A 121,896-nucleotide genomic window follows, 5' to 3' on the forward strand; every position below is an offset into this window, starting at 1 on the left:
AACACGTTGATACCGAAATCGACGGACCTCCAAATCCGGTGAAGATTCTCGCGTCAGAAACGACGACGCACTCGGTCGAGTTTACCTTCGCGCTCGGCTGGACAATCCGCTTCGTTATATGGTGGCTCCAGAGAGGAATACAACATCGCGCGCGGTTGTACTCGGAGAACGAATTCTCCTAAAAGGTGTGCTGTCGCCTTAAGAACAGCCTAAAGGGGTGCGCTATCTCCTAAAGAATAGCCTAAAGTGTAAGGTGTGCTGTCGCCTTAAGAACAGCCTAAAGTGTAAAGCAACCCGTAGACGTTGCGAACTTGTACGCGCGAACAATTTGACAACCAGGCATTGCCTATGTAAAGGAAAGGAAAGGAAGATATAAGAGGAAATCTTCCTTTCCTTTCCTTAACATAGGCAATGCCAGGTTGTCAAATTGTTCGCACGTACAAGTTCGCAACGTCTACGGGTTGCTTAAGGAGTGCTATCACCTAAAGAATAGCCTAAAGTGTAAGGCGTTGTGTCGCCTAAAAAAGTGAGCCGTTTCCAAAAGGGAAACGGTTAAATAACCTAAAGGCGAAGCCAAGGTGATAAGCACCAAAAAAGGTAGCTTTAGGTTAAAAACATTTAGTGAAAAGTTAGTGAAGTGTTCGTAATTTCGGCCAAAATAACTTATACCAAACTATTGCGATAATATCGCTAAGAGGATTAACAAAAGGTTATCCTCAAGTGTTAACCTGTGAAGTGTTAACCAGTGAAGTTAAAACGTGAAGTGCGTTAAAGTAAGATTCTCAAAAGGAGAATTCTTACTGGTGTTGGGTCCAAGACTACGTAAGGATAAAAGATCTCCGGTCGAGGGGACCACACTACTGCCATAACGGCATTTTAAGGCGGCTGAAGTGTCCGTGCTGGAAGTACGGACAAAAGAGTGAAGGTTCGACTTCTCTGAATTAGATAGTAACTTCTAGTTCATCAATAGAGAGAGTGCGAATTAGTAATTCCTTCAGCGTGATATTTATCACCAAGGCCAAATCATTATTATAGAATAATAATTTGGATAACGACGCCATTTAACGCATAGTAGCAGCAACAAATAGGGAATTGCGATTACCGCACCCCTAAAAAACGACCAGAACATTGATCATATAAATCTTTCATACGAAAGAAGAAACATTAGCGGGAAAAAGTCCTGCAAGACTAATTAACCAAGGACAAGTGAGCCAAGTGTTATAATATTGGGTTAAAGGATCGGTGACGAAAGTGCGAAAGGCGCCGTTCCTGCTAACCAGTATCCGGCGAAGATTCCACACCGATTGCGGCGCAGCCCTCGGAAGTAAAACCCACACTACCAGCAGCGAAGGGCGGGCCAAAAGAGGAGGAAAAGTAACAGAAGATATTTCAAATTCACCGGAATTTGAGTGACAGGTAAGTGGGTTATTTTATTTTATTATTATTGTTCCTATCAACTCATTCAGACCCTTGAGGAAGGATCTATAGTCCGAACGGACAAGGAGAAGGGAACCGAAGGGCTCCCGGAAAATTTACGTAACGCCAAGAAGGGTACGTAAAAGAAACGAAAAGAGGGAAAATAAAGGCATCATCATGCCTTTCCCGTCTTTCGTAATCAATCCATACGGCAATTGCCGCCTGTGTCAAGAAGCAGATGGCGAGGATTCCGTAATGTTAACTTGTGACCATTGTAATCGTTTGTTCCACTTAAATTGCGTAAGGAAGACTCGTAAGCCATCAGAAACTGAATCGTGGTTATGTCCAAGATGCCAAACCGAAAAATATAATGCCAATAGACTCGAGGCTCGAGTTGAAGAGCTACTGGATATTATCAAAAGATTGCAAGCAGGAGAGGCCAATGTCGAGCAAGGGGAATCATCAAAGGCAAATTCGAACGCAAACGTTGAAGAAGAGGAAACTGCTTCCGTAAGGAGTTCGTTGGAGGCTCAGGAAAAACAGCCGGTGAAAACGAACTCTCGCGCATCCTCATTAAACGAAGGGGATAATGAAGATTCTCATTTTGTTCGGGGCTTGGTCAGGGCTCAAGAAAGAGGGCCAATGGGAACAATGCTAAAGAGACAAACTTTAGTGCAGTTACCCAAATTTAGTGAAAATTTTCGGGATTGCCCAATGTTCAAACGGACATATGATGACACTACAAGGGAAGGAAACTTTTCGGATATGGAAAATTTATACCGACTCAACACTAGAAACACCGGACCAGTCATTTTGACTGGTCCGGTACCATTCAATAGTAATTATTTCTTAGGGTAAAATAATTCAACCGATGTTAATGCATGACTTTTACACATTCAATGGAATATTCATTGCATTGTATTCCAAAATAAAATATTCATTTAAATATTGAAATTAAGTTACGTCATGGGCAACTCTACCAGAACCAGTCATTTTGACTGGTATTTTGTTCGAATGTTGAACAGCTTGTTTCTGTGTAAAATGCTTAATCAAAATTAGCATTTTTATCAGAAATAGATTCACCAAATGCAATATAGAGTTTGCTCTTTGATAAAAAAAAATTGTATGCAGTTTCATCAATTTACATCATGACGGAAAGTGTAATAAGTGCGTTTTCACTTCTCATCGATGATACAATAATACAACATGTGAAAGATTTTACGGAAGCCGAGGTATTGCGTGTGTTGAAAAAAGAATGGAAGTTACCGAAAGAATGGAAGTTACGAAATGAAAAATTTTAAGTTGTCTTCTTTATGGAGCCGAGAATGGGGTCCACCAATATTTGCAAACACCATGTGTCGAAAGGAGTTTGAAGAAATATTACAATATATCCGTTTCGATTACAAAGAAAAAAGATCTGGACGCCTAAATGCCGATAAATTCGCAATGATATCCATAGTTTGGAAAAAGTTTTTTTCTGAATAGCCAAAACTGCTTCAAACCTAGGGAAAATATAACAATTGATGAACAACTATTTCCAACGAAATCAAGATGCCGATTTACACAATACTTGCCAAATAAACCGGACAGATTTGGCATCAAGTTTTGGTTGGCCTGTGATGTGCAAACAAAATACGTTCTAAATGGGTTTCCATAACTTGGAAAAGACGATAAGAAACCAGACTCTCAACCCCTAGGGGAGTATGCTGTGCTCAGACTCATAGAGCCATACACTATGGCAGGAAGAAATGTAACTATTAAAAAAATTTTTACAAGCATACCACTTGCGTCAAAATTACTACCTAAACGAACCTCATTAGTTGGCACAATGAGAGAAAACAAAAAAGGATTACCGAGCCTATGTAAGACAAAAAAGGACACCATGTCCCGTTTTTTCATCTGTTGTATACAAATCTGGCAATATGTCACTCACGGTACATTGACAACATTTACAACATTTCACGCAAAAGATTCTTTTTTTTATTTAGCAAAAGAGCTTACAGAGGAGTGGATATAGACAAAAACTGAGAAAGCTCCAAAAAACATTTCTGGAAAAGAAGAACTTTCGAAAACAATTTCTGAGGTGAACAATTAAATTCTTCAAGAAAATGGTGTCAAATTGGATATTATAACAACAATAAACCAAAAACCATGTGTTACTACGTTTGTAAAAATTGTATGTGCTAATGAATATATGTGAGTTTTAGTTAAGTTTTTGTTGAATGATGTGAACTAAAAAAACTGAAATTGTTAAAAGAAATGATGAAGAAACTAACAAAAACAAACTTTGAATGTGGAACTCTACAAACTATTGTATTTTACCTAACAAGTAAATTGTAATGTAAATTAGGTTAAAAAATATTTTCTTTTGTTGTATCAGTTACAACCAATCAATAGTTCATTCATCAAAACCTAAAATCTCAAATTTATATGAAAATAATAATCAGATCTTAAAAAATGTTTACCTTTGAACAACCAGTCATTTTGACTGGACGCGGTAGAGTTGCCTGCGTTGAAAACGTGGTAGTTCTAGTGTTAATCAAGCATTGGTAGGACCGGCTCTTAAATGCGTTCGCCCGCTGTTGCGCAACTCTGAGCATTTAAATGATATAATGTCCATCTTGGCAGAAAAGTACGGGGATCCGGAGATGGTATACGTGGATCTGCTAAAAGACCTTACGCGTTTGCAGAAAGATTCCAATAATTTGGTATCGGAAATGTACGAGGCGCTTCAGAACTTGATTCGAAATATCAAGTTAATGAAAAGACCCGGATATCTAAACGATCATCGTTTAGTCTCCGATTTAAATGCAAAACTTCCGTACTCGCTTCATTTAAAAAGAGCTCGATACGTGAAAGCGACCAAGGCGGCGAACCCAGAAACAGAGGTCATGACTTTAACTGACCTAGAAAATTGGCTTAAACCATATGCCGAAGAGCAGAAACTAGCCAAAACATACGACCCTCAACAAAAGGGCAACGTAAGAGCCCCGCTACACGACCCGCAAACTCAAAAACTTTGCGGTGCAAAGAGGGGAACAACCGAAAAGTTTGCGTCAGAAACTTTTCAGCTCCGTGAGCTGAAAACTGCACCCGCGAAGTTTTTGGCAGCTAACCGCAAACTCAAATGCGCCAGAAGAAGAAGATGAAGAAGAAATAAATGTAAACATAACAAATCTCATAAACAAAATAATCGAACATATGGTGATAAATTTACGTGTTTATTTTGCAACTACAGTAATATTTTTTCATTATATAGCTAGAATATCAATTATAAATTCGCTATATATCAGGGGTCGGCAAAGTCCGGCCCACCAACTGATTTTATCCAAAAGTTTCAAAAAGTTTAATGATAAAGATTAAAATATTTTATCCTACCACTTTTTATGTAACTTGAGAACATCAAAATCTTCCTTCTTCATGCGAATAAAGTTAATTATAGTTTCATTTGCTTGCTCTGTTACAGTATTGTCCAGCAAACGGTTGCCATCTTCTTGCCTACGCACAATACGCCTGTTGCGTTGTTGCAAGTTTTGGGTACTCAACTCGATGACCCGCGATAGCGTAGTTAGCCACACTTCATTCATCAACAGATTATCCATCTTTTACCTTTTGTGTGCATTGAAATAAGATTTTGTTTGCTTTGAAGGAAGATTTTTGAGTTAACGGAAAAATCAAAAACAAAAACCTCTTTGCGCCGCAAAGTTTTTGAGTTTGCGGCTCGTGTAGCGTGGCTCACAGAATTGGTACCACAAAACGCGGCTACACGAACCGCAAAGATTTTGACGTAAACTTATACGGTTTTTGAGTTCGCGGTTGGAGTTTGCGGTTCGTGTAGCGGCCCGGTAAACGTCCACGAACGACCGGCAAGGCGTACGGAGGAAAAAGGTTCGACGACGAACCAACCGACAAAAACAGAACCTCAAATAAAGGAGGTACGAAACAAAACGATCAACAAGGGCTGCCCAGCATGCAAACAAGCACATCCCTTATCGAAATGTGAAAAATTCAAAAAACAAACGCTAGCTGAAAGAAAGGCAACCTTGTCTGGTACAAACACATGTTACAATTGTTTGAGGTACGGACACCTCACCAAACGATGTTACGTAAAAACGGTATGCGGCGTAAACGAGTGCAAATTAAGACATCACCCGTTGTTGCATCCACCGAAGGAACAGCCAAAGGAAGTATTTCCGGCTCCTATAAATAATCACTCTGTCAAAGGGCAAAGGGATTCGTATTATCAAATCGTACCGGTATTATCACTGATAAACGGTGTTCACAAGGTACGTACATATGCCTTCCTAGATACAGGTGCATGTCTAACATTGATGGAGGAAGGCATCGCTGAACAGTTAAAACTAAAAGGGAAAAGGAACCTTTGAGTTTACAATGGACGCAAGAACTAACGTCCGGCTATAACGAAAGCAGACTAGTATCATTTAAGATACGTGGTTCTACGAAGAAAACCTATTCGATAAAGGACGTAAGAACCATACAAAACTTGAGCCTACCGTACCAATCTTTGAATTTCACCGAGCTTTCGGAAAAATACGAGTATTTGAAGGGATTACCGATCGAAGGCTATGGTGAATCTCGCCCCACCATACTAATTGGTACGAATCAGAGTCACCTAATGACGGTGTCCGAAAGTAGAGACAGATATCCAGGCGAATCGGTCGCTTCAAAAACTCGATTGGAGTGGTTGATATTCGGAGCAACATCAATCAGTCGTAAAACTCCCCACGTAATGGTGATTCAAGAAAATATCGACCTCAACAAAAGAATGCCAAATTATTTCTCAGTAGAAGATTTCGGGGTAAAACATGTCGAGAAATTACCCGAAGCAGAGGACGATAAAAGGGCAAACGAAATTTTAAAGAAAACTTTGAAATTCGTCGATGGGCATTACAAAGTTGGCCTATTGTGGAAAAAGGACATTCAGAAATTTCCCGATAGCCTCTTCTACAACATAAGTAGGCTTGAAAACCTTGCGCACAAGCTCCGCAAGGACCCTGAATTAATGAAATGGACCATTGATACAGTGAAGGGTCATCTTGAGAAGGGATATGCAAAAAAGTTATCCCCGATTAACAAAAACAAAACAGATGGTAAGAAAAGGAACACCGAAAAGGGCCCTAAAACCAAAATGAAAGATACAGGGGTAACCAATAATACAAGAAATTTTGAGGTAGACGCGAAGTGAAAGTGAAAAAATTGTCGCTCTTCTTGCGGAAACTCATAAAGGTACCGTCCTTGAAACAACGGGCAAGAAAAGGTCTAAAAAAGGGTCAGGCATCAATCCAAGTTCATGGGGAAATGGAGAAATGCAAGCTGCATCAGCAGCATCTTGCAAGGATTAATTGCCTACGATTACAATGATATCACCATTAACAGCTACTCGTTGATGGGAGTAGCGGTTCGCATACAAAATAAAATTGGTGACTCGGGTTTCGACACGAGAACATGGAATAAGATTTATGAACATTACAGATAATTCAAAGTAAATAAACTACTAAAATCTGCTTTCGAGAGATTTAATTCCAGGAAAACACCTCTAGTGCAACTACTAGTAACTACATCGACCATGAAGTACAATTCCGAGCCGGTAAAGGTAAGAGCTGAGACGCAGAATGGTCTAGGCAACCGGCATACTCGTAAAGGAAAAGGAAGGTTGAATTGCAAGTATAAACAAGCTCAATCAGTCACGATTGAGAAAACAACACCGGCTTAACCGGTAAAATACCTGACCGTGCTTAAAATTCTTGCAAAAGAAGTTTAGAAAGGAATTTAAAACAAACTAAAAAAGATAAAATCAAAAAGGTAGTTCACTTATAGTAAAAATGCAGTAAAAATTATCCTAAATACTGCATACAATTAATCTTCGACAATGATTAAACAGATAAAACATCGAAGAAAAATGTCAAAGATCATACGATAGGAATATGTCAAATATAAAGGGCATTAGAAACAATTCTTGAAAGTAGTTTAAAGGGATTGATTGCTCACGACTGTACGAATAAGGAGTTCATCATATCGAGTTACTCACTGGACGACGAGGGCCGCATCAACAGCATGTGCTACCATCAGACATCCTGGACACGGCGACGCTGAAGTCAACTGGCGACTTGCAGCAACATTCAACGGTCGGTCAACCTTTGCGTCAGGTCTTGAACAACAAGTGATTCAGAAGGAGCAAAAACTTGTATGCTGAGAAACATCATCTCAGCAAAAATGGGTACCAGAAGGCTGCTCAATAGATGACGCAGCACGCTATCATCGGAGAAATGTTCCATTGCAGTTATCGGTTAAAGACGTGGTGGCCACACGATACTTCAGCCGTAGGCTTCGAAGAACCTACACCCGTAGATGCGTTAAAATCACATCGACTTCCGCGATTGCCAGAAACAATAGATCGAGAAGAAGTTTTCATCGAGACATCTTCGAGAATCGTATACAGCAGACGTGTCAAATTATGCAACGGCAATGCCATGACGACATTGTCATTGCACATGATCAACAGAAGGTGGACCATCCGCTATTAATATCCATCTCGTTGATCCCGACTTCATTATGGATGCAACTTACCTACGAACCGATAAAACGATGTAATCGTATCAAGTATGATGACTTAGATATGCTACCCACCAATCATCCGGTGAGCCGTACAACACATCCGGTTTCATCGAAAGCATCCCAGCTTCGGCTAACACAGAGAAAGATTTACGTCGACGGCAGCAAAACAACAAGACGAATTGACTATCGGCGGCCAATATCGATAGAAGCAATAAAGTACAGTCATCTACGATCTTAGAACAATCAATCGACGTTAAACATAGTTACCAGCATCCGACTATGAAACGCATCAAGCATCTGTATCGACACGCGGAGTAGACAACGTCACGTCTCCGTCCAGCATCTTCGAACACAAATAGTAAAGTAGACGATTAGACCTGCCAGCAGCAATATGGAATTGCAAATATTCAGCTGCAACCAAAGTACGCATCGGCAGCTTCATCTCGGCAACAAACGGCAGGTAGCAGAGAATCACGATCAACCAGCTCCATACAATTAATTCATCGAAAACCAAGATTAAAATGACCTGACGCAGTAGCTTAAAGGTTTCCAACGTAGCGACGTCTGTAGCAGAACAACGACATCCGACTCAGAGCGAGGATCAATCCCAAATTGAGTAACGAACAATATTAACATTGCGCAATCAAAATATCAAAATATCATAATAACAGATAGATAATTAAAACGTCGCGATTAAAGTTACTTAAGTTAGTTAGTTAGTTTCGTAAAACTTAACATACGCGTTTTACGAGGGGCGGTGTTACGGACGGACGATATGTTTCGTTCGTGATACCAACGGATAGGAAATTTCACCCCCGACCGCGAGTAAAGAAAAAACAATGTATAAGAAAGTAGAGAAAATGGGAAAAGACATAGGTCAAAATTCTCCCGTCACAAGCCAAGAAAGGTTAGGACAAAGAAGGTCATAACAAAGAAAGAAGATGCGAGAATGACGTAAGTAGGAAAACCCGAAATATTTGATGTTTTCCAGATGGAAAACTATACGTGCATATCGAAGTAGGAGTACAATCGTGTGCATTGAAGCCACGTTTCTAGGAATAGGCGACAATGCATGGTGCCGCAAGAAACGAGCATGCATGCGCTCGAAAGACCGAAGGGTCGATTATTAATAACAATGTTTCCATCGATGGAAAATTTTATATTCAGGATCGTCACGTCAGCGTGACGATAACCAGACGCCCCACGCGATGAAGGGTTAATCTCGCGCGATCGATGTGATCGAGCGACGAAGCGTCAAGTGGGTCGATATCGATCGACGCTGCGACCCTCGCTTTCTCATTAGGAGAAAGTGAAACGTTTAGGGAGACAGAACGTGTGACGCGAACGAAAATCGTGTAACGTTCTCCAGCAGCAGGGGCGATCTGGAATTAGAGCGAGATCTTCTATCTTGCTCGCGCTCATTAACTAAATGTAATCAATTTGGTATATAAGCAATCAGAAATTTGAATAAAGTAGACATTTTCACCAGGACACTCGTGAGTAAAAGTACCCGAAATTCTTTCGCTCCAGTTCATCCGAAATTAGTTCTCAAACTACCTTTCCGCCTTACGCTTGAATTTTCTCTGTCCAGCGGCACGTCACGCTGCAGACCGAATTCACGTAAATCCCTTCCCGAACTTTGCGAAAATTGTGAAGGCTTCTCTCCGACGTCGGCAAGTCACGGCTCGGACGGAACTTTAGAAGATTCAATAAGTTTCCCGCTTCTGCGTGGTCCTCTCCGTTGTCGGCAAGCCACGGCTCGGACCGGTCATGCTGACAAGCATTCCCAACACTCCTTGTCCAAAAAGAGTTAAGGATAACTCGTTGGAACACCTCTCCGTTAGCGGCAAGTCACGCTGCGGACCGGGTTCTCGGTTTCCCTTAACTTTAGATCAAAGTATCACACGTTGTTTGCACCGTTGTTGGCACGTCGCAACACGGGCCGAACACGTTGATACCGAAATCGACGGACCTCCAAATTCGGTGAAGATTCTCGCGTCAGAAACGACGACGCACTCGGTCGAGTTTACCTTCGCGCTCGGCTGGACAATCCGCTTCGTTATACTAATCATCAAAACAATGCAAGCAAGCACCGTAATGAGCAGCACATGCGGAATTCCCCAGATAACACTACGAGGCAATTATCTAATTGTTTTCTACAACTGCACCATTATAATAGAAGATCAACTCTTCGAGAATCAGGAGTTGCATTTTAAGCATCCAATAATAGTGCCACTGGAAAAGCACCAAATAGAAGAAACCAATCTGCGAAAGGCTTACACCGTCTCACAGCTACATGAAATGCACACAGAAACGCGAGAAACGTTAGAATCGATCAAGTTCTAGCAGCATACCTCTATAACGGCAATCTTAATAGTCTTCTCTATTACAATCCTTATAATCATTCTGCTTAAACGACAAACTATCAAAACATTATGGTCAAGAAGCTCGAGACGCGCTTCTTCTGGGGATGGAGTAGTTAAGAATCAAATCGCTACACCACCCACAAGCGCAGATGCACTTGTGCAGCAGATGCAATGTGCAGCTAACAGATCAGATGTCGTCGCCAACGTTCCCAAAACAACCTCAACGGAACGTTGGGCTACGTCAGCGGTCTCCACGATTCTCACAACCACGATGCCGATGCCACGTCAGCAATATTCACCGACGACAGCAGCAACCAACGCGAACGCAACCTCAACGGCAGTTAGTTACAGTTAGCATCTAGACAGGAACAGTACTAAACGTACTCTTTAGGTTTAAATTTAGTTTTAGTTATTTAAAACTTTAATGTAACAACATAACCAACATATATCCCAACCGAGACCGGACCCCCTCCCTTGTACGAGAGGACTGACTATCCACGTACAACAGGGAAACAAGTCTCGTAAGCCCCTTAACGGGCAGGCATGACCAAGAGGTCGTTACGCCAAGAAGAAGAAGAAGATAAAAAACCATCGTTCGTTTATAAAAACACCATTCAAGCTTTACCTTGAACAGCAATTGTCATTGAGCTCCTTGGAGAACAAACAACATTTTTATAGTTTTCAAGCTAGTAATCTATCTGAGATTGATTTAATAATTTCACGATGGTTTCCTTTATAATCAACGATATCATAACCGTTTTGAAAAACAATGCTTCTTGCAAGGAAAACATTGGGTATGCGTTACAGTTCATTGAAAGTAAAGTAAGCATCAAACCGTAAGTATCTTCACTGCGTGTAGAATAATTGAAATACAAAAAGCAGAAATCTTGCGGTACCTTTCATCTTCTTTGTGTGATTCACTAAGCGTCGTATTATTATGCTCGTGGGACATTGACGGATCTAGTGGACAAGCAATTTACAATCAACCGTTTCATGGTTCCGGAGAAAATACTGCATCAGACAGTGATTTACTAGTACAGGCATTAACGCCTATCCGTCTTTCGTTCATTAGTGACGATTCAGATATCATAAACTTGATGCCCCAAAGTGTTAGGTTTTGCAGGCCGATTGTGAACGAGTTTGCGAAAGAGTCAAAAGGAAAAGTTATACAAACAGTAGACGAAATCAAAGGCCAAATAACCACGTTAGTTCTTTATACAATTCAGCTAAATGAAACAAGTAATGTGGCGGTAAACTATTCATTTTACATGAGTTTAATTGATGGAACATTTTTCGCATATTTAACCGACACTCTGACTAAGAAAACATGAACAAAACCAACAGAAATGAACAGTGTAGAGCACTTAGAACATGGATTTATTCCAAATCCTCTCTAAAAATTGATTTATTCCAAAAATTTGAGAATTTATCTTATGAAATATCTCCACTGCACTGTTGGATTATATTTTTCAAATTCGACGAAAATTCGACTTCACATTTCGTACAGAATTGAATTTAAAAAATGGATGGTTTGTAGCATGCTTATGCTATACAGCTTTAAAATGATGACAATGTCACAAGAGGAATCGGAACGATTCAAACCAAGCATACTTTGTACCACAATGTCAATTCATCCATACTCAAACCAACTTGACCCATATATTCGAAGACGAAACGTAAGCAGATTTTGTCCAACGCACGAAACCGAAACAGCGCAACTCGCAAGCGCATCGCGACGCGTAAAGGCACAGCCACGCTCAAACAATAACAAACAGCGTGACCACCGCGAACGCTTCAAGCGGAAGAACTTTCAATAACATAAACAGAAAGCGGAAGAACCGCCGAGCGAAATCGAGTGCATAACGATGCAACAAGAAAGATGCTTTTTGCAGACAAGATAGAAAACCCTATACGGAAGTTTATAAACAATTCAGGAACCAGGAACCAGGAACCACCAGGCAGTAAACATAAACCGACGCACCCGAAGTGCAAGTAGGGCAATTCAAAACTAACCAATCAGGAACCCGAATGATGTCAACTAAGAATGTTTGTCGTCGGGCTTTTTCAAACATAGAAAAATTCAGTAATATTTTGCAAATAGAAAAGGAACTTATAGAAACTTTTCGAAATATTTTAATAGCCATCAACTGTTCACAGCCTTTAAATCCAAAAACTATTAGTCTATATTGCAAAGATACATACAGTCGACTCTCGATAATTCAAACGTTCGATAATTCGAAACTCTCGATAATTCGAAGTATATCAGTAGTCCCTTGGAAAACTCTCACTATTTCGAATAAAAACAATACGATTTGGTACACTCGATAAAGCGAAGTAAAATTCGAAGCTAGGTTGCTCTCTTCACGCGATAATTCGAAGCTGTATCCACTCAACTCGCAATAATTCGAAGTTCTGAGCAAGTTGAAACGTAATAGAACGCGTCACATTGCGGGTGCCCTGTAACACTCTGTTGAATGGGGACGAAGATTTTCGTCCGAATTAAACTACATGTAGACGGGCGGACGGACATATGTGGGGCACAACTGCTTTGTAGGAAGGTGCACAAAGAAAAGTGAAGAAAAAACAGTTAGCGAAAACGGTGGGTAAAGGCATAGCGTAAATCAATACTCGCATACTTATTTCATAACTCAGCAACCGTAGCTGCTTATTTCCTGCTACTCTTGATAATTCGAACTCTCGATAAATCGAACTTTTTTCTGGGTCCCCCCAACTTCGAATTATCGAGAGTCGACTGTACATGTTTTACATACATCATTACAACTGGTACAAAACACCCTGCCTTCTACTGTCCATAAAGTTCTTGCGCATGTAGGTTAAATCATTGTAAATGCCCCAGCTCCATTGGGATCCTTAGGAAAGGAAGCAGTAGAAGGTAGAAACAAAATTACAGAAGGGATAGAAGAGAACACGCCCGTAAAATGTAACGAGAATTCAATATTAAAGACATTTTTATGAGAGCATTACAATCATCCGATCCATACATTTCAACAATATCTCTGTGTAATATAATAATATATCTACGCGTGAACTTCCGGCATCACGGTTGCCCTGATATATTATATATTTTCTTCCTCTCCTATTTCTTATGATAATATATCTACACGTGAACTTTCGGCATCACGGTTGCCTTGATATATTTCATATTCTTCTTCACATCACTTTCTTACGATAATATGTCTACACGTGAACTTCCGGCATCACGGTTGCCTTGGCATATTATCTATCTCCTTCTAACACTTCGAATTAGCAGCCTCACTGCTGACTGTAGAATGCCCTTTACTCGTGGTGGAATTCACTTGTAATATGATTTATCTCGGATAGGAGAAACACTTTATTTTTAAACTTCGAAGCTTGTTCGAGCTTCACCGATAACTTTATTGCGAATGAATTTTTACATCGTTCGTAGCGCGTTTTTATATAAATTTGAACAAAAGCCTGGTAGCACCGCGTAATTGCGCGCAAGGTGACCGCTTGAGTATGCTGCGCAATTTGATCCTATCTTTTACTTTTAATGTTTACTAATAGTACTATCCTACCTAAATCATATCTTAAACTAACCTTATTTAAATTACCTATCTGTTGAGAGTGTCTCCTATTTAATTAATATATTATTTGAATCGAAATTTATGGATAATTTATTATTTACGGGGAAACAGCTATCTGTCTCTTTCTAATATATTATCGTTCTATCTTATCTAGACTGCCTAGTTCAATTTAACTTCTATCCTTATCTTAACGAAACTATTAATCTTACACCTTTAATCTATACACCTGATCCTTTGCCATAATTAATATCTAGCTATAAATAATTTCAAATAGTTTTGATCGTTTTCTATTTTCTATAATTTAAAAATAAATTCTATTATGATTTATTACTTAAAGTATATTACATCCTTCCCCTTAAAAAAAATGAAAAGTGTATGGAATGGAACGAAGATTATGAGTGTAATTACGTATACTTTTCATTTCTTAATTAATCTATTTTTATGCACTATAACCTCTTTAGCGGTAGTTTTATTTTTAATTGTACAGTTTGGGTCATTTATTTGTATAACTGTATATGGTCCTATATAGCAAGGATCTAGTTTTTTCCTATTTTCGTTCTTTAAATACACTTGATCGCCTAGCCCTATCTTGATGGGATTTATATTTTGGTTCTGAGTGCTTTGTCTTTTTATTTTTTCTTTTATTAAATTTTCACGTGCGAGCTCATTAGATTTCTGTAGTTTATACTTCATCTCATAGTAGTATTGCTCTATGTTATACACTGGGTCTGTTTTGCCATTGTAAACATCTTGTGGTATATTTGGTGACCTTCCAAAGATTAATTCGAATGGAGTGAATTGTGTATTAGTATGACATGTTGTGTTGTACACAAATTGATAGAACTGTGTCCAGTCATCCCAATCATCATGGTGCTCATTAGAGAAGGTTCTCAAATATTCGTTCAAGCTTCTATGGCTTCGTTCAAGTGATCCAATAGTCTCAGGGCTATTGGCCTGGCTGTGGCAAAAGTTTGTTTAATTTTGAGGATCTCCGATATTTTTGTTAGTATTTCGTTATTGTACTCAAGTCCTTGGTCAGATCTCAATTCCATAAAACTTCCGTATACCAATATAAATTTTTCAATCAATGCCCTAGCTATTGTATTAGCTTCTTTGTTGGGTATTGGTATTATGACAACAAATTTACTCAGGTCGCACTGTATTGTAACAGCATACCTGTTATTATTATTAGTCCGTAACTGTATCAATGGATATAACTTGGAATGGTTTGGCGGGTGTGGATGTAATAGTTTCTTTTTCTTTTGTGTGTTTTGTAATTTTATGCTTCTTGCAAGCTTCGCAATTATTAACAAACTTTTTTATGTCTTCCTTCATATTTTGCCATTTAAATTTTTCTCGAATTTTTAAATATAATCTATATTGTCCAATGTGACCTCCTGTTGGGGTCGTATGATAATTATTCATTGTATTATTTATATCTGATTTTCGGGTAAGTATCCTAGGTGGCTTGAATATTATTATCTCGATACCGGAAATGGCATTGTTTGCGATTTCCTTTATGGTACAGATACTATATAACGAAAATATTTGATCATGAACTGATATGGCTACTTTGTCACGATTAAATCTCTTCAGGATTTGGCATAACTCTAGAAGAGCTGATTCGAGAATCAGACTTCCATTTTGGCCTTTTTCATCATTGAGATTAAATTTCGTGCCTCCTAGCTTTTTGATTCCGTTATGATTGTAAATTCCAATTTCTATGCTTTCTTGTTTAATGTCAGTTTTTAATTTCAATAATTTATTTACTTGGGATGGCCTATCTGTTTCCCATATTGTTGGTATATTTATAATTTCCTGTTCTTCTATTTCTTCTTCTTTCTTGTCGTGAGCTTTACTCATTGCTCTAGTATTTACTCTGAGTATTGTTTTATTTTTCATCCTTATTACATCTTCGTCCTTTACCGTCGGTATTTGTTGTTTTAGATATTCAGAATCTATTTTAATTCTGGAAAGTGCATCAGCACCTACGTTACTTTTACCTTTTATATATTCCAACTCAAAATCATATTCCTCAAGGTCTAATCGTATTCGAGTGAGTTTTGATGAAGGGTTTTTCATGCCAAATAAATAGGTCAGTGGGCGGTGATCGGTTCGTATTTTGAATTTTCTGCCGTACACATAGGGTTTAAAGTGATTAATTGCCCAATGGATGGCAGTTAATTCTTTCTCAATAATTGATTTATTTTTTTCTCCTTTCGTAAAACTTTTACTGGCGTAAGCTATAGGGAGATCTTTGTTATTGAAGGTTTGAGAAAGAATGGCCCCACATGCTGAGTCTGATGCATCAGTCGTGATTGTGAAATCTTTTTCAAAATCTGGAAACTTTAAGACAGTGGGCGACAATAGTTTTTCTCTTAATAAATCAAAAGATTGACGACATTGTTGCGTCCAATTGAAAGTAGTGCCCTTTTTAAGTAAATCATTTAATGGTTTTGCGATTTTAGCAAAGTTATTTATGAATTTTCGATAATAATTGCAAAAGGCAACAAATCTGCGCACTTCATCTGCGTTAGTTGGTATTGGATAGTTTTTAATTGCTTGGTACTTAGAATCGTCTGGATATATTCCGGCTTCCGTTATTTTGTGTCCCAAATATGTTACCTCGCTTTTAAAGAGTTTACATTTCTCCGGATTTAACTTCAAATTGTAATTTTTCAATCTTTTGAAAACTTTACTTAAATTTTCAATGTGATGATTTTCTGTACAACCGGTGACAATGATGTCGTCTATGTATACAAAGGCTATTTCTGGATTCAGGCCTGACATGGCTATCGCCATCATCCGTTGAAAGCTGTTGGGACTTACATTAAGCCCAAATGGTAATCTGGTAAATTGATAATGCCCTGTGGGAGTTGAAAATGCAGTGTATTTTTTTGAGTTTTGTTCTAAAGGTATTTGATGGAACCCTGACATGAGATCGAGGGTGCTAAAATATTTGGCTCGCCCCAATTGGTCCAATATTGTGTCTATTCTGGGTAGGGGAAACTTGTCAGGAAGAATTTTTTTGTTTAGTTGTCGGAAATCGACAACTAATCTCCATCTTTTGGAACTATCTTGGGATTTTTTTGGTACTAGAAGAATTGGTGAATTATATGGGGACGTTGAGTGTTCTATGATTTGGTTTTCGAACATCTTATTAACTTGGGCATTTATTTCATTGGTTTGAGAATATATCTGCTTATAATTTGGTATAAATAACGGATTATTATCTTTGAGTTGAATTGATTGTTCATAGAAATTGTTTGTTGTTATTTGATCATTTTCTAGACAAAATAGTTCTGAAAAGTCTGATATAAGCTTCTTTAAATCATTTTGAACAAATTGTGGAGTGTCATTTATATTTAATTTTTCTAGAATGGTATTTAATCTGGAACTACTACTCAATTTATTCTGTTTAGCACAAAAAATGGTATAGTTTTTGAGTGGTTCTATTGTTGGGTTGAAATTTTTGTTGTTTATACGCACGTCTTTTTCTGTTGTGTTTATGAACTTTACATATGGGCATTCCTTTGAAATAATTGAATTTCCACAAAATACTCCAGGTAGTATTTCTTGACAATGTATTAATGAGTCTTCCTTGATTTTGGGTGAAAAAATACTTTGTATAAATTCACTTCTAGCAGGGATAGTAAAAGTATACTTTTTATCTTCTTCAATTGGGTGCTCTATCGTTATACCTTTCCACGTAAAGGTAAGGAGCCAATGCTCGTAATCTATTAAACACTTATATTTCGTAAGGAAATCTCTACCTAAAATGCCGTCTACGTTTAGGTCTATTGAACTTGGAATTATATTGAATTCTTGACACAATGATGTATTTCCAAAAGTTATTTTGCCATAGGCTGTTCCCAAAGTATTGATTGAATTACTACTGATGCCTGTCAATTTGATTTTCATATTTTCATTAATACTTTTTACGTTACTTATTTTGTTGATTTTGAGGAGTGAAATATCTGCACCTGTATCAATAAGGAGGTTGCAGTATGTGTTGTTTGATAAATCTATTTTTACTAATATTGAATTATTTGTTGTAAGATTTATTGTGAGGATTGGCATTCGGTATGAGGTTGTTCTCTTTGTTCTAAAAAAGAGTCCTCTTCGCGTGTAGTTTCTATTGGATATGTTCTCTTATTTGATGATTCATTGAATTGCCTATTATCATTATTGTCCCTTGGGGCAAAGTTTTGGTTGTTTGAATAATTATTTCTCCTGCTATTATTGTAATTATTGTTGTTGTGGTTTTGCCTATTATTAAAGTTATTTTGATTTCTGTAACTGTTTTTATTTTGAAATCCGTGGTCATAATTATTGTTGTATCTGTTACGATTTGAATATGATTGGTTAAAGTTTTGGTACTTTTGGTATCTGTTTGGGTATCTATTTTTATTTGAAAAGTGAGGTGGCTGTTGGAATTGATTATAATAATTGCCGTAACCGGAATGTCTTACAGGCATGATTTGTGAGGTATTACTTGATTCATTTTCTATTACTTTTTCACAAGCTGCCGAGACTGAAGAGAATGTGGCTGCTTTAAGCAGTAACCTTGTTTTCACGAATTTAATTATTGTTTGTTCCTGAACACTTCCTGATAAATCTTTTAATAAAGTTACGGAATCTACAAAAGAATCAAGATTATCAGCGGAACCATCGTACACTTGTACGAGTGCTGTGGCTACTTTAATATCTAACTGAGCCATTCTATTGAAAATTATAACCAGTTTGGAAAGTGTTTTGAAAGTTATATGTTTTCGAGCTATGCCTAGGTGTTGGTTTATGTGAGATATTATGTTAGAGTAAATATATCGGGAACGCAGAATTATGGAATTGACTTCTTCTTCGCTAATAACTTTTTCCAATTGGATAATATCGGCTTGAATTCCAGCTACTATTTGTGTAGCTAGTAGCCTATCACTTGTAAGTTTACACGTTCTGTGACTTTTGTTTGGATCGCTTAGACGAATTTCCAATGTTTTGAGCCTACGAACTTTTTCTTCCAATTCATCCATGCACCAATTGATGCTGGCAAATGACAAAACATAAAGTGTAGGAGGAAAATAAAACTAATGAGCAGGACGCGGAAAAAAAAATTTTTTTTGACTGATATCAATAGTAGCACATTTTTTTTTGAACCCTTTTTTTTAAATATAATATCCCATTTACAATAATAAAAAATTTCCTACTAACCTTGGCCCTTTAAGGGTTTACGTATTCTTGCCTCGGTAGTGGTAAATAATGTTGTCCCTATACCGCTGGTGCTGGGTGGTACCTGCTGGTGCTGGGTAGAAGCCGCTACGTGGTACTAGGTAGTTGTATGTACTCGTTCGCCGCTACGATGTTGTCCTTTTTTTTTTTTTTTATTATTTTTTGTTTCACTGTTCCGCTACGGCGGTGACTGCTGTCCCGCGGTAAGGCGGTATTTGTTGGTGTCCGAAGTAATAATCCAACTCACGATTAAATCTCTCACTTTTGCTGGACTGTAGCTGTCCTTTTTTTTTTTTTGTTTCTATGATCGTTATGGCACTCACTCCTATTACGCTCACTCACTTCAACTAAAACACTTTTTTATTTTAACACTGCCGTCTGAGTCCTTTTTTTTTTCCACCAAATTTTCCAAATTCGACTAAGTCCCCGTTTTTATGGGACTTAGAATTTGTTCACAATTTTTTGTTTTTGCGTCCAAGTCCGATTTTTTATGGGACTTTGAAATTTCCACCACTGCACTTAATCAAAGTTGGTTTTTGATTTTTCACAAACAATCCACTAAGTCCACTTTTTCATTGGACTTAGAATTTTAAAATACTTTTATTTTTTCGGCCTAAGTCCAATTTTATATGGGACTTTGAATTCGCACTAACTGATTTTAATAATTTTTTTTTTGTTTTCTCCCAAATAATCCGCAAAGTCCACTTTTTCGTAGGACTTAGAATTTTCACTTAACTGCACTTTAATAATTATTACTTTTTTAGATTCAGGCTCCACGTCACGGTCGCCATGTAATATGATTTATCTCGGATAGGAGAAACACTTTATTTTTAAACTTCGAAGCTTGTTCGAGCTTCACCGATAACTTTATTGCGAATGAATTTTTACATCGTTCGTAGCGCGTTTTTATATAAATTTGAACAAAAGCCTGGTAGCACCGCGTAATTGCGCGCAAGGTGACCGCTTGAGTATGCTGCGCAATTTGATCCTATCTTTTACTTTTAATGTTTACTAATAGTACTATCCTACCTAAATCATATCTTAAACTAACCTAATTTAAATTACCTATCTGTTGAGAGTGTCTCCTATTTAATTAATATATTATTTGAATCGAAATTTATGGATAATTTATTATTTACGGGGAAACAGCTATCTGTCTCTTTCTAATATATTATCGTTCTATCTTATCTAGACTGCCTAGTTCAATTTAACTTCTATCCTTATCTTAACGAAACTATTAATCTTACACCTTTAATCTATACACCTGATCCTTTGCCATAATTAATATCTAGCTATAAATAATTTCAAATAGTTTTGATCGTTTTCTATTTTCTATAATTTAAAAATAAATTCTATTATGATTTATTACTTAAAGTATATTACACACTGATCACCATGCACCTGTAAGAAACCCATCTTTCCTCCTTTCCGAGACTTTGTCCCGAAATAAAACACAAGTGTGGTTTCTTTCTTATAGTTGCCTAAACTGATCGAACTGTGCCTTGGTCTATTTTTCACTATAACTTCTTTACTGTCTGTAACTCCATCTTCGAGCGGGGATGGAACTGAGCTTCGCGAACTGAGGTTTCTGTTCAACTGAGACTTCTATTGAACTGAGACTTGTTCGATCAGTCTTTGGCCCTTTATTTATAGTACAATTTCTTCCTTAAGTTTAACATTTCTTTTTGGATTATTTCTAATGGGTTCCCACGGTTCATGTCTGAATTTCTAAGAATTTTGATAAGGAAAATAATATTGAATTTAACACTTTTGTTTGTCTGAATTTTGATTGGTCGTTTATAGATTTGATATCGATTTACTGTCTGGCTAACTTCCTGTTTACTTAATTATGATTGGTTAGTTTGGTTAATATGATCCTACACGTGCCTATCATGATCGAACATGTTCGTTCGCCTAATTTGGGGTTCATTATTTTACCTGAAAGTGTGGGAATCCATACATTGTATTTGAATGCGTTTCTAAACGTTCTTTTGCCCTTGAACTAAAGATGTTGTTTATTGGCGTGATTGCATGTGCACCCGAAATCGTGAGAATTATCTCGCGGTGTCATATTGAGACGAGTCGTACGCTACCTAAGGGCGTATGCACTTGAAAGCGTGGGAACACGCATTCCCAACTACGCATGCATTGCTTCTTTAACATTTGGTTTATTGCGCAAAGTTATTTTGGGTTTCCGTGGTTGAATTTGTTATCGGTAAACAATATCAGGTTACAATATGCGTACATGCCCGTTTGGCTTTTGATTGTGATTACGTTGCATCTTTGCATTTTATCTTGCCTTGCAATTGTGTTGCATGCCATATTGCATTCTACATTGTATTCTACTTAGAACTTGCTTGGAAGATTAAGTTCTGCAATGGAGCTTGAAATGTTAATTGTTTTAAGCTTATCTTAGGCAGCGCTCTGTGAGCTATCGAACAAGACAAACACGACAAACACGACAAAAAAAAACGATCAAATCCATGCAATCATATGGAGGTGCTCTGTCAACCTGCATCGAACATGTCAGACAAACACGACACAGAACAAAACAGTTTGATTTTGTCGTGCAGGGCTGTATCCCACTGTGAAACTGTTATACCTCGTGTATTCTGCTACCTTGCTGCTTGGATGAGTGACAGTTCTTCACGACAATTCGCAGAGCACCTCTCCGACAGTGTCGTGTTTGTCTGGTTTGTTGGACTGTTCTGACATGAGCCTAAGACAGCGCTCTGTGAGCTATCGAACAAGACAAACACGACAAACACGACAAAAAAAAAACGATCAAATCCATGCAATCATATGGAGGTGCTCTGTCAACCTGCATCGAACATGTCAGACAAACACGACACAGAACAAAACAGTTTGATTTTGTCGTGCAGGGCTGTATCCCACTGTGAAACTGTTATACCTTGTGTATTCTGCTACCTTGCTGCTTGGATGGTAAAAGAGTAAATGAGGCCCCGGGCTAGATTCTCCTCTTCCTGCTGGTTCACATTAAGCGCCTGAAGCTATGCAAAGCGGGACACATGCATTCGTTTCGAATTTTTGAACGCTAACGGTTCGCTTAAAAGAACATAACGGTTTAAACTAATCACCCAGTGGAGATTGAATGCGGGTTAATATACTTTTACATGTTAAGTTACTAGTAAGTAAACTATACCACACATGGTGGACAGCATGAAACAATGAGTTTACCCGAAGAAATGAATTGGAAACGGCGGCGCGCCCGCAGCGAGCGAAGCGAGCGGACTGCGCTAGGTCTACCGAAAAAGAGAGTTTGTTATAGTTTTGAGAAATAAGGGGGGCCCGTGGGCCCCCCTCATACCGCACCCTTAGGTTGATTGCGTAGCCGAAATTAACGGTACACACTACGGTTCAAATACTCGTAGGTTGAATTTAACGAATTAATGTATCACCAATTGCATACATTCAGTTTAAACCTCCACAAGAGGTGTAGCCACGATCGAAAACATGGCGGCCGGGGCCTCATTTACTCTTTTACCCAAATCCCTTACCCAGACGCAGTCCCTTGCCAATTCAAAACCAAGAGGATGATGGTACAAGTTCAGAATATTCAGATAGTAGCTCTTCGTTAGAAGACGTTATGTCCGCGTTAGATGGTTTAAATATCAATTATTTTCCAGATGGCAATATTTTGAATGAAAGTTTGTAGTAAATTTAGTTTGTTTTATATCAAATTTAAAAAAATCTTTAAGTTAATATAAAAACAATGATTGAAAAAATAATTCACCCATAGAAAATTCCAAAATTATGTGGTTTTTGCAGGATTGTCGGCGGGATTGTCCAGAAACATCACAATTTCGTGTAATATAATAGTATTACAGGATATTACAATGAAAAAATTGCAAAACAGTTGGTTCCGAATTTTATCCTGGCAATTTCCTCTTTTCGCTCCATAGTGCAGAGGTTAGGTGTTCGAATCCAGGTTGGGATGATCTTTTATAGTACGAAATAAAATGTTTCTTCAAAATCAACGTTTACCATTCAAGTAGCGATATTTTTTCGTTACTTCTATTTTGTACTATGGTTCCTCGGCAAGACTACGGCTTCGCTCTTGGTAAACCCGTGTTCGATTTCCGTTTACACTTAGAATCATATTGTAAAAAGCATGCTTCACGTGCACTGTAAAAATGTAGGGTTTATTGCCTCATCTCATCGCGGGACTTTGAAACTGAGAATTACGAAAATAAAGATTGTAAAAAGCATGCTACACGTGCACTGTAAAAATGTAGGGTTTATTGTCTCATCTCATCACCGGACTTTGAAGCTGAGAATTATAAAAATAAAGATTCTATCAATACTACTGCTATATAACGATGGCAATTGGTTTCGTATTTTTTGGACATCCAAGCAATATTTTAGCATTCTGCCTCGCTAAGAAAGAATGAGTTTTTCTTCTTAAAAACCTAAAATAAAGTTTCTTTAACCGTTACCCGTTCATCCGCCTACCCGGGTAGTTGTTAGAATTTTGTTTTATAACTTTTGATTGGATTAAAGTAAATTTTAGAATGCCTAGAAAAACTCATTTTCTAACGTTTTGCTAGAGAAAAAAAATTTCCAAGGAATTTACATAATTTTTATTCGCGTTTTTCGGTTGATACCCCTCAAACGTTCAACCGGAATTCTCGGGTAGTCTATACATTTTGTATGGGAGATTTCGTTTTCTTGTACTTATTACTAAATATCTTTTTATTGATATGTCGGATCGTATATCTTTGCGCTTAGATACTCAACTACTTGAAATTTTTTGGAAAGTTGCATAAAATATTGTAAAAATTAATAAACCCTCAGTCGCTTCATACTATCTTCATGCTGCAACTGGGAACAAAGTTTTGTCCGTTATTTAATTCTATTTTCGTCGGAAATGGTGTTCCGGGTAATTCTTTTATGTGTCCGTTCGGTTTTATCTATTCTAAGGATTGAGTTTTTCCATAACTCTCACTTTTACTTAGCTTTTGTTGTACTTTAAATTACACACATAGTCGAATAGAAGCGACTAATAAACGTATTTGTGATGGACATTTTCTGAACCAAATGATGTGTAGCATACTTGTATTTAATATTAGATTAAGATTTTAAGACCTAAACGTAAGGCATAACTGTTTAAATTATTGAATTCGTGTTTCCGAATGAAACAATCCTTTTTGAACATTTAAAATTTCTAAAACATTTTTGGAAAAAAATTAATTAATTAATAAATTTCTAAAAATTTCAAGCAATTCAGTTTCAATGATCAAAGATATGTATACTACATATACAGAAGTGAAATACAGAAAATTCAAACTCCTATCTAAAATGTTGGAGCTACACAGATTTGAGTCATAGATGTGAAGGGTGACATTTTTTGGAACCTCAAATTAACATACTTAATGAATTTTTAAAATTGAACTTCACTGAAAATTTCAAATCGATCCGACGTCTAGATAAAAAGTTATTTAGTCTGAATTATAGGAAAACGGAGTCTCCCATACAAAATGTATGGACTACCCGGGAAGTCCGGTTGAACGTCTACGTAGGTAACTTTGGTTGAATGGGTGATGGTTAAGCTGGCGACGCGCGTTCAAAATGGCAGGTGGTTACCTAGACGATGCGTCCCACGCGGGTAAATGATAATTCGTAAAATGACAATTAGACGCCATTTTGACTGATGTTCGATTACATTCGGGACGCGGACGCGTCCCGTCTATTTTCGGTCTTAGTGGCAATTGTAATGAACAAGACACAAATCATAGGTTAGATTGCATTTATTCACTGGAGCAGCCAAAAATATAATTCCCCTAGCGAGTTTTCGGTATAAACATATTCATTACAATCGTACTTCTTGAATCGTCTCAACTGCGCCTCCTGTGCGCAGTCGCAGTTGCTTCTGTGCATAGTGGACCGCGTCGTGAATGGTCGGATAAGTGCGAACGTAGTTTTCTTCACCGCCAATGAAATTACACTTCTTCATTTTCTCAAATACCAGCGGTGAACATCCGGCCAGAAGTGTCTGTATGTTAATCGATTCCAACTCCTTTACGAACGATTTGAACGTCGAGATCGCAGATGGATCAATGTAGCTGAGGGCCGTGAAGTCCAGTACTAAAAACTTTACCGCATCCTCTGCCTCAACAAACTCAGCTGCCTTATGGCGCTTGATTTCTTCCGTTAGGTTGATGTCCAGGAACTGGCAGATAGTATTTTTAAAGGTGGCGCGTGAGGCAAAGTGTAGTCCACCGCTGTAGTGAATTATTTTGATGCCACGGAACTCGATAAGCTAAAACGAAGGAATTGCCACAGTTAATACAGGAAATTGAAAACTACCGAAATTTCCTTCTTGCTTACCCCTTCATAGCGGGTGATATCCAAATAGACGTCCGAGTTTGGAACATTTCCCATTTTGCACATATAGGGCTTAAGCGCACGGAAGAAGATGGTCGAAACACTAAGCGAGAATCCAACGATCAATCCAACATCGATTGAGATGAACACGACGGATACAAAAGTCAGCACCCAGGTGACGCCGTCGAAAAATCCCTGCCGCCAGAACTGTGGCAAATCCTTTACTTGCATCAGTAACCCTTGCACCGAAACGGCGATAATACTAGCAAGGATGCATCGGGGTAGTGGTTCGAAAAATGATGCAACGAACAGTAGGACAACCGCCAGCAGACTGCACGACACCAGTCCCGTAATTTGTGTTTTTCCACCAGCTAGATACTGAATCGCGGCACGTGACAGAGAAGCGGCAAACGGGAAACATGAAAAGAATGATCCGAAAAGGTTTCCAGCCCCGAGTGCCAAGAGCTCTTGGTTAAAGCCGATTTCGTAGTTTTCTTTCTTGGCAAAAATTATGCCAAGAGAAACCGAGATGGTGTACCCAACCACGGCCACGGTGATGCTTTCTACAAATATTTCAGAAAATATGTCAACGTTGGGCATTTGCGGAGCTAAAAAGAGAAAAAATATATAGCTATTCATATAAAACCTCTTTCTTACGAATGTGATTCAGTTCACTAGGTACAACACTATTTACCGGGCAACCCCTGTGGTATGGTTCCAACAACTTTTAGGCTATCCTTTAAATTGTACTGTATTGATAAAAAGGTACCACTGACAACGAGTATCAGTTGAATCGGTATTGGTATAATGCACAGTTTCGCTAGCCGTGGCTGAAAGTAAAAAAAATGTTGAATTATTTTGCCGCGAATACGTCTTTCTTAACCCTTCAAACCTTGATGATTTCATTATTTATCAACAATATGATAATTGCCACTGCTGCAATTCCGAGGCAAACCAAGTTTGTGTCGGGAATTCTTTTTCCAAGTTCATAATATGTCTAAAATATAAAAAAGGCATTAATAGCTGTGAGCGAAAAAACAGAATATAGCGCGTACTAACATTAACAATTTCAAATCTGCTGCCCAATGGCGGTAAGGTAACGCCAAGAATGTCCTTCATCTGCGAAGTAAAAACATAAACGGCCGCACCAGTAGTGAACCCTGAAACGAGCGCCTCTGAAAGCAGGAACGATGCGGCGCCCATTCGCAACAGGCACATGACAAGCTGCAAGTATGAGATACGATGAATCAATTATTTTCAACTACTACTAAACTAATTTTGAATAGAGAATCAATTTTCTAATCCGTAAAGTAACATAAACATAAGATAAAATATTTCAAAGTATTACTTTCAACCATTAATGTTGATATGTACTTATTTTCGTTTGCACTCTTTTATCATGTAAAAGTTCGTTCTTTGTGACTTCGATTAATTTCTTTGATTATACTTGAAATCAATCATATATTACAATTATATTTAGGTAGATAGCATGGTTTTACTGACGTACGGTCAGTAATTAAAATAGCTCAGCTTCGAGATGTGTTGAATATTGTTAATAATATAATGGTATCAAATGTTGTATTCCTTGAATTTAGTAATTGTGAATGCAAAACAAACATGTTGAGAAAGAATAAGAGAATTCGAGCAAATGCATTTTAAGAAAGATACAAGTGTAGAAATCAGATGTTTGCATTTTTGTGTGTTGAAATAGAATTTCGTTTATCATAAATAAAAAATCAGCTGTCCTTTTCCGATAAAAAGCAGGTAAAAAGCAGTTGGAAGAACTCTATTCTCTCTATTATCTCTCTTTGAACAAAAATTTCTTTGCAAATGTAATCCATATCATGATATACGATTGATGGAGAGAGAGATGGAGCTGGAGAGTTTTTACCTGTATTATGCCGACCATAAAGCAAAGTGCAGTGCCAACTTCCAGATTGGTATAGTTCGATCCGGCTCCGGAATGGTTGTACACCACTTTACCAGTCATGATTGAGACGACCGCTAGTGTGCCTACGGATAGAATAAAAGTTGACATGTACGCCATGTTCTTAGCGATCGTACATTACCGATGCTTTCTTACCCATAGAATTGTGCCGTGATGTGCCAAACAGGAAGTAAATAAACACTGGAAAGAACGCCGTGTAGATTCCCGTTATCGGTGGCATGTTGGCCAGTAGTGCATATCCCATGCCCTGCGGTATATGCATAACACCTACCGTAATGCCACTAATGATGTCACCCAAAAGGTCGGTGGGAAATTGGTACTCCGGGAGCCATTGAAAAATGGGAAACAGACTAGTAATACAGGACTTTGTATCCACTTCTCGCATGCTTTCGAGAGCATCTTGATAGAAGTTCGATTTAGGTTTGAAATAGTTGAACGCATTGTTGAGGTCTTCCTGTTGGTAGTGCGGTCTCGTTACAATCACCTGTGACAGTTTTGGCCTTGGTTTGCGTACGCCGGGATCGGTATTTTCACCAGAGTCTCGGCTATAACCAGGGTTGAACACCCCGTTTGATCCGTGGGAATTTCTCATTTTCAAAGCCTACCAAAGGAAGATAATTTCAATATTTCTATTAAACTGTCTTTTACTACAAAACAAACTGTGGTTAAAATACTAGAAAACAAAACCTATACAAATTTCTAAAAATCTAATTTCAATTCTGTACATTTCAAATATTTTTAAATGTTTTACTAGATGTTCATCTAGGTATGGTATGCCTTGCCAAGCAATATTTTACAGTTCTCCATTTAACTTTGAAAGAAAACTCAACCTGTTTCAGTTTATCGTACTGGAGCAGTAGACAGTTTTTATCATAAAAATCAATGGTTGGTACAACCATATTGTGTATGTTACTGCAACATTTCTAAAGCGCCACATAATATAGAGGTATTTGCTGCTTTTGATTGCATACTCATACATTGATAACTGAATGGAAATGATCATCAAGTTACAATTTAACACCTTTTTGACTAATATCTCGTGTGTATTGATTGCCCAAACATGGCACTGAACAGCTGCAGTAACCAAAGGACAGGCAGTAAATATACATGTCAAAATGACGGTATGACAAATAAATATATATGTGGAGTCTTCGTTGGTAACGTGTACATGCATAAAGTTTGTTTAAGCCATTTTCATGTTTACCTTATGTAAAAGCTTTATAGAATGGTTGAGTGAAGGTGTTCTTTTTAACACTGATCATCAAAACCAAACCGTGTCATGTGCTGATGGTATTTAATGATGTCTATATCGAATAGTATTAACATATGTGAGGTACAAGGTCACACATTACAAAACACATTTGTAAAAAGAGAACAAATAATCGAAAAGGGAGACAACATGGATGGAAATTTTCTTGATCTCGATAAATTATAAGTTCTCATTCCTTTAGTTTGATTGAAATTAGTGACAGTTTTCATTCATGCGGACCTTGAGCGAGAAAATTTATTCCGATTTCATGGGGGTAAAAACAATTTACAGATGAAAGAGTGTTTCCATTCATTACCTTGAGTACTGCCATTGGGTTTCTTATGACTCATACCTAACGGTACAAACTAAGACTCTAAGAAATTTAGAAATTAAAATACATTATTGAAATTGGTAAAATGGGTTTTTTGAATATTATCTAGAAATGACAACAAAACATTTCCAAATCTGTTTTATTGCTTCCCCTTAATATGGGAAAAAACTATACTGGAACTAAATTTGACAGGACAACAATTCAATTTAAGCTTAGAAATTTCTGATTTTTCTTGTCTTTCTAGCAAAGATTTGCCTTATTTTCTTTTTTGTGTGCTTAACCATTGCATAGACTTTAACTATTGTATCATAAGATTTTTGGCAGCCTATTTTATGTATCAAATTTCTGTATTTGCTTAAGCAAATTAAGTTTATTAGTATAGTTCCACCAACACATTATCGACAGTAAGGTAATTCTCCAGTACGTAAGGAGATAAGGGTAGCGCCGGTTAGAAAATCACCACCTCGACGGCATGTTCGAATCGCAACATAGACCAGACCCTTCTCTGAACAATAGATCTGACTATCCACGTACGCAAAGTTGTATGACGCTAATTTAAAAATTAACTATAAAAATTTAATTTAACTTAACAGTACTGTATCTGATAAAATAACTATGAACTAGTTTTTGCCACTCTATTGTTCCGTGGGTCACTTGGTGACGATTATTTTGATCGTTATTTTTCACATACTTCGTAGGGAAGTGCATCAAAAAGATACGATATACAAAAAATCATTGTTATCACTTACATGTAACCTAAAGACCGCAAAGCCGGACTGCTGTTGATTTTTTAGGGGTACAGATTAATATAACGTGTAAACAGACAACGTTGAGATTACGTATATTGAAATAATTGTTCGAGTGAGTTCAAAACCCAACTGAGACTAGACCCTCACTTCTACGAGAAGGTGAAACTATCAACCCACGCAAAGGAAAAATCTGGCAAGCCCTTGGGTAGGTATGGCAGAAGACGGTCGATACGGTACGCCGAAGCAAAAGGAGAAGAAAGAGAAGAATAAAAAATACAAATGATTCCAAAACCTGTCCATTGTTTTGCTGCAAACACATGCTTGTTTTCAGTCAATCCAATAAATTATACAATAAACTCGTTCCGTTGTTCGAATTTGTAGCTCGTTCGCTTTAAAAGTGCCATGGATTTTTTAAATAATTCTAAAGATATTATCACAGTGATCTTATGCGACACTATCCTTTCATTATTTTACTGCAGAAGGCTTACAACCACTTTTTTTTTGTCATTAAATTCTACTAAAATATTTTTTAAGAAATATTTTCCTGTGATCAAGAATCTAAGGAGAAACATAACATTAAATCATGAAAACGGTACTTCTTGTGATTTATTGAGAGTGTTAAGCACTCCGCGGGCAGCGGCGTTCGCGTAACGTTGAACCCACCGCAGGTTTAAATACGGTGAAATATTATAAAACACGTAATGGTAATATTTGTATTGATACACAGTTGTGGATCGTTGCATTGAGTTTCTATTTATCGTTTATCTTAGCACATTCTGAATAAAGGCCATACTGAGTTTTCACTAAGTAGGATCTTCTGGCCGCTGTTCAAAAAGCCACTATTTGCAATGATAATCGAAACAAACAGCATTTTACCAAAATTTGAGCGCAAAATATAAAAGGAAAAAAAACTAACATTCGTTTTGAGAATTTTGAAATCGCAACAATAGTATTCAGTAGGACATAAATATTCATTATTTCGAAAACAAGTTCACTACATTAATTTTTATTAATTTCCACACACCCTAATATAATCCCAGCATCGATGAGCACGACATTCACCTTCACTTCACTATTTGGTATGCTTCTTTAATCCGATATTGAGCTACATTCAACGAGATCGACAGTTGAATCGAGACTGATCTGAGAAACGATCTGATGACGATAGTAAAGCGTCTCTCCCCTAGATATCATAATTTCACACTTCGAATCACAAAGTCACTAATGATTAGCGAGAATTGATTAGCAGGTCTATCTGATCGACATTTCATCATTAAAGCGAAGATTCACTGACAATGCCATTCTGACGTGCCAAGACGTGCTGGAGATTCGACATCAAATAAAGGGTTGGTTGCTTTTTTACAGATATCATTCACGTGTTGTTTGTTATGACAGGTATTCAATAAAAAGTGTGAACCTAATTAACCTTCAAAATATCAACCGACCCACTGCTACTCACCGTGAAAATGGATAAGTCGTCAAGTACCTTGAAAACTCGAATAATAAAAAACCCTACCTAAGACTAATGAACAGATCGGTGGAGACATGGAAAACACAATTCCTACAGTACCTACTGTTTATTTATTTTGTTTGTCCCTGTCATCCATTGGTGTATCAACCTTTTGAGACAGATGTGGATAAAATGATACAATTAACAACATTCAAAACACGTGCAAAACAGTTTCAAAGCTTAGCTGACGAAGTGCATATGTAAATCTATAGCGTTTTCGGTGTTGAATTAGATCATACGAAACACTGAGCTATTATACGTCTATAGAAAAATGTGTCCATCACAAGACAAAGAAGGAAGTTGTTCAAGCGTTAGACGTGGATGTAAGGAGGTAACTGACGTATAATGAGTATTAACAGGCAAAGAACATTGTTTGCTGGTATGTTGAATAGGAAATAACTCATACGTATATTCGTATCGACGTTTTTTACGTCAATTTTAAATGCGAACAACATTCTATAATTCTTGAATCGATACACTATTTTCTGAAAGTCTTCATCCTAAATATATAATAGAACTCAACACTCAAATGAATACTACCCCAAAGTTCTATTGGCATGAGAAAGTAGCTTAGACAAGTAAAATAATAAAACGTGAAACATATATCCCAACCGGACCCGCTCCTGTGCTTATTTTATGTGTTTTATGGTTTTAATAACCTTTAAAATAATTTAGAGACTATTATTTACTTTCATCATTGCTAAATAAGTGAGATAAAATTTTTAATTTTATAGTTTAATATCCCCTTGTTTACACGATGATCGCATTTTCGTCTAGAAAGTTTCCGACAATCAGCAGTCCAGATTTCCTTGCATCTATTTCGGCCCACTTTAATATCGAAATGAAAATTATTTTTCGAGTTAAAAAAATTGAAGTAACGTTTTGATAATTCCTGAAAAATACTCAAAGCTTAAGAAAAATATTACTTCCTTTTTTTTAAGCAGTGGTTGCTTATATTTCAAGGTGGCCGAACTATCTGCTTACAGCATGAAGGATTGAAATAATGACAGCTTCGGAGATTTTAATCTTCTTTCCAGTGGGCCAAAACTCCCGCACTAACCTTATATGTACAACTTTCTATGACTTCGAGTTGTGTTGGTACCGTCACCCGTTCAACACGTGATGCAATATGCATCATACTGAATCTATCGTTGAAGTTAGACAGGAACGCTTCATTCATTACGATCTATATCGATACAAGTGATGTGCGCGACGATGATAATATTTTTGTCACGAATTAGATACGATATCCAGAAGCCCAAACTCCTTAAGTCCAGATTTTGGGGTCCGCGACAGCCGTGTGGTAGCGCCGGTTAGAAAATCGACCCATGAGCGCCGCCCCTCCCCCCCACCCCCTCCCCCTTTCCGAGAGTCCTGACTATCCACGTACAATAGGGTAAGTCTCGTAAGCCCTTAACGGGCAGGCATGACCAACAAGGTCGTTACGCCAAGAAGAAGTCCAGATTCAGGCTTCAACTAAATCTCCTCTGCGGACGTAGTCACAGCACGGAGCAGAGACATTGAAGCAAGTATTGTGAAGAAACCCAAGTCCTAGGTTCAAGATTTAACAGCGCTTCCTCTGAGTCCGACCTAGTAACGGCTCGGACCTAAGCGCTTGAAACGAGGACCAAAGGTCAACAGTATAGAGAAAGTCTCGCTTTGAAAACGACTGGCGCCGCAACCGTGTACCTTCGCGATTCGGTCGCAAATCCACTTTGTTACAGAAGGCAACGACAATTGAAGAGCCCGGTAGATACGATTAATACGTACAGAACACAGTTAGAAAGTACTGTTCAAATATTCAAACTGAATTTATGTGCCACCTATTGCATAACTTTCAGGCGCAAACATGGAAAAAACGGCGACGTTGCGGCGAGTAGGGGGCATAATTTGGGCCAAATGAAGCCCTCCCCAGGCGAATAGATAGCAAGTTGGCATAGAATAATTGTAAGTTGTTGGTGGCATGACCAGCAACAATATATATGGGGCCGAGGCGCAAGCTGTCCTCCAAAGTGGAAATATATAGTGTGTATTTATCTTGGTTTAACCGGTTAGTTCAAACCATATTCCGAAAGTTCTTCCGTGCGAAAGAGCGATAGTGCGGTTGTGCTCATTTCCGAAGCCTGCCAAAGCAAGAAAATTTCAGCATTTCTTTTAAATTGTCTTTAATTCATCTAATTCAATTTCAAGCAATCTATTTGAAATTCGTTACATTGCTGAACTGGTGAATAATTATTGAAAGTTTCACTAAATGTTCATTTTGCTAAAGTAAATTCAATTTTTTTATATTCATGAAGAATATGTTGTCATCTGCTAAGTTAAAGCAATTTTACTGGCAAAGAGGTGTTTTGAGAAGCATATAGGCATATTTAAATTCATTGCTGGGCCCCTGCCCAGCCCAAACCTGTCGAACAATATTGTAATACAGTTGTACATCTAAACTGGGAAGAAAATTTTACCAATTTTAGTTTATCGTACTGTATAACATATTTTGTAGATTGATTTCTCACACATGGTAATGAACAGCTGCGATAACCCAAGGACAGACAGTAAATATACATGTCAAAATAGCGATATGGCAAACAAATATTTATGTGGAGTCTTCGTTGGTAACATGTTTTCCTACATGCATGCATGTTTGTTTAAGCCATTTTCATCAGTCCTTTTTAACATATTGATCATCAAAACCAAACCGTGTCATGTGCTGACTGTATTGCCTGATGTCTATATCAAACAGTAATAACGTATGCAAGTTTGAAGGTCACATAGTGCCATTAAGCAATCAAATAGAAAAAAAAAAATTACCATATGGCTGGATGGAAGGTGGATTGGAATAATGACTTTTCAAATCATTACTTGTTTCATTTCGACATGACTGAACATGTTGTTTCATTTCGAAAAACATACGTGTTCGCAAAATAAATCGTATCGTATATCCGGATGAATATTTTAATATGAAACTTGCCGGAGGAGTCAAAAACACAACTTCTTCTTCTTGGCGTAACGACCTCTTGGACATGCCTGCCCGTTAAGGGCTTACGAAACTTGTTTCCCTGTTGTACGTGGATAGTCAGTCCTCTCGTACGGGGGAGGGTCCGGTATCGGTTGGGATACGAACCCGCGCCGTCGAGGTGGTGAGCCCAATTCCTTTGACGCGTGTAGTAGTACATTCAACGAGATCGACGGTTGAATCGAGACTGAGCTGAGAAACAATTGGATAACGCCATCAAAGCATCACGATCTATGCTCTCCCCTATACATCATAATTTCACACTTCGCATCACAAAACCACTACTGATTAGCGGGTCTATCTAATCGACATTTTATCATCAAAGCGAAGATTGTGAGCGATGTCATTCTTACTCCATGCAAAGACGATCCATAGATTCAACAGCTACCCACCGTAAAAATGGAAAGCTGTCAAGTACCTTGAAAGTTTAAAAAAAAACATACCTAGTACCAATGAACAGATCAGTGAAAGCATGGAAAACATTCTCAAACGAAACAACAACATTCAAACCAGTTCCAAACCTTACATGACGAAGTGCACATGGAAATCTAGAGCATTAACTGTGTTGAATTAGTGGATCTTAATAAAACAGAAAACATAGAAATCGTGAGCTGTTGTACACATACCGAAAGATCTGCCTACCACCAGACAAAAAAAGAACGTTGTTCAATCGTTAGCCGTGGGTGTATCGCGGTAGTCAACATAGAATGAATTAAACAAGCAACGAACATAGTTTTCTGGTATGATGAATAGCAAATAATTTAAACTTACATTCCATCGGATTAACACGTTAAATTAAATCGCAAAACGCGTTACAATTCGTAAATCGACACACTATGTTCTGAAAGTCTCAATTAATTTGAATATAAAGAAACTAATAGAACTGGTCAGTTATTTGAATACCAGCCCAACAGATACCTGCATGAAAAAGTGGCTTAGACAAGTAAAATAACAAAACATGAAACATATAACATCAACGAACGCACACAACTCTTTTGGAAACACAAGTGAAGAGCGGCAATTGAAGAGTCTTGTAGTTATTTTAATTTATGAAAATAATTTCATACATATCACGTCAAAGGTTCGATTCGATCGGATTAATTAGATTGAAGGCTAAGGCGGTCGAAAAATACCGGGCTTCAATTACCTACCTTGGTAAACTTGTCGATTTTTTATGCGAACTTAAATCGTTACAAATGAAGAACTAGAACTAGAAACAATTTTCAGCAAAATATGCCAGGTACAAAAAACAGTGAAATGATTTCATGTTAAGTTGAATGAAGTTAAGACAATAACATTAGGTGACTTTAAATGCAATAAAGTCTTGTTTACATACAGTAGAAAGATACAAAATATTTTGTAATGACACAATTCATTTTCGCAATTCCTGTATTACATTTCTGGTAACAAATAAACCATAACGCTTCCAATGCAATGTATGATTGCTTTCAAACGTTTGAAATACTTTTCCTTGTCGCTTTTCCGATTTCATCTATAGAACATCGAACAATCTATCTCCTTAAAACTTCTACTCGTTCATCATTCATTCTTAGCGGTAAATAAGTTATTAAAAAGACATCGCAATACGATGCGTAGTTGGATTTAGAGGTATTGGTAATAATTGAATACAATTATTGTATATTGCCTTCTCTTTGTTCCTGCGAACATACTAGTCTACATCGCTTCTCATCTTACGATGATTTCATGTCCACTGTTAATCGCTTTTTGTTATCACACCAGTTTTATACGTTGCGTATGTATAAGTATATAAAATATGGTCTTAGATTTAACATCTTGCTTATACGATTTAGAATGACGATATAGTATTCATCCAGATCACTAAATACATGAAAGTAAATTTGGTTGGCCGCTTGTCGTGTGATAGTTTACGATCAGACGATTTTACAGAATACTGCAATCGTCATGAGTAGTTGTTTCACTGATAGCTCTAATTTGGTTGCGATTTGGTGGGAACGTTTTTCTTTCCGAGTATCTTCAACAGTCCTTTAGACATGTAAAACGGTCGTTCAGGGCTGCCATCATTACGCTCACTGTCTTCCACTGTAAAAGTCGATTATATTCAAAATAATGAAAAATTAGGTTTACGTTGAAACTCAAATAAGCAAATTAAAAACTGTTAAACTTACAGAAACACAGAAACAATGTATCCACGGCAACAGAGTAGACACTGAAAAAGATTGAAGCAATGATGAATGTTCCGATGAAAACCAGCACAGCTGGTACAAAGGAAAAGTTCAGTGTTGTTGGAAGTATGTCGCTTTCAAAGAGTACGTATGTAACCGAAGCCATACCACAGGAAAGCACCAGCTTGGAAAGGAAAAACAAAAATCCCATGACTTTATCCAGCGCTATTACACGTAACACGTTTCGAGTCAGTAGACTGAATGCGTCCTTGGCACTGGAGCAAAAATTTTTCCCGTAAATTGCACACATGATGTACGCGTTCTGGTTCAAGAACTTGAGGAAGTTTTCGAGACACCAGAAAAAACATCGACAACAGCACAGAATGGCTCTAGTTACTCCGTTGTCGTACCCTTTTAATTTATGATCAACGTATTCCAAACAGGCTCGTATGATCTTGCATATAGCAATGATCAGAGATCCAAAGGCTAGGGTACCTAAGTGATAGAAAAGTGTTAGCATAATGCCACGTGTCATTACGAAAAACGGTACTCGTGCCTTTGGTTTTGTCCAGTACCAAGTGGCAAATGTGAAAGCTAAAACCATTTCACTAAACGCAGACACGAAGCAAATACCCCAGAAGAATCCCAATACGTTCAGCGCCTGTGAATAGCAAAGGAACAAAAAGGCATGGATTAGACTGTGTAATATGGATTCTACAGCGAAACCCAGGATAGCTTACATGATAATATCCAACAATTTGCGGTGTTTTAACCTCCATAAAGCGGCATGCTGCTTCCAAGCATCGAGTTTGATCGTTTCTATTCGAGCATTTTTCATTGAAGACGATAGGATCACATAGATCACCCTCCTTGTATCCATTGTTGCACACACAGGAGGAGCTGTTGAGTCCAGCGATTTTGTACACTGGATCACCTATCGAAGCCAAGAAGAGCAGTACAACGAGAGAAAATACCAACACTGCCGCTTGCAGCAACCATGGAGCTATGGGAAAGAATACAGACGTATAGCATGCACTGACAGCTCTGTAAGAAAGAAGCATTACAGTGTAAGTTTTAATTGTGAGGATTTTTTTTTTTTTTTCGATTGACGTACTTGCTGCCCTCTTTTATCAACGCGATGGCTATAACGATTCGTTTTCGAAGAACAAGCACAACTAACAGCAAAATAACCAAAAATACTGACAATACTATCAGTATGATGAGCCACGTCTGATCGGATTTGAACCAGGAATTAATCAACGAGCTTAAATTTGGAGACACATTAACGTGCGAATCCGTCGGGTTGGCGATGATTATTTTATACTCTCGATAGCTGTAGTAGACACCATAGCTGAGTGCTGCTATAACACCAATGATCGATATCCACACCAATGGTTTCGCTATCCAACGGAGCATCGTAATAAGAATTAAGCTGGCGAGCACCGAAATTCCTATGAATCCTACTATTATCGGCCATGACTGAAGAATATCTTCAACGATCATTTGACTGGTCTGAAAATTTTATTAAAAAGTATCAATTAATTTAGCTTTACTATTTGCATGATATATCTCTACTGGATTAGTTAAATGGTTAGCAGATAAAAAAATTACTGAATACGCGATTGGCCGCGCGATTAAACTTATTCAATGGAGGTGCTTGAACGTTAAGAAATTGTGTTTGGTATGTAAACATGACTATTATGATTGGTTAAATAGCTTAAAAGCTACCATCTACTTCAAATGAAACATACCCCAATGAAGAGTTTCAAATTTTTTATCGCCTCATCTAGCGATTGCTGAATATTACGAGCCCCATTAGCGAAAGTGCCCACATCGGGAATACATCGTTTCGAAACTGACATTGTACAGGCGAGTAGCGTAATGATGTAGTGATAGAAACATAAAAAAGAAGAGAAAAATTGTTTAAAATAATGCTGTATTACGATGGAAAAATCCAAAAAATAAGCCGAGTCTGTGCGCAGAAAGATCTTTTGCAATGCTAGCGCATATGCCATGAATTAACAGAAATCAATAATGTTACTGTAACATTATAGCTTATTTGTCTATTAGAATGTGAACATGAAGTCGGTATCAGTTGTGCTCGCGACGAATTAAAGTGAAGAGCTATTAGTTTTGTTAGCAAAATACTAGCGCTAACTTACTGAATAGCGCTTCACGACAATAGAGGAATTTAAACACAAACCTTATGGAACACTTTGCCATTTGTTAGGAAAGAAACGAGGTTATTGACGTATTTTGCCAAAAATGATTCCAGCTTGCTAGGGTTTTCTTGCAAAATATTGCCAATTTCCAGTTTTTCCTTGCATGTCTGTATTTTTTTAGATTCTCGTGGGCATTCCTTGTCTATGTTAGATATACACCGGTTTGCCACTGAAAGTAGTTACAGTAGTAGTACGAAGAAACGAGCAATATATAAAACGTTCATCAACACAGAAACGATCGAAAATATTGTCCAGATGGGAGATAGAGAATGCATATTTGAATTGAATTGAATTATTCAGTCAATTGAATTGAAAAATTAAATCTACTCTTTGTTTCCGATACTTACATGAAGTACTCTTTCGAATAAATTGTGCACAGAGGTCCTCGCCAATTTTCTTTTGTATGTCTTGACACGTTTTCATATCGCCTTTGTTCACACTAGTTTTGCAAACAAGCTTTTCGCGAAATTGACTGAATACAGCATTGTTACAGCTTTGGATATCGAAATCAATATTTTCCGTTGGACACTCATTGACGCAAACCTGCCAAAAACAAGACACAAATTAGCTTTTATGCAAGCACGATCTGTTATTTTGTTGGCGAACCTGCGTTGTTTTACATCCGGAAATGGGCACTTCGATTTTGGCACATTCGGTAATGTTGAAGAATACGAGATACGGCGCATCTTGAACTTCACTGTCAATTCCGCATTTTCGTCCATCCGAATCAATTGGCACAAGTAGACGGTTGAGGTCACCATGTTGTACGGCTAAATGAAATGAAACCAAAAGTTTTTTTAAGTGAATGTTTTGAATTATAAACTTACCATAACGAGCTTACTCACCATAATGAGCTACAAAACCCCAAGCTCCAAGAAATGCGATGAACAGAAGAAGACAAGGAAGATCCGTGCAGGAGCGCTTTGAAAGTGGACCTCTGAAGTTTGGGTCATATTTAAGAGGCTCGGCTATTGTGCAAGAAGAAAAAAGAAAACATATGAGCCTAGTTAAAGGCAGGTTACGGAAATGTAAGTCAAACTTGAGCACCCTTACTTTCTGCAGGATGTTGAATATCTTCATCAGAAGGTTTTACAACTCGTTCTGAACTGCCACAACAAATGCCCATTGCAATCGCCGTTTATGATACACTCTACGCTAAGCAAATGCTCTGCAGCACTAAAATTAACGAGCGCTCTTCAAAGTTTTCTCAGGTATATTCTTATCAAAACTGTAGCCCACATAAGATAAGGTTGTATTCTGTATACAATCTTATCTTACCAATGTGTATTCGTAACAAACTAGTTGTGTGCGTAGGCGTGAATGCATAATATTTAAAGTGTGTGTAGTGTCCACTTTCTCTTTCCGATAACGCATATTAGTGATATGAAATTTCACTTATAGTGATGTAAGAAGAAATTCGTCAGTATATACATCTTGTGAGCGGAAAAAATGCGGCTTATCTTTAAAAAAATGAGTAATTTGTTTTTCGATTTGTTTTTCATACAATTTTTTAAATAGTTCAAACAGTGAAAAGAAGTTTTTAGAACAGCTGTTTAAGATTTGTAAATGACTAACACAAACTGCGTGGCGATTTGTTCTAAATTGCTTATTCAAACAAAAATTCAAATAGCTTTCGACGCATTTCAACAATTTACGTAAATCAAAGTAAAAAAAAAAATTCTCATATGATATGGTTGTACCTAAACGATAGCAATCACATTAAAATAATACCATCCAATCTGTACCGAATGTGCCGAACAAAGTATTTATGCTGGCAACTTTATTCGGGCAAATTCGTCCAAGAAAACCGATTCTACCGGAACATTGGTGGACATTGTACGTCGTGAATGTATGGTTGACAAAACACACAAGGCTACACAAACAGTAAACACACCGGGACGCGACCAAGATTGTTTGTGCAATTCTTTTATTTGCTCGCTACTGGCACTTGTGGGCAAAAACGCTCTGCTCTGGATGTCGACGAAGAGTCATGGACATTATGTAAATCACTATCGTGTCGATGATGTCTTCTTATTTGCTGAAATTAAAGCCTTCGGAGTTTAGGCGTAGGCTAATAAAATCAAAGCACTGAGTACCGAGCAGCACGCTACACTGTCGTGCATCACACTAATGATTCTGTTTTTCACAGTTCTCCAGCGTTTGAGCAAATGCGAAGCCTCTGAAATGCTCGTTTACGATGCCGTAACAACAGGTATGGAAGAATTTGTTCTTCCGGGATGTACGGAACGTCGGAGACACCTACGCATACGAAGCAAACTACACAAGAATATACCAAGTAGCACGACACACGAGGATCACTTTCAAATAACCTAGGTTCGATACTGCTCGATCAACAGCTGACCAGCAACTGGATTCCAAAGTAGCGACGCATCGCCGCCTGGCGTTACTTTGCCCGTAGAAAAGTAAATAAAAAATACATGAGTTGTATGGTGCTAGTCATGTGTGCAAGTTTTTTGTGCTGTCCGTAGGGCAGCGCCGTGTTTGGGGCAACAGCACCTCACGGACACTACGAATGACGAGACAGTAACCTCGCATCGCATCTCCCATTAGGTAGTTGAGTTCTAAACTGCATTGATCTACTGCTCCAACGGTTTGGGATCTCATGGCCAGCAGCGCTGTGCAATTCTACAATATAATTATCAAGTCGCTTCTAAAATGGTTGCACCGCTTACCAGTGGCCGCTTTCAACTGACAACCGGTTGATACGATGCACTTATTATACCGCGAATTTACACAACGACTTACACTCGCTATATGATCCGAGGTCAGAAGCATTCATGCGACCAGTTCCATTCGGAGGCATGAATCTCTACGTTCTTCTTCTTCTTGGCGTAACGACCTTGTTGGTCATGCCTGCCCGTTAAGGGCTTACGAGACTTGTTTCCCTGTTGTACGTGGATAGTCAGTCCTCTCGTACAGGGGAGGGTCCGGTCTCGGTTGGGATTCGAACCCACGCCGTCGAGGTGGTGAGCCCCGGCGCTCATGGGCCGATTTTCTAACCGGCGCTACCGCTCGGCTGTCGCGGACCCCCCGCGGAATCTCTACGTTCTGGGTCTTATTTACATACTACAGTATCGAATGCTACTTTATGTCTAGATCACACATCCATTTATTTAATATCCGAAAAAATATGTTTTTTGCTAGTTATTATCACGTTAAGCGCTATGCGCAAATTGCACTGCTTTTCGTTCTGCCGGCGATTCTTAGAAACGCTGGCCTACCTAACAGGCTCTGTCGGTCCGAGTGGACCGACGCCGGCATACGGGAAAGAGCGCTGTCGGTCCCACGGGATCGACGAAGCGCTTAATGTGTTATTGACTTTTTGTAAGTTATGATCGCAATTGGTGCATTGGCCCAGGTGCCAATAAGCTGAGTTACATAGGTCTTAACGAAAACAATGATCGTCTTTTATTTTCTATATTACTTCTGCTAGCAATCTCTCGACCATCAATTAGAACGGAGCATTATAATAATACGCACCTGGTAGTTGTTTTGTAACACAAGCACAGAAACAGGGTAACAAAATATTCCTACAACATTTTTCTTTTGAAAATGTATTCAAAATATCTACACTACACTCTATGCACTATTACTTCACTCAATTTTTGCAACATAATTTAATCGAACGGCACGTTATAGAAATCAAGAGTTGGGTTTTGAAATTTTGTGGACTCACCTGTGCCTTTATTTTCGCTCCCACAGCAAGCCATCGTGCAGGAATAGCCGATCCTGAAAAAGCGCAGTAAAAAACAAAGTATAATTACACGCCGTTCACAGCAACGTCGATAGTAAACTGATGGCAACACTTTAAAATTCACTATCATTATTCATTGCACCAGCGTTATCTTGCCGGCAGTATTTAGAGTACATTTACAAACATCCTTCTTGTTGCTATAGATGAATCATTTAGATTCTTTAATAGCGAAGCGCAATGCAACCTTATCGCGATAATTTCAAGTCTCCCAATAGATAAGAAAAGGTGAAGCAAATGAATTGTTTTGAAAATAATTTTTAATGCATCTTTTACTTGATTCGCTTTAAAATTGTTATCTAGTATTCTTTGCTTGTTGCTCAATAAATTCATGCTGCTGATTATATACCAATGACACCGTGACATTTGCCAGTATGAAATATTGAATTTCAACACAAATATAAATATTCTCATGCATCAAATCAAATCTGCCACATGAATTTTATCTCGGTCTATAGCTTGAAAGTTTTCCTTCAAAAAGCTAAAAACATGTTGATTCTAGTTAGAGAAATCAGGAGTATAGCATTTAAAGAAAACCGAAAAAGTCCATCGAGGTATATCAAGTCCTTATGAGGTATATTAGATACGGTTTGTTTGCCTAACCTGCCGTGCATACAATTGAGCAAAAGAATGAATGAGCTAGACCATGAAATGCTATTGGTATCGGCATCAATTCGAAACAAATGTCAACACCTACACAAAAGACACTCATCGAGCTTGTGTGGAACGAAGTTCCAAGTGGTTTTCTGCTGGTGCGTCACTTGCTCTGTTACTAAATTACCCATTCCTATAAGTATAATTTTAGCAGACTACGGAGCTTAACTAAATAGTTCGGAAAAATTTAGTTTTTATATTTTACGCGCAATTTTAGATTGTAAACGCATCGATACGTGAAAAAAGCAAAATCATTATGTATTAGACTCCACGTGAAACTCATTTGAATCGTGAAAAAACGGATACCACATGGTACGAATATAGGCTAGGATTTTGTTGCTAGACAATTTTGGTTGCTTATCACATCTCACTGTGACTGAGAAACTGTACCGAAGATTTTCACGGTCAAATCAACAGAAACCAAATCAACGGAACTGCTCAAAAGCCGATGACGAGAGTAAAGTAAAAATAAACGGCACACTGTGCTTGGCGCTGTTTTGGACGTCGGTACAGTATGAAAGTGTATGTATAAATGGAAAACTGAAATACATTCTTATTTCAGATGTTTTTGACTATGCATTCAAAAATATATTGTGTATTTGAATTTGTTATAATTTTTCAAATATTCCAATAGAAATGAAAAAAAAAATTTATTAATAAAAAATAACAATAGATCTAATTATGATTTGCCTAAAAAATAAGTATGTTAACAGCGTGGATAAACAAAGATAAGCTAAAAGGGAAACCCCCTGCGAAACGCGATAAGTTGAAACTTTCCTTCTTATTATGAATAAGTTGACTTTCTACGTGTAAGTCAATTCAACAGCTATAAATGCTAAAAGTTTAAGCGATAAATCCACTCAAACACCTGTTGAATACTTCTAACTACGCGGCGTCGTTACGCATGATCTTTCGCGGAACATCTTTCTTCATGACCTGTTATGTTGGTTGAATGTTTGGACAGGAAACTGTAGATATTCCATACGTAGATGGTTGTTTTAAACGAATGATTTAACGGCAAACCTTGTGTGCGCAAGTTGATGTGCGATGTGTCGATCATCGAATCATCGATCTTATGTATATACATGTATATATATATATAACAAGGATAATATATATAAAACAAGGACAATTTTGTATGTAAACTTTACACACGTTCTTTCACCGCCTTGCTTATTGTGCCAATTAACTGACTCAATTAATGGAGTGAAAACGTATTGCCTTGTACGACGCCGTTCAGCCGCTTTGCTACCAGATACGAATATCAATTATGGTGTTACCCTGCTCGACCTGTTGCAGGCCATAAAGGAGACCAGACACAATGGACCAATATGCGTAAGAGTGATTCCATATGAGTGTAGCATTTGTGTAAGGTTTTGTGAGTCATATCAAACTAACCACGGTCTCTAATGGACTCTTACATCGAATGTGTACAGTAGTTGCTTTGTGTAGGTGCATTCTGGGGCAATAGTTCGTTCCTAAACAGGTTGTTTCTGATGGCCCATCAAAATACGCTAATAGAATGGAAAGTTTAAATAACTATCAGTAAGTGTTTAGCCTTTTAAAACTTTAAATGATAATTAAAATTGCAACAACCACAAAGCTACACTATCGCATCTAAGTCCTTTAATCGTACCAGTTGCTTGGTGTGTAAAGCGTACTGCACATTATCTCTGTTGTATCTGACAAAGAATAATGACCGTAGAGTACTTAACGGATGTTTGTTTGAATATATCTTACACCAGAAAAACAAGTGCGTCCAACTAGGTAAACAGTTGCAATTCAACTGTTGCTTTACGCACGTACGCAATACGCAGTGGCAGTTCAACGAAAACCAACATACAAAAACAATTATCAGCGTCGAGAAGCTAGAGCACGCACTGAATCATACACCACATCAATGAACGCTTCGTTTCGCCTCTACAACGCATTCGGTTCCGAGACACACCAAACAGCACAGCGTGGATCAGCTGACTGCCGACGGTATTGTTCATTTGTCGGTCAATAAACTGCAATTGCGAATCGTTTGCAGTCTTTTAACCCGCTCCTACTTTTGGGTAAACTCTCGCAAAGGGAATAAACTCTCGCTTTATGCTGCTGCCTGCTCCGTTCAAAGCGCGTTGACCGACTCACCATCCACTTTCTACCTTTTTGCGGAGGGGAGCCGTAAAATCGTGGGTTGAAGGCGCATTCCCCCAGTGGGATGCTGTTTGGTATTTGTGACTAGAGTTCTGCGACCTCTCTTTGTTTTGATGCACGGCGGCAAGCGGCTTCATCAGACACGAAACTCTCTTGGCGAACCACGTTGTGCAACGCTTTGGTTAGACAATTTCGGCAGCTGGTTCTAACGTATAATGAAACACTTTAAAACTACTATTGAGACTATTGACGTAGGCACGATTTTTATCTAGTATACACGGCCTTGACGACTTTAACAGGCGCCCGCGAAAACTGCATACCGTACACTTTATAAGTAGAGAGTGTTACGGGATACGTTAACCACAACTACACTGTCAATACTGGTGTTTTAAAACTCAAGATTAATGTTACCTGCGGTAGATCTAGACACTTGCTACTTCTGTACGCGATCGTATGTGACTGAGATTCTCCTACAACCAAACTGAACCAACAGGCATCCGAACCTTGAATGAGGAGGCCGAGAGTTTTATTTTGATTGCGTTGCGTTCACCAACGTGCAGTGGTTGCTCCGCGAATAATCTATCTCTCGTTTGCTCACGATGCTCACAGTATTTTACCGGCTCTCGGGATGTAACTTTCTCTTGCGGGAAGAAATACTTTCGAATAAAGCGCCCTTGACGGTTTGAATCGTGCTTTCGAGGTGATGTGTTCATTAACACGGATGTTAAAATTCAATCAAACGAAAATAAACAAATAAGATAAATATAATAAACTGAAAAAAGGAAGGATGAGACTGTAATAACTTATTTTCAGAATTGTAAATCAATCAACGGAAACTAGACTCTTCGACCCCCTTGGCAGCCAGTTCACAAAAACAGTTTTCGGTTTGGATTCAGTCAAAGGGATAGTGGAGTTCGATTGGCACACCTATTGAAGGACGCCGATCATATATCTTAAGGCAAGTACTGTATGTAACAGGGATATCCCTACATTTTCCTCTATTATTTCGGCAGTCTTATCACTCCTCAGTAAAATTGGAAGCAGCTTATTAAAACAGTTACACGCACTAGTGGCATTTTTGCACATGTGATTTTAATAGATAAAGACATTCCTTTTGGAAAGGGGGATTGATCACTTAATGAAAAAAAAAATTACCAAGAGAGTGGTTAACATTTAAGGAATAAGATTTTAGCAGCAGATGGTATTGTTATTTTTTAGAGTATAAATAACATCTTATGTAATACCATACTTTTCACTTTGCGTACATCGATAGACAGTCTTCTCGTGAAGGTTCCCGGGGTAGATTACTTACTCCTTCCAAGCACCCCGCCCCGTGTTGTACGCGGTATACCCGCATGGCTGTCCCGTACCCCCGCTTATGTCATACATATTATTGTTGTATTGTTGTATTATTGTTGTGTTGTAAACTCTGATAGTTTATAATAGCTTTCCTATGATTTAAACATTGTGTTTAGATACCAAACAAAAATTGAAACTGTATTTAGGGCATCCGCGGTTTTCCGCAATATATTGTTCTTCTCTTGATTAACGATCGTATTACTAGACAGTTTCGTTTGCGTATACAGATATATTCCATATTATATTCTTGTTTGTGAATCGAACCCACGCCACCGTGGGAGTAATTTTGCCATCGTAAGTCACTGTCTCATTGGGCATAATGGCATGTATGATGTCAAAAGAAAAGATTAAGTTAGAGCATGCCAATCTTGTACGAAATCAACGAAACACCTTTCATGGATTGCAGAATCTAAATGATCCAATCGTAAAAAATGCATCCAACGATTCGATCTAGAACATGCATGTGTGCATGTCACATGTGACATGTGGAAAAAGTCATAACAATATTAAAGAACCTAAAGTCAAAAGAAACAAAATCATCATGAAATTGTGGGACCAGAGAGAAGCTACCAACATTTGGATAAGGGCCCATTATTACGATTATCATCATAACCACAGTCGTTTACATTGTCCCCCACCTTGGGGGCTAGACGATGATAATAACCACTGATTCTGCACATTCCAACCAGTCACCATTGTAGATTGTAACCTGACCAAGGATTCAACGGATCCAATGATTCTAGAAAGGAGCAGTAAGCACCAAACAAACTGAACCAAACACCGATGTGCATCGGGATCCAGCGGCCTTCATACAATGGGCATTGAATGCAACGTCAGCATAAACTGATCCTTAGCAAAGCATATGAAGAAAAGTTGGCATGATACGTCCTACCAGGTCCGTTAGGCAAGACATATGTGTTTCTAAAAACGATATGCGCATGTTTCCGAACTTAACTTGTATCAAAAATGTGTCAACGTCATTCCAACATTACTAAAGGTGTGATGCTTTGAGTGGTTCAACGGAAAGTTTGTCACCGATCTATCATCTATTGAGGAATCATCAAGCTGTTGGATTGTTTAAACTTATCATTAGATTGCTTATCAATTGTTAAAAAAGATACAATAGAACTATAAGATTAGTCTGAAGTGATGCTGTGTTATTATTCCTAAATACAGTAGTAAACTAGAATAAACATGCATAAACGTACTTACTTTTATAAAAACGTAACATTTGTTGGTCATGTTGGTAGCACCAGTTCTGAGAAACTGTATCATGCGATTATAAGGTTGTTTTCAACTAATCTGCTTGAGGAGCTATTCCGAGATTCATTGAATACTAGTTTCAAGAAACCCGATTGAGAGAAATATTAATTATAAATTCTAATACTGCTGAGCCACTACACTGTATACAGCGAGGTCTGATGATGGAGAAGCTTGGTTTTGCGGTACTTGCGTACTTGCTGTGAATCCAAGTTTGGAATTCGGTTTGTTTGTGATTATTCTGTAAGAAAGCAAGATAAAATGACACATTTATGTTTCAGTGTAAGTCAATTTAACATCACCGACCCATTTTACCTGTTTTTTTCCCATGGTTTTTCTATATTGGCTTCGATGAATGAAAATAATATTAGAAAACGCAGGTATTGATATGGTACATATCCAGGTTGTTTGAAATTACAATGTGTTGTTTTGTAACAAATCAAAACAAATAAAATTTTTGATGGAGGCCGTAACTGACAGTTGCATCGAAAGGATGGGTAGGTTCGTTCTATGGAACGGATCGAATTTAAATTTTCTTTTACCAAACAAGTAAAGGAACTTTACCTGATGAATGAAGTCCTGGTCACAGCTTTACCGGCCTGCTACACGAGCCGCAAACTCCAACCGCAAACTCAAAAATCGTGTAAGTTTACGTCAAAATCTTTGCGGTTCGTGTAGCCGCGTTTTGCGGTACCAATTCTGTCGCCAATAGCCTCACGGCCACGAGAGTTGAAAAATAATTTTCACCCGAAAAAAACCGGTTTTTTTTCGCTTCAACACCGTTTTCACGACGTTTACCATGGCCGGGCTCTTTATGGGAGGGCACTCAAAACACTGTCTTCTATCTGAAGATTTTAGATGAAATTGATAATTCTTTAATTAATATATCAAATAAACGTTCAATATTCGGTAGACCCAAGGAGAACCTATATAAGAAGATATCTTCCTTTCCTTTCCTTAACATAGGCAATGCCTGGTTGTCAAATTATTCGCGCGTACAAGTTCGCAACGTCTACGGCTTACTTTAATGTAGTCACGCGGTGTTGTTCGCGAACAAGGTGTATAAATTTGAAGGTGAAGTCGTCCAGAGTAAAATGACATTTCATGACTTGACATAACACTATTGGGATATTCATGGGGGATTTGAGAAGGGTAATGGAGAACCCGCTAGGCGATTTCGAGCAAGTCGTCCTTAAAAACGTCCTACGTGACACAAACATCGAGCAGTTTTGTATGGTGAGTAGGATGAAGTAGGACGACTGCTCGAAAAACGTTCTACATTTGTTTCATCCCCATACAAAAAAGTAGGACGTTTGTTTGGGCGTAGGACGTTTTTAGGACGATATTTCGAGCTGCCTAGCGAGAAGGATTGGGCTTTCGACATAACACTACTCAATTATGGCACCCCTACCAAAGCGACATATAGACCCCCCTACCAAAGCGACATATAGCGACCTTCTATATTTATACACCTTGGATTGTGAAGGCTCGTTGGGTCATTCTTCCAGTACTTCACAGTTCCTTTTACTCACTGGGTGGTTGGCCCTTGTGGGTGCACGATGGTAATTTCATCACTATGTAGTTGTCAAATCGAATTTGTCTTCAAGAATTCAACAGTTTGTGTTTGTTTTTCGAACGGTGCTTATTGTTAAATGCATTCATTAGTTTGTTTAATGTGATTGGTTTAATCTAACATTACCGTGGTTATTATACATATATCGAATTGAGTTTAGACGTAAACATAGCACATCAGTTTCAGTGACTCGTGGCAGACAAGACCGTGCGCAAGTGTCTTACTTTATAAGGTGCATACGCGTCCATCGCGCATACCACTACACGTTCCCCCTTCCTTGTTTCCTCTGTTTACCATTATATTCGTACTCGGCTGTGAAAGACGCGACTCCATCCAGGTTACAATACCGGAAATCTCGGATAAATTGTCAGCCGCGTACGGCCAGCGAAATCTTTGTTGGAAGAAAGCATTTAGGATGTCTCGTAAATAAATCTGAGGATTTTTTATAAGTGACTTATTCACTTTGTTTCTACCCTTGCTGCGATCCAGGGCCAATTTGACAGGTTTGCTGTGAATGTAAAGCAGCACTGAAACATGTTTACAAATAAATCGTTTTTCTTTCCAGATTTAGTAATATTTACTTCTGCCGTGTCCAGTTCATAAAAAAAGACCACCGCGAAGGATAATGTTTGAATTATACGATCGAATGAGCCACTAACACAGAACGTGTGCCAACGTTATTCAGCATAAAACCAGAAAAATAGCCATACATCCGACCGATTTGTTTTAAGTAGTGACATTAAGTAACAAGTTGCTACAGTTAAAATTAGTCTTTATAATCTTCACTCTTTCGAATGGAAAATGTACCGTACTGTTGTTTGAGGAACAAGTTGCGGAACTATTACCAATGTTAAATCTACAGGTGGCGGCAATATGATTGGGCCATGAATATACCGCAAACATTGTAATCTATAGTGGAGCAAAGTATGTTATCATCAGTATTAAGTGAAAAATTAACTTATGTCGAATCATACTGAAAACAAATGGGGAAAAGTATTCATTCTATCTAGTACAGTTGGCAAAATTGCGGTGCATTGCGTGATGGAATGTTTTATGTAACATGAAAATAATCATTTTGTTAGACGCAAAAAGAATATTTCAACGTACATTACGTACAGCACAACGTACGTTATGCCAGGCAGAGTGTTATTATTTTTTTTTTTTTCGTCGTGATTAGTGACAGGAAGCGGTAAAAAAACGGATTACGCGAGTTGACTTACAACAAGCGAAAAAGAAAACAAAACTCTTGCAACTCGCAACTGAGAATGGATTTAGTCTTGGCAGTTGTACTTTTTGCATTCGCGTAACCCGAATAAGTTAACAAACCATTATTTTCTAAATAGGAAAAAACACTAGTAAGTTTGTCTCATAGTATGTCATGCGCTAAAATGCCGCACGTGTCCTGAAAATTAATTGATAAACGTAATTGAACTTTTTTACGCAAATTGAAGTGAGTGCAAATCGTAGAGATATACTTTAACTTTACAACGATAAAGAAAAGAACGTGATGGCATCTTCTTCAGCGGGAAAGCAAACGCTTGCCAGTGAACTAGAAGCAAACGAATTGCTGGAAGCTGTATTAAAACAAATGGATGGCATAATCTCAGGTATGTTTTTCAAGTTTATTAATTTTCCTAGCCTAAATTAAAATGTTCGTGTATCGATTGTTTGGGATAAATTCGCTTGGCAATTTCATCGAGACAAATAATCGGCCACTTCTCTCCAGGGACCTCGGTTGTGCATGGTGCAGAGCGTACGAAAATTAAGCTAATCCGTTTTGTTAGACAACACCTGACATCAATAACCTTGAATATTAGAGTTTTAGCGCTGGGGTTCGCATGAGTTCAAGCGTTTCCACATTTGAGCGCTAGATAACTGATATCTCACTGTCTTTATCGATTCCAATCTCTCTTACCTCCACTGTAATGTATCCAGATAAAAAAATAGGTTTGAAAGGAAAGTTTGTTTCATGTTTAAATTCATACCAATGCCATCGGGGTCCTAGCTAACTTCATTTTATGTTCTTGGTTCAATCTTAGTTAAAGAAATTCCTTACCTTGCTAAATAAGGTTGTATGTAGTGTTGGGTCAAGTAACACTTTGCGATGAGCCGTACTGTGGTACTTTTTACTGTGTACTGTGTTTTACACAATTTACTGTGCTGTGCATTTGTGGTAGCACAGTAAAGTCATACAGTCACACAACGTCTCTATTTATTCAACAACACCTTTTCGATTCAAAATGGTCAGTGTGGTCAAAATATTAGATTCAAAAAGTGTGTGCAGAGTGTTGTAACTCTGCGCGTAAAAAAGTCACAAAAGGATGCAAAAGTATCCCAGAATTGAACAATACAAAATTAGTACACAGTTTCTAAGGAACAACACGGATAAGGTCAATCATAATCAATCAATCATATCATTAGTTGTTAAAAGCTAAAAATCATAAAAAAAAGTTAAAATCATTAGTTGTTAAAAGCTGATCTATTCGAAAATCCTGCTTTTGGAATTTTAGATTCTTGTCGTTTTTATTTCAAGTATATTTGTGCCTATCGCACTTCAATTGTAGCCTTTTTTTCGTATGGTGGCAGTTTGTTATACAAATAATAATGTTCGGATTATGTAATAACGATGTTTAAAATTCCATAGACTGGAAAATTTATTCCTATCCTATGGTAGTAATGGAATTGGTACACAAAGGAACCAAAGAACGGTTCATACAAATTATTGGTATAACGTCATGACTGTATTATTTGGTAAATCTTTACTGTGGTACCACATTTTTTTCTGTGTCGTGTGTGGTGCCACACTTTACTGTGCTGTGTGTGTTGGGTAGCACAGTAGCACACGACCCAACACTAGTTGTATGTTATGCAAGTTTTTGATGGTCTGGTTCAGCCGCTGGATCGGTACGGGTTCGAATTCCAACTGCGTCCGGATCCTCCCGGAAACGAGAGTGTGCTTGCGGAAACGATAATAGTGTTGGTGGTTCACGACAGCCGAGCGGTAGCGCCGGTTAGAAAAAACGGCCCATGAGCGACCGGGGGCTTACCACCACCTCGACGGCGTGGGCTCGAATCCCAACCGAGACCGGACCCTCTCTCCAACATGGTGGAGAGTGGCATGACCAACAAGGTGGTTACGCCAAGAAGAAGAATAGTGTTGTGCTTTTTGAATCTTTTGGCGAGATTCATTCAGACGAATTCTTGTGGGATTTGAATCTTCAAACGTTTATGAATCTTTCGAAACCTTGATGAATCTTCATGAATCATTTATGGAGCTTTCACGATTCTCCATGATTCTTTCAACGGCGTGGATCATGCGACCAAAACAAAAAAAGGGGTTCCTCTACCCATTTTTTTGCTCATTACTTTTCATCGGTTGTTGAATCTTTGGGATTCATTAATTTCTCATTAAAAGATTCATGAATCTTTAATACCCAAAGAATCATTCAGATTCATCAATCTGAATCTGAATTACACAACTCTAATAAATAAGTTTATATTATGCGTATGTGAGGTAATGTGAAGTACGACATTACCCCATTCAACGAATAACATTGATTTATAGCCGTCCTTTCAAGAAAAATCTACTACATATTTTAGCTTTTTTTTATATATGGAGTTTTGTGTACACTAAAAACTCGATCAATACTGAATCGTCGGTTCTGAAACTTTCCACACATATAGTTTAAGCACTGCACATGTTGTTGAAGATTCGTTTGATCACTTTTTTGTGATGAAATCATCTAAATTTTGCAATTAAAACTCAGTTTCACTAACACAAACAAAACAAACACGTACGAATTCTACACTGCTTCACATAAAAACAAAACATTGCAAAAATGCACAAAATATGTATTTTTGTTGCACAAAACAAACATTACCTACAGTTTTCATGGGTTTTTTCAAAGAACCATAATTAATCGCAGGAATTTACGGGTTTACAATAATATTATTCTAATTTATGGTTCATACACGGTACTAATGAAAATAAACATTAGCCCAAGTATGTATGCATGGCTGACCACTACTGTAATGAAAGTGACAGTACCAGACGTCAAGGTAAATTCATCAAAAGAGGTTTTTACAACACGGGGAAGTTGATGAAATATCAACAATTTTAAATATTACGTTATAGCAACTATCAAATTAAAATAAAACTTTCGAGTACAGGGTAAAAACTATAATTCTTTTCTCAATTCCTTCTTCACCGAGCAACGCCGGGGCGACAAGCTAGTAACCCAAATTTTCACAGATCGATTCTCTCCCCTCTTTTCTACTACCAATACAGTAACAAACGACGTTAAGGTTCTCAGAGCAAACTTTTCCACGCATAGTTTAAATTTGACGGGCAAAATATAGTGGTGCATAACGCACCCCGTTAATATAATTTTAATTGGAGTTATCAACCGGGACACGATATTTTTGAGTATCTACAATTGTAACACACAAAATTTCGCGTAATTCGAAAATTTAAATAGCCTAATGAGCCAAAATCGTGCTAGTTCATCTTACCCCAACGGGGCATCTTACTGTGCTTGTTATTCGAGGATTCTACTTGTATATTTTCTTCAATTATCACAGATACGAGTTAAAAAGTTAACAAATGAGTTACATCTTGCGTTTGTATAAATGTCCCACACTGTTTATTACTTCAAAAAGATTTTGAATCGAAAGTGTACAAGCTCTTTTTAGCTAGGATTATTGAAATAACTACTATTTTAATTGGTTGAGTGAAAAACATTCTCCAAAAGCTCAAAGTGAAAGCTTGATACATTTTTTTTCGTTTAAGCGATTTGCATAAACCTTCTCAATCGGCAAACAATTCTCTATTTAATATTTAAAAAAACTGTCTATTTTCGTGTTTTCTAGTAATAATTTTTCGGTAAAGAGAATGCTGAAGCTATGCAAAGCGCGACACACGCATTCTTTTCGAATATTTGAACGCTAACGGTTCAATTAAAAGAACATACATAACGGTTTAAACTAATCATGCAGTGAAGGTTGAATGCTGGTTACTATACTTTTTCATATAAATTTACCATGTGAATTATACTACATATGATGGACAGCATGATCCAATTAGATTAGCCACAAGAGATGTAGCCTCGACCGAAAAAACGAAGTTTGGGACCTCTTTTAGTCTATTTTCTACTCTTTTACCAAATTTACAAATAATTTAATATTAGAATCATTTTTATCCGTTGTAAATTTGACCTTATCTACAAACTAGTTCGATACGGATGGAGAAACACTGTGAGAGCAGCTCTAATCTGTTGCTGCATCAACTGAGAACTTAAACTCTTCTCCCATGCTTTTGAAAACGTATCCCTCGTGTTCTCTCTTTTCTCTCTATGCACTTGTTGTTTTATCCTATTCATTCTACGCATGGTCCGCAGGACTTCTTGGAAATTAACAGGACAGTGTTCTTCAGACTAAATGCGGCATCCATCAATCTATTTCGTTTATGCAATTCAGTTTACTATATAAGGGATTTTTAGCAACTGAACCCTGTTCGAACTGCCTTAAATGCATCTTCAACAATCGAAATCAATGTAGAGCTTGCCAGCTCTTTTATTGTGCCAACATGTGTACTTTCAATTTTGATGCGTTTTGCTTATAATTAAAATAAATAAGTCAAAACGGTAAAACCATGTTCATTTATCCCGAAAACTTCTGTATGATCATTATGCCTGAGAGTTTGAGAGAGATTGAAAAAAAAATGATGACAGTGAGAGTGTTGTTAAGGATTTTGGCGAGAGCTGTAGCATTTGTTGCTCAAATTGCAAAAGCTCCAATGCCGGGATGCCAAAACGCGTCCTTGTTCTCCCGGTTTATTTCTTGAATGCATGTTAAGGCATCAAGTTGTGCAGTCAAAAAGTTGATACAGATTTACCGAAATCGACGCCTTCTCGTTGAAAATATTTGTAACATTATCGTTGTATCTGATTGGTTTCAGATTAGTAGAATCGGTGTTGTGAGTATCGAACGCAGTGATTTATTGAAATAAGTTTTATCCGTTCGGTGGCCTGAGGAGAAAAAAGTAAAATACGTATAAACAATTCGTGCAGGAAGAAAAATGTTGAACTGCAACATGTTGATACTGTGATAATTTGTGGGTGAATTTGAATTGAAATTATGTATGTTAATTATTGGCCAATAATTAAAAGAATGGTTTTAAAAGTGTTTAAATAGAAAGAATTACTAAAATTCTTCTCTACCGGGATGCAAGCATTAAGGTTTCGACTTTATGGCTGTGCGCTTTACAGGGAAAACTAAACGTAATATAGTTTGGATGGGTATATACAGGTATCAGTGTGCTGTTGTGTGAAACCGAATATTATGTATGAACATAACTAGATGAGGTATATGAAAGTAAACATTTCTCGTGTTCACCCAAAACATCCTTCGTATCTTCGTAAATGATGCAGGTTGGGACACAGGTTGACGGAAATCGAGCCTATTATAGTGTTTGTTTTTATTTTGTTGAGAACATTAGTACACAACGGAAGATATTCCAATACTAATATAAATCATACTAGTCTTTTGAGATAGCATATGGAGCTGCCAATTTCAACTCGCCTCTAAAAATCATTAACTGTTCTACCCTAGAGACATCCTATCTGATTCACTGAACCTTTGTCATAATATTTTTTTGTTTTTGAACGTTGCTTAAATTAAAAGGGAAAAATGTGAATTCGATCATACGATTTTTGATAATACTTGCTGAACTTATTTCATGCGTCAGTGTAGCAATTTCGTTTATGTGTTTTATGTCTTAATTTATCTATTTATGTTATTTTCCTACGTATGCTCATATCATGCATATGTAAATAAGCTTTGACGGTTGAAAATAAATTTGTTTTCAAGAAATGAATATAAGTACAAGTTAAAAATAAATCTATAAAGCCGCACTTATATTTCTTGTTGGATTTATATTTTCCTGTTCATTTTGTTTTTTGCTCTGTTGTTTTGCTACGAACATATCTTGAACGTACTTGTGTTTGTTTCTTTTTCAAGTTAAGTTCAGTCCAGCATTGTCGCAACTGAATGTGACGTATATTCGTCATGCAAATTTATGTAAATTTTGCGAGTGGGTAACGTTCTAGACTTTGTTTTGTGCAATTTGCAACTAAACAATGAATGTGCTAGTTATGTGCACTATAGTTTTATATGTGTAATATTTAAGTTTGTGTACTAACACTCATTGATAGATTTTGTATGCGAATCGCAATAATGAATGTTTTCGATGTAATTGAACATTTTATACGTTCCGGGGTCGGCAACAGCCGAGCGGTAGTCGCGGTTAAAAATAAATTAAACTCTTAAATTGAGAGTTTCGGCATGTCTACTCATGAGGAATTTTCTCATGTTTTGCTAGGTTGGTATTACTACCTCATACTGCTACCGAGGATGTTAAGCTATTGTACAAAAAAACATTGAAAGATACCTCGTTTTTAACCAGTTTTAACGTTTTTAACGTTTATCAGTATATGGCAAATTTGAGAAAGTCATTGTAATTATCAGGCACAGTACTTACACAAGACTCCAATTCTCTTGATCAGAACTTGACAAACCTAGTAATATTAATACTATAGTGTGGTTGTTGAGCTCCTTAGTAACGAGTTCAAATTAAGGTCGAAGCCTGATTATAATTATTTAAAGGTATCAATGGGTTATTTTGGTCTTCACTTGTTTTTTTATATTTAATTCCAATTTGTAAGAACATAATTTTATTATCATTTGACCAGATTAAGAACCAGACATGGTTAAATATGAAAGATTTTTGTGCGTATGAATTGTTGGCTGTTACCATGTTCTACATGATATAAATTACCTTAGTGCAGATATATCTTCTTTCTTTTTGTTTTAACATATTACGAATGTATTCGATACTTTTAGAAACCTTCTCCATTACCAAGTAAGGTGTAAGTGAAAGCTAGATTTTTATTTCAACATGTTTGAGCATTTATATTTCAATGTCCGGGTAGTGTAGCCTTCGCCAAACTAACCAAGGAAGTTGCAAGGAATTGCTTAAAGGAAATGGTAAAAGGCATGGGAATTTAAATCAAGCGCATCGACCCGTGCTTACAGCCAATTTTACAGCATCGCACAAATGCCCACCTTTTTTTCTCCTTTAAAAATGCTGGTTGATGTGAGCTACAGGATGTAAACACCCCGGGTTGATTTGGAATTATTCGTGATGATGTCGGTTTTGGTTGAAAATGATTTGAGATTTATGTTCTCAATAGTTGTTCAATATTTAGTTATCTTAATCAATTTTTTTGCACAAATTTTTAAAAATTGTATTCTATTTTTTTGTATGTATTTTTTATAGCTTTCAATACTTTGTTCCCAAAAGAATACTTTTTTCCTATAAAAAAATTATTCCTGTTAATCACCATCATCGACATTAATAATATTTGAGTAATGTTTTTATGATTGATAGTTATAAAACTATTTTTCGCTTTCACATGTACTTCTGATTTGAAATATGATGTACGAAATTTTCGTTTCAGAATTTGTGAAATTAACGTTAGTTGCATGATTTTTGCGTATGTTCATGCTTGTTATTTTAATGATAGGCGAGTGATTGTCAATGTGACTGTCAATTATTACAAAATAGTTTGTATAACATGTTTCTAAATGCACCATGTGGATTCCATTGTTATTGTACTTCCGTTAATTATCTTCCGGTAATTGGTGTTCGATTGACTGACCGCTGGTTTAGTTGGAGCTCCCTCTGTTGTCATTGCTAACTAACGGTAGATTGAACCCCTACTGTGTATCATTGTTCAAACATCTGTCCTGTTTGAGGCTAATGACGCATGGTGACGTACACAAAGTTTAGTGGGTATCATTTTATACATATGTTTTAAATTTAAATACATTTTTGTTAACAGTGAGAGAATTTTTGTGGCCTTGTCTTCTCAATGATTATTATTTGATAATAATAACAAAAAAGAGATAATCAATTTTCGTACAATGAATTCGCTGATTTATAGAAGTTATGGTATTAGAATTTGTTTTTGGCGTGAAGTATTTGGAATCAGTAAGTTTATGTTATTTTTGCTATAGATTTCCCAATCCCCCTCCAAAACTAGGAATGAACTCTTCTGCAATTATAAGGGGTTGTTTCATCATCCGTTGTGGATTGGTTTCAATTTAGTAAGATATCTGTCTTAAAAACAAAAGCGAGCGTAACGCAACGCTTCACAAACTCAGTTGAAGTCACAACAACGGATGTATCAAAGTCACAACAATACACAATATTTAACCTGTTTTATAACAAGAGTTGGTGGACAAGTCTTGTACTGTCGAAGCGCTATGAACAGTGACAACCCATCAATTAGAACGCTTACGTCTACCTTTCATTTAATCTTGTAAAAATGCAAATTTAAGGGATAGCAAAAACTAACATATGCTTCAAAAAGTATCGTTAACAGTCAGTGATCAAGAGTGTTTCCTATATATCCGTGGTGATGCTGGGCCAAACGTATTAAACTAAACAACCGTATTAATCATTGCTATGTAATTGAGAACTATATCGTTTGCAAATGATACAAACATATTACGTTTTAACTTCTAACAGTGTTATTCAAACTTAAACTGACGTGCCAACAAATTTGATACATTCTAAATTGTCTGCGAAAGTGTTGTCAGCTTTAATTGAAATACATACTGCAAACGATGCTGGAAGCTTCTCTTAGCAACAGTTATTGTAAATACTTGCCTTAGTGCCCTGTTGGTGGATGCGTATACAGTTTTAGGTGTATTTCCGTAGTTCAAGTGCAGCACGAGGTGGATAGGAAAACATTGACGCTTATGACACGTTGGTGGTGGTTCCGAGCATGTAACAATCCAAATTCACACTCCAGTGAAAATGGCATCATTTCGACAACAGGTAGCGGTGCAGGAAGAGGCGGATTTAAGAGCACCTTTACCGCCAGGAGTTGCATTAGCTGTAAGATTTTTATTATTACTACATGTTTAAAGCTAACAACTAATATCGTTGATTCATTTATTTAATTTATGCAGGAGTAACTCATTTTCGTTTGTTTATTTTGCTAAAATTGTATCATCTCGAAACAGTAATTATTCCGTAATAATGAAACATAACAGGTAGAGAAGAGTACATGCTAAAAATAACAACAATAATTGTACAGTTTAAATTATTTTACAGTTTTTTAACTGTACAATTATTGTTGTTATTTTATGCATGCATATATTGCAGTTTTTTTTGTATTAATAAATTTATTAATTATTTAAGTTTTTTTTAATTATGCTAAAGTGTTTAGTTCAATTAATAAGCCGAGCTGCGGTAAAGAGTACCTTTAAAGATAGTTTCTCTTACTTGTTACTTGAAGTATATGTTATACCTAGATTTTGTATCGACGGCAAATCTCGTTTTCCATCTCATATTTTGCAAAGGAGGCTAGTCTCTGGATTTTGCAAACCTTTCAGTTCATTCACCCGCGGAACGTTTCCTTCCTTCGTTCTGTGCTTCCTTCCTGCTATACGGAAATTCATTATAAATTCCGTCGCGTCAATCGCAGGAGTTAGGAAGCCGTTGTCACAAGTAAACAATAATGAGTGCAGTCTAGCAGGGGCTGATGGAAGTGAAATAGTAGCTTTTTTGTTTTTATTTCTTTACTAGGTAGAACACATGATTTAACTCCTCAACGAGTTACACTGTTGGTTCCGGTAAACGTCAAACTAATGTTTTCGTCCTCTTGACAGTCTGTTAAATTTAAGTTAAATTTAAGCTTCAGAGTTGATAGAAACTAGGGATTGGAAACCGCAAATGACTCTTGGTTGGGATTTCGTATGGCACAGTTTCCCTCACAAAACAGGTGACAACCCCTTGAATGTCTACTAGATGGTGATAATGGCGCATTCGTACACTTAAATTTTGAATGAGCCAGCATATAATCTTAGCATTACACATTCTAGTACGTTGATAATGGTTCTTTCGCGCAAGTAACCATCGGTCTATCCTTTCGACGCGCGCCATGAGCAGTGTTCTATATCATTTTCACAGTTTGGCAGACTTCGTGTTATGCATTCTCAGGGAAAGGTTTTGGTTGACTGTCTATCCGATCCGATGACTTTCCGGTGCTAGGCCGCGTGCGTTTGATTTAAGCTATCTTTTATTTCTCTTACCTAACATCTATTCTCACCACGTATGCCTACAATTGTGCGAGAAAGAGGGGATGAAAAGGTATTTGCAACATGCATTTTCCATTCCATAACATGAAATGAAACTTGCATCCTTTCATAGTTTGAAAACTATATGAGCTTGCAATAATAGGATTATTCAGTACTTTTACTTGATAAGTAATTCTTTTTTTCGATACAAGTTTTTATTTTATTAAGATGCAAAAAACAACATTCTATATGAAATTTTCACAACTTTGCAATAATGTGCAAAGTTTTGTATGCCTTCAAAATATAAACTGTAATCGTTATTATGCTATACTTCATAATATTTCTAAACATTACTCATTTGTTTTCAATATTCGTAAGCTAAACTCCTGAATTGCTGTATCATATAATAATGTTTACCTTTCCCACTTGTACTACTTAGGTGATAGCGACTATATCTCATCTCCGGATGGTGGAACTATTAACGCATCTTCCAATGGAGGTTTGCATCATGGAATGCAATCGACGTCGATTCTGGCGGCTGCTCAGTCACTTGCAATGGCTCTTCAGCAACAATCGTCCAGTTACCATCCTTCACCCGACCCCATAACGGCTGATATTATCAATACCTGGCTGGACACGCATATACCGGTAAGTGGTTTCCCTCAGATATAAGATTTGTTATGTAAGTGATTAATACAGTTTTTAATATGCCATTATAGAAAAAGATCGGTAACTTTGAATTCGGGGAAATCACTCTTCTCCGATTTTAAATCTTATTACTCATTAAATTTGAGTTCGTGGAGACGTTGTTTTTAATCGTTTTACTTAAAATTATCGTGGATATTTACACATGGTTCATTTATAAGATGCTTGGAGATAATGCGCTGATAAGATCTGACCACATTGCTAAATAATCCTAAATTCCTACAATTCGATATTCAGTATATTTTTCTTTTCTATATATGACTATAAGACTGACTGATTCTTAAGGTCGATTTGGTTGCAATCGCGGTTCCAGACCGACTGATTACGCAAGTTAGAAAAACGACCCACTAGCACTTCGAGGCACCAGTTCGACGACCTGGGTTTGAGTCCCAACCGAAACCGGACCATCCCCTTACGAGTGAACTATCTATCAACGTTCACAAAGTGTAGTAAGCTTTTTATGGAGAACCCATGATGGCAGACGATTGTTACACTAAAGAAGAAGAATGCATATTAAATGGAGTATAATTAATTGTTCAATACAACGAACCGTATGGGGATCCTCGGCAGCCGAGCGGTAGCGCCGGTTAGAAAAATCGGCCCATGAGCGCTGGGGCTCACCACCTCGACGGCGTGGGTTCCAATCCCAACCGAGACCGGATCCTCCCCTCCCCTGTACGAGAGGACTGACTATCCACGTACACATAGCGTAAAAAAGTCTCGTAAGCCCTTAACGGGCAGGCATGACCAAGAGGTCGTTACGCCAAGAAGAAGAAGAATACAACGAACATATGTACATGATACACATTTAAAATGAGAATTGTGTATATACATATCAATTCTACAACCGCGGTTACATTGACGTTTGTGTGAGGTGTGCAAAAAATTACAACTGTAGTTTTTAATGGTTTTATTTATGTGTGGGTTACTGTAATACTTACAATCTATGATATCTGTCTTTTACAAGCCTTTAAAAAAAAAAAACAAAAACATCATGCATTTACTATATAATATAATTATTATGTGATTACTGTTCAGTCCATACTGTTGAAATTATCATACAATAAAAATGTATTTATCGTGCGCTTGTATCCCTGCGTCTGTCATTGTGTACTTCTAAACAAAAATAAAATTAAATTCATGTATTTCTAAAAAGGCGAGGAGGAGTTGGTGTTACCCATGTTACCCACGGTTATCGTCCGACGAGCACCACTCTCAACGGCGTAGGTTCAAACCTCAACTCGAGAACGAACCTTTTCCTGGTAGATGGGAGTAAGCCCTTAATGGATAGGGATGACCGAAGCCGGTCGTTATGCTCAAGAAGTATTTATTCTTCTTTTGTTGCGATATATAAAATGTTGGTATTTATATTAAATGATTCGTTCACCACCTCGACGGCGTGAGTTCGAATCCCAACCGAGACCGGACCTTCCCCTGTACGAGAGGACTGACTATCCACGTACAACAGGGAAACAAGTCTCGTAAGCCCTTACGGGCAGGCATAACCAACAAGGTCGTTACGCCAAGAAGAAGATTCGTCTTCTAAAAATCACTACTTTACTTGTAGCGGTTTGTAACAAGCATATATAAGTAAAACTATGAAATGAAATTAGAATTAATTAAAATACAAAAAATATCAGTTTGTGCATTTTGGAAAAACCCCAAAAATTATCGTTATTAATAGACTATGGATTAAGCGGAATCTGCAAACTGGTTCTCAACTTCCTACCGAGCAAGTTTCGCCGGCAGGCTAGGCTGGTCATAGTGGAAGTTATCCCACAAGATTCACCGGCTTATGGTGCAAGCAGTATAATTACGGCTGAAGATTGATTAACTTGGAAAAGATTATGGTTTAATTTACTGCAAATGAAGTGTACAGTACCAACTGCGCTACGTAGCACTGTTGGATGATTTGTACAGTGCTGTGTAGATATTACAGTGAATCGATTTTTTTTTCATTTTGACTGTTTTCTGGTTGAGAGCAGTGTTTTATTTATATTAGTTTGTTTTTTGCATGTTACAAGTTCCTATGCAATTTTTTTTGTAATTATTTTGATTCACGTGTCTCATCTTGGTCAATCATTTTTGAGAAAACTTGTAGAATAAACCACATACAATAGCTGTTGCGAGAAACTACCAACATATGATAACAATTTATAATTGTCCGTTATTAACAATTATTTATTTTACGCATCTGGACTTAAAATAACTTTTCAATTAAATCATGGCCACGGTTAATCAAATTTTCCATGTACTGTCCCATTGCCATTGCCATTGATTATGTTGTTTCTTCGGTGATTTTTGTCGAAATTTTGCTAGTAGCAATAAAACAACCACTAAAACACATTAATAGAACTCAAACTACAACCGTAGGACGCAAAAGGCTATACCAATATGTACCAAATCATTCTGCCCCAGCGGTTTAAAATGGCCAGTGCCATTTAGTGCCAAAACAAAATTGTCTAGCATATAATGTGATATGTGTATGTGATTTTTGGTGGTAACATACGTAAAAACCATAGTTTGATGTTTTCGAATGACTGAAGTTCACAAACAGAAGAGTATTGTTTTGTGGAAGAGAATTGTGTCAATTGATGGTGACACTAAATTGTTCTTTTATGTGTCGGTGTGTTGTATGAATGAATAAGTCGAAGATTGTGAAACAAAGAATGATTCTTTCTCCTTTGTTTTATTTTCAAAGGAGTGGTGAAAGCTATTTTTCTGTTGTTGAAGAATTGGGGTGTTATTGGAACCGGGTGCTCTGGAATCACTGTGAATAGCACCAGCACGTTTCAACATGTGGATAAAAAAAGTGGTTGATACTGAGGTATTATCATTAAGCAACACTCAGCATTGTCATCTAAAGTGTTGTGATTAGTGTTGGATCTTATGTTACAGTGGTACCCAACACATAAAGCACAGTAAAGTGGGGCACCACATAGATACTTTGAAAAAAATTGAAGTAGCACAATAAAGTGTCAAACCGTCATACCAATAAAGTTTATAACTCCTATTGTCTAGTGGAAGTTCGAGAAAAATCATTTTCCAATCTTATACCAAATACGAATGATACGCACACTTTGTATACCGGCGTCAACAGTGCCATACAAACGAGTATTTTCAAAAGCTGGCGATGTTGAAACTAAAATACGAAATTTGTTAACTAGAAACAATTAGTGAAATAGAAAATTTTAATCTATTATAAATACAAATAATATAAATCTATTATACAGTTTTTTTTGGTTTGGAGTTTTCTTCTTCTTCTTGGCGTAACGACCTCTTGGTCATGCCTGCCCGTTAAGGGCTTACGAGACTTGTTTCCCTGTTGTACGTCGATAGTCACTACTCTCGTGTACAGGGGAGGTTCCGGTCTCGGTTGGGATTCGAACCCACGCCGTCGAGGTGGTGAGCCACGGCGCTTTTGGGTCCAAACATGTTATGTTTGGAGTTTTATGTTCACTAAAAACTCAACCAATACTATACGGCGGACGGGAAGTCGATGAAATATAAATCATTTTAAATATACCTCAATTGTAACTATTAAATTAATCCTCTTGAATCAACTAAATATAATGAAATAGAAAGTTATGTCTAGAACTGAATATCGCCCGGTGCATCCTGGAAGTGTTTCAAATGAAGTTTTGTAGGAAGGTATGAAAGAATAATATTTGACTAAGCGTAAAAACATAACTCTCAAGTAAAGAGTAAAAATATAGCTGACTTTCCCGCCTCTTCTTAACCAAGCATCGCCGGGGCGTCAAGCTTGTGAAATATAATTTCATCTGAATTTTAATATACTGATAAGTAATGAGTATGTTTTGTGACGACCATAAAGGAGAGATTCGCATAATCCTAGGAATTGCGCATGGAAAATAAAATAATTTCAAATTTGCTGTTGAATTTGTAGAATTCAAATTAGCTGTTAGGTATATTTGTTGCTTTGTTTTGTAGATGTCTGACAATAATTTTGGCTCGCTCTTCAACATGAACCTGGTGTTAAAATGAGCCGGAACATTGTTGGTGTTAACCCGTTGATATGGGGAGCTCCCTGACTGCGACGAAAGCTTACCGTGCCATGGATCTGAGTGAGAGTGAAGTTGTATGTACTGAAACAAGCTCATTGAACAAAATTAATCTTTGATGGGCTTAAACTTGGTTTTTCAACAAAAAAATACCGGATTTTACAAGTTTATGATGACTACAGGTTGGATTCCGGATATAAGAATGGAGCTATCAAGGTGGCCAGCAGGGTCTCTGTATCCTATCTCATAAAAAAAACCTTTGGTCTATTCATGATCATCGTGGTTGTTTTCAAACGTCAAACAATAAAGCAACAATTACGTGCAAAGTCGTATTTGTGAATGCTGGTAGCCCCATGAGCAGAATTCCTTGAAAAAATCATGGCGTATTGAAGGGATATGATACAAATACTCTTATACTTGCTAATCACATGATTACATTATGTTTCAATTGAAATTTAGTTAGAATACTTGCAATTGGTGAACAAAAAACTTAAGTTGTGCTATTTTTATTTCCTCGTGGTTTTTTGAATTATTTGGCATTAATAACGTTATTAATACGATCGTAATCCATTTGATAGTTGTAAAACTGATTGTAATAACCTTCCAAATTGGAAAAAGCTCAAATTTTATGGAAATTTAAAAAATATCAGCAAATAACAGAGTGGTGCTATGCGTGTTTCCTTCAGTGTAGTTGTGATTTACGTTTGAAATGCAAAAACAAGCTATTACATAATCAAGCTACATTTTATTTAGTGTGAAAGTGAGAAGAAAATGCATTCTTGTTTTAGATGGCCGAAGATCAACGACGGCGTCCAGTAAGCGACGAAAACCGAAATCAAGGTTTGGGAGCTGTCAAATCGAGGGCGAGATGAAACATGTTAGATATTGAATGTGGCTTTGTAGAACGGTAATTTTGCCATGCCATCGATGATGCGTTGCTGCCATTATAGAGCGCAACTTGTCAGATGAATCCTGGAACTTGTTATTGTTTTGATGGGACTTTGGAATAAAAAGTCGGGAAATGCTGTATTTTCGCGACTGTTACAACTTGGCAATTGTTTGAGTGACTTTCAGATGAACTTCTAACATCATTCTTTGTATGTTTTTTGTAGAAATGTTCTAACTGTTTTGTTTGAGTTCGAGGAATCGAGAGAGATAATGTTTAAATAGTCCTTATACTGGGCTAATTTGTTATCTGATTTAATTTCCGTTAAATGATATTTTTTATAATGTTAGCTGCATTGGGTAAAAAATCATCGTTTTTTTCCCATCCTCTTAAAACTGTTCCCATCCTCTTAAAACTGATCTAACAAAGGTCAGCAATGTACGCATGAAAAGAGGGAAAAGGAATGAAAATTGCATCCGCCTATGCCTGTGTGCACCAGTTGAAGAGTCTTAGTAGAAGTATGTTCTTGACATTCATGGACGTTTCCATTCATGCAACATACTTTTCATAAGAACGTTTCATGCTTGCCAAGATGAAAAAGTCCTCGATAATGATATCATCGATGTTCGTAATTGTCTTGGGCGTGATCTATGAATATCGTCTATGTTTAAGAGACGTTAATAATGTTCCAGCGTAAGGTCATTCTTGGAACTTCCATGTACTTTCAGTTACTGTTTGCGTGTGACAAAATAATAATTTGAGGAATATTACTAACCCTAGTAATCTTATTACAAAATTCCATTATCTGAAATGTTTACTGTATTAGTTTGTTTTTTTTTGCTTGATTTTTTGGGGGGAAATTTTATGCTTTCACCTTTTTTAAAATGGCCTACATCTTTCATGTAGTGTCTATGTCTTATATTAGTACGTTCTATGAGTACGTAAATTTTAAGTTATATGATTATAAAACAAAACTGACCGCGACTGACTTTCTTTACTTATCTATAACAGTTTTAAATAAATACAAAAATGTAGGAAATTTTGCGCATCGGCTATAATGCTTTAATTCCAATTCCAGTGTTGGGAGAAACTATATGAAACCCCTTTTCGTTGGTAGACCAATTGAGTGTTGTCAAAAATTGGATAAAGTGTCCTTCTTCATCCATGCCAGCAATTCTAAACACTACGTTCGTGGTAAAAATGCATTCCATTAACCAACTTTGTTGAGCAAGGGACATTCCTCTATGTCTGTTGGGTTGCCACTTCTGCGCTATTAAAACGATAGTTCATAAATGACACAAAACATCGATTCATCTTTTCATGGCTACGCAAGCATAAGAGGTTGAGGAATGCTTGTCCTGTGGTGATAAGAAGAGGAGCTCTGCATTTCATTGTTAGTTATCATATTTAGGATCAAAGTATGTCAACTATTAAACTTTATGCTGGTTAAAGATACACATATAGAGTGGTATTATAAGCCTATCCATGTACTGATCCTATTTACGTACATATATTTTTAATTCATATACATAAGGGGCCGTATTGTAAAAAATAATATCCTTATTATATTAATAATAAAAACTTGTATCCTTTTTGTGAATACTCTCAGGATCATTACAAAAAAGCAGATGACTTTTGAAATAATTTGTATGCCATCTATTGAGAGGAGAATAGATTATTAACTTCTTATTGAAATTGGGTACAATACGTTTGATTTGGTGTGTGCCTATTTTAGTCTATATTTCAAATACTCTTTTTTTCAACTTTTACTAATGAATGCCTAAAATAAACGGGACATATAATCCTTTATTTGTTTTAAGCCGGGAATGCCAATTAAAGATGAGAAGTATCGCAATGAATTCGAGGAAGGCCTTAGGTGCTTAGTTGACATACTATACGTTTGAACAGTTCGAAAGCGAAGCCAATGAAATAAACTCAAGTATGGCTAGTTATTTTCGTTTTCGCTCTGGCTGTCGTTTTTATCATTAGCTGGGCGGCCACTTGTGTGTCTTTATTATTCCCCCTGCTGTTTTGTGGGCGCCACTTCGAAATGTAACGAATCAGTTCGTATGTCCATTAAATTGGCTTTGGGACATCTGAATGATGATAAAGTCAGGTATCGATTTTTCTTCAGTATGAGACACTTCTCATACGTTAAAGAATACAATATGAACATCTCTTCGAGGTTGTTATGTAAGAGCGACGTTATTTACGTCTGGTTGATTTTATTTCTAACAGTTTTTGTAAGAAAAAGAAGTCCTTGGTAAAAATATCGGAAGGCTAATATTCTATTGTTTTGTTGGGTTCATGCCACGGATGAAATTAATGTGTACTTTTGTGAAATTTATTAGTGTTTACTCTCTTACTATAGCTTAGTACCTTTAGTTGCTTATAGTGTAGTTAATAGAAGAATCATGATATAGTAAGAAAGTAACCAATAATAAAAAAAAAATACGAAAATGGTTTCCTCTCATACCCTCTTTGAGAACAATTTTTGGTTAAAAAAGCTAAGGATAAGCAGTTCATAATAGTTTTTGTAGTTTTTCTATCGTTCCTTGCCTTAATGATACTTGAGTGAATACGTTTCCAACATTTTAAAAAAAGTGTTGAGCCAAATGTGATTCATTCGATATTTTCTTTCCATGCGTTTTAAAGATTGTGGAGAGCACCAAAAATTTCAATTATACTTCTGTTTACATCTTTAGTATCACTACCATGATTTTTCACGCTATGGCAAGAAGTATGTTCACAGAAAATTCATATGCACCTGCTTCAACGGATTTATACTGCGATGCTCTTTACCCCTGAGATGAAAACCCTAAGCGATTGTTTACCGTTGAAATCGTGGCCTAGTTTCGACCATCCGGTTGCATCTTTCTAAAAGCGATCAGAGCGATAGTAATATCATCGTACTTGAAATTTATAGTAAAGTTTGACAATTACCAGCTATTTACTATATTCCAATGCTGCTTATTGAGGGCTTACTAGACTTTTCCCTTAGTCGGTTGTTTGCACAGGGGAGGGTCCGGTCTCATTTATTTTGTAACAAAATTTCAAAAAAATTTCATATATCTTACGCTACCATAACCATTAAATTTAACCGGGACGGAATAGTGCTGATACTTCTAAGCAGGTAATATTTTCTTTTCGATTTATAAAGGTCAGAATTTTGTATGAAAAGTATATGCCCTATTTGGTTACTTTTTAATGAAGGGTTTTTTGTTTGAAGAATTTTGTGATTTTCTAATATCGTATGTAACTGTGTTGTACTCAAAACTATGTCAAAATGGCTAAATTCAACTTCTAAATCTTCACTGTTCCAGTTGTAGCGAAAATCAATCAATGAGCAATGATTGCTAAGTATTGACAGAAATATGGGGCATGGCCATTGTCTTTCTCTAATGACTGCTCTATGATTTAGTCACCGATCGATTATGTTCCTGTTTACTCTCTTGATTATACGATTTAATAACATCACATTTTCGGAACTTTTCGAAATAAAAAAAAAAACAACCTTTACGCGATACCCTCCCAAAGAACTTATATAGTGTTCGTGTTCGTGTAACAAACTGTTACAATGAGTATAAACGCTGTCCTACCAAAAGTAGTAAAATGCACTTATTGTTGGAAATGTTGAACGTCTGTTCAACTCTGTCTGTGTGAAGAACGAAAAACAACACAATTTGATGAACTTACGATAATTTTAGTTATGAGCATAGTATAAATGAGCTTGTAGAAAATAATCGAAATGCTCAGTGCTTTAATAATTTGTTCAGCTTGTTTTATGAAACTGTGAGAAATACACTACTTAACATCTTACACAGATGAACGGCGCAGAGCTCTAGAAACACGCTTACAGTGTAATTTTGAACAGATCTGTTTATACCTCCGCCTTCATTTACGGGTCAGTTTCCCGCATGCCGATTGCTTCAACATCTTTCTCTGGTATGCGTAGTTCGTCTCGTTCTACCCCGAATCGTGGAATCTTATATCACACATGGCTCCGAATGCTGTGCATGTTTTATGAGCTCCGCGAGCTCCACGCAGTTCAGTATTTTGGCTTAACACCAAATTCAACTTCAGTCTTACGACTGCTGTCATCGAACGCAGATCCGAGCACGCGCTCGTGACTTCTTGGTCGCGCATAAAATTGTGCCTCGGTGTTGGTGAGGTTGCAATGGAGTGGAGTTAGTCTCATTTGCATTTGTGTAAGCTATGACGTTAAACGTTTATTTGCATACGTTTCTTCAAATATATTTGTACCCAATGCCGATATGGAATGTCAGAACATGTGAAGATTTATATTGTGGAAATATTAGTGCAGTTGAAATTATTTAAAACATTTTGATTATTGTTAATGATTTTGTGTTGTACACAGTTATAATTAGTGATCTGCGGTGTGTTAAAGCGTATGAAAACTTTTCCATACATGGGGTTTGATGAAACAATTTGTGAAATTTAATTGTAAAACTACCAGTTTACCAGGAATTCAACTAGAAATAAAATTCGAAAATGACTTATTGAAACTATATTCGAATCACGTATTCCATTGGCTTTTGCATAGGCTACATTACCGATAGATTGTAGCACTTAGTTAAAACTATTGTTTTTAAATAAAAAAGTGTGGTATAATTTCGAGTAATATTTACGGATAACTTTTAATTTGTTGAGCTTCGAGATGGATCAAATTAGTTTTTGATGTATGCATTTGAGATAATTTTATAAAGTAAAATGGGATCATGCGTTAAAGCTGAAACTTCGTGGACCACTAGTTTAAACAATGTTATTCATGACTACAACCTTAAGGGTGGCTTATCTTATCTCACTGCCGCATTGATACGTGTTTTATATAAATTACTCTGTGTGTGTAACGTTACTTTTATCGCAAAGATCTTAGAGATAATATTGGAATGAATGAAAATAGTATGATTACTATTTTGAAGAGCCATCAGATGAATTGTTAGACATAATAATTCTGAAGAACACGTTTCATTTTCTTTAAATTTGTTTTTATTTTGAATCTAACTCTTCTCTATTGTAGCATTCAAAGCATTCAAATTTCTTCGGATTGTGAATCCTTCTGTCATATTTACGAATCTGCAATTCTGTGAAACAGCATGAATATTCTATTTTATGTGTTCCTGTGGTACTTTACCGTAGTACACAGAATATTATTCAGTTTTGTTTAACCAAAAAGGAAACGAGTATAGATGATGGTACTTTTTTAAATATCCGCACCAACAAGCATTCACAGCATAATTAAACCAGATTTTAGAAGGTCAAAAGCCATACGCAAGAAAATTCTATTTTAGTCTTTCACTCGGACATTTTAATGTACAATGGAATGGTTCCATCTGGTTACTGGGTATTGCGTACAAAATCGCAGCTTGCTCATGATTTTAATGTCGGGTTTACGATGATATGTTTTTTGATTTGCTATATGTTGCTGGATTTAGAGAATTTAGAGCATAAAGTTAACTAAATTAATGCTAGCAACGTGACTTTTTAATAGTATGTCGCCTAATGTATAGAATAACATAATAACCAAGAAGACACACAATATTAGTATGCTGTGTAATCGTTCAGATAAAAAACATGGTGATGTAATGGAAGTGAGCTATCATTTTTGAATGTTTCTTTATAACCCTCTTTAAGGGTGTCCGCGACAGCCGAGTGGTAGCGACGATTAGAAAACCGACCGTTGAGCGCCGTGGCTCACCATCTCGACGGCGTGGATTCGAATCCCAACCGAGACGAGATCCTCCCCTGTATGAGAGGATTGACTATTCTCGTACACAAAGGGAAAAGGTTTTTTAACCCCTTAACGGGCCGGCATAACCAAAAGACGGTCGTTACGGCAAGAAGAAGAAGAAATTATAAACATCTGTTCGGACAAGATCGAAGCTTAATAGAAAATGTTTATTGTGCATCCGTTGAAAATATTATTGTAAATTATTACTTTTTAAAGATTTCATTTCTGAATATTCCCCATGTTTCTAACTATTAATGTTTCATGTGCGTAGTGAATTTATCGTGATTGATTTGCGTGTGAGAGCAGTGTTATGTGATAGTACAACAATGCGTGATCTACCAAAAAATACAAATCACGTTGTGAAAAAAGCCTCGGAGATATTTTTGTCTTCTGACCGTTTGAACAGTAACAGGCCATCAACGAACGAAGTGTTTGACGGTGCGACATCTGGTGCAGATTCGGCAACATCCTCATCGGCACATGGTCGAACACCTCTGTTCGTGTCATCCAGCAGCATTCCTAAGGTTCAGGATAGTCCAATAAGTTCCAACAACAACAGTGCTGAAATTCACAACTCCGCCACATTTCGCATGGACCGAATTTCCTTGGAGGAGTTCAATGAAGCTTCGCAACATTCAATCAGTCTTGCCACCGGTAGAGCATTGCAACATGACACTGCTACTGACGATGAAGAAATCCTAGAGTTTATTTCCAATGAGATTAACGTCAGCGACGAGCAGACGCCAAGTTCATCTCCATCCTCTTCCACGGATTCGGAATCGGAATCGTGTGAATCACAAGGGTCGTCCGATGGGGAGGATGAAATAATTACGAGCGCACAACAGCGTAGCGATCGTGTCTTAGAAGAACCATGCTACACCAGAATAAAAACTACCATCAATCAGGGTGGTGTTGCCATCAGAACACCTGTACCATTTGGCACAATCGTTCCTAGACCTACAAACACATCTACATTGTATTCGGGGAACGTTGCTGGAGGATCTACGTTACATTCGCCAGGGGATGAAAAAAGTCGAATACCGCGGTTGAGAAAAGCGGTTTCCGGCACTGCTAGTCAAGGTAAGGAACATTTGGGTAGTTCTGCGAATGTACCTGGCAGAAGGGAGCACCCCCTTAAGTGTCTTGTAAATTTTAAAGCGCTTTAATTGTGCAATACGGTGCCCACTAACGTTCAGACGGAGTGGTGAAATTATTATCGACACACGCTAGTAGTGCCGACGTATAAATACGCATAAAGATTGATTCCCGATTTGATCGTTCCTCGTTTTTCTTGAATACGGGAAACGTCACTAAGTGTTGCAACAAGTTCCCTTCAAAAAGATATTAGTTATAGTTTTTAGGTTATTTTCATCCAGCGTGTTCTTATGTACAAATAGGCTTTACCTGATTTAATGTTAACCAAACAAAGGTGGGGTCTTTATATCATTTCTATATAGATTTATGTGTCAAAAAGCAGAATATGGTGTATACTGAATTTTAAGTGACGTTTATTAAACAAGATAGAAATGTTAGCTATATATAATATTTAACGAACAAATAAACACAAATTTATTCCCAGCATTGAGCATGAACGAGGAGCAAAGGTGCATGTTGAGCGATATGGATTGAACACGCAACCTAGTATCTTACATTTGTATTAAAATACTTACTTGCATAGATACTATTTTTGAAAAAATGGTATTCGTTTAGGGTAAATAGACTTTCTCTTTCTTGAACAAGGTTTGTTTTTTTTAAAACAAAATGTGAAATCTTTTCCGAATTCCTTTTCCGGTTGGAATTCGAACCTACAATATCGGGTTTTTTTGTATTGCTTTCTTCTAGTAAAAGAATAATTTGTGTAAAATAACGTTCGGCTACCATTTGTTGGTGGCATAAACGAAATAAAATAAAATTAATGTATGCTTTAAAATAACATCACATTCGGTCCGGAAACTTGGGTTTCACAATCATCTTTTGCTAATTATTTATAGATTTCATGTTCAGTTCTTTTGTGTGATAAATTTCAAGTGTTCTCCGCAGAAAAAATGGAAAATTTCTCCGCTTGTTGTTTCCACACCTACTATATCAACTGAGCATTTATGGTTTGGTGGAGGTGAGAGATTATTTCTTTTTTTTCATTTCTTTACTGGGTCAACATGCCGCTTTGTTTGTTTATCCGGGGTACCAATTCCGCCTGATCCCGTTAGTCATTAGATTTCTAAAAGCACCTAACTAAAGGTGTAGACATGCTGTAAGTGTAGGGTGCCATAAATAGAATATATGCTAGATACATTAAAACTCATGCAGTTGAACATCAATTTGGTGTTTGAAAAGTGAATTACGGTAGCATTATCACGAATGTGTTTCTACGTTTTTTATATAACAAGCTTTATTATGTGGACAACATTACTCATACAACATTTAATTACATTAATGTTATGAGATTTACATTCGTATCAATGATTTTTTTAATTTGAAAGCGACACGCATGTTACATACTTTACTTGATATTAACGAATGTTTTCGTTATTTTATAGATAAACATTGTGTTGTTGTATTAACATCGAGAACTAAAATGAACAGCATTATAATAAAAATTATAAACCATTCACGTACTGTAAATAGATGCAATATATTTTTTGTTTGGAAGGGCATACCATTATCCACATTTCGGTAATTTTGGTATTTTTTGTTTGCCTACACTTCATGCTGCCAACTGTAAAAAACGAATGAAATAAGTATGGTTCTAGTATTCTGAAGGCAGAGTAGGTGCAGCGGTTACGAACTTTATCATTCGTTAAATTTTGCCCGCAGGTTGTCAGTTTGCAACCGTCTGCCTTATGTATAGTTTGAGAAGAACTTGGTTTCTCACTTCTAGAGTAAAAAAGAATGCAAAAAGAGCAATGTGGAAAAACAAGTGGGACATTATGTGATTTTTCTCATGTACTTGAAGTTGCATGGAGGCGCGGATTCGTTCTTGAGCAAAAAAATGCGGAGAACTATTTTTCGGAAATAATTTCATCTTTTCTGATCAGCCTATCCCGAGGCTGTCAGTAATTAGGCCACTAGGAAACAGAACGGGGTATTTCGTTTCTCTACAGATGTGCAGTTGTATAGTTGTGTACGTGTATATTTCAGTTTAATCTAAACCATGGCTGCAAAAATAGCCCTGGGAAAATATGGGTGTTTTCCTAGGAAACGCTTACGTAAACTTTGCGTAGATTACGATGAAATATTTACAGTAGAACAAGCTTATTTACCGGCGAAAAAGTGTATCGAATTGGGCACATGCGTCATTATTATGTTTCAATACATTTAGTCACGTAAAGTATGTAAAAATGGTTAGTTCTTTTACATCTTTTCATGCAAAAAATATTATAAGATTGTTTAAACAAGTATTGGAAACGCCCAATCAAGATATCTTATCAGCATTCGTTTTAATTTCGTGTGTTGTTTGTTCGAATCATTTCTAGAAGTTATAGTTTTGCGTGGAAGTTTCATTTACTAGTTTATCAGTTCATATACATTTAGTTTTACACGCCAATCGAAATGTGTTCTTAAAAATTGACTGTTAGCCAATGTTGTTATAACATTATAACTGTTATAACATAATTACTCGAAAGAGAAAGAACAACTATTCATATTATTAGATGTTTGAAACAAAATACTAATTCTTAACCAGTTATCTGGGCATAAATCTATACTTTGGTCGGTACACCGAGTGCCAAAATAGTCAGGAAAACCTTTTTAATAGGATTGTGATATCGCTGTCGGATTGCCGGTTTCTAAGAGCGGATAACTTCATCTTAAGTTCATTTTAGTTCGTAGGAATGTGTCTCTTATTTGATGATTAGCCTCGATACGTGAAGTGCTACGCAGCAGTACCGTGTCTTTTTACAACCTTCTAACGTTGTACAATCCGACAAGTAATGTGTTCGAGACAAGGATTTGGAACCTTTAGCTTTTTCAGATGATGTCTGCCTTGCGCAGCTAGCCTTTGTGAGAAACAAAATTAAAAATTAAGGAAAGGTGTGGTCTCATGGTAATCATACAATCTTCTTCATTTTCTTTTTATTTGGTTCGATAGGTTCGAGTAGAGTTACAGTGGTCTATTAACGGCTGGTATATTGAAGATCGATGGTCAACTGCTCGTATACCGGAGCAATCCACATTATAGTATGCCTTCTAGCATGGTGTATCCTCGTGCTGGTGTATTACATCGCGATATTGTTGACTTTCCCTTAATCGTAGTACTTTCGTTTCGAAAATGATGTGATGCAGGAAAATTCACGCAACGGAAAATTTAATGTTTCATATAAATTGAATTGTACATGGCCCGTTACATCGGGATTGCGCATACGTCGCCTCACATCGTAACACGTATTGCTTCTTATGTAGTTAATATGAAGATGATGTCAATGCGACTAAATTAAAATGTGTACATGTTTATGGATCACAAACTCCCACGTTTCGGTTGCCGTTTATACTGCGTGACCGATTTGTTGTCACTGCGTCGGCGCATCGATTTAACGCCCCTGGGAATTGGAATATCCATCGACGGGTCTGCGTCATGGGGTAGGGAGTTGTGTGTAAACATAAATGCCACGGAACCGAATTAAGCACAAGAAAACCGACAACCGCCGTACTATCGTCGTCGCCAACACTAGTAGCAAGTGGGTTTGCATGTTCTATGGGAGGGGTGAATAAAAAAAAAAAACAAAAGTATCCGGACACGCTAAGTAGTTCAGTTGAAGATTGCCACACCATAACACTACTTTTCCTTGCACGAGACTTTTGAATTTTGGTTTTAGGAAATGTGGTGCTGCTGCTGCTGCACATTGGTATTTCCCATAATAAAAATAAAACGAAAAAATTATGCATGGGCTGTAAAGTTAATCTATCCAATTTTTAAACGAAATGGTTATATTTAGTTTTTTTAAATGGTTATTTTCAACGAAAAAAAGTCTCTTTTAGTAACAAAAAGATTCTTCAACGAAACTTATTCATTCTGTGGAAAGCCCATGCTGTGACACATAATAAAACTCTTAGTTTTTAATACTGGCTGATGCTGCATGGGGGTTGTATGCGTGCGGACGGGGGGGCTATGTTGTGCTCTGTGTGCTACCACAACACATTTCAAACGACTATCGGTCCCCTGGTTGTGGCTGTGAGTCGCATTTGTGTGCGGTGTTTTTCTCTGAGATGCGCGTCAATCGTCAGTTGCGCTATAGCGCCGAGTCGCGCGTCTCTCGAATTATACCAAACCGAAAGTCACAGTACGTTCGCGTTGGTCAGAACAGCCAGATGCGCATAAATCGTCACGACAGTCCGATCCGCGAGATGTGCCAACCGTGTAGAGTGGTAGTTTTTAACTGTGATTTTTCGGACTAGCTTATATTTTGCTAAGTTTGTTTAGCCTTCCTGTGACTCACAAATGAGTGTACGACTGTGTAACGAGTGAATCACAAACGGGTTTTGCATTACGCATGGCACTTCCTGGGAACAAGGTCAACGTTGACTGGCGAGGCGATAAGTAAAGGTGTGCTTCAGAAAGTGATCATGATACGAGGCTTATCGATGCCGGTTTGTTCATCAATTGGTCCAGTTTACGACTGTGGTTAGGAAATGTGTGCAAAGTTGGTCCAGTTTGTTTGAGAAAAGGTTAAGAAAACAGACAATATTTTGAAGACCCCGAGTGTGGCAATGCAAAACCGTTAATATTTTACGAATAAATAATACGAATACGAGAGTTCAACGTTAAAAGAAAACGATAAAAAGACAATCTTCGATTCGGTCATCCATATTTTGAGCTCATGGAGAACCAGTGGGCCAGACAAAATAATGCAAAACCAATGTCTTCTGTGACACCATCGGCTCCGCCATCCTCCGACGCACCATCAGTGCAGTCGCATGCGTCTTCTGCATCACGGTCACGGTGTCATCCAGTCATATGTGACGTGATGCGCCTCGAAACGATCCGTGAGCGCAACAGCGTCTACAGTGAGGACGGTGAGTTCATTGATCTGCCGCTGCCACCAGTACCGCAATCCTCGAACAGTGCGACAGACAGTACCGTGTCTGACTGCGATGGAAGGGCCCATGATCAGCAGATGCCTGCGGTTACGAACCGAGCGGAAGCATATTTGCAGTCCCGTCTGCAAGATTTTGAGGAAGAAGATGGCCCGATCGGAAATGGATACATCGGTGAAGGAGACTGCGTGGAGGAGATAATCCTGGCACCGTTGGCCGTTGATAATAACATTAATTTTCGATCGACCCTTAATGGGCGCGCCGTGGACGAAGAGATCAAATCGATCGACAGCAGCACATCAAACACGTTGCGCAAAAGCGCCTGGAGCGTGGTGTCTACCGGTTCTACCGGCGGGGGTTGCTCTAGCGAGGATTTTTCCGAGGGTGATGACAGTGACCGAGAGGACGGTAACCAGGCTGAGGAGGATGACTATGGGGAACGTTCGTCCGGATATCGGGATAAGTCTCCATTTTTGCGGTCGGTCTCATTGTCACCAGTGGAGCGTCGCTTTCGTAAACAATCTGTACCACCACGACAACGTCGAAGGAAGTCAGCATCTTCTGCTGGCAAGCATTCATCGGAATCTGGGGGAAATTGGTCTCATCAACGTACTGATGTAGACGATGCAGGTATTAATACAAATAAAGGGGGCAGAGGAAAGAGAATAATTTATCATTGAGATTTTTTGCTGCACTTCTTAGTTCACATAAGAATATTTGGCAAAGGTTAAATCTTGTCATGACGGTGTTTTTTTAGTTTCAAGATATGGAAATAGAACCGTTCAGTTACTGATTATTCTATAAACAAATTCTGATCTTTGGCGCCACCTGGTGGCAAAAGTTCAATCAGTTCTATAAATAAACCTTACCCCAGACATATTCGCGCGTCGTCCACTGCCTATCGGCGACATTTTTCCGGTGTCTAATTATTTAGCATTCGTGTTGAATATTGCTTTCTTGTTCCCTATGTCTGTGAACACAAGAACGTTTCACTGTAAAGATATAGCAACCACGTGATCTCCGAGACACTCGACGACCATCGTTGCAGTTGAGAAATGCTAGAGTCTCGGAGCACCGGCTAACATCACTTGTTACTGTACCAAACGGTACACTCCCGGATGTAGAGTGCACACATTTGGCATTTGCTGTTTGCTAACTGATTGCCGCCTACAAATCGTGCGCGTTCAGAAATGTTATAGGCTGGCGATATAACTAGAAATTAATCGCCTTCCAATAGAGCACTCGTGTTTCACATTGCATTTGTTGTTTTTATGAAAGGGGGTCTAGTTTAGTGATTTTCTACAACGATTACCTTATTTGCAATACTATTGTTTACATTAAGTTGTGTACATGATCGATTTTAGAACACTCTGGAGAGGATACTATTTCTCTCGGTTCAATATTTCATTTCCCATACCAATCCGTGATGTGCATGGTGGAAGTTTTAGGAGATATTAGTAGGAATTGCAGTAAGGTGTTTGTGGAGTTTAAATGTTTATTCAAACAGGATCATCACTATCTGTTTAGATCATTTGTTAATAATCGTGTGGATATTGCTGTTCTGTTAATAAAACAGCACTCAATAGTCGGAAATAATGTGTGTATTTGCTTACAAAATATTATTTTTAACTGTTGTTTTAACGTATATGTGGAACTTGATGTGTTATTATTTTTTTCATTGTTTGCTACAAGCATGTAAGAAGCCTTTTTATTTATTTTAATCATGAATTGTTCTTGCAAAATGAATTGATAAAAAAAGGATTTTACTAGTGTTACAAAATCTATTTTTAAATGCATTTTAATTTTTTTTTAAAATTGTTCTCATGTATCTCTAAAAAGATGATTTGATTCATCCGTTTTCAATTATCGGCTTAAGTAGCCAAATGATTAATTAGTCTTTATTGTTTATCATGCACTTGTTTGCCAACATAGGCAACTACATTTGTTGTGACGATGACTTTACTTGGGTGAAGGCCCATGACCGCTCAGAAGCACCGAAGGCTTCGGTAGAGTCCGATCGTCGTTCCTCTTCGCAAGCAACGACATCTAGATCAGTTCCGCCTGAACAGCGCGATCAAGTAATGCCACCGAAGCACCAACCGCAGCGCCAATTGACCAGATCGTCTCCGTCAAGCACAAGCAGCGTTGTGGGTAGTGGGAAACCCCCTAGACCTTTGCGTGAAACAGGTAGTCTGGATCGTCGGCGTAATCTTAGCACGAGCCGCCACGAGCGGGATGGCAAAAGTCGAAGCACACATTCACTCAAGGAGAAATCCTCCTCTTCTGACTTGCACAAGCACGACTCACTATCAAGTAATCTAAGCCTCAATTCCAAAGGTGAGCTTCTATAAGGGTGAATGAAGCATTACGATGCAATACCTTGTGTAACTGCTAACACGAAAAAAATGGTCTTGGACCGATTTTGTTTTTTTACAATCAAAGATCATCTTCGCGATTCGGGAAATTTCAATAACTACAACAGCAGCGGAAGCAGTAGCCTGCACCAGCAACGACATCAACACCAGCATAATCCACGACAAAGTCCGAGTATTTGGGAACCGCCACCACCACCGCCTGTAGCGCATTGGGATCCTCATTACTATTGGGGCTATCCGCATTATCATCATCAGCATCAGAGTAGGGAAGAGCTCAGGTTAATCGATTATCATCGGCGGCAGCAGGAACTTTATCAATATGGTAGTAACAGTAACCTTGGAAGTGCGCAGGACTTATCTTGCTCCAGTGGTTGCTGTAATCGTGGTTACTTTCCTCCACCGTTTCCTCCTCCACCTGGAGCGTGTTGTCCGTATGACCAACGCCCGCAGTGCAGTAAGGAATTCCAGGTTTGTACTTGTTGTGGTCGGACATGATTGATCTCTCCAAGTGATGTCTATTTTTTTGAACCATGTGAACTTCCTCCACTAATAAATTGAGTTCTTTCATCGTGATTAACGCATTAGATACTGTTTAAAATTTCACTGCATAACCATTCTGTTTTTCTCCTCCTACAGCGCCAGGACACGGATGAGCGGTTGCGAAGACTGCAAACAGATAAAGAAGCACTGGCCATGCAAGTGAAAACGCTCACGGAGCAAGTGCAATCGCAAAGCACCAAAATAAGCGAGCTGGAACGCACGGTAAAAGAGAAGAACCAACTACTCTCGAATGCGGAAGACCTACTGCAGCGAGTAAGCGTATTTGCACAAACAGTTGGCATCCAGATTGACAAACAAAAAGTACCGCGATATATTACAATTTTTTTCTTTAAATGTTTATGATCATATTTATTATGTTTGCTCTTTGCATAATTCTATCATTTCTTCTTTCCTCTATCATTTTTATTTATTTACTCTATTTGACATGAAATGCATACACAATAAGTCTCCTTTCTTGTAAAGCAATTTTATCATTTCTTCAATGATAAAATGTTACCTGAAATACCAAAAATATTCATCTTGATTATTATTGTTTTGCAAAATATCTCTTTATCTGCCTAGGCGTAGATTTGTAAATTTTCCAGTTTTTGTTTTGTTTATTTCTTTTTGTATCAATGAATAAATTTTCTCTTATACTTTTGCATTTCTACTTATATTATGCTGTATGTACACTACACATATCTTCTAGGTTTTATATTTGAGCTCGTGCACGTGTATCTTTTGTACAACTATTCGATTTCGGTTTAAAGAGCAACTGGAGGGTACTCGTTTGTTGTGTCTTTTAACGTTGAACCAATGTATTCGGACTAAAATAGATCAATAGAGCACGACCGCCGTTTAAAAAAGCACACAATTTCATACGTTTGAAAACCTAAATAAATCGTACACAATACAAAAGTTTGTCAGTTGGGTTGCCAAAATGCGGTTAAAAAATACTATATTTAATTTGATTACCATTTTGTTTATTCATTTTTTTTGGAATTGGTGTTTGCTATTCGTTTGTTTGTTTGTTTGTTTGTTGGTTTTCATTATTTATCTAGCCTAGTAACTTCGTTTTCCAATACTTCATTGATATAACGCTTTCTCTAAAAAATGTTGAGGCTCATTTAAATATTTTCAAACAACGTTTCTGGTAATCATCTGCTATTCCTTCGGCTCCATTAGTCACAACATGTTAACAATTTGTTTTTTTTTTAATTTTCTGTTTGGTTTCGGTTTTCAAAACATATAATTTACCGTGCATCTGCGGTGGTTTCGGAACAATGAATAATCTGGTTTTGGTGTGCAACAAATAATTATTGTTATAGGACAACACAAAGGACACAATCAAATATGACTTCGACACTATGAACGAGATTGCGTTTCGTATATGAGATTTTCTTGATATGAATTATGTATGATTTTCCCCAAAAACTTTTAACACTTTTTTTTTCAACTAAATTAAAATAACAATCAAACCAACAATTTGAACACCCGTCTGTCACAAACAATCATAAAACAAAAGCGACGAGCACGGCAAGTATGTAGAAAATATCTATAGTTTATCTATGTACTCACGATTTATTCGTATAATCATAACTGTTTTATCATGTAAAGCATACCTTAAAGTTCAACAAAATTCCGGTGAAGACGTAATTAATAACCATAAGCTTATGAAACACTGAACTACTATATGAAATAACAAGCTTTTCAATATTGACTCCAAAGCGTGTTCTCAAAGAATTGCCTTCTCGCTTTTGCTTTGTCTCATTTCAAAGATGAATTGAAACAAGTTGAACAGGATCATTTTGTGCATTCCGACTGCCCTTATACCCTTTTTAGATATGAATTTTTACTGTCAACTGTTCCCAAAGATATTTTTCCGTCAAACGCGAATTAACAGTAAACTCTTTTGCTCTCCTTTTGCTTTAAAATGGTGTTTTATTTAAAAGTGATTAATTAAGTGAAATTAATCCAATTTTTTTAAATAAAGCTTCAATAACACTTTTTTTAATCCAACATGTTGTTTGTTTTAATCACTATGCCTTTTTTCATAAAAAACATATTATTGCAATTAAAAATATTTTAAATTTTGTTTTGTTTTGTTTTTTATCATTGCAGTTAGTATTTTATAAGATTACTATTAGATGAAAACCTTTCGTTTCGTTTACAATCCAAACCCGGTAATGGTACCTTCGCATTTCATGTATAACACGTTGTCCAATTTCCAACTCCCCCTTTACCTACACCTCATAATCCTAGGTTTAAAACAAAACACAGTTTTTCTAACATTTTCTCTAGATCTAACATACTTCTCTAAATCTAACATCAATAGAACTAAATCCAGGTTTTCATGAAACATCTCTTCAACTTGTACTACCAATGCATCAACAGAAATGCTTATTTGCTTTCTCTCACTTCAACAATTCGAATTTGGTACATAATTTTGATGGATATGTTACAAAATATTAAACATTTTTGTGTGTTTTTTCCCCTTCTCTTACACTCTCGATTTTTTGCAATAGGAAATGCTTTCACGATCCTCACTTGAAACGCAAAAGTTAGAACTCATGTCAGCGATGAGCGAACTTAAACTTCAGCAGGCAGCACTTGAACGCGAAAATCTGGAACTGCGAACGAATTTTGTTACAAGTACTGGAGGTTTGATGAATGGATCGCTGACAAGCAGCTCGAACGGCAACGCTTCTCCTTTGACAAATGTACTCAATAACAACAGTATCTCAATGCTCAGAAGACCGCAAATTATCACCAACACACGAATGGTGGGTATGTCCGCTTCAACACCCGGAAATTCCCTGAACTTGTCTCCTATGCACCATGGTAGCCATGGCAGTTTACCACAGACGGCCGTTAGCCCCATCACACCGAAGGTAAAATATAATTTTTAGTAAGGGCATACCAAGTAACTTTTCGTTTCGTTTTCGCTTCACAGACGCCGCCTGCCACCTATCGTCAACGTATTGACGTCCATTACAGTAGTCTTCCACGGCAAGCATTTGCAACAACGCTTTCGACCGTCAGCACGTCAAGCGGATCATCGACGGCGACCGATAGTAATGCGAATCCGAGACGCAATGTTGCATTCGGTAAATGTTCTGTTGCGTATGAAGATTATCTTACCCACACCAGTAATGCTGCCACCGAAAATGCGGAGGAATCAATTTCGGCGCTAAGCTTTGACGCGAACAAAAAGTCCGATCAACGATCGGAAAGAAATTCGGTACCAGTATTCGCTGATTCTGTCTCGAGTGTAAACTATGCCAGTTATGCCACACGTGGTATGAATTCCCCAATTGCTGACAAAACTGGAACCGATCAAATCAATTCAGCATTCGGGATGTCATCGTCGATGAATGCTCTTTCGTTTGATAGAGCACATCATAGCAATCTTAAGAATATGCAAAACACATCTACTTCTGCACAGGAACTTTTAGTCGATCAAACGGCCGACGAATGCTCAAATGTTGTACGCGCAACTGCAGATCAGAGCGATGACTCACGCAAACAAAAACGGGCAAATACAGAACCTCCTTCATCCAAAATCATTGATGAGCTAGAAAAAACATCCCCGAGCAAGGAAGATCAAACGTCTTCCGGTAAATGTGCTACCAGCAGTTCGCAAGCGTTAATATCTGAAACGCACAATAAGAGGAATTTAAAATTGCAAATCTTTTCGGCCACACCCACACCACGCCACAGGAACAGCAGCATCGATAAGCTTCGTGGATTTTCTGTACCAAACCTAGGTTTTATATCAAATTAGCCCGAGTTGGCTTTATTTTGGCTTCTTTTCAATTGTCATTTTTTAATTTGCTTTACATTTCATTTCTAATCAAATTATCTCCTACGCTCGTTTGTTAGTTTGTATTTGTTTTATTTTTGTTACACAAGATTAAGTGAAACTAAACCAATTTCAAGTTAACAAAATTGCTGTCTCCAATAGTTTGGTTAAATTAGACAACTGCGTTCAATTTGTTAAAAAATGTTGCCTTTTTCATGTTTCCAGAGTTTCTATATCCTCGTTATAAAATCGTTAACTTTATGCCCCAACTACAATAGAAACTAGTTTTTTTGGCATCGTTGTGTTGCTCTTTGCATACCAAACGCGCTTCGATATGTTTAACATATTACCACACTAACTGAAAAGTAATTTCCGCTTTTACATGTGGTTTAGATCACAGGAATGTTTGAGTTTACTCTGCTTTATAGAGCTGATAATCTCATATTCGTTTTTCTATTAAAAACAAAACGATAGAAACCATTGAAATAAGAACTTGTTTTCTATATTTTGTTTATTTAACCAAATCACTATGAATTTGTTTTTTTTTTTTTCATTTTCGTTCGTTTATGTTTCGTGACACAGTGAACGATTCATGTGCTTAATTACTTAATTCATTAATTTTGTAATTGTCTTAATTTCCAAAAATCTAACAAATCGATGTGATTTCAACACTGCTGGCTGCAAAATATCACACAGTGACTGAAAGTGCCATAACAAATTTCCGCTATGTCCATCATTGTCATCGAATATCAAATTGACTACCTTGCAGATTTTAACCCAATTTGTTATTGAAACTTATATTTATCTTTATCCTCTCTTCTATCTTACATTAATCCGTTTATATGTTAGCTGAATCAGAAAACGGCAACGAAGATCGATCAGACGGTGTTCCACCGGCTCGTAGTTATACCCCACAACCGTCACCTTCGCCATCGATGAGCAACAAATTGAAAAACATTTTTGGTAAGATAAAGCGCAGCAACAGTGGAACACTGGAGGACCTGACTGGAGCAGACAGTGAATTCAAGCGTGGAGGCATCCGGGCTACTGCTGGAGCTCGGCTTGGCTGGAGTGGCACGGTGCCTTACCGAAGACCTGATAAACCGTTCCGCGAATGGGACCTAGATGGCGTTTGTCAATGGTTTGACCATTTGGGTTTGAACATGTACGAGGAGGAACTACGGCGATGGCTGAAATCGAGCATGGCACCCGCGGTTGATCTGATCAAAGCTTCGCCAGTTGACATCGAGAAAGAGCTGAACCTGCGCAATCCGTTGCATCGGAAAAAAATTGTCCTAGCGGTAGCGGACATATCGGGCACCGAAGATGAGGACGAATTATTCAAGTCTGCTGGAATGCTTGACACAGCTTGGGTAAATAAGAATGGAAAATTTTATTGTTAACAGGATCCAGTCTTATGTTTTGCTTTTCTTTATCCCACATGGCAGATTCTTCGTTGGTTAGATGACATTGGTATGCCGCAATACAAGGACACTTTTACTGCTGCTAGAATGGACGGCCGGATGCTACACAAGCTGACATTCGATGACCTGGCAACCCTTCAGATGTCTTCATGTCTGCACGTAGCTAGTATACGACGCGGTATACAACTCATGCGTCATGAAAAATGGCAACCCGATTGTCTTGTTCGAAGGCCACTACCACCAGACACTAATGTGAAGGACGATGTGAGACTCTGGAGTTCCCAAAGAGTGCACGAGTGGCTACGCGTTGTTGATCTGGCTGAATACTCACCCAATCTGCGCGGATCGGGTGTACATGGTGCATTGATGATTTTCGAGGTGAAGTTTACCGCGGAGCTATTCGCCGATTTGCTCAGCATACCGGCTAGTAAAACACTATTGCGGCGGCATCTGGCAACCCATTTTAAGGACCTACTTGGTCGTGATATCATTCAAGTGAAGCGGGAGGCAGAAAATACGCTCGGATTTCAGCCCTTAACTATTTCATCAAAAATCAAGGTATAGGTTTATCACACTTCAATACGCAACTTCGTTTAATTGGCATGTTTACTTTCCAGACACCAAAAAAGTCCCAGTTTTCGCTGAAACGTAAAAAGAGCGCCAAGGGCGGCCAGCTCGGCGAAGAGTGGAGTGACTACGTCTGTCCAATGGGTGGCTCAGGTCAGGAACATTTACCGTCGGCAACTTATGCTTCCTCAACCAACAGTACCAACAATAGCAACGTCAGCGCTGGTGCTTCTACCGCCTTTACCTCAAATGCTTCTTCCAATGCTAACCCTAACCATGTCACTAGCATCGGCGTAAGTTACTTCTTTCACTAACATCAGTTTTATATTCATACCTTTTTTCATACGCACCTGCTTTGTGTTGTACCTCATTTCATTTCTCTATGATTCCGTTTTCATCTTTCTTTACTTAAATGTTTTTTATTTATTTGGCAGCGCTCGGATGCTAACCCTCATGCTGAATTGTTTCATACATAATATTTCGGTGCCTGGACTGCTACTTTTCATTGTACAAACTTTAGAAACTTACTAGTAAAACTTCAGTCTTGTCAATAATTCAGCTTATTGTCATATTACGATTAACAAAAAAAAAAACTTTCAACCGCAAAAAGCTCACCAAAGGAAAGGGATAAAAAATCAAGATTAGGTTGAACTGTACTTCGTTTCTTGTTTGTATGTAGAAAAACAAATTATCTTAACTTCTGTTTTTCGCTAATCAATTAGAAATTTTCGGAAATCGTTACTCGGTGTAGATAATAATTTTCCATTACATTTTTTGTTTAAAATTGCATTGTGTTTTTTATCCACCATCAGATTCGTCATTCAACAATAGAACTTATAAATTTATGAGATAGTAATGTTTTAAATAAAAATCTATGAATCACATATCCGCTTCCCTTCCACATGCAATTGCTGTGTGTGTGTGATACACATGAACCACAATGATATGGGACGAACAGATGACGAAGAATCCCTCAATGGTACCAACTGCCTGTCCAGACAGCACCACCAGCAGCACCACCAGCACAACTACTTTCGGAGTCGAGTCGGAGCTTGTTTCACTTCCTCCACAGCCGTTGAATAGCATCATGTCCCAAACGATGGCAACGGGTTCCGGAACGAACGGTGGGGGTTGTGGGAGTGATTCACCTGTTTCAACACGCAGCTCTACCACGTCAACCTCCTAGCAGAAGCTAATATCCTGTTCCATTTCATCGACCGCATCTTCCCCGATACCCAGCAGCATGCTGAACTGCAACCGTTCAGCAACCACCACTGGCAGTAGCAATACAGCTGCTGGCAACCTTATTGCATCCTTTTCTCCCGTTAAGGATGTTTATAAATCCAGCTCAGCCAATCATTCCAACTATTCATCATCGTCGTCGCTCGTATCATGCAGCTCTAAAAACCAATCAGTACACCAATCGACGGCGACAATGATCGGAATTCAGCCTGCCGATGCCACTGCCTCTGCAATTGCAAATGAACATCCGGCAGGAAACGGAACAACAGAATCGAACATTCCGGTTCAACGGTCGGCTTCATTCAACTCGACTTGTACTGTACCGCTCAGTATAAGCAAAATGACGCACGTCAAAAACTCTGCTTCGTTCAGCAACTGTTCCATTCTTTCTAAAGTGACCAAAAAAGGAGCTGGTTTAACTGCTTCTATAACTGCGCACCCCCTGCTCAAATTCTCGTCCAGCTCTGCGACCAATCTGCTAAAGCAACAAACTTCTAACGGACCATCTTGCTCTGCCAGTTCCATAACCAACACATACACTAGTAACATTACCGAGGCACTAGCAAATGCTGGCAGCAACACACGGCTGCAATCTGCTGCTAGGAAATCATCTACTGGCAGCCTATCGTCCTCTACCGGGCAGCTTCCATCTCCATCGACTGCTTCTTTAACATCAACTACATCAATTGTTACCAGCGGAGCTGCAGTCATTGCGAATGCCACTGGGGGAACAACTGTATCGCTGAATCAATCCACCAGTACAACCGCACTATCGCTAGCTCAGATCGGCAAAAATAGTATTACGGATTATTACGTTTAAGAACGAAACACTATTATACAATTTCGACCCAGAAACTATTGATTCCGATACGAGGGAATGACTATCGAATTTTGTCTAGGACCAGAATAATATGTTCAACATAGTATCGGCGCTGCAACCTGAAAAGTAGTAACATTTAGCTAAATCCCACAAACACAATACATTGTAAACTACTCTTCTTAATGCATATCTTAGACATACTCTACAAACTAATAGACAACAGTCGAACATAAACATAAACGAAACAATGTTGTAAGAATCTATTTATCACATCAACGGACCAAATCCCCATTACTATACAATAGTCGCATTGACCGACTGATTCTTTTTTCAAATGTATTTCCACAAGTGTTTTGTAAAGCAGCTCTTATCGTGGATGAGAGTAAGGTGTAGTATCTTTCCATATTATCAGAAATTACCGAACACAGGGTTTGAAGGCGGTTTCTTGCGGTGCATGCGAAAAATGTGCGCTAATAAAAGAAGAAAATCGATGGGAAATTGGATAGACGAATTAAACAGATTTATAATGATGCAAACATTGCTGAACATTGAGCGCACACAAGACGATAAAAGCCAAAGACAATAATCAACCCTAAAAGGGAAATGAAACATCCAATATACTATGAACATACAGCTCAAAATTTTGCACTGTGAATGAAAAAGAATAATGTTATTATTATTATTCCACCAATGTTTCAAACATTTCTCTACCTTTTGTGTCATCAATGGTGTGCAAAACTTTAAGCTTTTTCTATTGTCCATTTATTTGAGGACACTTTTCATACGAGCGATGCGCAATTTGTTCGTTCATTGAATGTGCAGTCAACGTCTATCCAATTTCTATCGCAAGGTATCAGATATTTGACTCTGTTAAAGTAATTTTCCGTATTTACACAATAATGAAGTAATAAAAAAAACAGATTAAATAGAATGCCTTCTTCATCATACATATTTGGTGTCTCAAGTTCGAAAAGTATATCATCGCATCAGTAAATGCTCTTTCTACAGAATTTCCTATTTCCACTGAGAAAGACTACGCATATGCCTAGTTGTCGTTTCATGCAAAGTACTTGTTGAAATGAAAATTGCAGGAGTATGTTTCTACGTATTGATACATGTTTTATTGTAAATCGAACCAAGAAAAAGAAAACGAATAACAAACGAACGAGGATAGGATAAAAGTTATTAAATCCCATTGCAAGTAGAATGTTCAAGTTTTACGGTGAGCCGTAGTAGAAGAACTTATGAAGAAATTTTCTAACGGCAAGAAAAATTTAAAATGGTTTATTGCGCATACCTGGCAAACATATTGAAAACTTTATAATTATATTGAACGAGACTATTACAATACGATTAAGGATAAAGGGGTTTCGAAATCATAGGATACAAATTATCGACCACCAGATTTTTACTAGCGACTAGTCTACAAAAAACTTCGACGACATACAAATAAACACCTAGATCCGATGTGCATACAATGTAAAACATACAACGACGACATAAACGTTTATTGAGCAACTCAAAACCTTTGTGCCACGAGTTTAGTTTCAGTATGTATCGAAAACAATACACTTTTGCACATCCATTACCCTTTCAGAGAATGTAACTTCATTTTATTTTAAGCATCGTATTAAATAAATTGTTTGTGCGCGTATCATGATAACTGGTAGTAAGAATAAAAATAAAGAATAGTGAGCATGAATTACATTTTCGTATGGAACGTTTATGGCGGGAACAACGTATGAATGTCATCAAAGTATCAATATAACATTAACAATAAAATATTGCAATGGTTATGCATCTATAACGTTGAAACTGCAGTAATATGAACCACCTAATACAGTTGATTAGTTGAACAATAGGGTAAGCACAAAGTTGCTACCCTCATGAACAATTGTGTTGTACTATTGACATAATAAAATTAAATAAATTATAAAAATCGAGTGATTCATTAAAAGATTTAGATGTGGTTCAACAAGTCTATCTTTCATTTTTTACTCGCACGATTGTCAAGAATACGATTAGCATAGTACCAAGTACCAGAACAGTAGAAAGTTGGGCTGAAACTTGGTGCATGATAGCAATAATTTTTTGCCTGAAACCAATTTTTAGTTTTAAACCTGTTTAAACAGCATCGACTTTTGAAAAAAATCGATTGAAAAATGATCATTGTTTCTTGTTCGATTTTTGCGTAGTATATCGTTTAGAACATACGAATTTGCAATTCGGCTGCCGAAAATATTCTCCGAGCCACGCTGGCGCAAAACTGTGAAAGGGTTAGTTTAATCTTCCATCGTTTCTAGAACTTTGCTTATCTGAATTGCTTTTGCTTATTTTAACTAAAATATTGGAATTACGTCTCTTTAAAATATTAAACCTCCCTCCGACCGTGCAATTTCTTGCTCTCGGTTTACTGTTTTGCGCAACTAGTAGTCATCGATTTTGTTTTTCTTTTTTATCAACCCGTTTGTTTTCTTTCAAACATGTCAATTCCCTCTGGTTACTGTTCTTTGAAATAAACGGCTTTCTAGCCACTTCCGCTGAATTTTTATTTGGATTGTGTTTTTCAAATATGCCATTCGCTGGAGAATCGCCCATACCATCACCAATAGAAGCGTTGGGATACCGATGGTTAAAAAGGCTTAGCGAAGGAGCTTTCTCAAAGGTACTGTTTCTTAACGCAATCATCTAACTATTAAATACAAAAGTGGTCTCTTTCTTTTAAAAACCTGCTTTAGGTACATTTGACGGAGTATCGAAATCAGATGGAAAATCGTACTGAAACGCTGGCCTGTAAGTTGATTGATATGAAAAAATGTAGCGATAAATTTTGCAGACGCTTCCTGCCGCGAGAAATTGCAGTTTTGTTGCACATTCGGCACCCGTACATTATACGTATTCATGCCATCATCAAGTGCCGGAACATTGTTTGCACTTTTATGCGTTTCGCCGAAATGGGAGATTTACTGTCTTTCGTGGTAGAACATGGACCCCTAAAAGAATCGCAATCGCGTATCTGGTGCAGGCAGCTCTCATTGGCCTTGCAGTACCTACACGAATCGGGTATTGCTCACCGCGATATGAAGTGTGAAAATGTGCTGATATCGGCGAATTTTAATGTAAAATTGGCCGATTTTGGGTTTGCCAGATATGTCACGCTAAAGAACCGACAGGTTCAAATGAGCACGACCTATTGCGGCTCGTTCGACTACTCCGCACCGGAACTACTCAAAGGCAAACCGTACAATCCCAAGGCATCTGACCTGTGGGCACTGGGGGTCGTGGTTTATATGATGCTTAATAAATCGATTCCATTCAAAGGCAAAACACGCCAGGTGTACGAACAGCAGATGATGCGCGCATGGAAGTTTCGTACACGGGTCAATGATATCCTATCACCGGAAGTTAAAACAATGATTCGCAGCTTGCTTGAGCCAAACCCCGTGATCCGCTGGACGGTTGAGGAAGTGTTAGTTTGTGACTGGTTGATTCAAGACCGACGTCTACGCTCCCTTACCGCGGATGAGTTTGCTGCCCTCGCGGAAGCACGAACCTTCAACCGATTATCAGCCAATATGGAATCTGTGAAAAAGAAGCTACGTCAAAGGGAGTCCACTGAACATTCGGTGACAGTCATCAAAGAAGGCTACTCAAAGGATGAAGAGAACATGTTGTCGGGTGCTTTGATTTCTCCAAAAATATCAGTCGTAGAAGGAACACAGGTTGATATCTAATCGAAGCTACAAAATAATAGTGCCAAATGGACATTCTCGCGATGGTACATGAAAATAAATTAATACAGAGTGTTGTGGAGCTAGAAAATGATGCAGTTGGTCTAGTAGTACTACGCGGCGTTGTATGTCAGTCTGTGAAACAGTTGAATTTTTCGATTATTATTTACAGTCAGCCACAAAATTGCATACATCTAATGGAGAATTGGCTTTTCTATCATAACTCAAGTAGACATTGACAAAATGCAGTCTTTTAAATTTACTATTATAGCTTATTTGTTGTAGAAATGGAAAATACTACCTATTCATGTTTTATTATAAAAAAATAATATGTAAAAACAGGCAGCATAACTTCGGGAACTTTAGCATGTGTCAAACGATGTTTGTTTAGTAGTTTGTCCATCTAGAAGTTTGAACCGTATAAATTAAGCACTTTGGCATGTTTTTTTGACCCAAATGGGACCTACATGGCTATTGCAACTTGTTCCAAGGATAAGTTTGACATACACAATTGTTATGGGGACTTGAACTAGTGGTCAAATGATCACGAACTACAACACTAACAGAGGTGAACAAGTGAAAAATAAAGGGACACTTACAAACCTTACCAACAGAGGACGAAATTGTTTTCATAAAAGTCGACGAACGAGGAATAGCTCGAAGACTAATTATTAATCCTTACAAAGAATTACAAAACAGGTCTAAAAATCAAATGTCACTCTTAGGAGGTACGTCAGTGCTAACATCAACTGGGGAATTGCTCACAGGAACACTTTGTGAGATAGAATTAGTTCAAAATTCAAATCTTAAAAATGTGAACATGATGGTAGATGATGTGGTAGCAACCTGCTCGATGCCAGAGATTCCCCATTTGTCCCACAGTCAAACACACTGAAATCAGTGTTGTGCTATAAAGTTCAATGGCTGCTGGAAGAACTTTAACTATGTAGTTTAGTGAAACTATCGTGGACGATGGTACGTTATTTGAACAATCTGCAACATGACTAATGAATGATGTTAAGAAAACCATCGTACTTTGTGACTACTGTCTCCATCAGGACAACGATACAACTTGGTACGTTGTTGGGGTCATTCTTACAATCATTTGTAATTTTACTGTATCCTATGATATAAAAAATAAAATACTAAGAACCATAATGGAATAACGAAAGGATGGTGCTATTTATAATCAAAGTTGAAGAGTAACAGAACAAAAATGTTTTATAGTTAATCAATTGGAAACAAGCTTGCAACAACAAGATTTTGGAATGTATCAAGCTTAGGACTAAAAAATGCGTTGAAAAACAATAGTAGTTTCTTCTAACTGATATAGATCAATGCGATTTTAACACATGCTGTTAGATGTTGCCATACATTTGAAAGAGCTGCATACCATACTAAATAAAACAACTTATTCCTTTTAAAACGAGGTACGTTTTCAAACGAATACTTTAAACTAAAATTGTATAATTTGTCTCCTCTATTTATTGAATAAGAGTTGTTAGACAAAATTGATTAAATTAACTTCGAAGAATCCACTAGAAAACATATTGATTATAGCTAAAAAGTAAAAGCTAACATTGATTTTGTTGAAAAGCATATAAACAAGACGATGACGGTATTAGAGGCCCCGTTCAAGTTACCGCTTAAGGCCCCCATTAGAGTAAATCCACCGCTGGTTGACTGTATTTTTTTTTATTTCTTTCCATGTTGAAAAGTGATAAATTTTCATTTGAAAACCATTATTTATTGTAATTTTTGAAAATATCTTTAATATAATATTTATAAGTCAATATAATTGTATTTTTGTGTTTCTTTTCTGTATTTGAATTTTCAATTCATTTGTTACTTCTTAATTTGAACCATCACCATCATTTAACAGTATTATTACTTCCCTTTTTTAATGTGTGAATGCAGTGTATGTGCCAATGTCTGTAAAGTAACAACTTTCTGTTCTCTGAGTGTGTATATGTTTCAATTTCGACTTGATTTGAAAGGTGGGTTTATGTTGTTCTACAATATCTGCCCACATTGTGCTTCGTTCTACTGATGAAATATCAGCCCCGCGATGTTTTTCGTTATTTTATTTTCATATCTAATCTGTTATTTATCCTTCTTAGTTCAGGTTACCCTTTGCATGTTGCTTTTAGTTGTTGCATTGTGTTTCTTTAAGATTTTATGGGTAGTTTTTGTTTCTCCGAATAACTCTGTACCCTACCGTAAGTATTTTTCGTTTCCGCTCGTCAACCCGGATGACTATGCTTTACGTTAGTTTAGTGACTGTCGCAAATTTATCAAACTGAAGAAAAGCCACAGCAACCATAATGATTTTAAATTGAAATGAAGATTTGCAAACCGTTACAGGTACTGTCGGAGTAGTATACAAATAACAAAACAATATTTCTTCCCCAAAATTTATTATGCTTTCGAAACACGGAAAGTGGAATTGAACTTTCCATTGTAACTGAAAATGGTTGGCAAACAATACTTGAAAACGTTTTACATTAAAAGCAGTTAGGATAGAAGTACGGTATGAACACAATAGGAAAAGTATAGAGGTAAATGAAATCATCTTCATTCACGCAATATTGCTCAACACTAGCATAATCGCTGCGATTGTTCGTTGTATCTCGTTGCTTATAAACGTAGCAATTGCAAAATAGAAAACGGATTTCACGAAATTTAGCTTACTCATATTGATAACCTTGACTACGCTTAAATATCAAACTAAATGAGAGAAGAAAAGCAATCTCATTTGCTAGCTACTTACAATATATGCACTTAAATCATTGTTTCCAAAAGCTATATAAACAGTAACGCACCTGGAACATAAGAACCCCCCTTAAATCACATTGAGACGGAATGTTTTGATTACGATGCCGATGTCCGATACGATGCTGTGTATTTCGGATGAGCAACACTGCTTTTCAAGTTCATGTATGTTGCGTCCATTTTGTGCCAGGTTGTTTTGGTTTAGTTTGGTAATCAGGGAAGATTATCTTCTTATGTGTTTGTAGCTCTCATATCTGGGCTTCTTTAGGTATATGGCTTAGAGTATCGTGTTATTACATTGTTTTTTTTTTTTTAATGTTTATTCTATTTCCCAAAACCATTTCGTTCGCGGCGCCTGCAAGCAGTGTTTTGATTTCCGTATTTTAAGGATCTTCTAATAGCATAAATTGCTGTGCGTGTGTTTGGTCTGCTTTTGTTTTATACCACGTGCTTATTTTGTTTTTCCGAAAGGAGATCGATCGAACACTAGTCATGTTACATGAGGTTTGAATCAATAATAGAGTTTTAAAGGTATTTTTGGTTTTAAGGTTTCATTGTTTGGATACTTTTCCCGTTTATTGTTTAATATTCTTAATCCCGCTGTTGTCGATGGTTTTGAACTCAACAAATGTATCATCCTTTTGTTGTCCTCATTTATGCTGTTGGAATCTTTATCTGGGATCGGAGCTCGAATCCCTGAGAATGGTGGTGTCCCCTTTTATTCCTTCTAGCACGACTACATGACTATCCATGTTCGCTAAAGGGGAATTGTGTGGACTATCCTTACCAGGTAGGCATGACCGAAGACGGTCGTTGCGCTAGAGAAGAAGAAAACGATCGGGTCGAAACATTCGTTGTAAGGTTGTTATGTTTGTGTTTCATTAGTTCTATTTTGCTATCTATTCTTCGTTCAATGTTATCTTCAATTGTTGTCCTTTTCTATCGGATGCTGGGGTTTTTTCATCACTGTGACAACAGCCATTTGTTGCTTTGAGTTTTCGTTCGTTCACTGTTGCTGTGTATGTTGTGTGGTCTACTAATGTTGTATTTACGCATATATAAGGCCAGATTTAATGTACTTTGTTTCCTTGCTGTCCAGTGCTTCATTTGCCACATTCTTTGAACCTTAACGTCCTTCACCCTTTTTTCTTGGTATATTTTATATCACACAAGCATTCACTCCTTCACTCATTGCACTATTATCAAATTAGGCTACAATAATTATAATATCTTCCTGCTGAACTCGTTTTCTCTTTGACACCATCTAATTCCATCTATCTGCTACAGTCAATATAATTTTTCACTCTGTTTTTAGTAGCCTAATGCAATTCTATTCATGTTTTACATCAGCCAACCATTCGCATTCATTTCGTTTTCTCAATTCGAAAATATATCTTTGTCTATCTACGGTTGTTTTGTTATATTTAAGTCTCCTACGGTTATAGTTTACTTTGCATTATCATGCATGCCTGCTATCTATTACTGTTTCATTGACTATATTGGATAGTTGTGTTTTTTCTATTTTTCATTTTTTGAGTCACGAAACTTCGATTTTTGAGTATTCCAAACGAAATCTTGCTTGCAGGTATGTTAAATTATTGGGTGTTTCTTTTCTTTTATTGTTTAAAATTAACAGATATATTTGACATGTACCGGGAACTTCATAATGGTGCAAACTGTCGTGTATATTGTAAAATATTAGCTTTTGAATAGGTGTTGAATCCCTTTTGCTATTTTCTCACTGTTGTATGTTTTTTTAGTTGCTATTGTAATGTCCTAGCAGTTGTGTGACTGAACCCAATATTCTTATCTGTTTCCGTTCAAAGGCACCGTTCTTTCTTGATTTTTTCCATAGTGTTCAATAACCGGTTGCACGTTGGTATCCTTTTATGCATTTGTATTGGCTATTGCGACGTGTGCATAGAGAATGCATTTTATCACTATTGTAAGGGTGTGACTACGAAAAGTTCAGTTTGGTTGAATTTATAAAACCTATTTCACGAAGTTGTATAGTTTCATATTTTTCATGTACAAATGTACCGTTTTGAGCGGGCCAACAACGAATTGCTCTCTATATGAATTGGCTTCATTTGTTATAATGTTGTAACAATTTGCGTAGACGTTTACAAGCATGCTATGAGAGAAGGAGAGATGCTACAGTTCAAGATCTTTACATTCACTGCCGTATCACTTACCCAACGTTTGGAAACTTTCGCCTGTTGATTGTATAATAAAATCAAAAATATTGGGTTGACTTTACACACATCAGATACTGGAGTGGCTTTGTTTAATTTGGTCTAAACGTTAGCTCAATGGGGCACTATTTTCGTACTTTAGTTTTTTTCACAGATTATTTAGTGATTTTGAAACATTATTTACAATTCAAAAGCAGTTGTTTGTTGTATTTTAATGTGTTATACATATTGTTAAATTTTAAAAATGGATAATTTATCGTGCAAAATGATGGGTATTGTGACACATGAATTGAGGTAGGCATTTTCATGCCATGCGACAACTGTCCAAGGTATTGCGGATACTGAAGTGAAAGTGTGCTAGAATCGTTTTGTTTCTTTGACAATTATACTGCAAGCTGCATTTGCATTATTCTATTTTGTAACGTTGTTAATTATCATGCAGTATCATCCAATCTGGTTTTGAAAGATAATAAGTGTAAATTTTGAATTTGAATTGAAACGGTATTTACCACAAATACGAAGTTATAAAGAGAAGATTTTGAATACTTAGATTCAATAAGTGTTATCTAGGTTTGTATTTTCATTTGAATATCATTCGCTCTCCTCAATGGTACTTGGTTTTGCATTTTTTCGCTCATTCATTTGTCATTTGCAATTTTATGTTAAATTTTAATCTTTCACAATCGATACAAATATTCCGTTTCTTATCTTTTTTGATAATGCTAAGCTTCATTGTAAGTTGTGTGCCTTGGAGTGCATTGTTGAATTGTTTTAGTAGGTATAATTTACTTGTCTAGTTGCTTGTTGAAAATTTCGATAAGAAGAAAAAAATTGAAGAAAATTGCCCAATTGCTGGTTCCCATTTTTTCTTTGCCTCATTTTTGCAGTGTTTTTTCGTGATTTTGTATTTCCTGATTTTGAAACGGGGGCATTGTTATATTTTGGTATTTACAATCAATGTCAATCTTCTTCCCAGTAATGCTGTTAATGTGTTATTTAAATTTAATTTGATTTGAATTTGATCGAACTTGTTGTGTTTGTAACATTTTTATTTTGTCCCTGTACATCATCTTAATCTTTACATTCCATTTAGGAATATTCTACACATTACTCAAATATTGTATCTTAAATGTTTTTGCCAACACTAAAAACATCTACAAAATGGTGTGGAAATTGTAAATGTATCAGTTGTATTTATTTTTCAACCATTTCCAATTCGTTTGAATGTTTTTTAAGGTACTGACAGCATAGCAAAGGTAACATATTTTTTTTCATTCACTCTCGTTTGATTATTTTGCTTATTTCTTTCATCAAAGGATCGTTTTGTGTGCCCTGAATAGTGTAAGAGATTCTTCATTTTTCTGAGTCAGTTGTACTATCTAAAGTTGCCCTTCAATGTGATGTAAATGTTACATTCTAAATTGCTGCTTTTGCCGATTGGAAAACTTATCATTCATATTTGAAACCCAGTATTAATCCGTGGGTTCGCTTTTGTTTCTGTAACTTCATCACCTACATTAAAAGGGAAATTAATTTGCTCTTGAGGATTAATTTGTACTTCCATTCATTTAAAAATTCCTGTTCATTCTCTAAGCCATACCAATCGGTAAGGCTGGAATATGCAAGCGTTACACTTACTATGGAAGTATGTGAAAAAATGTAGCTGGTCTGGTTATATCATATGTTGTAGTGAGTTTGGTTGGTCCTGAAAAAAATATTGTTTTCCCTGTTTGAAGGAATGACATGAACAACGGCTATGGTTAGAAAATGTGTATAATCATTATTATATGTTTTCAGTATTGAAACATTGAAACAGGTATGGTATACCTTTGACATTTTTCAACGACTTTTACGATAGCGGTGTCCTTCAAAAAGCTGTTAAACGAATTCGGTGTTTTGGAGATGGTACTGATATAATTGGGAGTGGTTTGGTTCTATTCAAACTGAATCACGCGTAAGTTGATTTCCTAAGCTTTTATACAGATAGTGTTTGCGACTTTTAGAGACAAAACACGTAAGTGTAAAGTATGGATACTCTTATTCATTTAAGTACCTTCGGCAGTTTCCAATTTTTTAAATTCCCTGCTAGTATTGCAGCCTGTTGTTTCTGTTGCTGGCTATTTTTTTCCTTTTGTTTCATAGCGAGTTATGTGTGTCGATAGTAATTTAGAAAGTGAAAAGCAGTAATGTATATCTTCTTGTACATGTGTTTCAATTTGCTCGAGTAAATATGTATTTTAGTTAGTTAATGCGAGACCGGAAATGTTTATTACATCCTACCGAAACCCCTTTTGAATCATCATTTTCAATCGTGCCCATAGCTTTCATTTTTTTCTTATATGTTAGTATTTTTTAATTGGTTTATACTGTTTTCTGTTCTGCGCCATCCCTTCGGTACCAAACCAATGTTTTATAACAACAACAAGAGTGTATATAAATATAGTAATCAGTTTTTTCATCCCACGTTAACCTTGCTGCCGTGTTATTATGGTTTTCTTTTCTAATACATTATAAAGTTTTTTACCCTACAGTAAAAGTGTGTATAGCATTACTATACTCTGCTGCACCTTATTCTTATGCAAACCTAGCCGCTTATGTCTAATGGGAGGGTTCTAGAGCAATCAAAAAAGGGGACACTTATTATTTCACTTACTTACTTTTCCTACTGCAAACATACCATAAAGCAACCACAAAACAAACGATTACCGGGGTTCGTTACCAAAAACAAAACAAAAACCAAAACAGAATCAAAACCAAATCGGAAACACTGGAAAAGGATAAAGAGTTTGCTAACAGAAAGTTAAATTTTTAATTGAGTGAAACGTAAAATACAAAGCCACACACAAACACACGCACACATGCACACTCTTGCCTATACGAATTGCATATATTTGCAACAAAACACACGCTTCGCTCAAGAAACCACTCGTGTTTACTACCATTTTACCATTGCTGAGAATCTAATATGTCAGAGTCAAAGGGCGGAAGATAGTTTTAATGACTCTGCGCTCGATGTTCGCTCTGCGGTGGTAATGTTTGGTGTGCGTTATAAAACAAAATTAACAAAATCAAACAACAAATACTCTATTAAACAAAATATACATACTGATATCTGTATACCAGCGCCAGGTGGAAACAAACCAAAAGAAACTCGGTCATGAACATCGAATCTAATCTCCTGTAAGCCTAACTTAAAGGATTTTTTGTTCGCTCATAATGAGTTCATCTATGTGTGGTTGTTATGGTACACGAATGGTGGCACAGCAAAGCCTAATCGGGTGGAGTTTTCGCTCAATTGTTCGAACTCATGACTGTTTCATGTGCGTCCCTGTAAAGTATCGAGTCACATTGACCAATACAATGTCGAGCATTCTCTTGCCACGCTTTCCTAGAGGCTAATGAGCGAATATTGACTTTTTTATTTTTAATTCACCCTCTACGATCGGCATCGTTGACCCACCAACCATAGCAGTTGGTTCACTGGTGTTGCAAAACTTCCTCAACTCCGAGTATACTTGTAACGGTCTATTCGGATGTGGTAAAGATGGTGAATGCATGGAAGCTGCAAAACCAACTGCAATGTTGTACACACCACAATTAAAATCAACTTTCCTCTGCCCTATCGCCTAGCTATGGTTTTGTCGCGACAGGGCCATCTCCACTACTATCAACTCTCGTTCTTTACTTGCACAAACTTTTTGCTTTGGCTCTTATTCTGCTTTATTCTAGACTATTTGCATAGCGAAGAAGTCCTGTGTACGGCTATTTCGATTAAGAGCTATGAATCATTAGAGGCTTCGACAGTGTCGGTATTTGATATATCCTACTTGGTCTGCCGTTTTTAAATGTTGTCTACATTCAGTTTCAAAACAATACTCCGCTAGTCTACGCTTTTTTCTCCATCGAATTACGGCTTGCACTCCAACGTACATAATATTTTGCTTGGTTTTTTGTTTGTTTTAAAGTCTACTGGACGGACTGTAAATCTGCCGGAGCGCAGCCAGAAAGGACGCGAAGACCGATTAGTACACCGCCGGCAGCGACCGAGCAAGCACCCGTGGGACATAGGCCTGTGTGCCTCACTGGTTCGTCTTGTCTACCTGTCTATTGCTTTGAGTGCTTTGAAACCTGAAAGTGAACCAGTGCGCGAAAATCACGATGTTCCATTGTGCCGGCTGTGGGAAGTTGCTGACCGGGTCTAAACGGCATCCCCATCTAGGAAGCTCCCCATCTGTTGAAGAGTATGTCTTGTTTAGGCTGTTTGTTGCATACATTGTAATATCAGCGAAACATGCCAGAAAACACCAGGTACAGGCTAAATGTAGGGCCATCTTCATCATGGTCTCCTAAACGAGGTAGCACGCAGCAGTACGCAGATTTTTAGTTTTGGGTAGGTGAATGATGGGTTTAGCGATCAGAAAAAGAGAAACATCACCAGTGAAGTGTTTCCCTTTCCCTCGCCTAACATCATTGATGGCTTTTACTGAGCAGATGTGAGTTGAACTCGTACACGTTGTTCATCTGCTCGCCGCAGATATTGCATTTCCACGGATTGCTCTCACTGTGGCATCCTTTGTGCAGGAAGTAGAGGGTCTGATCCGGGAACTCGATGCCACAGAACAGACACTGTAGGTGGCGCTTTGACTTCGATGTGAGCGAGAGCAGCAGCTCCGTTTCCTGGCCGGTAGAGGTTATTGTACCGTTTGAGGTAGTTGCCGCGGCAATGGCGGCTGCACTGCTGCTGCTGCTGCTGGAGCTACTGCTCGAGCTGCTGCTCGAACTAGTGGAACTGTTGCTACACCCGTTGCCGCTTTCCTGAGCTGCTCCTACAAGCGCATTAGAGCTGTTTGGAATCGGACTGCTGGCTGGAACCGGCGAACTGCTTGCTAGCATTCCGTTGCGCGTCGCACGTGTTGTAGCACGTGCCGAAATTCGACGTTTTAGATCTTCTCGGAGTAACGACTTCAGAGGTGATACCTACAAAGTCACAAATAAAAGCAATGTAGCCCCAACAGTAACAACAGTTGCCTCCAAATAATTGCGATTGGAACCGTGATTAACTTTACCTTTATCAAGGAAGTCAAACTGGACGATGGGGTAACATTCTCAGTGGAATTGCTGATGCTGTTAGACGTCGTTGCCTCCGCGCTACTGTTGCTTCGTGGTTTGGTGTCGTTGTACTCATCGTTTGTCATTGGCTCCTGTTTCGAAGGCGAAACGATCATTTAGTAAGCGATAGGTATAGTTAAGAAGATGATAGGCTATATGATTTGTTTTGTTGTGGTCTAAATTAATCTATTTTTTTAGGTTTCGTATTTCATCTGCCTATGATAATGCATTATTGTGATCCTACTATGGTTGGAAAAACGTACAATTGTATCCTGTATTTGTGAGGACTGCTAGCTTAGTCTATATTTAAGCACTATTACACTGTTTACAGCATTTTGAATGACTAGTCTCAATTTTTGTCTAGAGTACACAACAAACACCTCTATAATATTACAAACAGCTCTACAATATTGTAAATAAAATAAAAACATGCAAATTTTACAGAACTAAAGTACGCTTTTCGACAAAACAATATTAGTTGCAATTATGAAGTACTCCGCGTAATATTGGTCGTACACTATACTTTCTCCTATAACGTTGGTTACACACTCATGCGCTCACAAAACAGTTTTTCAATTTTTATTTTTTTTTTATTGGTAAATCAAATTTCGTAACTGTTTTAAAATAATGCACGTTTACATACGGAAACAACTTTAAGTTTAGAACAGAATATTTCTCGAAATACAGTCTGTCCGTAAGTAAATTCAGCCAAGGGAAGCGCGCTACTGTGGCGCCTCTAGTGGCACTAGCCGGAAGCTAAATGTTTTAGTAGTTTTAGTAACTAGTAACTAGTTAATTCACGTTTTTTGTTTTTTTTTGGTTCCTGCATTAGCGCCCATAGTGGAATGGAACACCGGTTTCGCAAGCTCCGTTCACTTCTTCTTACCAAGAACATCGCTAACTGTTCCACCGCTTCGTCTTAGACGAAGTTGTGTGATTGCTCAGTATTTTTCGATGGGGTGAAACTCTGGGGAATTTGGTTTTAGTACAAAATGGATCTTATTGTCCCTATACCACTGCAAGACAACCTTAGAATAATGGCAGGTCGAAAAATCGTCAAAAAAAGTACATGAATTTAGAAGAACAGGGAACACGTAAATAGTAAAAACCTATTTTGATAACAAACGTTGTGCATAACTGTACAAAAGAAAATTACTTGTCATTTGTTTTTTGTTGTTTTGTTTAGATTCCGGATTGGGAAAGTTTTCGTTCCGTGATCAGATAAGGTCTTAAAAGTACGATAATTTCGTATGGATCGATCTAATACATCGCTGCAGCAACACTTACCTGTTTAATGGGTATTAAGCTTATCGATGGTGTAATAGGGTTATCAAAAATAATATGCCTTGAGCTTTGTACTAGTGTCGGAAGCATCGTTGCATTGGTGGACGACGACGACGAAGAGTGGGAGCTGGAGGGTGCATTGGAGTCGGCCGAGTGCGGGGAACCGACCGGCGAGGCGGACGACGCCACCACGCCCTGCGTCGTGCTGCCGTTCGAGGTCCGCACGATGGCCTTGATGTCCAGCCCGGACGAGATCGTGGCGGAGGAGCAGGAGGTGGTGGGGGTGCTGCGGTCGTTGTTCCCGTTGCTACTGCCGCCGGGGCTCGGACCGTTCGCCAGCATCATCGGCGTGCCGTTGTGTGACCGGCCGCCCTGCTGCATCTCCTGGGGTCCCCCAAGGCGCTCCCCGCTACCACCACCTCCACCCGGCCCGTCCCGGCTGCAGTTCAACGGCATACTGTTGTCATCGTCTTCGGCGTTGTCGGCCATCGAGATCTCGACGTGCGGCGTCAGGAAGTGCATCGGTGGCGTGCCGTTGTCGATCGAGCGCTGCATCGAGTCGACGCCCGTCGCGGAGCTGCCGTCGCCGAAGGACGCGCTGACGGCGTTCATGGCGGCCAGGGCCGCCGGCAGCAGGTTCGCCGGGTTGTGCTGGTCCAGGGCGAGCAGCAGCGACGACGGCGTACCCGGGCCCGGGTTGTCCAAGTCGATGCCGTGCCGGTTGAAGAAGTGCACCCGCAGCGACTTCATCGTCCCCGCCCGGTAGCTGCACAGCGGGCACGTCTTCACGAGATCGTGCTGGCCGACGTGCTCGTTCTGGAAGTGCGCCCGCATCGCGATCTGCCGCTGGAAGCCTCGGTTGCAGATCGGGCAGTGGTAGGGTAGCGTTTTCGTGTGCGTCGTGAAGTGCTCGGCCAGGTGGTCCTTCCGGAAGAAGCGCTTCTGGCACACGCGACACTCGTACGGCTTCACGCCCGTGTGGCGCATCTTGTGCCGCCGCATGTTCGCCCCGTTCGAGAACTTCATATTGCAAACGTCGCACTCGAACAGCTTCCGGTTGCCGTTGCCGTTGCCGTTGTTGTTGTTGTTTACGTGCAGCGGGTTGTTGTTGTTGATTGCACTGGTGTTGTTGTTGTTGTTGTGATGGTGGTGGTGGTTGTGGTGGTTGAGGTTGTGTTTGAGGTTTTCCAGCAGCTGCGCCGCAGCGACGCTCGATGAGCTGGTCGTCGTCGCGCCCGTTGTCGATTCCGAGTTGTCCGACAGATTGTCGTCTCCGCCGCTCATGTTGCCTCCGTCGGGCCCGCCCTCGCCACCGCCCCCAGCCGCCGATCCCCTTCCTCGCCCCCCGCCAGTTCCGGAGCCACCGTGGGTGGCGCTGCGCAGCGACGACATCGTGCTCGAGAGGCAGCTGGCGAGAGCACTGCTGTCCATGCTGGAGTCCACCGAGGACGCAACCCTATCGTTCATGTCACCACAGTCGGGCTCTTCCTTGGCAGTGGCTGAGCCGGAGGCCGCCGCAGCTGCCGCTGCCGCCGCCGCCGCTGCAGCCTTCATAATGATACTGGCCGGGGGTTCCATCATCGAGGCCAGCGCGGCCACCGCCGCTTCCGCTTCCGAGGCCGATGCCGAGGTCGCTGTAGCCGCCGCCGCCGATGCCGCCGAGCGTTTCGCTAGTCCGTGCGCTGTGCGTCTTCTTATTCCATGGGAGGAGGATCCGGCCGAGTCCGGCACACCGGTAGACATCGGTACGGTTGGGTTAGGACACGGCGCCCGGGTTTGTCCACGGACACGCCGACGCCGTTTGCTCGCGCTGCGTTTCGTTTTGTGGCGTTTCCCGTGCTACCAGCGCCAGAACATCGACAAGCGCACCTAGTGTAGCAGTCGCGCACGCACTGGATCCACTCTCCACGAGGGAATTGGAAGTGGGGTCCTAGGTTCGCTGCTTACGCACCCCTTCTCAGGCGGCGGTTCTGAAAGAGAGCATACAAAGTAAATTATTGTTACTAGAGATTAACGGCAATGATCACACAATTGCGAGTAGATTAAAAACCATATGTAATGCATCGATCGCCAAAATTCTTCAACATTTCACTCGCCTAGATGGTTTAAGTTTGAGACAGTAAATTTCTTCACGCAACAAAACCAAATCCTCAAGATCTGTACATTAAACCTAAGTGCTCCTCCTTTTATACAGAGTAGAGTCCAGAGTTTTGTTGGTGGAAAAAGATCTATGTCGAAGGAATCACACGGGTTCTTGGGGGTTCGTCATCTTCCTGCGTCATGTATCAACAAGTTTTAAACTGTCGATGTTAGGCTGCTAGAAGACGGATGTAATCTTTCAATGCAACAAAAAGAAATTTGACAGTTCTAAAAAATTTTAACGGATTGCAAAATTTCGATGCTTAACCACCCCCGTTGGATCATTGCAATGTTTCAGCAATTCAATGTTGAAAGACTGAGTACCCACACAAAGTTGTTTGTGGAATGCTCGAAAACACTTCACCTACAGTTTTTATCATAAAATTAAACGACAAAATGTACATTAGAGCTCATAAATACACTGGTTTTTAAGTATCTATAATATTTCGTTCAGATTATTAAATTTTAGTATTTCATTCTTTTTAATCTTTGTTTTTAGATCATGTAAAATCTTTTTCTTAAAGCTCTTTTTATAAATAGAAACTAATATGAAGTTCGGGTCAATAGCAGTACCCACGTCCCTAACACCCAAGGTTGAAAACCAATCAAACAGATCTCGGATGATACAAAAAAGCGATACGCACAGCCAACACATAGCTAGGAAGCGATGCGGCTGTAAGTATGCATGTGCTCATCATAATAATTGGGTCAGAGAAATCTGTTCACTCTCCGACCCATTCGCAACGAAAACGAGGATGAAACAAAATTAACATCCAACCGAACAGTATCCCGGAGCAAAACGCACCCAAAAATCGAAATAAAAAAACCGATAATGTACCAAAAGCAGCAAAAATATTAAAGGGAGCGGGAAAATAAACGAAAAGCAGTAGAGATGTTTTAGTTTTGCTTTGTTTGTTTTCCATGAGCTAGTAAAAGACAATCCTACTCTCTTATTCAATAATAACATTTAAACCATATTTAAGACATAAAATATGTCGAAAAGATTGTGATTTCTTTTGGGTTTAAATAAGCTTATTTGTTACTGGGTATAGTTTTTTCTACTATGAAACCAATGTTCAGTGAAGGCTATACTATAATACCTGCATTGATTGCCTGTCTATTTATAAAAAGTACTAATAAATAGAGAACTTTTTAGTAAAATTGTACTTTTACTGTTATATCTTCTTCTAGCACTTTATAATAACAAAAAATACACTCTATCATTTATATACAAATGAAACCAACATCAAATATGGATCATAAGCTATAATTTGTTTTAATCATTTTACTACATGATGAAAAACTGAACTATAATTAAAAATATGTTTTTGCATAGTCTAATGTGTATCTGGATTTTTTGTAATTTAAGCTGTGGTTAAATAGTTGAAAGAGTTTTTGTGGTGAGGCTATCATATTCGTTTACAATTTCTTAGGTTGAATTCGTAGCAGGTTAAATCCTTAAAACACCAATCACTATTAAAACCAAGTTCAATTTAACCCAGTATTGTAGTGAAACGCGAAGTTTAATTGATTAAAGTCAGATTTATTCTGAAGCCTTATGTTTTTTTCATACATTATGTTTCGTTTTCTTATATGGTTAATAATATTTTTTATGTTTACTACCACTTTCTCCCCCTACAGAATGTGGTCCTTTCAAAATAATTTAAAAAAAAACAAGTTGAAAGAAAACGTTACACTTGATAAGCAGCTGCAATAGTTTTCATTTTCTCAAGACATAACCAACATTTTGATCTTAGGTCTTAGGTAACATTTTGATCAATTTCTCAAACACTCATAACCATTGTTCCCAATTTCTCATTACTTTTGTTCCCATTTATTCCTGCCTAACCCACAATATCATTATACATACAAAAACATCTGGTTTTTAGCATAACATCCCCACAATACCTAGCTGTTTCGATTTGGGTGTATTGAGATCACTTTCGCTCAAATATAGAGTTGCTTTTAAATTTCACGTGAAATAGTTATTTCCTGCATTAAAGGTCGGCAAGGTTCGTGCCGTCTGTCTATACAACTCGTACGTTTGAAGAAGCTCAAAAACAGAACTAGAGCTTTTTAAGAAATTTAGTTCAATTCAGTTAAGTCTGTTTCTACACACTTGCATTTTAAAATATAAGTTGATTTAATATTCAAATCTTTCCCCGGTTTTACAAACGGCTGATCGGAGAACTATATATACAAAGAGGGGCCAAGTCCCTCTTGGGATGTAATGCCGTTCCAGAATTTTATGTTAAAACCATGCCACAAATAATGCGGAATAGAATGTGCGACGTGCCCTATTTAACTTCAATACGGGATAGTCTTTCGAAACTTGAATCTAACGCATGGCGAAAAAGTTTGCCGCAATCGTACGTCTCGATTTCTTGCAGCAACCATGGAGCCAAGATACATGACAGGATGACCTCTCATGTCGCTCTGATTGAGTAGTTTCGAGGGAGTAGTAAATATGATTCCCTCGGTGCTAACCAAGGACTCTAAACGAAACGCACTACAATTGTGTGAAGAGATCACTGTTGATTCCGTGAAACGGTTCGCTGGAAAAGCGAAAGTGCGTTGCGGAGACACACCGGCTACGCGGTCTGATTTGTACGGGTTATTTCAGAGGGATGGTCACTGTTTACTTTGGAGTCGTTGCCTAAATTAGCGCATCTTGATGTTGTTCACTGCACTCGTTTCACGGTTTGGACTTGTCACGGTGTCTGCCTGCCGGCGAAACTCTCGTAGGCAATATCAGTGTATAATCAGTCCTATCTAAAGAGTTGACCTCTCCCTAGTGGCTGTCCATTGCAATTGAATAATGCAAATGCTGCTTCAGTAGTGGTAATACATATATTTTTATATTAGTGTAATGGCGCAAAATCTGTCTACTAAGTTAGTATTTAGATTATAGGATGATCATCAAGCCATATATAGAGCCGAGTTAACCCAGGATAAGCTGATAGTGGCGTGTCTTGGTGCGCTTAAATAAAGTTTTATTAGGTCTTGAAAACAATTAGTCTTTCAGTATTAGGTAGATGTTTTATTAAATTATTTTCAGTGCAAAAACCAGTGAGTTTACAAAACAAAAATTTGATTACATTGAAATACAAGTGACTAGCAAAGGTTAAAAGGCACAAAATTAAACATTTTTAATCGTTCATGTTGAATTCAATTGTTCATTAATAATTTTAAATAAATAGTTATAATTTCGTGAAAGCATTTGTATTTATAACATGTCTTCAAATGAGAAAATTAGCCAGTTTGTTAGTATTAATGAATTGAAAAAAAAAACAATATTGCTCAAACTAATCGATTTAAAACAAAAATCGGTCCATTTCTCCGTACTTTATGAAAATCCTGCGTGCATCTTGCGTTACGGATGGTACTCGTTGTAAACCTAATCGAACACACTCATAAACGGGTCACCTATTCCAGACTAGGTCAACGCCGAGCAGAAATCATATGATTCAACAATACGGGAGGCAACCCACTCAACAGCGGTGGAACATCAGCTTGGCACGGCACTATTAAACAAAAACAAAACCAGAGCAGACGAGACGAGCCACCGCACGGCTGATGGATGTCGGAAGTGGTTTGAGAGCAAGGTGAAGTGTGAGAGTAACACTCCAAACTTCACTACGACCGCTACCAGTTGTTCACCTGCATGCCGTGGCCATAGTTCCGCTTTCTCCTTGTCCCGACGACTTTCGACAATACCCTTTTGTGAGATGAATCATTGTTCCTCTATTGGTTACTATAATTCAGAAGGGTCAGCCTGGTAAAACTATTACGCAGATGTAAAGTTATAGAAATTGTTAAATACGTAAAGTACAATGGCAATACAAACTTAAACGCTATAAAATTGAAGCAACAAACAAAAACCCACACTAAAGCCAAACGAGCTTCACGTATTTAAAGAAAGAGTTTATGCAATTTCGGTTCATTACGTTTACTTTACTTCCTGCAGAATAATAGTACAATATGATGAAGTTAAGATACGTCATTGAACGTTTACACGCCATATTAACAAGCGAGCAATTGGATCAAAATTTTAATTTTAAAGCTGTCCGCTTTAGCATGTTAGAGAAGTTTTCGTTCTGGAGTGTTACCGTATCATAATTAACGTTTGCATAAACTTATCAATTATGTCGTGAAAAAACGTAGAAATATAATTTGTGACAACTACACTAAAGAATAATTATTTGCAATAAGATGACCGACCGTAGGCTGTTTTAGAATTAAACTGGATCATAAAAAGTTCACTCAAATGTTGCTACTCTATTTATTTGAGGAAACTAGACTTCCAAAGTATGATAACTACTGATTGTCCCTAGAATGTTCAAAAGTGTCCCAAAAACGTAAAAATCAATTGATGGCAAATCAATTTAATTCACCAATGTTGAACTGTACAGTTCAAAGAAGCATCACTTAACATTTTTTATGCGAAACTAAAGTTCCATACGCAGTTCCTTTAGTATGGAGACCACTACAGTCTGCTAGAAGATATATAAACAATCGGCACATTTTGGCTGTTGATTTCTGGAAAGTACTCTCATAGCCAGTAAATTTGTTCGAACATTTTTTGTGTGAAATAATCCTGGTACAACAAATAATAAAATTAAATAGGAAAGGCTGAATGGGGAGTGAATAACCAAAAAAGCGGATAATTGCAGATACCCGAGAGTCTACTATACTATATATATTTTTTACTAATGAGCGCAAACTAGCTCGAAGGAATAGCACGGTGAAGGATGTCAACTATTCATGAAAAAGTAAAGATTTAAAAAAAAAAAGTTGGGCCAGATTGTGCTTATACATGTCTAAATAAGATTGTACCAATCAAGTTGACGGTTTACGTGATTTAGAAAGTAACATTTAAAATTAATTTCAAAAATGTTAGCTAACAGGCCAGACTTTGCCGAATACTGATTTTCGTAGAAAAATATTGCTAGAGAGTGAAGATACCGATCGCAGTATTCTGTAATGTCGACGCTGACTGCGTACGTTTGCACCTCCGTCCCGGTTACTTCGGTCGTGCTGGGTAAAGGCGCATTACGCAGCTGTACAAGTGTTGTCCTGCAAGCCGTGCACTTGCGTATAGCTACGATTGCGTTCAGCTGCGAGCGCGACTACCAACACTTGGCTGCTTGCATTGCGCTTGCACCGCATTGCCGCGACGGTGTCCCAATTTGTTTCGGTGCAACAACCTGTTGCTTGGATCAGTTTGCGCCCTACCCTCAGCGGTGCGTCCATACTCTTGCGCGGTGATGTGACGTACCGCCTAGCGCACATCAAATCATATATGGGTTTTCAAAGAGAGCGAGATTTTTGTCGGTGTAGGAACTGTGGAGCTTGTTTATAACCCTTTAATTTCTTCTATACCTGAATAGTCGCATCATTTTGTTCAACTTTCGAAAAACAAATCATTATAAGTGATAACTAAACCATTGAACTTTACTGTTTATTAATATTGATAAAAATACTCGTCGCTCTGCTCGTCGAAGCCGTAACCTTCCTAAGCTGTCCTAACTAGTCCCGCATCCATCAACCTTTTTGCATCCCACTCATATCGTTTGATTTGTGCTGCAGCTTCACGTGCCGCTTTGTGGTCGAATTCTGCACTTACCTTGCGTATGGAACTGGTAAGGAGTTTGCTTAACGCTGCATTACGCCACCGAGAGCACACGACATTGCGCACTCCTCTTGCCTTCTTGCCATTGGCTTCCTACGGACTGGTATGCTGACTAGACAGATCCCTTCCAATAGGAGTGCCTGAACCTTCTACGCAACGCCCGTCCCGCGTACGAACGCAACGAAAATCTGGGACGTACGCCGATGGCCCCGTTGCTGAGGTGCGGTAGAGCCGAGCAACACCGGCGCCCCCAAAAACAAAGCTCCAGCAGTCGGTCGGGGGTTGTACAAGAAGTGAGCTTTGTAGCTTAACTCTTGTGCGTGTAAAACTGTCAAACTTTCGTCAACTTGGCTGATAAATTGTGGACCATAAAGACACGTTCAGGCCATCTCGTTCCTGAAACGCTACCATTGCCGGTGCCGTATCCCGTCGGCCATGTACACCGTGTTTGGATCAGCTGTTTAGGCTCGGGGTCTTGCGGTCTTGCCCATCGAAAACCATTAACCAACGCCTCTCCGTCGGTACCGCACCACCACACGGACACCTCAACGGCCGTCGGCAGCCACCGGATCGGTGGATCAATGTTCACGTTCGACCTGTCCTCGTTCGGTCGGTGGCTTCATAATTAATTCTTCCCCAGTCTACTCTCCTTTCTCGACGACGGATGATTGCCACAGCAATGGCGGCGCCGGCATCACCATCGAAGATCATGGTGGCGGGGCGGCCTTTCAACGCGACCCGCTGCTGCTGCTGCTGCTGCTCTCCCTGGGCTCTGATAGCTGCGTGGCCCCAGATCCGCCGGGCCATGCACCTCTCTAATAATTCCAGCAGTGCTCAGGGTTCCCCGGGCAAAAAGGTAGACCCGCTCGGCCGGTGAAGTTATTTCACAATTCACACCGCGTATTTAGTGCACGCCAGCCCGCTCTCCCTTTTCCACTCGTGGATATTTTCCTACGGTGGGGAGCCACAAGCAGTCGTGAAGCAACCACCCTAGACACACACACACACACACACAAATCGGCCACTTGCACACACTCGCATGTATATGTATATGCACCAGGTTGCAAAAGAAATAGAAACTGCTCTTCCAAGCACCGACCACCACCGCGGTCTCGGATGGTGGAGGTCTCAAGGGAAGAAAATGAAAAATGTGCATAAATAGTAGTAGAAATCACAAACACCTCGGCCACTGAGGTGAAAAATGGGAACTCCATTTAGGCGATGGTCGAAAGCGAAGCGGTGGGGCAAGGTTTTCCAGACTCAAAGGAAGGAAGGGGAGGAGTCTTCCAATACAAAAATTAAAAAGGAAAAATAAAAACAACACACTGCAAACTTGACAGAGCCCGCTGCGCACGCACTGCTGACTTCTATTGCTTCAACGCCAACCGCCTCGAGTTGCCTCAGAGCCTCCGCCAGTGAAAACGGCCATGGAGCGCGTGCAGGCTCCCCGTTCACGCTCCTCTGATGTCCGCGGGCTTTGGAGTCATCGGTGCTCTATTTTAGGACGATGTCGAAAGCACCAACTCACCGAGCCGCACCACCACCTTCAGGGCTAGGGTACCCCTCCTACCTCTCCCCCCCCTTCCCCACCAATCCCTCCCACTACCGCCCTTCAACCCATTCGGTTGAATCTCGCACTCGGGGTAAGCCAATGCGTGGAGGTGCTGTGGCACTCACCACACCCGGGGACGGGTCTGGGCAGGTCTCCGTACGAACAAGGTGTTGCTTCGTTAGGCTTTTGGACATTGTGCAGCTTCGTAGCGACATGCCACTCGGATCGGTATCGCCTAGTGAAAAGCGCCAAGTCAAGTGTAACCGCTCTTGGCGCTTTCCATCTCGACACACGGGCAGAAAACCGATGGAAAAGGAATTACCTGGGTGCCGAAGAACACAGGTCAACCTTCAAGATCTATCGCCTAGTCCACCTACCATGGCGACAACTGAGTTCTTGTTTTTTTAGCAAGAACCGTTACGTCAATAGCATCCATAACGTACACACATGCCAGACCAAAACCAAACCTTTATGAAATGCTTGAACTTTACATTACGAAACATTATCCATCCCTGGGATAGCTAAACGATGGTTCTCGGGTACGGTTTATAAGCTGTAAGACCTTGACCTGTTAACCAGTTATCGAATGCATCGTAAAATGTCCGAGCAAGTTTCCTTTTCGGGAGAAACTACACCATGCATGTAATCCTGCCCGGAGCTCCCTAGATGTTCCAAATACCAACCGTCTAACCCAGGGGTCGGCATACATTTCCCTAAAGGGCCAGATGATTAAAAGGAAACTGAAACCGCGGGCCGGATATCTTAAACGATGACTGAATTTTTTCAAAGTAGTAACCTTTTCAATGGAGTTTCATCTTTCTAAATAATAATAAAAAGTGGTAAAAGATAAAATATTTGAAATTTTTGCATTAGACTTTTTAAAACATTTTCATGAACTTATCAAACATTTTCATGATCCCAACATATAACAGGAACACCTCGTTGAAATCTTCATGTTTACCAAGAAAACGAACCTGACAAATCCGATAAAAATTGTTTGGGTTTTTTTAATGAACCACTAAAATTTTCTTACGGGCCGGATAAAATCAGTTGGCGGGCCGGACTTTGCCGACCCCTGGTCTAACCTGTTGTTTCACCTGCATGAAGTAATGCCGAACCAGACCAAGGTTTGCTTGCCTTGCTGGCCGAAACTAAACAACGAAGCCATATTAGTTTGCCATGTTGTTAAACACCAGACAGGGTGTAGTACCTACAAAATAGGTTGATGACAAAAATATGTTTCAGTTGACTTTTAAATTCTATACGTTATAGTTGTATAATAGAACAGAGATAAAACTTAGCAAAATATACAGTGAATTTAAGGAGTAAGAAAGAGCGTTACGGATCTTCCTATGAGCAAATTAGAGTCGTTGCCTCCTATTTTTACTTTTAACCCACCCATGATTAGAATAGCTCATCAGATTCCGTCTCTAACTCATCAGTTCAATTTTGTCTCTATCTCAAAACTTTATTATTTGGAATGATTTGTAAATATGAAGATTATTGTTTGTATAAAAGACTATTTTATGAAGTTGTCAACAAAAAAGGAAATAAGGCAAAATTATCAACAAGCTAATTGTTTGGTACTGACCAAAATTGGAAAAATATGCGGCAGCGGTTGTAAACAAAACCAAACAAGTGACGTTTAGCAGTGTGATAGAATGCCCACACCATCTACCATAGCAGCTATGAAAATAAGTTCATTTTCTGAAATTCAAACCACAATCATCCAGTTTATGTTTATGTTATGTTTTTATTAGAGACAACATCGCCTGCTTTCGTGCTAAAGTTTAGTTGGAGTTCGGAGCTTTCAATAAGTTTTGAAGTTATCAGGAATGTTTAAATGTAAAAAAGGATAAATAAAAATAACGTTGATGAATTATTTTAGGAAAATCTGACATCGATATTCCCGATTTCTATTACCACCAGAGAGAGTTCGCCATTTAAAACTAAATTAAAGGTTTCATCATTTATCTATAATTACTATACCTATAATTTCTAACCAACTTTATTCCCGATTTATCCCGATGAAATCATTCACAAATTTGCAAAGAACACACACAAATACTAGAAACACTGTTAAGTAACATGTATGTAAACATTTAACGCAATAGAATTGAAGGGTCTCAGATTGCCCTACCATAATGAATTGATTCAAGAATTGCTCAAGAAAGGAAAATTTGAACCTTTTTCGACATCTAATACAAAAATTAATAGATTTTGCTACAGACAAACAGAACAGCTAACGTCATGATATTTCAATGACGAGAGAACTTCATCTAAACAATGATGAAAGGAGTGCTAAGCACCCAGCCTCTAGAGGATTTAATTAAAAGATCTCTGAATTCACTCGTTTTAACTGGTATGAAGTTCGTTTTAGCTTGCATGACTATCATTTCCTCATTTTCTATTTCCAGGCAGACAAAAAGACAGAACAGATCAATGTCGATTCTTCCTGAAATAACTTGTGAATACTGACGGATAGAGTGCATAGATCATATGTGTATATCTTTTATTTTCGCAATACATTTGTTTTCCCAAATTATCATAGTTTAATTCACCTTAACTGTGTATTTTGACATAATTCAATGATTTAGTCATTCTTCAGGCAATGATAAACAATAAATTTGTACTGAGAATATAAAACAGAAAATGAATAAACATGTCTGTGAAGATGGAGTTAACAATAATCTGGTTTCCGAATAATACTGTTTTAAGTTTATGTTTTAGGTTTAATCACTCTGTAGTAATGAAAGTAGGACTCTAAAATTGTTAGTAACATATTTTTCCTCAAAACAACTCCGCCCTATGGCCTACAAAGGATGTACACACCAAGCTCGAATGCCCAAAGTAATCGATATGAAGCCAACGAGAGGCATGCGGAAAATGTTATTGCGTTCCTCCTGGAGCGAAATGGCCGCTTCGGTCGTTGAACCCGGCCCGACTAGCATGGCACAGTGCGTGAGGCAAAGTGCGTACATATTCTTCCACTCACCAGCCCATCCTTGCTTCGGTGCCTGACCTCGGTTCAGGCATCATTCCTTTCGCCTTATGTAGCACATAGGATACGGGAGTTTCCCGAAAAAGCAAACAGCTTCAGCCAGGACATTGACCTTTCTCCGTTCTTCGCACCGACGCAACACGCACAAGTCATTGACATTGAATGAGAATGTCATGGTGAGGAAAGGATACGTGCGGAGGGCGCATTGTATGGTCCAGAAATTTTACCAGGACAATGAACTGGAGTAACCCCGTAGCTGGAAAAGGAATGCTGCTCACGAATTTTCCTTCGTGGTACATAAAGAGAGCTTCTATTTGGCATTTCCTTCCCCTTGATTCATTCTGGGGAAAATGAGTTCCCCCTGGGGCAATAGGGTATTAGGAGCGCTACGAAAATTTTTGATCACTATTTACTGGATTTCCTTCAAACCCTTCTAATGCTGAAAAAAGTTGTTTTGTGTCATCCAAATAAAAACTGGCGCACCAGAAGGCAAGTGTAGGCTTAGCTATGCAATTATACTTATATAAAAATAAATATATTAAATAATTAAAAATATAATAAATCAATAAATAAATAAATAAATAAATAAATAAACAAATTATTATCTATAAAAATTTCATTGCAATACATTCAGTTCACATGAAAACCTTAACGAAGCACAAACATTCTAACTTATAACAAAGTAGCTTAAACTCATAAAGGATATGTAGACATCTTCATTCATACATAGTAATCACTGACCTCCTACTAATAAGTGAATTTTCTCTGTTCTATATATCTTTTCTAATTTGTTTGTACTAATCGAAACAACTATTAACTAAAAATACTTTCAAATGATAGCAATTTCCTCCCAACGCTTACTATCAAACGTTTGATGAAACTGAACCAGGCACCTACTAACGCAAAACACCTTGGCAACCGATAATGTTTCAATAGTTTCGTTCACGAACAACATTTGTTTAAAAATTTGTATCAAGCTGCTGATTTTCTACTTTTTTATAAACTGTTTATTGAGATATCCAATTAAGTTTTATTATATTTAATTGGATTTGAGTTGAATTAAAGCGAATCATGTTAACTAAGGACTGGTAACAAGAAAACAAGATGCATATGAAAAGATGCTAACGTAATGAAAAAACGGTCAACATATTGGAAGCTATCACATGCCATATTTTTAAGTATATAACATCACGTTTTTATAAAACCGATTATGACTCTGGATAGAATGATGCCGTATCTCTTTGTCATGAATATGATTTTTTGCAAAATATTTTTTTTCTACATCAAAACGACAACAGGCATGCACAAAATCTACAACATGTGGATTCAACAAGTCGTTAGAAATGTACGAGAATATTTTTTATTTGAATTTATCCGAATAGAAATGTTGCTAGTGCGAATGATATTTTTGTTCAAATGAAAGAAACACAGAACAAGAACAAATTTTAAAAGAGGATTTGTTACAAAACTTTAGTGGTGGAGCAAAAATAAACCACATTTCTGTACAATTTTGTTACTAGAAGTAAATTGGGTCCGCTGCCGCAATTTCTATGTTCATCACAACAAATAAACTCAAATTTCCTCTTAAATGAAAAACCATTCTGGAAGTAACCACAAAAAAGCGTTCGTACAATAAAAGCAAAATTCCCTATGCATTTTCATGCATTTACACATAAATCAAAGTGGGTATTTTTAATAATTTGACATTGTTTAGGGTTTCAAAGTGATGATGAGCGGTTATTGAAAATAAATGAGTAAATTTATGAATGTGATTGAAATATATTTTGAAAATAAATAAATAAAATTTGGTTCTACGGTATCCGACATTGTAATGTTGTACTCATCGTCAAAAATGATTCTGAAACAGTGAAACTCATGACTCCGCAGTCCTTACTGGAAGATTTCTTAGAATGAACACACTACAAACATGGTTTTTGCTTTTCACTTTTAAACCGGCTTCCCAACAGGAGTCAAGCAATCGAGGCAGTCACATTGTGGCACTACTGTTGCCCCAGTTCCGCGTTGGGCAATAGCCATCCAGAGGCAGGGAGGTAGCCGGACACAAACGGGTGGCCTTCGTAGCGCGAAGCGAAGAATCTCAAATTGACCCATAAATCCACTACGCCTCACAGCCCACCCTTTTTTCGCTTTCCCAACCGCTGGAGGCCCACGAGGTGGATGGCAAAAATGGTTAACGATACGTTGCTAAAGCGCGCTGCCAAAGCGGGAGGCTTCCCAGGCGGACCGGCGCTGTTCGATGGGCTTAAGGTTGAGCCCGGCATTTTATTTCGTTTGTTGATCCACAATGCCCAGCGAAGGCGATAGGTCCAACGAAACGAGAGGCAAAACATGAAGCACGAAAAAAAACCAGCCTTCCATGTTCCCATAGTGTCCATCCGTTTCTCCCGCGGGTAGTGGCATAATCGGAGCGCTAGATTCATGGCAGACATGGCCTACCTGAGCCCTCAGAAATGGAGAGCGGACCGTGATGGACGATGTTCCCATAACATAATTTCTACCTCTTTATACGGCAACCCGTGCCAGAACCGGAGGAGCCTTCGACGCGAAATCGAGAGAAAACGAAGGCGCTGGTGCGGGACGAGATGCAGCATACATTCGCCTTATTAGGTTAGGCCGCACAGCAATCGAGGGGGATCGGGCTCCCTCGGACTCGGAGGCCACCAACCGTGCCGAGGCTGTAGGAAACGCGGTTCCAGCGGTTTCGTGCCGATTTCGAAAGGCGGCCTGCTTCAGACGAAATAACGACCGATCCTCGAGGGTCCGGAGCAATCGCGCTCGGGTAAGGCACGGAGCACAGCTGATGACGGGGACGTTCCGTGCATCTATGGGAAGACCCGGGTCCGTGCTGAAACCAGTAGGTCATCGGGTAAGGCAAGGTCTCGCGCACAAGCTACAGCTTCACAATCGGCGCCGGTTCAGATATGATGAAAAATTTGCTGGCAAAAGGTTGAAGACGATCACGTTGACGACCAGATTGCGGACGATAGCTTGTGCCTGATGCAGATGGAACTGGAGTCAATTAACAGTTTCTGCAGAATTTGCGGGAAATATATTGAAATCGAAAGTACTGTTAAGTTGTGTTTCCCGGACTATGTTGATGTGCATTATTAATTCATATTTATTCACAAAGGTGCCATTTTCGATATTCTATGTTTTTATTAAACAAATTGAAAAAAACAAACGAAATTGAAAAAAAAAACAGCGTTACTTAAACAAAATGATAATAGCCTTTAACCGATCAGGCCTAGGGATTTCGTGGGTCTTTTACGTTAAGTCTACTTCTGTTATTAATGGACCCGATGGTGGCAACATTTTTGATAGGCTCAAGTCTGGAAATAGCCAGATCCGAAGGTATTCAGTATCTCTCTATGATCGAAACCACTGCCTTCCCACCGCACCCCTCCTTCCGACTACACTATGGGCCATATTTTGCATTTTCCTTCTGGCTCGAACCGATCGAAGCTCGTGTTCGGGGAGCGTGTCGATGTTTCTCCATCACCGTCGGCTTTGTGACACACTTTCCATCCAGTCAGCCTCAGCGTGCGGCGGGTTCTCTAGGGGCGGGGAAGGCATAGCCGACCATTAGAAAACCCACTGCGGCCCGCAAGCCAAACTGCACCCACTTCCCCCGAATAACCCGGTCGTCTCCCTATACCGATTGAATTGTCCCAGTTAGCCGGAGATGAATCGAGGCTCTCCGGGTTGGTTTGGCAAACGTGTTTTTAGTTTACTTGAACTGTGGTTGTGAGCTTTTTTTCGTCTCTATTGCCTCTCGCCAATTACGTAACCACGCTTGTGGGGACCGACGAGCCGGGGGTCGTGCAGCAAGTTGACGGTAAGTTGGATATGCTACCTCACCTTCAAGCCGGAATCGTTGAGAAGATGGGAAAAATGCTGTTGCTTCGTGTCACCACCGGTTTCGTTTTCTATAGGAGTTTACTCTATCTCCAGCAAAATCGTGTATGCCACGTTCTTTGGAATTCGTTAGCTAAGCCTGTGTTTGGTAACAAACTAGAAATAAGTATGTGTGTAGTTGCCTCCACTGATTTACAAAACTTGACAATTAAAATATTAAAAAAGTCCCCTTTTTTCTGTGTAGTTTGCTGCATGTTATTGCCATATCTGACCTACTGCTCTCTTTTGCAATATGGCATTATGCTCATCTTCCAAGCCCAAAAATCTCAAAGAGCGAAAATGTTTTGCTTTCCTATCGAACACCTCGACCATGGCATTTCTCAACATATTTTCTATTGACTGCAATCGCATCCCCACCCTCGGTGCCACTACGCTTCACTACTAATCGTATCGCAGCAGCAATACACATTGCACAACGCGTTAGCACCGAGAGAGCCGGCGAGCAAGGGTCTACCCCTCACGGTGCATTGGCCATCCCTGAGTTAGACTGCAAGAGTGTTGAGCAGCAAGCAACACCTACACACTTGCGACCACACGCGGCTTCCAACGTTTCTCAAAGTGCATTTCACAATACCCCACCGTCGATGCAGGCAAGACATAGGGTTTGCAACAGTATGGAACGGTTTATCTTAAATCCAGCAACAGCTTGTTCGGGAATATCTTTAGAGATTGCCTTTGTTATACTTGTGTTTTGTTAACAGAATATAAATCTTAAGAATATAATTATGAACTACATCGTTGCAGAAACCAACGTAATTTGTACATATGACATATGAATATTTTCAAACAATATAATTTAAAATTTAATAGAAATGCATTATATTTAAAATAATCCAAAGGAGGACTAAAGGCAGAAGAAAAATAAAAATAAGTAGCATATCTCTTTTTGAAATTAATCAGACTAGTGTTTGATATTTTACCTACCTATTTTTTAAATAATTTATTCTATTGAAAGTGTTTCCCGATTAGTAAACGAGTCAATTAGTGTACAATTAGTAATACCGTAGTCATTTTCCACGAAAGTAGTTCATCATAGTATCGCTCAGTTAGACTCATCATCCTAAGTATAAGATTATCTTTTGTAAATTGTGCCCAATAAAGGGAAAAACATTATGTTGCCCTCTGAAGAGCCTTATGTTGCCTGTAAAATGTAACGATTTGACTGAATTAGAAATATGATTGGATGTTCTTAGAAGGTACTTGCCGCTTAATTGTAGCATTTATGACCAATTTATATAGATGACATTCCGTAAGACGCACTTTTAAGAATTGATAATTGTACCACGAATAATCGGCAAGGTTTTAGCGTATCGAGTGGACAGGGTTAGATAACCCCTACAGCAACATGCACAATTACACTAATTAATCGCCATTGGATGCTTGGGTATCAGCAACTCGTCGCCTACCAGAGAGCGATGAATATTTTATCATACCTGAGGGACAACCCTTACCCAGGACATCATTTCATTTCATAGTAAAAAGGAAACGGGTCCATTTCAATGAGTACACAATCGTGCAATTAAATAATGTTCTCCTCTTGGTACCTGTTCATAAATTGTAAAACTGGTTGATGTCACTGGTACTACGGACTACTAGGTACTACGATTTCAATTAATTTATTTACAGGAAAACAAATGGAAAAGCACCGGCTAGTCCCAAATTAAAAAAGGTTAATATTTTATTAAACGGTACATTAACGTATTTTCGAGTGAAAACCAGTTTCTTAGCATTTTAAGAATAAAATGGCCCATACATACCTTAGGCATGTCTAACTCCTGATTACAAGGTAAAAAAGGTCCTTTCGGGAAACAAAACCCTTT

At 38.2% G+C, this 121,896-nt stretch overlaps 5 protein-coding genes and 1 long non-coding RNA gene across 11 annotated transcripts; 2 read left to right on the forward strand and 4 right to left on the reverse strand.

Annotated features, from left to right (window-relative positions):
• Positions 1-19,268: 19,268 nt before the first annotated feature.
• Positions 19,269-20,018, reverse strand: LOC131272127 (uncharacterized). The gene is made up of 2 exons (XR_009180131.1): positions 19,907-20,018; positions 19,269-19,497 (listed from the first exon to the last, which is right to left on the reverse strand). It is a non-coding gene; the product is annotated as an uncharacterized LOC131272127 (long non-coding RNA).
• A 4,882-nt stretch (positions 20,019-24,900) lies between these two features.
• LOC131263626 (pendrin-like) lies at positions 24,901-28,035 on the reverse strand. Its single transcript, XM_058265860.1, has 7 exons — positions 27,579-28,035; positions 27,387-27,508; positions 26,555-26,719; positions 26,388-26,492; positions 26,190-26,325; positions 25,499-26,103; positions 24,901-25,430 (listed from the first exon to the last, which is right to left on the reverse strand). The coding sequence occupies exons 1-7, from the start codon at positions 28,033-28,035 to the stop codon at positions 24,981-24,983; spliced, it is 2,040 nt and encodes a 679-aa protein (XP_058121843.1). The 3' UTR covers positions 24,901-24,980.
• A 7,590-nt stretch (positions 28,036-35,625) lies between these two features.
• LOC131272118 (choline transporter-like 2) lies at positions 35,626-42,405 on the reverse strand. Of its 4 annotated transcripts, none has more exons than XM_058273755.1 (10): positions 40,952-41,016; positions 39,712-39,834; positions 39,504-39,626; positions 39,265-39,428; positions 39,006-39,201; positions 38,640-38,827; positions 37,551-37,948; positions 37,177-37,480; positions 36,440-37,097; positions 35,626-36,353 (listed from the first exon to the last, which is right to left on the reverse strand). In XM_058273755.1, the coding sequence occupies exons 2-10, from the start codon at positions 39,782-39,784 to the stop codon at positions 36,241-36,243; spliced, it is 2,217 nt and encodes a 738-aa protein (XP_058129738.1). In that variant the 5' UTR covers positions 39,785-39,834; positions 40,952-41,016; the 3' UTR covers positions 35,626-36,240. The 4 variants fall into 4 exon arrangements, with proteins under 4 accessions (XP_058129738.1, XP_058129740.1, XP_058129737.1 ...); XM_058273757.1 differs by lacking the exon at positions 38,640-38,827 and adding an exon at positions 38,188-38,291 and having other exon boundaries at positions 40,922-41,009; XM_058273754.1 differs by having other exon boundaries at positions 40,922-41,009.
• Positions 42,406-49,510: 7,105 nt separating this feature from the next.
• On the forward strand, positions 49,511-87,547 carry LOC131272116 (liprin-beta-1). 3 transcript variants are annotated; one of them, XM_058273751.1, is made up of 10 exons: positions 49,511-49,647; positions 50,759-51,022; positions 61,000-61,208; positions 80,967-81,143; positions 83,396-83,761; positions 83,824-83,977; positions 85,522-86,045; positions 86,121-86,654; positions 86,714-86,956; positions 87,098-87,547. In XM_058273751.1, the coding sequence occupies exons 2-10, from the start codon at positions 50,923-50,925 to the stop codon at positions 87,137-87,139; spliced, it is 2,349 nt and encodes a 782-aa protein (XP_058129734.1). In that variant the 5' UTR covers positions 49,511-49,647; positions 50,759-50,922; the 3' UTR covers positions 87,140-87,547. The 3 variants fall into 3 exon arrangements, with proteins under 3 accessions (XP_058129734.1, XP_058129733.1, XP_058129735.1); XM_058273750.1 differs by lacking the exon at positions 49,511-49,647 and adding an exon at positions 49,665-49,752; XM_058273752.1 differs by lacking the exon at positions 49,511-49,647 and adding an exon at positions 49,665-49,752 and having other exon boundaries at positions 86,714-86,816.
• Positions 87,548-91,297: 3,750 nt separating this feature from the next.
• LOC131263637 (testis-specific serine/threonine-protein kinase 3-like) lies at positions 91,298-92,459 on the forward strand. The gene is made up of 2 exons (XM_058265871.1): positions 91,298-91,390; positions 91,464-92,459. Exons 1-2 carry the CDS (start codon positions 91,298-91,300, stop codon positions 92,457-92,459), a joined length of 1,089 nt encoding a protein of 362 aa, XP_058121854.1.
• Positions 92,460-101,890: 9,431 nt separating this feature from the next.
• Positions 101,891-105,559, reverse strand: LOC131272117 (zinc finger protein 236-like). Its single transcript, XM_058273753.1, has 3 exons — positions 103,820-105,559; positions 102,490-102,624; positions 101,891-102,400 (listed from the first exon to the last, which is right to left on the reverse strand). The coding sequence occupies exons 1-3, from the start codon at positions 105,557-105,559 to the stop codon at positions 101,891-101,893; spliced, it is 2,385 nt and encodes a 794-aa protein (XP_058129736.1).
• Between the last annotated feature and the right edge of the window lie 16,337 nt (positions 105,560-121,896).

This window comes from Anopheles coustani, chromosome 3 (assembly GCF_943734705.1).
Source record: "Anopheles coustani chromosome 3, idAnoCousDA_361_x.2, whole genome shotgun sequence".
NCBI lineage: Eukaryota > Metazoa > Arthropoda > Insecta > Diptera > Culicidae > Anopheles > Anopheles coustani.

What these genes read in the sequence shown, in the direction of transcription:
- LOC131272116 (XM_058273751.1), top strand. Translation starts at nt 50,923, where the DNA reads ATGGCATCTTCTTCAGCGGGAAAGCAAACGCTTGCCAGTGAACTAGAA. An exon ending in CTATTTCATCAAAAATCAAG is followed by an intron (nt 86,655 to 86,713) that starts GTATAGGTTTAT and finishes TTTACTTTCCAG; the next exon opens with ACACCAAAAAAGTCCCAGTT. An exon ending in ACCATGTCACTAGCATCGGC is followed by an intron (nt 86,957 to 87,097) that starts GTAAGTTACTTC and finishes TTTATTTGGCAG; the next exon opens with CGCTCGGATGCTAACCCTCA.
- LOC131272118 (XM_058273755.1), bottom strand. Translation starts at nt 39,784, where the DNA reads ATGGGCATTTGTTGTGGCAGTTCAGAACGAGTTGTAAAACCTTCTGAT. An exon ending in CCGGATGTAAAACAACGCAG is followed by an intron (nt 39,202 to 39,264) that starts GTTCGCCAACAA and finishes TGTTTTTGGCAG; the next exon opens with GTTTGCGTCAATGAGTGTCC. An exon ending in TATTCGAAAGAGTACTTCAT is followed by an intron (nt 38,828 to 39,005) that starts GTAAGTATCGGA and finishes AACTACTTTCAG; the next exon opens with TGGCAAACCGGTGTATATCT.
- LOC131263626 (XM_058265860.1), bottom strand. Translation starts at nt 28,035, where the DNA reads ATGAGAAATTCCCACGGATCAAACGGGGTGTTCAACCCTGGTTATAGC. An exon ending in GCAGATTTGAAATTGTTAAT is followed by an intron (nt 26,493 to 26,554) that starts GTTAGTACGCGC and finishes TTTATATTTTAG; the next exon opens with ACATATTATGAACTTGGAAA. An exon ending in ATATCACCCGCTATGAAGGG is followed by an intron (nt 25,431 to 25,498) that starts GTAAGCAAGAAG and finishes CCTTCGTTTTAG; the next exon opens with CTTATCGAGTTCCGTGGCAT.
- LOC131263637 (XM_058265871.1), top strand. Translation starts at nt 91,298, where the DNA reads ATGCCATTCGCTGGAGAATCGCCCATACCATCACCAATAGAAGCGTTG. An exon ending in GCGAAGGAGCTTTCTCAAAG is followed by an intron (nt 91,391 to 91,463) that starts GTACTGTTTCTT and finishes AACCTGCTTTAG; the next exon opens with GTACATTTGACGGAGTATCG.
- LOC131272117 (XM_058273753.1), bottom strand. Translation starts at nt 105,559, where the DNA reads ATGTCTACCGGTGTGCCGGACTCGGCCGGATCCTCCTCCCATGGAATA. An exon ending in GCTTAATACCCATTAAACAG is followed by an intron (nt 102,625 to 103,819) that starts GTAAGTGTTGCT and finishes CCTTCGAAACAG; the next exon opens with GAGCCAATGACAAACGATGA. An exon ending in GTTTGACTTCCTTGATAAAG is followed by an intron (nt 102,401 to 102,489) that starts GTAAAGTTAATC and finishes GTGACTTTGTAG; the next exon opens with GTATCACCTCTGAAGTCGTT.